General features: G+C 41.2%; 7 protein-coding genes across 11 annotated transcripts in view; 2 read left to right on the top strand and 5 right to left on the bottom strand.

Moving 5' to 3' along the window:
- Positions 1-2,398: 2,398 nt before the first annotated feature.
- Positions 2,399-27,430, bottom strand: PODN (podocan). Of its 2 annotated transcripts, none has more exons than XM_042819349.1 (11): positions 27,154-27,430; positions 23,574-23,809; positions 21,970-22,063; positions 20,388-20,452; positions 16,766-16,875; positions 14,376-14,532; positions 11,759-11,874; positions 9,529-10,186; positions 6,723-6,871; positions 4,435-4,635; positions 2,399-3,074 (listed from the first exon to the last, which is right to left on the bottom strand). In XM_042819349.1, the coding sequence occupies exons 2-10, from the start codon at positions 23,802-23,804 to the stop codon at positions 4,473-4,475; spliced, it is 1,743 nt and encodes a 580-aa protein (XP_042675283.1). In that variant the 5' UTR covers positions 23,805-23,809; positions 27,154-27,430; the 3' UTR covers positions 2,399-3,074; positions 4,435-4,472. The 2 variants fall into 2 exon arrangements, with proteins under 2 accessions (XP_042675283.1, XP_042675282.1); XM_042819348.1 differs by lacking the exon at positions 27,154-27,430 and adding an exon at positions 26,193-26,538.
- A 5,273-nt stretch (positions 27,431-32,703) lies between these two features.
- Positions 32,704-44,141, bottom strand: SCP2 (sterol carrier protein 2). Its single transcript, XM_042819350.1, has 16 exons — positions 44,032-44,141; positions 43,615-43,669; positions 43,054-43,125; positions 42,633-42,764; positions 42,136-42,200; positions 41,675-41,801; positions 41,358-41,421; positions 41,030-41,116; positions 40,568-40,718; positions 39,926-40,073; positions 38,885-38,992; positions 38,466-38,619; positions 36,075-36,168; positions 35,404-35,533; positions 33,962-34,041; positions 32,704-33,568 (listed from the first exon to the last, which is right to left on the bottom strand). The coding sequence occupies exons 1-16, from the start codon at positions 44,071-44,073 to the stop codon at positions 33,473-33,475; spliced, it is 1,605 nt and encodes a 534-aa protein (XP_042675284.1). The 5' UTR covers positions 44,074-44,141; the 3' UTR covers positions 32,704-33,472.
- Positions 44,142-44,262: 121 nt separating this feature from the next.
- Positions 44,263-49,629, top strand: ECHDC2 (enoyl-CoA hydratase domain containing 2). 2 transcript variants are annotated; one of them, XM_042818965.1, is made up of 10 exons: positions 44,263-44,358; positions 45,107-45,174; positions 45,748-45,835; positions 45,959-46,045; positions 46,700-46,792; positions 47,347-47,403; positions 47,780-47,967; positions 48,368-48,418; positions 48,683-48,730; positions 49,351-49,629. In XM_042818965.1, the coding sequence occupies exons 2-10, from the start codon at positions 45,124-45,126 to the stop codon at positions 49,426-49,428; spliced, it is 741 nt and encodes a 246-aa protein (XP_042674899.1). In that variant the 5' UTR covers positions 44,263-44,358; positions 45,107-45,123; the 3' UTR covers positions 49,429-49,629. The 2 variants fall into 2 exon arrangements, with proteins under 2 accessions (XP_042674899.1, XP_042674900.1); XM_042818966.1 differs by lacking the exon at positions 44,263-44,358 and adding an exon at positions 44,524-44,711.
- Positions 49,630-52,257: 2,628 nt separating this feature from the next.
- Positions 52,258-72,511, bottom strand: LOC122160467 (protein zyg-11 homolog B). 3 transcript variants are annotated; one of them, XM_042818962.1, is made up of 14 exons: positions 72,423-72,511; positions 67,100-67,265; positions 63,968-64,722; positions 61,647-61,787; positions 60,519-60,695; positions 59,743-59,807; positions 58,972-59,071; positions 58,834-58,884; positions 58,076-58,237; positions 57,922-57,969; positions 57,139-57,336; positions 56,997-57,049; positions 56,016-56,113; positions 52,258-53,898 (listed from the first exon to the last, which is right to left on the bottom strand). In XM_042818962.1, the coding sequence occupies exons 1-14, from the start codon at positions 72,423-72,425 to the stop codon at positions 53,708-53,710; spliced, it is 2,208 nt and encodes a 735-aa protein (XP_042674896.1). In that variant the 5' UTR covers positions 72,426-72,511; the 3' UTR covers positions 52,258-53,707. The 3 variants fall into 3 exon arrangements, with proteins under 3 accessions (XP_042674896.1, XP_042674895.1, XP_042674898.1); XM_042818961.1 differs by lacking the exon at positions 72,423-72,511 and adding an exon at positions 70,242-70,277; XM_042818964.1 differs by lacking the exon at positions 67,100-67,265.
- Positions 72,512-72,619: 108 nt separating this feature from the next.
- Positions 72,620-74,700, top strand: LOC122160469 (cytochrome c oxidase assembly factor 7A). Its single transcript, XM_042818967.1, has 4 exons — positions 72,620-72,823; positions 73,099-73,316; positions 73,386-73,526; positions 74,078-74,700. Exons 2-4 carry the CDS (start codon positions 73,211-73,213, stop codon positions 74,521-74,523), a joined length of 693 nt encoding a protein of 230 aa, XP_042674901.1. The 5' UTR covers positions 72,620-72,823; positions 73,099-73,210; the 3' UTR covers positions 74,524-74,700.
- A 24,724-nt stretch (positions 74,701-99,424) lies between these two features.
- Positions 99,425-112,424, bottom strand: SHISAL2A (shisa like 2A). The gene is made up of 3 exons (XM_042820077.1): positions 112,243-112,424; positions 105,456-105,595; positions 99,425-99,644 (listed from the first exon to the last, which is right to left on the bottom strand). The coding sequence occupies exons 1-3, from the start codon at positions 112,422-112,424 to the stop codon at positions 99,544-99,546; spliced, it is 423 nt and encodes a 140-aa protein (XP_042676011.1). The 3' UTR covers positions 99,425-99,543.
- A 9,410-nt stretch (positions 112,425-121,834) lies between these two features.
- GPX7 (glutathione peroxidase 7) overlaps positions 121,835-124,078 on the bottom strand; it is an 11,064-nt gene continuing 8,820 nt past the window's right edge. Inside the window, exon 3 of the mRNA XM_042820080.1 lies at positions 121,835-124,078. This exon is cut by the window's right edge and continues 984 nt beyond it. The gene's annotated coding sequence lies outside the window, so the exon portion shown is untranslated.

The raw sequence follows: 124,078 nt of genomic DNA, 5'->3' as shown, positions 1-124,078 counted from the left end.
CTGGGGGAAGCAGCCCTGCAGCAGTGCTGTCACAGCACAGAGCTGGGTGCTGGTGGCTCCCTAGGGCCCCCCCACTCCCATCCTGACCCACCACAACTCACCTCTCCTGCCTGCACGGCGCTGGGGATGGCCGGTCACCTGCAGGTCCTGCTGTCCCTCACACTGGGCCTCGCTGGGCGCCATCTTGGCTGGAAGGACTCAGTAGGCACCACCGCCCTCCCCACAGAGCGCTGCTGGGCTGCCCTCTGCTCCTCACAGCACGCGGGATGGCGGCACTCCTCTGTGAGGCCTTTCTGCCCGCCTGGGGCAGGGAGATCCCTTCACTTCTCTGAACACGGGGAGTGGAGGGAAATGGGCTCCCACGGATGGCCCCAGTGCCAGCCTGGCACCCAAAAAAGACAAACGGCCACAACCCCTCTTGGAGGGAGACAAAATCGCTGGAGATTACCTATCCTTCTATCCTTGGCCTTTTTTTCCAAGGACATCCACAACAACAAGCCCCCAGGATTAGCCAGAGGGGAATGTGCTAAAGAGAGGGGTGCGGATGTGGGAGCAGGTGCTGGGGCCCTCCTTTGGACGGCACGGCCATGGGGCCAGGAGCTGAACACAGACAGACGGGAGAACGGCTGCAAAGGGCCCCATCCACACTGTAAGCACAGCTGGGCTATGTGCCCACCATCTGAAGGAAAAGCTTGTTATACACAGGCTATTTTTGGCATCTACTCAGTTCTTTAAAGCTTATGTGCTGCATTTGCAGTCTTGCTGCTGGGTAAAACTGTATCCAGTCTCAGAAAAATGCCATTTTCTGCAATACCCTCTGTAATGAGGAAACATGGTCTTAAAAGAAACATAGCAAATAAACCCAGATCTCAGTTTACATACAGACCACACATGAATACCGAGCACGGCCAAATGCACACTTAGGATTAAAGCTGCCAACTGAATGTTTCAGACTTCAGCATTTCACTATCCAGAACATCTATGTCAGCATTAAAAACTTGCTGTTCTTCTCTTTCTCAAATCTGAGCATCTCACAGGAAGAATGTCACATGGTTATGTTGTCTCTTTTTGCCCCAACTTTTTGGCCTAAAGAGAAGTCAGCTTCCCAGCTCTCCCCATTTTCAGTTGAAGGCCATAAAAAGCAAGATTTTGTATGTGGGTCTTGTTCCACCAAAGGTTTGGGTTGGAACTTGGGAACAGAGTTACCATCCATAGCCAAGAAAAACGTGCGTGCTAAGTCTTGTGGACATGACTTTTCCTTATAATCTCTCAGGGCCTTTTATCCCTTTAAAGGAACTAAACAAACTATGAGCTTGGTTTGGCTTTTAACGTGCTGAGGAGCAGTGGGTTGTTTTTCTTGTTGTTGCTGGGAAAAATTGTCCCATTCAAAGGACAGATTCCATATGCAGATTCTCACAGAATCACAGAGCAAGGCATTGAAGTTTAAAAATAATCAAACACTTCTACATCAAACTGTATAATTGTGCAAACTGTCAGCTTATTCAGGAGTATAATAAATAGATCTATTTCACCAAAGACTAGCAAAACTTGCCACTGGGGTTTGCCACTAGCAATTACTCATTGATTTGAACTACATTCTGTAAATATTTCACATAGAAATATATCCCAAAAGTCAGAATGCTATTCTATTTCTCATCTGTATGGATGATATTAAAAAATGTGTTTGTCTGGTTTGTTGGTTTTTTTTGTTTGCAATTGTTCAGGGCCAAGTTATGGGTCATTTGTTTGTTTGTTTGTTTGTTTCAATAATTAATCTTTCCTTCTGTGATCTACAACCATCATAAATGTCTAAGAAAATATCAGCTTGAAATTACTGTCATGTGCTACTCCAAAGGGAGAGTGTGGAATTAAGCCTTCTCCATCAGAAAAAACAGCTGGTTAAAAAGCAGGCCAACTCTTTCCAAGTAAATCCTGGAATACAGCATGCAAAACAACATGTGTTCAACCAGAAATCCTCAAAAGAAAAGAGCATTTCCTCAAACATATTAGCCACCTCAGATGAAGGCTATTATAAACAAATAGGAACCCTGCCATCCTAGTACCTCTGTAAATCTTCTTCTCCTTGGTTTCTTTATTTTCCATGATTTGGACAGGACCTGAAAATGACTCAACAGTGAGGTTTTAAATTAAGAGATTATGAGCACAAGTACTGTCACAAGACTTGAAATAAACAAAGAAATTTCTGTTGACACTTCACAGTTTCCGCTCACTTATCTCTTTTGCTTCATTAGTCTCACTTCTGATGTAAAATATGTAAAAAACTCTACTGCATATATCACACTGCATACTGATAATCCATCTTCTGGGTGTATCCTCCGAGACATTCACACCACTGCCACACAGTCAAACAACAGCAACACACAAACTATACCAAACCTTTGGAAAGTAGGCATAGGTTTTTTATATATATTCATAAGACCAGTTGTTGTATCTTAAAAACTTTCTGAAAAGGCATATACTGCAGGCAGTGGCAGTAGAGATAAAATATTATGGGATCCAGCCTTATTTTTTTTTTTCTCATCCAAATATACACATTGTTCTAGCAGATGAACAGTTTAATCCAGACTTATTGCTGCTGCTTCATGACTCAAATGCTTCATATACTGCTCCACACATGAAACTACTGCAAATATCCATCTCGTCTGATCAACAACAGCTTCTTTGGAGTGCAAGAAAAGAAAAGAAGCATAATACATAGTTCACTTAAAATGCAGTGACAAAAACAGCATTTGAAGGCATGTGTTCAAAATAGTTCCATATTGTTATTACAGATGGAAACAGTGAAGGAAGAGAAACAAGGAACAAAAGCCAGCTTTTGTGAGTTCCAAAGCAATCCCTTATGATCCTGGGTCTTGTATAAGATGATTTGGAAGCTTTGGAAAGGCATTCAGGGTCTCTCCCTGAATAAGGCACTGCAACACACTGTCTTCCATAAGCCTGGCCCAGTGCCATGACAGTTTCTGTATAATTCATTGCACATTCTGCTAAGTGTTCTATATATATCTATATAGATATATACACATAGAAATATATGTAATTTTCCATATGCTTTGCTGCAAAACAAGAGAAAAACAAAATCAGTTACATAACAGAATACAGAATTCATAACAGGCTAAATTTAGTACCTGCTGAAAAGTTGCGCATGCTCCAAACCACAGATGTGCTGATAAAGCTGCATATATTCTAATAATTATATTGGATTACATTTCTTTTTTTCTTTTTCTCACAAAGGTTTGACACAGCCTGGCCCAGAGGTCTACTGTTCGACTTTCTGAGTAGCTTTTGTCCTTTCCAATCCTCATCATTTTTTCAGTGAATTAGCACTATTTCTAGCAATTCCTTGTGTCACACTCCATGACAAAATATTGATCTGGGACTAAGCTAAACATTTATTTCCATTTCAAAGTCTTGGAGCTTAAATCCTCAGCAGTAAACAGTAGTACCTTGAACCTCATCGTCTCTTTTAAGTATGAAAAGCTTAAGAGATGTCTTTTCTTATGGAAAAATACATACTCTTCAAATACCAATTTATCCTCGTTGTTTCTTTTGCCTTTGAAAACAAAAGAGTGGCTGGCCAGATTGGTTACGGAATACTGAGATCTTAAATTCAGGATTACCAGTCTGGAATTAAAGTCAACAGCACACAATTTGTAACCACCCAGAGGCTTTTCAATAAGTCTGAGTGAAGTGATCGATGTACACTTGCCAAGACTTACCAGTAGCAAATCGTAGGCTGTTTTAAGAACTTAAGCATGGCTATCCTGAACCAGGCATCAACTCAGCTGTGCGTACTGTCTCCCAAAGTGACCTGAAGTGGATATTCTTTCCATAAGAAATATTCCAAGTATAGTACTATCTTCCTACACACTCCAGTGGTCAGTGATTTAAGGATTGTCTAAAATAGATGTTGCTTCTTAGCATGGTGTTTAACAGACACTGATGGGCCTATCCTCCTTTAATTTGTCTTATTTTTTTAATCCATTTTCAGCTCACATAGTCTTCTGCATCATTGAACTCTGCAGTTTGTTCTTTATTTTCCTTTTAAACTAGCTACTTAATAATATCATGAAATACCTTTATTAAAAAATAAAAATAAAAAAAAAGGAGAAAAAAAACAGAGCTGGTAAATAAGATCCGCAATCTTTATCTACTGTATCTTTGTGGTTATAAGCAGGAGTCACCATGAGGAGTCCACTGCCTCCAATAAAATAAAGATATTTACTGATTGTTTCATTTTAAAATTAACGTATTTTCTGCCTTTTTGTATTCTGCAATTCCTGGTCATACTGGGGTGAAAGTTGTTGAACCTACGGCTCAGACACCTCCTGTTAAGTTTCAATCATACTTGTAATTGGAGTTATTTACACAAGTCTGAGAACTGAGTCCGTGATTTAACTAAGCATCAGCTGTTACCTTCCACATGGCATGCCCGTGTGAGTTCACATTTTATCTCAGTTTTCCTCATCTTCCTCATCTTCTAATTCCTCTTCTGAGTCATCCTTGTTCTTTGAAGTGTTGCTGAATTCAAGATTCCCTTCAATATCCAGTACTTGTAAGTGCTGTAGACTTTGGAAGATATTTACCTTCAGTGCTCCAACTGCAATCTTATTAAACCTTTAAGCAAACAAAAAAAGACCCTCCTGTTAAAATAAGCCCGTTCCCATATCCAAGAGAGAAATGAGAGGAAACTAGGAGGAAATCATTCAGCAGTTACTCTAATTTTACAGTGGCACACAACAGCACTTCGAAATGAAAGCCTTTGTAAAGAAAGCAGAGCTGCTAAAACGCTGGCATTGAATTCTTCATGTGTAGAACTGAACAGTGTGGAACTGTGGAATGATGAATATGTGAAGATAATTATCTTTCAAGGGTCCCAACAGTGTGCAAAGGTCCTGGCTGAGAACAAAAAGCCAAAGCTCAAAACCAATGTTCCCCCTTCCAGATCCATCATTACTTTTTCCTCCAGACACACTGAGCTGCAGAGTACTGACTTTTCTGGAGAGAAAAAGAGAAGGAAAGTAGGTAGAGGTTATAAAGCAGGCAAACACAGTGACTGAACAAAGTTTCCTGATGGTGCTATGTATCATTGCAAAGGACCTTGCAGGAAAATAATAGGAAACGTTAAGCATCTCACACTGATTTCTAGTTCACTACTCAAGCTCTCAGAAGATTTCTGCCCCAGCCCATATGACCACCTCTTTAACTGTATTCTGCAAGGAAAAAAATCATAGTATTGGAATTCCTCCCCCACAGATTCTTTCTCTTGGCATACTGCTTTCTCCTTCCCAGGCAGAATCTATCTGCCTCATAGCCCACATTTCAAAGTGCAACTTGCTTTTCCATGAGATTCCATGTCATCCCTTGACAGCTGAATTCTTCTCCCACAATACATGCAATGCTGGTGCTAAGAATCTCCTTAGAAACATATGCAGAAACTTTTCATCTGTTACATTGTTTTCCAAAAATCTAAATAAGCAAATGTAAAGTTTCAGCACCCCTCACATTTCCTGCTTCATTCTTTTGAACATGCTTCAAATTGTATTTTGTCTAATATTCCAGATGTATGTCATTGTTTCACACTATTAAAAGGATTAATAGCCTCCCATTAGGAAATACAGTTTAACTTGGGTGGAGTTGCCTCCTAACCATGTTAGCAAAAAACAGATCTGCAATTCTTTTTTTTTTTTTTTCTCTTTATATAGAAATATAGAATGTGGAATGTGGTTTTTGGTTTGCATCCAGGCATTCACAAAAATCTCATAAATGTGAGCAGCTGAATAGACAGACTGCTCTAATTTACACCAGACTTTTTAATTTTATTTGCTTGGTATGGGACCTTTCATCTAAAAAGGTACGATTCCAAACTACAGAACAGTGCTGCTGCATACAGACAAAACAAGGCCATATTTAGTCTTGTGCTGAAGGGCATTCCAGGCTTTTTGAACACAACCACAGGATCAGCTTAATCACATATTCCATAGGCTTTCATAAGTTACTTCTAAGTACTATTTTCATTAATGTTCTGTTTGATTAAAATTGAATATATTATTTGGCCAGATCCTGGCTTCCCTTCTTGTGCTTAAGTCCTCAGTAACTCTGCTTAAAGTTACTTTATTGTGAGTTTACATTTGGTGTGAAACAAGTTTGGCATCTGCCACTTGTAAAATATTAGGTTTAATAAACCAGGTTCTCATCCAGTTGACAGAATAGGAAAAAACCCAGAAAATCTTTCTAAATTTAGTTGCAATTGTCACATTTGTGATAGCTGACAGCATTGACATCTGTTTCTGACAAAACTATTGCAGAAAAGCACACCACGTCAAGATCAGTCATGCAAGGCTCATGACAGGAGGTTTTTGTACACTATGAAAAGCCAGGGGCAGCAGAGGCAGAGCTGTAGTCTTACAACTGAGCTGTATTTAGTCTGAATATTGGAATAGGAGATAGTGTTAAACATTGACTTCCCAGAATTTCTAACATGCCTAATCCATTCTCATAAAGACAGAAAGGAAAATCTCTGAAGAGCACGTTTTATGTATCCATGTCTTTCCTCAGCAGATGAGCATAGCTTCATTGAATTTCTATAAAACAAAGATGCTTATTTAGAAAGTTAAAATTTTAAATAATTTCTAGAAAGTAAGCAACAATAAAGTGAATAAAAAAGAAAAATCTTGTGTGTTGAAGTGGAAACCTGAACTCACCTGAGGTAAATTCCCTTTAGTTTGGGTGTGGACTCAAAAACATCCTCTGAAACAACTGTGATCTTGTTGTTCTGAAGATACAGATACTCTAGAGATTCTGGCAGGCCTGAGGGGATCGAAGTCAGCTGGTTGCCAGCCATGTCTAGTGACTGTAAGAGACAACAAGGGGTTAAATAAATAATCAAATGTGAATATCAGCAACACTCCAAAAATAGAAGTTTAACAATAAATGAGCTTTCAAAAGCTGGCTGTGTACATACACCTCTCCTTCTACATGTTATCCACTGTTTTTACATATATATATACATGTAAATATACAAACATTCATATGTGTATAACACACTTATAAAAAATTAGGATGATAACAGTACAGAAGTGTATCCTCTATCCAGGATTTTTGTTTGCAAATCATCTGGAAACAAGCTTTATTTTTCAGATGTTGCTTTAGTGAGTCTGCTCACTACACCTTTCCCTTCTGGTGAGGTCAGGAAAAGAACACTGTGTGCAGAATGGAAACTGTAGGGTGTCATCCATGTAGAAAGGTTCTGTTTGAGTTCATAGTGGAAAACTGAAGCCATGTTTACTGTAGCATAAACTGAGTTCATGTAACTCACATCAAGGAAAAGGTGGCTGCTGCAATTCTGCTTTCTTGTGCTACCATTTAACATCACGATTTCACAGGACATGCCATGTATGCTGTTTTCTTAAGCAGTCCCAACACTTCTTTATGTCTGTCCTCAGGCTTTAGCCCATGACTACTTACAGTGGTTTACAGGCAGACTGGGTTTCAGATATGTTGGGAAGTCCTTGGAAGCTGCTACTGCAAATGCTTCACTAGCTGTGGTTATGTTAGATACAATCACACATACAAACACACAGAGCAACATATGAAAACATCAGGACTACAGGTCATGACACTTCCTTATAAAAATTTTCAGCATAAAAATTGATTAAAATAAGTGTTGTATGCTATATGTAGCACTTCCCAAGCTGACATGCTAGTCACATTATTCAGCTGCAGTTCTACAGACGATTGCCATGATTTCATTGTTCTCCTCAACATAATCCCAGTCTGGCAAACAATTATGCAAATGCCTCGCTTTGCAATTGCAAGCAGTCTTCAGTGATTTCCATGGTAACAGTGTGGACAGGACTGCATGCTAAGTACTTACACAATCAGGATCTTAGACCTGACTGTTATTTGTCAAATCTCCAGTGCACCAACTCATTAACCTATTGCAGAGTTAAGCCCTTCATGGTGAAAAAAGATTAATACATACTATCATGGAAATACTTAACAGGTAGTAAGGCTGCTCAAGAAGTCACAACACCAAAAAAAAGACTGTCAGTTTAACAGAATCTTGCATACATGCTATTATCTTAATGTGAGTTAATATTATATTAATATTAATATACTTAATATGAGCCCTGCTTAATATGAGTGGGGTTTGCTGTGGAAAAGGTGCAGCTGAAGGGCCAGAGTTTGATTCAGCAGTGCATTACTCTGGCTTGACACCAACTACAAAAGAGCGACAGCAGCATAAAAGTGAGGTGAAACTGCAGTGAATCAGGCTTTTCAAGAAGGTAAGCTTGTAATTTTTTAATTCCAACCAGTACTAAAGCTGGCAATAGGTCTCATGACCTATTATTGTGTAGAGGGAAAAAAAAAAAAGACAGGTGACAATGGTTGCATTTCATTGAGCTACTGCAGGTAAATGGTGCCAGTATCTACAATTCTCATCAGCATCTTCCTTCCCAACTACATTCTCTCTCTGACATATTTGCACACACGTGCATGCACACGTGTCACTGAGGCACCAAACAAATGCAAAATATATCACTGGAATCATCAACCAAATCTACAGCTGATGCAAAGCAACAGTGCTACAGATGCTATTATTGCACTGCTGGTTTACATTAACTGAAAAATAAGCTCTTATTTATTCCAAGAAAATATTAACACAGATAAATGTTTACATTGTCTGAAAACACACTGGGGGCCAGTAAAACATACACTCCACATCTTCTATCCCTTATCTGCTTTCAGAAGTATAAATTTTGCTTGTACAGTGACCTAACAGTAGGCATCATAGATGGTTACCAGATGGCATAGGTAATGCCTTTTACTGCAGGAAACAGGCTGTTACCTAAAAGGAAATGCAGACAAATCCTTCAGCCAGTGTAACAAATCTGAAAGGTCATTTTGCACAGCAGAAACGAGATTGTTCCTGACTGCCTTATGGTTTGTGTTTAACTTTCTCGAACAATTAAGCAAATGACGAGACTGCTGATTGAATCCAGACCTCCTAAGTGCTATCCAGGTGCCTTAGCCAGCTGAGCTGCTAAATCCTGTAGCTTGGCCTGTCTGACTATAAGCTGATGTGGGGGGCTTTGAGAATTAAGAGTGGTTTTGTTTATGCATTCCTTCTTCCTGCCATCTCTCTTCAGAGCTGATTTCAGATCTTTTGGAAGACAAGCTATTTGAAACACAGAGTTTCAGTTTTAATGACAACATTCATTAATATTTAGCTGAAAATAAAGGACAGCATTAGGATTGAGAAACAAAAATGTCTTAACATTTCCCAGAATTAGCAGTACACGGTGGACCACCGCTCCAGTCAGCAGTACTCACCTCTGGCACCACAGCACAACCTTTCATTTGCTAGAAACAGAGCACATGGCACTTAATGCAAGCCCAATACATGCATTCCAAGCAAAGCTAGTATTGGTGCCACATAAACTGGCTTAGGCAGACAGAGGAGGACATTAGCAATATGACCACAATAAGAGAAGGTGATGTTTCTACCTGGAGACTGCTGAGCTCCCTCCACGCTCTTGAATAAATGGAATTTACTTTCAGTTTATTGTTGCTCAAATATAATTCCCGCAGTTTTGTCATCCCAGACAGAGTCCCTTTGGGGATGTCACTTATCTCATTTTCCTTCAGCTTCAGAACCTGCAAGTTCTTTGGAAAGCCATAGGGCACCGTGTTGAGGTTGTTTCCAGAAAGATCCAAGGACTTCAGTTGCCTCAGTTTACGGAAGGCCTCCCGATGGATCTGGGGACTTTTGAGCTTATTGTAGCTCAGGTTCAGCTCTTCAAGGAAGTACGTGGTAGCAAAGTCATTCCTGTTAATCTCAGAAATCTGGTTATGCAGGATCATGAGTGTTTTCACTCGTCGAGGCAGCCCACTGGGAATCCTTTCCAGGAGGTTGTTGTACAGATGGACAGTGTGCAGTTTCTTCAAGCCCTGGAAGGCTGACGGGTGAATACCTCGGGCTTTTAATTTGTTATTATGGAGCAGGAGGTACTCAAGGTTCTTAATTTGGGTCAGGACATCTCTACCAATCACCTTAATTGCATTCTTCTCCAGGTGAAGGAGGACGATGTTTCGAGGCAAACCACTTGGGATTTGTGAGAGGTTATTGCTGGACAAATCCAGATATTCAAGACTAGAGAGTTTCCTTGAGAAAGCAGGAAAGAAAACACTCTCCATTTAGATTCTGCAAGGTGAAACAATATTCAGCCTTCCCTAGGATTTTACAGTCCATTTCACAGAAACAGCCTGAATAATTTTTGTCTCTCTGAAATTGCATATGGAAACTGAAAATTAGGCCTGCTTTTGAGACGATGAAATGTTACTGTAATGAAAATTAGAAATGCTAATTCAGTGTCCTAGACTAAGATACTGAACTTCTCCTGACCCTCCAGTATTATGGAAGTGAGTCAGGGGTAGATCTGCTTTGTGTAAGCTACTGAATCTGGATTCCATAGACTCAGTTGAAGCTAAAATAAATCCTCAGACCAGCCACTTACACCAACTGGATGTGGATCAGTGATGTTACATGCCAAGACTGAGGCGCTCCTGTGAGGAGACTGTAATCTGCATGGCACTACATAGCTCACTGCAGATGACTAGAAAGCTCTCAGGAAATACAAGAATTAATACATTACAGACATTTCTTACTGTTTACTACACTGTTGTTCAGAGCCCTCCAAGTACAGTCTGAATGAACAAACACACTTTCTGGGTAAAAAAGTACATTACTGAAGTCTGCACTGCTTCCTTAGCCTGGGTATTGTACAGCAAAGAGTAACATCCACCCCCATCTGCTGACTGTGATTGCTGCCTGAGCTACAGCCACTGCACCGTGTTCACCAGAATCTTAACAGAAATGTTATGTCCAACATTACCTGTAGGGTGACACAGCAGAACTAAGGTAAATTACTCTGGGAGGTTTCTGGGAGTGGTTCATGGAAAAGAGCTTCCCATTTTTAGAGACCAGAGAAGTTTACCAGACCAGAAAAGGATTCATGGCAAGTTATAGGCATGACAGATTATGTGGTCTGGATTTTCAGGTAGAACTAGGGCAGAACTCAGTGCAAGCAGAAAGAAAGGGTAAATAGGACAGCAAAGGCTATTCCAGTTGTATCAGTTTGTAGAAAAGCTTTTGCAGTCATCTGGCCATTGAGCAGCACCATTACATCCCCTGTAACTCCAGCAATCCCTGCGCACTGGGGTACAGCTATTAATTCACAACTGTGCATCTGTGGCTGCTTGCAAGTCACTAAAACAGAACAAAACACAAGTGACATAGCAAAGGTAAAGGTCTGGCCTTAACTCCTAGTGAACTGCCCTGGAAACTGAGACATCTCAAGTAGCCTCACTTCTGTCTTGTTTGGAAAAATGGAGAGCAGCCTGCACCATCGTTCTGGATTGCCTTTTCACAGAGGGCAATTAGCTCTTCCTGTGATTGGGTCTGCAGCAATCAAGCAGTGATGTGGTCTGATGTTCAGTGCTCTGTCTTCTGTATAATGGAACTCTGGTGTGTGAATTCAAAGCACTCACCAAGACCTGTGCTTTTCAGTGACAGTATCTGAGTCTATGTCTTTTCATCTCGACCTACCAGAGGAATGCATAGCAGCACAGCTTTTACTAAGTGTATTTTAAGTACTTGTGCTTTTTTTTTGTAGATGTACTACTATACCAGAGGGAGCAGACAGACACAGGTGCAAACTACAGGCCTGAATCTCACCAGAAAGTTTCGTTGTCCATTCCTTCATTAGTCAGGTAGTTATTCTGTAAGTACAGCTCCCGCAGGCCTGTAAGTTCACTGAAGGCTCCTTTGGGAATCTTCTCTAGCTTGTTGTTCTAGAGTCATCAGAAGCACATTGCACGTTATTTAGCATGAAACAACATAGGACACACAGGCTCAGCTATTACCAGACAATTAAATTTCAAAAGAGCTAGAATTTAGGTGTTTCACTGGAAGTTTTAATTCCACCTAAGAAATAAATACAAATACTAGATAAAAAGTATTACAACTAAGCACGATAATTGATTTCCAGTTGAATTTTTTAGGCTAAGAAGTCACAGTCTGGCACTCCAGGAGGGTTTCATTTTGTATTCATACAGCCCTTGCACCTATGTACACATCTACAGTGTAATCCAAGTAAGTGGCCCTGTAGTTTGCTCAGAATTTCTGAATTTTCTAAGACAGATTTTACCATAAAGAAGAATCAGTTTGGAAGCTGGGAACCAGCCATCCTTCCAGTGTTTGACATTTGAAAAGGCTCAGTTCCTGCAGTGTAGATTCTGAAGCAATTATTCCTATTGCTTTAGTGCTGCTTTTGAGTAGCCAGCCAGCAGACATGAACAAAATACAAAACTAAATTCCATTTATGAATTCCATACAGGAACTGTAGGAATTATAAAAGTACACATAAAATATCGAAACGGAATTTGTTTAACTTCCCACCCTTCACAGAATCACAGAATGGCCAGGGTTGGAAGCTCCAACCCCCTGCCACATGCAGGGCCACCAACCTCCCCATTTCATACTAGACCAGGCTGCCCAGGGCCCCACCTCTAGGGATGGGGCATCCACAGCCTCTCTGGGCAGCCTGTTCCAGTGCCCTTCAGGTACAAGCAATAATGTGAGGAGCAGACTAGACTAGGCATGGTCCCAAATCATGTGAAGTGGATACCATCACAGAGAGACTTGGCTGCAGATTACAGTGAAGAGTAAAGAAAAAGACCTGTCACACCTACAAGTACTCTTTCAATCAGTATTTTGTTTCTCACTGCTGTGTTCTGTTAATTTGTCCAGTTAGATGACAGGCAGTGCACTTGAAAACAAATGCTTGTTTCCCTCTTTCATTTTTCTGCCCTGAACACAGCTGGGACAGCAGGGAAGAATATGAGTCCTGAAGAACAATCCCTGAAGGCTAAGCCTTCATTTAGGAGATAACAATTACTTATGAATTGCAACAAAATCCAGAGCTTTAGTCACTTCATAATATGGCAGACAAAATCTTTGCCTTCTTCAACCTACAGAAGTCTTTGTAGAAGTTTTGTAGAAGACTTTAATGGAATTTAGCATGAAACCTTCAAGGGAAAAGGAAGCTGGGAGGCAACACAGAATGTCACAAGTCCAAGGGCTGGTAGCAGGTGTTCAATGACTTTTTTGCCTTAGTCTTCACAGGCACAGGCTCTAGCCATACCACCCAAGCTGCAGGAAGCAAAGGTAAGAACTTGGAGAAGGAAGATCTGGCTCTGGGGGGACCTGAGAGCAGCCTTCCAGTACCTGAATGGGGGCCTACAGGAAAGCTGGGGAGGGAACAGAACAGGTAGCAACAGGACAAGGGGAAACGGCCTTAAACTGGAAGAGGGTAGTTTTAGACCATGTATTAGGAAGAAATCCTTTACCTTGAGAGTGGTGAGACACTGGAACAGGTTGCTCAGTGAGGCTGCAGATGCCCCCTCTCTGGAAGCATTCAAGGCTGTGGATGACGTGGTCTAGTGGGCAGTGTCCCTGCCTACAGCAGGGGGTTGGAACTAGATGATCTTTAAGGTTCCTTCCAACCTAAACTCTTCTATGATTCTATAAACAGACTGCAGACTACAGACGTCCAAGGAACTGTCTACACTGGGAACAAACGGAACCAGGATTCCCCACCACTGCAGCTCTCCCATTGTTAACAAAGTTAAGAACAGACAATTATGAAGTATTTTTCATCAGAATCAGATGACAGAATTAAAAATGCTGAAGACTAGATAATACCACAACTTCTGCATTACATGACTGCTGGAGAAGCTGTAGCAGTGAAGATTCACTGATCCAAACTTTCTCTGTGTTGACTGAATTGCCAGTTCAGTAGCAAACAAAATATCAGTGGTGCTAGGGAACAGCAGTCTCCAGGATGGCAATTAGTGAGCACAGGCAATATCTAATGGGTAAGCAGCTGTCAGAAAAAACCATCGTCAGTGGCAACCTTGACCAGCAGTCCAATTAGTGGATGGCCATGAAGAATGACCTAGCTTCTTGTACTAATATGCATCCATATGATTATTGCCAAGAAAGAGATCAACAGTACCATCACACGCACATGCTTTTCATTCCCCTGAAAACACTGAAAAGTGATTTTTTTTCCCCTGTGAGCATTGTGATATTTTGCAAAAACACTCTATTCCTTATGAACAAGATAGTAATGACTTGGGAAATAGCTACTGTGGAGAGCATAGCAGATGAGACTTACAGAGGGCCTGGGAATGTTTGCAAGTGAAATTACATTACTTGGTTGTGTAGTTTGAATCTCACACAAGTACTTTTGTCACAGTCGTAAAGGAATACAAAACCTTGGTGTCATTACCTTTAAATGTAATTTGTATAATGCTGGAGGGAGATTCTTCGGAACATATTTCAGGAAATTGCTGGACATGATGAGTATCTCCACATTGTTAGAGCCATTGAACATATTATCAGGTAAGCCAGCATCTGAAAGTTTGTTGTTATGAAGGTAAACAGACCTGTCAGAAGAAGAAAAAAGATAAAGTAAAACAGATATTTAGATCTGTTTGTTCATTTTACCAAAAGAAAGCTGTTTAAAAACTATATTTCAGCCTATTCTTCTTCCCTTCATTAGATTTGTTATCAAAACATGGCCTTTAATTTGGCAAGGCATATATATACAAGCACAACCAAATGATTGGTCTGAATATGCTTTGAAATTTAGGTCTATTTAAATTCCATCCTGGATGTGAATATGAATTTCACAAATAGCCTCATCATCTTAACAAGAAAATGAATATAAATCTGGGACTGCATTCCTTTTAAGTCTACACTTCAGTTTTGCCATTTGGACTTGGCTTTGCTTTCGGTTAAGAGAAATGAAACACGTCAGTGTGGTGGCCTCACTCGAAAGGGTCAGAAATCCTATCGGATTAATAGGTATCTTAACTTCTTAAGATATCTCCTTAACTCCAATCTTAACCTCTATTTGGAGTCAAATCTGGGCTTCTTCAACTTGCAAAATCAACATGCAGATCTCTTGAGGAAAGGCTGTTTCACACCCCTCCATTCTTTCTGCTGCCATGAAGGCTCAAAATACCTCAGGAAACAGTTTGCCTTCTACTTCTAGAATTCAAAAGGGCAAACAATAATGTCAGAAAGAACAAATCTGTAAGAGTTTCGTTTTTTAATGACCTTTTGGGATCTAGAGAAAGATAGTTTCTAGCTTTCCCTTCTTACTTTTAACCTTGAATATTCACCAAAGAGTTTCTCCAATCAGTTTTAAAAATGATTTTATCTTCCTTACACAGGATTTAATTCTGTATAAAGCAACTGGCTTCTATAAAGTAATTGCTGCTTTCATTGGTTTAACTCCTAAACAAATTAATTTGACTTCTTTTTAACAGAAGAAATTATGACATTTTACATGCTTCCATTATCCCTTCATTTCCTGTGTGCACCCAAGATGCAGCAGCAGTTAAAGTCATGGACACAGGTTAAAATTGCAAAAGAGTACAGTGTAAAAGTTTTCTTTGACAGCTTATTCTTCGACTCTCTACTGGTGGCAGAGAACTTGGCATCTTTCTGGAAAGGAAGGAAAGGCTTAGTATGGAAACACAATAGTGTGACCACATGAAAATACAGTTCACCTTTCATGGTCAGCTGTGCTTCTAACTCATAAATATCTGCCTTTCTGAAAATGTTATTTCCAAATAATGAGCCTAAGATCATTAACTCTGCTGGGGACAGAAACTCGGAAATTGATGAATCAATTCTCAGAAGATTAAAATGTTCTGTTGTGGGAAAGTATGTGAAAATCACTTCTGAAGAGTGCAAGAATTTTAATACAAGATTGGAACATAGTAACTTATGTAACTCAGATGAAGGAAGAACGTGTATTAATGTAGTTTTTTTCGTGATGAGATATTGCCTGAAACCAATGCCCAATTCAGTCTTTTCATCTACCAAGAGCTTACAAGACTAGAGGTCTAGTAAGTACTGAGTAGCTTCTGTTCTCAGTGAAACCAGAGGGGAATGAGAGCTCTTCAGTTCATCGTATGATTGGGCTCTAAGAGCTCAACTGGGTTAGCCATTTTTAAGTAGTTCTGAATTTGGATGCATAAATTGCTATCAACAGAGTTTGAGACATCTCTGCAGGATTTAGATGCTGTACTGTCCCTGTAAATAGATTACTCAAAATGCCTTTGGGAAAGACTGTATCTCACAGGACGTCTGTCTACGTGCAGCTGAATTTGAGATAGACTAAAGCCTTACAATGGCTTCAGCTGACAAAATCAAAACCTGAAACTAGCAGAGAGGCCTTTGAAACCAGACCAGAGGGTATGAACCACTTGTGAAGGAAGGTTACTATGCTTAGGTTTAATACAGTTGAGTTATACTCAACTGCGTTGAGTATTGCATTCCCAACATGATTCTAATTTTTTAATGAATGGATTATTAAAAAATGGGGATTTCTAACTATTAATCCACATTCTGGGAAACTAAAGCTGTTCCTGAAGCACAAACAAAATGGAAATAATTTAATTTTTATCTATGCAAAAGTTGGCAGCTACTAGAAGCCCTTGGAATGTGTTTGTCGGATCCTTCATGCTGAGATTAACAAGTAGTCAGCTTCCTTCCAAAAAATATCAGTAGGCAATAAAATGGCTTAGCCAGAAAATTTCTTAAACTTATCAAGAGCCTCCGAGCAGTGTCAGAACTCCAGTCTTATTTCACTTCCCAATCCCTTACCTCAAGTTTGGTTTCTGTCCAAATGTGAGCCCATATATCTTAGTGAGATAATTGGCTGCAAAATCTGCACTGATCAAGGTATTTGGTAGGAATTTTGGAGCCACTGTTAGCTGAAAGAGAAATACAGATGCGAATTTCAATTAAATGCAACATTTTAAGCAAGCATTAGACTGTACACAAAACACTTGCAAATTTTTTTCTCTGAAACAGAACGCATATTGCATGAAAAATAATTTAAAAAATAAATTGTCCTCACTTGCTAATCTCTCCAGGAAGGAGACAGATTTTTGCTCCAAAATATGTGAACGTTTGTTTTGCTTGGAAGCATCCTGTCTCTTGGTGGAAGAAGTCAAGAAATTGTTATCCTAAGAGTAAATGCCATGCTTATTATTGTTCATAATCCTCGGTCTGGTGAGCCAAAAAAATCCAACCCACCTCATACTGGCCTACTATTTACTCCCATAAAGAAGTCTGTTGGTTCAGAGGCTGGGAATGTCATTTCACATGTCTACCAGTAATGCATCCATTTAAAACTAGCTCTTCAACAAAGGATGCAGGTTCCCAAAGTGCAGAGATGCTTCTGAGTCAAATGATGAAATGTCAAATGGAATCTCAAAGCTGTGCAATGATACCTTGCTCACTAAGCAAGTGAGGTATCAGAAACAAAATACGAAAAGTTCTTGTCTCTGCAAAACTTCTCAGTTGAAGAGAGGTAGGAGAGGTCCTGTTTGCTTTTGGTCTATTGCTATTTCCATTGGTGATATAAAAAGAAATGCTCAGAACACTGTATTTGAGTAAAACTCAGTGGAGTGAGAACTAATGATTAAAAACCTTAGTTTTACAGAAGATTTGGGTAATACAACAGCAAGCTTTGCTGTGTGGCTGCTAGTAGTAATTATTCATCTAGACACCAAGATTACAGGTTGCATTTTTATGGGCTGGAGGGCAATTCTGTGGAAAGCATGAACCCAGAAGATTAAGCCCCAGGAAAGAAATTCTCAGCACAATGCTGTGCTGGATACAAGCCTTCAGTCTCATATGCCTTCTTGTATGCTTATGCCTTCTGCATAAGCAGACTACTGAACTGCAGTATGCATGTGCTACCATGCTTACATGTGTCAACTATAGCACCAGTGAGACAACTGATCAAATACTTTACGTACGCTCTGAAGGACTCTGAAGGACTCTTCTACAGACATTCTGACTTTTTTTGTTTCCTAAAGCCTTCGAATTTACTGGTAGTTTGTCACCTCCTGACCTGGGAAATAGGATATCGTGCAAGTGGACCCGTATCTGATTAGGAAGGTCTGACAGTGCCTCAGAAAGAACTAAGTCACTATCACGACATAACGGTGAAAAAAACAGGAAACAGAGTTAATCATTTTCATATATGGTGGCACATTAAAGCTTTTCTCCTGAAACCCAGTCTATTGGGTCATAACTTACACAAAACAAAAGGAATGGCTCAAATATATGAAATGAGAAACATCTGAACCACAAGAAAGGAAAAAGTTTCATTCAAAGAGAGTTTTCGCTTGCACAGGACTCGTCTTTGGCATTTCGGCATTGAGCCATGAGACTGATGGATCTCCAGTGGCTGATTGCTTGAAGGATTAATGATGGAGTGCTGTAACTTAGCAAAACCAAGGTGTCTGAGTAGCTTCATCTGATATGTTGCCTAACGAGAAGCAATCTGCATTTCTGCAGATGCAATTTTCTTGCAGCTTTACTGTCGAATCTTCCTTTCCATATGGCAAATACTGTTTCTCCACTAATAACATATAGTAAAGCAATGAGCTTAGAAGGATTATACAAAAGTTATTACTTGTTTGAAACAAATTTTCTTGCTTACCATAAGCTTTGGTATCAACAAAAGCACTGGATCCAAGTGAATCTCCTGTCACTACGGGAATGTTTGGAGATGCAAAACCTTCTGCCACCAAAATCACCAGCTTACAGTAAATAACAGTGGCAGCTCAGGACATGCTCTGTAGTTGGGTAGGAGAGCCTTCAGTTACGAGGCTCTCTGCAGCTACGATGTGATTAATACACACTGTGAGCGTGATGAAAAATTCAGAAGGAAACTACTGCATCCAATAAGCATTATTACTAAAAAGCCACTTTAGTCTATTATGATATTTCATTTCTCCAACCAACTAAGCTCGTTTAATGAAAAACAATATCTGATGGGATCACAAGTGCAGATAACCCATAAAACAAGGAGCAAACTACCAGCAAATCCCTGCTCTCCTCCAGACACCACAGTTACTTGATCTGCAGCACTTCCCAGGGCAGGGTGATGCAGTTTGAAGCCAATATGGTTTCTCCTGGCTTGTGATTTATAAAGAAATGTGTTATTTCTGTGGGTCCACAACTTCTCACCATAACTAGTTCTGACATTCGCTGATGTTTGCATTTTCTATTGGGATCCTTTTCTCTCTGCATTAAAGCCAGAAACCCCAAACATTTTGTTTTGTCACACAGGGAAAACTGGAGTGCAAAGTTCTGGAATATGAGTCACAGTCTGGCTTATTCCTTTTTATGGAGTTATTAACTGCCAAGATTGTTATATGGAAATGGTGCTTGAAAGAGAGAAAAGAACACAATGTTACTGTACTAAATAATGGGTTCTATTCTCAATAACTCCATACAGAAAATCATGGAGTGATTCTGGAAATGCCTTGGCCTGGCTGAAACCTCAGTGTGGCCACATGTATATAAATGAAACATCAAAGGGTCACAGATGTTAAAAGGATAATAAAATATATCTGCAGACATGCATAGAAATGCATGTAGAGAGAGAGGAAGGGAAGGGTATTAGGCAAAAGAAGGTCTGTCTGATGTTTCAACTATTTTTTTGTGGTATTCTAGTTCCTTCTGTAGCAAATATTTGTGGGGGATCACCAGAGAAAAAGAAAGCCACAATGGGAACCTCCAGATATAAACATATGTGAGAAGGCATTTCCTTTGGCAGGGAGGGAAGTGTTTTTCTGTCATTACATCCAACTTGTATCCCCCAGTTGTGAACTTCTTCACTGAAAGAAGTCCAGCTCCTACCACTGCAGGTAAAACAATAAGTTAATGACCTGCTCAGTTTCACTGTGTGTGGGTATCCCCCTACAGCAAACCCAGTGAGAATGGGGGCCCAGGAAAATGGCATTTTGCTGATCTCGATGGCACACACATACACAGGTAGGAGGATGTGTTTGTTCACAGGTTTTTCAACCCAGCCTCATCTGATGAGACAGGCAACACTTTGCACCATTACCCCACAGCCTATTTGCATACATGCAGCTACCAACTGTGTATGCAGCTGATCCTAAGCCTACTGAGAACAGTGGCAATTTAAATTGCAGAGGCTCTCCATGCCTGCCTACACACACAAGGGCAAGTTTTCACTAGCTGCACAAAGTAGGCCTTGAAAATATACTGTTGTGTGAACCTCCTAAGTTTTTTAATACTCACTGCTTGCCTTGACCTTAAATGAACCTTCACTAGAATATCACTTCAGGACAATTTTACTTACACAGGATATACATTTTAAAAAAGAATAGAAGACTTGCTTGTTGAGCTTTCAGAACCCAATTAGAAAAGAATTCTGAAAGCCTTCTGAGCCTCTTACCTTATTGTTTGCCAAGTATAGGTAATTCAGGTTCTCCAGGTGCTCAAATGCTTCCTCTGGCAGCCCTTAAAAACAAGAAAAATTCTGATCAGAAACACTGGCATCCCATTGCCTCCCTGCTTGGAAGTACAAGAGGGTATTTTTCAGAGAATATTTTAAAACAAGATTTTAAATATTCTTCTTTGGCACTGAAGCAACCTGTTTCAGACCTATTGTTGCTTTTTTTATAAAAAACAAACCAAACCAAAGCAGAGCATTAAGAGCAATGTAAGACCATTAGAAACACCAAGCAGGCAGGGCTGGTGGCCAACCCTTCTGGCAGGATTCATGTACAGAGCAGGTATAGACTTGCTGTACAGCTGATTATAAGTGCTTCAGCAACCATGCTATCTGATAAGTTTATTTTGTCACTTTCTAGATGAATCTGCAGATAACTTCTCTTGGTGGGACATAATCTGAGGTTGTTTAATGACCAGATCAGTATGATCTATGACTATGATGTTGCCATCATAACATCAGTAGCTGCATGTTGTAACTCTTTCATTGTTTCCCCACAATCCATATAACCATGCAGTAACCAGCCTGGAGTCAATCCAGTTCAAAGCTAATCATGCTCCAATAATTACTATTTTTCAGCTGAATTGCTCCACACCCAGATGATCCCACAAGCACTGTTTCAGTCACAATGGCAAGTGTACAAAAGACACTTTCACCTAGCACTTAGATAACCAAAAGTGAAAGGTGAAGCTATTTCCCATATCAAAGCATACATGAAACCTAGGGTTGCACTGAGGTTTGTGAAAGAAACAGCACACCCAAAAGGTAATAATATGAAAGTCAGAATGTATTAAGCAGTCTTCTTTGTACCATGCAAGAATGATATGCTTTGGGTTCCATGAAATGTCTGCATTCTCAATCAAAGCTGTTCCCTATCTTTGCAATAAAGATAGCAGGAGCATTCAGAGCAACTGGATGACATGAAAGCAAACAATCCTCTCTTTTGTATTGTGTGCCCTGCTCTCTTACTGTTTACTACAACTCCTTCTGCTTTCCTGACTGGGCAGTTGTCAGGTCTCTCCAATAAACACTAGACTTAGCAAGCAACACCTGCCTACAGAAGTCACAATGATTTTTAAAGGGCAGAACTTGCCTTATTTGTAATCTATATTATTTGTTTTATATTTAATTCAGCAAGGACCAAACTGGACTAAACTGCAGTGACTGACTGAACATTTAGTGGATTAAGAAACAAGGTCAGTCAAAAGGAAATCATTCAGCATGTAGACAGTTCTGGTTCTCAAGTGCACTGCACTGATGTGCCTGAGGGACTGGAGGGAGTTTCCTGGATAAGCTCTCACACCACAGAACACAGTGCTGCTGCCAGGTCTCCTCCACTGGTTCAGTATGACTGCATTTTTATACACTGAGAATTATGTTTCAGATGATAAAATGCCTTCACGATCTGTGGGATGCTTACAGAAAACCACTACAGTCAAGTCGGCCCATGAAGTCTTACAGCTTTCCCTATCAGCTGTCATAGGGCTGCTGTTGTTCTGTGCACTTCACAGCTCTTCCACTTTACCTTTTGAAGTCAGCCTGTTGTTTTGCAAATTCAGAGTTTCCAGTCTGTGAAGACGAGCAAGCTCTTCTGGAAAGATTTCTTCTATCTGGTTGTTCTAAGGAAACAGAGAGTGTTAATCATCAGCAAAGTGGTCCAAGAAAGTTCCCAATAAAACCCAGACTGTGAACTTCAATAAAATTTGGAAATTAACCAACCATGTAAAATCACTGTCAACAGCTTTCTCTCCATAATGAGCCAAGTTTGGATCTCAAAACGAATACATCAAAACCCAGCAGCATTTGAAGGCCTGAAACAAATTCTGTAGCCTGTGTCCATCCCTATAAATATCCAACTTATGCACTGGTAGCACAGTGCGATCGTGCCTGGCAAGACCTATAATCCATTTGCCACAGCCTTGAAGTCGCAGCAAAGCATTTGCTACAAGGTTGGCACTGTGGAACTTCACATTTATTGCTGCTGTTATTTGAGTGTTGTTTTTAACACGAAGGATTTTTGTCCCACTGCAAACTTGTCATGAGCAGACAGTCAAACTGCACTCTTTTTTTCACTGGCCAGGAGTGACTACCATCAGATTTTCATTGACAAGTTTACTAACATTTAGACCATTTATGAATTTAGTGTTTTAGCATCTAGGAGGCTGAAAAAGGAGACCTGCTGTACTGGAAGCCAAGCTAATACACAGAAAGTGACAGCTGCTGTTCCAAAGTAGCTTTCCTGTTTTTGGCATTAGAGCAGGAGCCATGCCTAGTACATGCCTGGAACAGATCTGCTGAAGAGGGTGCCAGCTGACATTACAGTTTTTCTAACTACACAGCACTTGGATGGAAAGCACTGTACAAAATCTGCATGCTACCCATTGACCAGCCTTGGCAAATAAGGGCAATAAACAAGGTTAAGGGCTAAAGTACAGTGAGTGAAGCACCAGCTGTCTGAACATCACAGCCAGCACCACCCACTGCTGCAGCACTCTCTGGGCACCATCCCCTGGGCCTGCTGGTGGCTCCAGCCAAGCTTCAGGTGCCTCCCTGGGCACACTGTGCTTACAATACTTTAACTAAGATGTAGAATTGTGGAATCACGAGGGCTGGAAAAGACCTGTAAGATCATCGGGTCCAACTGTCCACCTACTGCCAATACTGCCTGCTGACCACATCCCGCAGTGCCACAGGGACAATATATCCAACCTGAACCTGCCTGGTGCAACTGGAGGCCATAGAGCTCCCATGTAGGGCTGCCGGAAAGTTTCTTATTAACTAAAGGAGTCTAGTCCATGCTTTTCACAGACAACTCAAAATCAAAGACCTTCACCATGAAAAGCAATCCTTACTTTGGACAAAAATTCTTCGTTTGGACCTGGGGAGAGAATAAGGAGAAAAAAAAATCCAACCTTTTTTCCTCCCTTGATGTGTGGAGAGAGAATTAAGGTGAAATCTCCCCTCTGCTCTGGGACAGGAATGGTGGGGTGGGGGAAAAGAGATCCTGAGATGGTGGGAGACCCACAGGTGGGCGAGGGGAACCGAGTGCAGCACCAGCATCGGGCCCGCTGCTTCCAGCACACACCAAGGAGGCAGGATAGAGCCAGGGCGGGCGATGCAGGCGCTTACCTGCAGCGAGAGGTGGTTGGTCAGCTCCGGCAGCAGCAGCGGGAACTCCTTCAGGTCGATGCCACCGCAGTCCACGACGCCCTCCTGGGTGCAGCCGCAGTCGCGGGGGCAGCCGTGGGCCGAGCCTGGTGGGCGCCTTCGCCCCACAACACCCTCGGGGAAGTCGTTGGCGGCGGCACAGCCCAGCGCCAGCAGCCCCAGCACCAGCAGCTCCCGGCCCCCGGCTGGCATCGCCCCTGGAACAGAGAGAGGGGTCAGCCCGAGGCGGGAGCCGCCCGGCAGCCCGGCCTCCTCCAGCCTTCGGCCCAGCGCCCACCCTGAGCTGAGGGAACCACGTTCCTGCTCTCCCCACGTGCCCTGAGGTGTTCCCGCTCTTCCCGCGTGCTCTGGGGTGCTTTCGAGGCCCCGCAGCACAGCTGCTGAGGCCTGAGCTCCCCACAGGCCCCCAGATGGGACCCCCACCCCACTGCTGACCACTCGCACTGTTTATTGCATCTTTCATATTGAGAAACACCAGATGATCCTGGAGATTTATATAGGAGGTTATGCAATGTTATTTCTGTAACTGCTGTCACACTGCTCCTCGCAGTGATGCACAGGGAAGCGAGTCTCACTGAGGTACAACAGTGCCTCATCCTGCCGGCGCTGCCTCACAGCGCCAAGCTCCACGACGGGCTTCCTGCTGCGCCTGGCAGTGCCCACCTGAACCTCCACAGCCTGGCTGCTGCTCAGCATTCGTCTTCCTGGCAGCAGGTTAAAATACTGCAAACAGCGGCGGAGCATCTGCCCAGCAGCCAGCTGGCCCTGCCCCAGCCCTCTGCCTCATTCCTTGCCCTTCTCACATTTCACTCTTAACGATTTGCACTCAGAACGAGTCATGGCTTTTTTCCATTTTTTTTTGCAAAATTATTTGAGAGTGATGAGCAATTCCTGTTTAGGCTGAACTTTTAAGGTAAAAAAGCAGAATGGATTCTTGACCTCAGTGTGAAGTAAGTCCTCCATTCACCCCACAGGCCGGGCTGGCAGCACCAGCACTGCTCCCTTTGCAGCCCCATGGTCTGTCACTTGCACCTGCTGAAATTCCCCAGACTCTGGGCCCTTGGGAAGCACTGGGGAAATCCTGCTGTGAGTCACAGTCGTGAAAATCTGAAGTTAATGTCTTTAAACACTGACTTACACTTGAGGAAATAGGAGAAGGTGACATTACAGGACAGAGCTCTGGCTTGAGACACGGGCTGTTTCGGTTTGGTCCTGGTCTTTGCTACAAACATGCTGGGTAATTTTAAGCATTTAACATTGTTTGCTTGATCCCTCTTACCCTGCTCCTTTATTCCACAGCTTCCATATCTGTAAAAGCTGCATGTAATGAAATTAATCTCCTTTATAAAACATACCAGGGATCAGATGGTTTTCCTTAAACGGCAATATAGCTAGATATTAATAGTGAGATCAAAATTGGCCATATGAGTATGCCAACAGTGGATTAGTAAAACCCTTAGTATTTGGTGACCTAACCTTAGAAAATATTTCAGAAATCTTAGAGAAAATAATCCCAGAAAATAATCGCAGGAAGTATGATATATCAGATCTCCAACAAAATATTCCCCCCCTATATCACTTCCTCTTACAGGTGTCTACAAACAAAACTAAAGGAAAACAAAAATGCTGCATACAGATCAAACCCAGCCCTGCTGTAACAGTGCCAACACTTTCCATACCAAGTTACATCATGGTTAGTATCAGGCTCTGTGTTTGCTGCATGCTGACATTTCCACATCTATAGCTGAAACAATTGGCATGAAAACTAGCTAAGGAAAAAAAAATATTAAATAAAAGCATGAAATACTGGATCAATTGTACAGCAAAGTTGCTGAGACAATCTCACCCCACTGCCTTCAATATGCATGCTGCTGCTGTGATGCCTTTGAGGGGAATGCTGCCCTGGTGCCATCGGGAGACACTTCAGATACATAAACATCTGCTTGCATCTGGAGTGCAGGCAGTAAAACCAGGCATGGCTTTTTCTTTCAGTTCAAAGAAAGCCTGAAGAAACTCGATCCATTTAAATTCATTCCCATGAGCCTAATCCAAATCCTTATTAAGAAACCTTATGCAATGAGTAGCTCAAAACCAACTGGAAAGAGTATTCTTCCCTTGCTGTCAGACTCCCTTGCTGTCAGACTCATTCACCCAAAGACTGAAGTTTCACTGAAAGCCACTTCAGGGTTTTCTGTGGCTGCATCTTTGTGCATCCAGACAGAACCACCGCTGATTTCTGCACTTTGCTGCTGCACAGCCCCAGCGGCTGCAAGCTGCACAAGGAACCTCTCAAAAAGTGAGCCGAAGCATCAGGAGTTCCGTAGTTTCTCAGAGCTTACAATTACCTCAGTAAACAGCAGAATCATGTTCAAAATACCTCACCTCTGTTTCTGTTGGTTCTCCCCACACGTTCTCACACAACATGCACACAGCTGAGAAAACATCCTCTCCTTCAATATCAACAGGTTAAGCAAATAACCTGACTTACACTGAACGCCCCCTCAGAGCTGCTGACTGGCAGGCTGCTGCATGGGGTCTGACCATCCAGCTTTTAGAGCAATGAAGTGCTGAGAAACTCACCTCTGCTGTCAGAGATCAGATGAATGGAGAAGAGCATTTCCCGTGCTCCCACAGGCTCCCTCGCCTCATGCCATGTCAGTTACACGCACTGAGCTCAGAGCAAGTCTCCCCTTTCCAAGCCAGATCCGTTTCAGATGTGAGCAGCAGAAGCAGAGAGAGTAACAGGCAACCCCCTACCAACGAGTTTTCTGCACTTCCCAGCGAAATCAGGGAGGAATTTTCCAAAGTCACCATATGGGAAAATGTGAGTAGGAAAGAGGAAGCAGCTATAGTCTGAATATAAAGACTTGGGCAAGAAACGATCTCCCACTGCTTTCTGTCAGTGCAGCTTGTGAGATCTGTGAGAGATGCCAAAAGAAAGCACGCTGGATTTGACAGAAGCAGAGGCGGTGTGTGTTTTAGCATTGCATTGCAGCTGCACTGCCTGTTACTAGATCTTTCATTTTAGCTGCCTTCAACACCAAATCTGAATTCCAGGTGGGAATGTCCTCCCGTTCCCTGGGGGCCTGGTTCAGATTTGCCAGGAGCAGACAGATCCACAGCATTTCCTGTATTTCATCTTACCCCCCTTTGCTTCCCCCTGATTTTAAACACATCAGCTGATCTTCAGAGACCAGGGGTACGAAGGTTGTGAAGTGACAAACGTCTCAGAAGCAAAGCCCTAACATTTAACATAACACCTATTTACCAATCTCTTCTGTATTTTCTAAGCCCCATATTATAGCATTAAACATCAAAGCACTCCCCCTCAACTTGCTCCAGTCACGGTTAACCCCAAAATCTCACATTTCCTATTTCTTCCCCCTTGGTAAAAAGAGAGGAGCAGGCTGTTTATAACACAGCATGCTCCAAGTGCACCAATACTTCCAAGAAAACAATGCAGCTGTTTGTCACCGGCAGCAGAGTTACTTCTTCAAATACAAAGCCACCTGTTTTGGGAATGCCCTGCAATGTACTGTACCTTCACAGAATCTGCAGAGGATCTCTCCTCACCAAGAACACGACCTTCTTGTTGTATTCCAAACAAAAAATAAAAGGCACACCAATCCTTTCCTCTCGATTCCAGCTGAACTGAAGTCTAAAGCAATTAAGTTATTTCCTCCCTCTCTTCTTCCAGGCTCATATCAACTGGAACTGATCCCCCTCTGTGCCACGTGTAAGTTGCAGAAGTTATTGTGGGAAGTATGTTTTTACTGAAACAAAAACAAAAACAAAGCAAAGCTGGCTGCTTAGTCTTACTGATTGAGATCCAGAATGGATTTGCTTGCTCTTCTTTCTTTACTATAGCACCCTGAAACCATATCACAAGATTAACACTGTTTTCAGAGAGGAGACAAAAGTGTGTTGTGTCCCCCCATCTCACCCCAGTCTTCAGATAGAGAAGAGGAACAGGAGGGACCCCCAGCTCACTGCAGAGGCTGGAGCAGCCCAAGAGGGAGAGGTAGAGAGCAGGATTCACCCTCCTCCAGAAGAGTATTCTTCTCCATGTCTTTGCTGTAAAATTCTTAGATATCATACAGCATCCAGAGGTACTGCTGTGCATTACCAAAGAAGTGTCTTACACCTCCTTTAGTGATGGGGAAACAGAGACACAGAGAGGTGCCACAGCCAGCTCAGGACTATCTCAGCACAAAGACTACCCAGCAGGACTGAGAATCAGGTATTTCACCTGCAAAGGTAACTACCTTTACACACTGTGCTACAGATTACCCACAGTCTTTTTTCTAAGCATTCACTTCCTCCTGCCCTATCCTCTTGTATCAACATATCCCAAACTTAAGATCTCCTGTCTCCAATTCCAACACCCATTCCAACAGGAAAACCGGAACCGGCATCAAACCTACCCAAAGTGTTCTGACCCACCGCTAAGCCAAGGGCTGTGCCCAGCATGGTGTGAGGCTGCCACTGCTGCTGTCACTGCAGCTTTCTGCTGCTTTCAGAGGAAAGAAACTCCACTGCAGGACTCACAACTTAGAATCAGTTGTATTCAAAATCTCCAGTCCAACTCAACTCTTTCTGCCCTCGCATGTTCCCTGCAGTGGTAGCTGCAATCTAAACAAAGCAACATTCAGGTTCAAAACATGAAGCTGAAAATTCAGTTTAAATTCTGGTACGGTCATTTCTTGAGATCGCATGGACAGCATAAACAAATAAAGCACATCCCAGTCAAGAAACAACAGGGAAGAGAACAGAAGGTGTAAGCAGATCTATCAAAGCATATTTAGGAAGGTGTAAGAACACTGGTTCAGTGGGCAGCATTACATCAGCTTCCTTGTGATAAGCATGGAGTGAGGCATAAGGCAATCAGGAAAGTTAAGTTTTAGTTGTATCAGTGTGTCATAAAACGTTCTTTACTTTCAGCTTTATTTACCCAACTTATATAAGACTCTACAGAAACACTGATGTTCCTCAAGAGTCCAGTGCTGTATGCTGACATGTGCCTTTAATTGAAAGCAGAGAACAAAGCCTATTAACAATCTTTTAAGCAACCTGCTGTCATTTGCTTTAAAAAATGAACAATCAAAACACTGAGAGCAAAAGGCGTTTTTGTCTCCAAGGCAGGAAAGGAAGTATTTTTCAAACCTAAGTATGCACAGCAGAGCCTGGCTAACTGCCTACTGGCATCTGTGTGTTGATCCAAATGAATTTTAAGATGTTTGTTCTCCCACAGGATATGTACTATTCAAAAAAATAATAATAATAAAGAAAGAATCCATGACTGTTTTTAATCTACCTGAAATATGGGACACAGACACAGCATATTTTGTACTTGCTTGATGCTATACATGTCCCTTTTAGCTTGCTGCAGCACTACTAGGATAATTCTGTTATTATACCAACAGTAAATAACTAACATTTCCCAAAACAACCACACAGTGTCTTATAAAGTCATCTGCTTTTCTCTCAGCAATGAATTCTTGTTGCAGATATATGGTACAGCTCATGCTGTTACTCCAACAAATTATCCTGCTGTTTACTTAGGTAATAAGTGAATTTTTTCCACTTGTTGTGTTTTCTTTTTTTCTTTCTCCAGCATTTGCTCTCCACATGTGGTTCCACAAGGGTTGATTTCTCATAGTTGAGACTTTTTCCTGTCTTTTATCCACCAGGCTAATTGCAATCTTACTCTTCTCCGTTTAACCAGAGCTGACATCCAGCTCAGCAATCTGTGAAACAGGAAGCAGTGGAGTTCCAGTTCCAAGGAGGTGACAGTTTAAACAGCTCTCAAATGAACTGGGCATATGAGGGCTGCAGCTTTGAGCCCTATAGAGCTGACCCTGTACTGGAGTCACAGCAGCCTTGGTGGCTCAGAGCTCTGTCTCCCAACAAGCCTACAGGGACAGAGCCCTTTCTGACCCTTCAGAAAGGCCATAACACACAAGTCGTTCAGCCCTCGTCCCAACTGGATACCCAACATGGCTACCCAGTACTGCAGCCCCAACAACTGACCTCCTTTGTGTCGCCGTGCCTCAGTGCTCCCCACCACCTCACTTCACCACCACCAGTAAGCAGAGGTGGGCAGAGAGCTAGCATAATCCCAGAGCTTGTCCCTGTGCTGTAGGGTGCCCTAGAGGCCAGCAAGGCACCCTAGCACATTTTAGACACTACAGAAGATTCCTGCAGCTGTCCAGCATGTTTTATAGCCCCCTCCGTACTCTCAGATGCATAAAACTCCGAAGAAACCTCACTGCTTTCAAGACTGCAGAGGCCTCCCTGGGTCAATAAATACACCCTCTGTGATCTAGTTTGTCCTAGAAGCTTCCTAGTATGCACTTAGAGAACTCCAGAGCCCCCCAGGGCATGCTAGAGTGCTCCCAGGGACACTGAATGTGCTCTAAGCCACACTAGAGGCTTCCTAATGCGTCCTAGAGGACACCCAGTTCCTCCCACTGTGGTCTGAGACACACTAGAATGCTCTCATAACTCTTAAATGCTCTACAGAGTGCCATAAAAACATCCTAGTGTCCAACAGAGGATTTCCAAGACTTCTCAGGCCTACTCAAGACCACTGTAGTACAAATACAGCCCCTCAAGCGAGCTCTAAAGCACCCTGGAGACCTTCCAGGAACACTCAGTGCACTCCAGGGTCTATTAGTGTGCTTTCAGTGCTCTTCACTGTGCTCTGGCACGTCCTATAGGAGGTACATCCTACAGCCCATAGGCAGCCTGGCCCTGCTCATCCTGCTGCCTGACACCTGCCAATGTTGATGCGACTGAATTTCATGACTACTTCTTTATTAATGAGTTCATTATCTATGAAGCTCTTGGACTCTGCCTGGAAGGTAACAGCATTACTGAAGCACACTGTTGTATGAAAATGGGAAGTCTTACAAATATCTTTTTACTTCTTCGTATGAGTTGTGTACTGGACAGATCTCATATATTTGAATGCCATATTAGCTAACCTCACGGGGGGAAAAAGCAAGCTGCCTGTGTAGTAACATAAAGATGTGCAAACCGTAGGAAGTATTTAACAAATTGGTGTATTATCGTGATTTCTAGAGAAGTACAGAAGGCAAATTAAAGTGTTGGACAACTGTATGAAGTAACATGGCAAGTTTGTGAGATTAGGGGCTCCAGGACTGCAGTATGATGTCGTCTTTCTCTGAATTGTTTTTGAGTGATTTTGAGAAAACTGCATGCTTTTGTCACTAGATGGTGTATTTTACTAAGTCTGAGCATTGCCAATGAGACAACTTCACAGACCTTCAGGAAACATTGTTATGCAGCCCCCCAGTGTTGATGGTAATTTTGCAAGTAATTCCTCTCAGAGACAGCAAGGCAAAGATATTTTCACAGCAGTCAGCAATTACAACTAACCTTCCTTTTACAAAAGAAAACCCATACATTTCATGGTATCTTCCTTAATATAACAACAATAATAAAAGCTATATCTGTTAAGTTTGGGATCTCAAAATACTTATCTGATATTATTCCAACAGATGGTCACTTCTGCCCCTGCTTATCAGCAACACAGGTTTTCCTTTGTGTTCTTTCACATGAGATGGCTCTTGAGGAGCATTGGGATCTGTGAGGATAATGCACCTTCTCTGTTGGGAATGAGCAGGTGGCAGGAAGCTGGAGAAGAAACCTTGTAAATAGCACACCTTAATTTAAATAGCTGCAACAGGTCGATCACCTGCTGTCAATTTGGGGTTAAAAAAAAATAGTATCGGGAAAATTGGGAAGAAAAACACACCGGTTAAATGGGAGCATGGGTATCTGTGATGGAAGAATTCCATTGCTAGGGATGTGTTAATGCTTGGCAGTACAGGCAACTACTGGTATCTGTGCCTCTCTCAATTTGAGAAGAGAACGCAATGCAGAACGTGCTGTGCCTGCAGGCAGTCATTTCCGTTCCCTGCTGAGCAGCCATGAGGACAGCTATGTGCCCATTGAGGGGCACACAAGTTCCCAAACCATTCCAGGACATGGCGCCCTGTGGGCACACAGCCCTTGGTGCTGGGGAGCTGGGGGCGTTTTGCTCAGTCTCAGACATGGATGAAATTACAAAACTTCTTACTGGTTCTTTCCATGATGTTTCCCTTAGGAACGCATAAGATTCACTGCATTTAATGCAGGTTCTGCCTATGCCTTGCCCATGCAGCTGCTTATGGATAGGGATGGAGTTCTGCGGACAGTAAAAGGGAAGACATTTGTCAGTGGAACTGAATCGTAACTGCAGAATAGTACAGTGAGACAAAGAGAAAACTATCTTAAAACCAAGGCTGCACTGAAATGGGATTAATATTCATTTCAGGCCTCCTAAGAAAATATCTTCCGAGTTATCTGGGTGATAAAGTCTTGATGTTCTCAAATCATATCACATGCATTTAATTTATTATTAGGAAGGAAGAGCACAGAGCACACCTGCAGTTCCTTCCGTCAACTAGCTAGGCCAACAGCAATTCCAATTGCAGTACAATTTGCAGTCGAGGAGTTTTTAATTCCATTGCAGTAGAGTACTGCGTTCTTATGGCCATTTCTAATAGTCATAGAATCATTTGAGTTGGAAAGAACACTTAAAGACCATTGAGTCCAACCCCCCCTGCACTGAACAGGGACACCCACAGCTCCATCAGGTGCTCACAGCCCCAACAGCCTCACCACGGGTGTCTCCAGGGGCAGCCACACCAACAGCCCAGGAACGTGGCTCGCAGGCACACACCAAGATGGCAGCCTGAGCACCATGCCCACAGCACGTTCCAGCCACGAGGAGCCAGTGGGGCACAGCTGGTGCTGCAGCACAACCTGGGCCTCAGTGGGGGGATGGTGGTGACACCTCTATGATGAAAGATGTGAAAGTTCCTCAGCCCTGACCCACATACAGCATGTGTGTAACAGACTGAGGCAGAGTTGAGGAAGCATCTATGGGCAGAAGCTGAGGAAGAAAAGAAAAAAAAAAAAAAGGATGGGCATGGAAGCCCTAAGTGACAATCTGTATAAAATACTCAATTTAATGCATGAATATGAGATCTGTTTACAAATCCAAGGAAGAGATGCACAGAAGAACAGGAAAATTATATTTAATTTTCTATTAAACTTCCAACCAGAATACATGTTCCCAAAACAGAAGTTAAAGCTTTTACAGGTGAGAAATTTATAATGACCAACACCAGATTTTCTCAGGAGAAAACAGGTAAACATTGATTTTATTCCCTCTCTGCTCTCCTGACAAACCTTACCTTTGTTCAAGATTAAGTATGACCAAATTCTGTAAATCTCAAAGCAATCTCTAGCTACCTGTGGATAGCTTTAACTCCAAATTAGTTATAAGAAAAGTATTTCATAGCAAATTCCTGAAGGCTATTTTAAAAACATTGTTAGAGATCCCCCTTTATAAGACCATTTTAATTTAAGCAGCAGCAGATTTGTTAGAAGTATGAAAGCATTCATATGATCTCCTATTACAGTCTTTTACAAATGCAAATTTAAGTGATAAATCAAACTATTTCTAACCTTGCTCACTCTCTTCCCAACCCGAACAACACTACGCAGCCTCCATCAACTCTGAGTTTTATTAAATTTTTCTTAGATTAAAAGAAAAATCTGTTCTCATAATACAAACCACAAAGCATTTGCAAGAGTTATTGCCTCAAGCTTAGCCTAAAAATCTTTGCCATCTACAAACTGATGGAATTTATTAAGCGTTAAGGTCTCTAATCACTGATTTTAGATGAGAGGTCCAAATAAGCCCTGTCTGTGTCATGTTATCAACATCCAGCATCATTCTAATTTGCTGTAAAGAGTATGAAGTAGCGACTGTTACTTCAGCAAGCTCAAAGTTTAGCTTTCCCTGGCTGAAGTTGTAGGTTTTGAAGTTTCATTGCCATGCCCATGTTCCCAGATATCTTCAATTTGCCTTGAAAGAAGGCCTAGAGAGAGAGAGAAAAAAAAAAGCATGAAATGCAATAGCAATGCAACTCATGACCCAGTCATACTCCTCCCAAAAGCTGTGTTGTTATACTCCTGTAGGTGTTGGCCTACTGTAATTCCAACAGTCCTATCAGACTCCTGGCATTCATCAGCAATTGTTATTTTCTGACACTAAAAGGAAGAACAGAAGCCTGGGACAGTATACTGCCTATCTTTGTGATACCTGAAGAGAATAGACTTGGTTCTGCATATTACTTGTGTTATCAGAAAGCCCTCCCAGCCAGCACTCCCAGCCATGCAGTTTTAGAGGAAGGGATTTATTCAAGTAATTTAAGCTGAAATATGCTCCCAAAATATCAGTATTATCACACTTTCATCTATGTTACACTTACTGTCTGAGGATTCATTTTGCCAGTCATCAGAGCTAACAAATCAGTGTCAGCCATTGTAATTGTACAGTCTGCTTTCTTATCTGTAAAACAGAGATGACTATGAAGATTCAAACAGACAGAACAGGAACACAAGCTGCAAATCCCCAAAGAATCTGCTGGCACTCCAGATCAGCACAATGGTACCTGAAGCACTCTGAAATAAAGGCCATTAAAAAACATCAATAAGAGATCACTTAAGAGCCAACATGCATCTGAGCTGTATTGTAGCACAGACCACCTCAATGCTGAAGGAAGATGAAGCTTTCTGAAAAGTGCCAAGCAAACCCATCCGTTAAAACAAGATCTACCTGTAATCACGTAGAATATTAATTACAAGTGTTCACAATCATCCTAAGTTTCACCAAGCTAGTAGTATAATCAACACAAAATGAAGGTGCTTTCCCTGATGCTTTCCAAAGATACATTCAGTTTCACTACCTTCTACTCAAGTGGGAACACGAGCATTCCAAAAGCTCTCATTTGAATTAATTGAAATAAAGAAGGTTTTTGCATCTTCTTACAAGAAATGACTAGATATTTTTAAACATCCAGATTTAAGTATTAACGCATATAGTAAAGGGCTAAAACCTTCACACACCTTTTCCTCCAGACAGTGTATTACTAAACCTAAGTCTTTGATAAAATCTTGCCCACGCAACAGAAAAGTGCTTTTCTCTCCATAATATCCTAGATAAATGAATTCCAAATCAATCTCTTCTCACGTTTTTAATTAAAAGCTTTGTAACACAGGATCATGGACAGACAAAATTTTGAGAACATAATGTTATCTTTGGCCTGATCTTTACATTAAAAGGATGCAGGTATTAGACAAGACACTTCCATGGCAAAGGTACAAATCCTTCGCCTCCAATACTTTTATTGAAAACCCACCACCACCACCCAGTCCTCAAGTCTTATTTATTTATGTCCATGCAGTTGTTTTTAAAATGGACCTAAAGTTTACGTCAGCTAGTACAGCATTGAAATCAGAGAAGTTTTATTGCTTAACTAGCTGCAGAGAAGGAACTAGACGAGATAGACCAGTCTACCACCTACTGGTGTCTCCCACAAAGCACCTGACAAAACAGAATGAAAACTAACAAATAAAAAGCCACACACAAACCCACAGAACAAGAGTTCTGTTTACTTCCCTCCTGGTCCCTGTGGGAGTTGAGTGACACAGCTGACAGGTACCTCTAACAAAACATGCACCTACACACACAGAATTCACAGGAGGAGAAATCTTGGTCCTAAACACCATGGAAAAGAAGTGTCAGTATTAAGAAAAGTTTATAACTAAAGTAACACTAACTCCAGTTTTGTTCAACATCACTAACGCTTCAGCAGAAGTTTATAATCACCTTATTCATCTTCTGCAGTGACATGACAAAAATAACACTGACCTGCATTAACTGCTACTGAGCCTTTACCATTCTTCACGTCTACTATCCAAGTCGCCTCCTTCCCACCAGGACCATCTTTTATTTTGAAGGCAAAGACACCACCAATTTTCTTGACAAACTGCTCTCCTTCCTGTAATGGACACGTAATATGCACATTAGTCATCTTCTTCAGAAGAATATTAAAACAGTTCAAGTGCTTTAAAAAAAACTTCACTCTTTCTACTAACAACTTCTATTACCTACAGAACTATTGCTTTCTTCTACTAGCCTTTACTTAAACAACCACTGAGAAAAGCACACCCATGGCCATCTTTCTCTCTTAAAAATCTATCCAGCAAAACAAAAAAAGACAATTGCCCCAAAGGTCTTATCTTGCTGTCTACCAAAGTGTGATTTCTTCTTTTACTCATGCCTACAAAGCAATAGATAACAAACACGTTAGTGTGAGTTCCTTGTATATGGCTTAAATGTGTCTCTACTCAAATACTCTTGTACAGATAAGGGCTGTCTGAACAAAATGCTTTACGGTACAGAACTGAAAGACATCTGACAGGGAACTGTTTCAACAAGCAGCACTGAAAAGGTGATTTATGGTACTGTATTTCCTCCAGGTTTTGCACATGTCCTGTCACAAATTAAAAAGGCTACAGGTAAAAGTAGGCCCAGAATACCTCTTGGAGCTTCTTTTCTATCTCTTTGAAGACCAAGTCTGACTTAAATCCATCAACAGCAGCGCTGAGAGGCACAGCCGTAACTCGGCCATCACTGGAGGGAAAAAAAGAAAAAAAAAAAATCACATTTAATCACATTTTGAACATCTTCAAATTACTGCAAACAGGCCAACACCACTGAGAAGAGCCACACTGAAACAACACAGGGCAACCCCACTAAATCCAAGCAGAACTGACTTCCTGAGGGTGAGGCAGCGGTGTCACAGCCACCTCCAGCACACAGCTGCTTCAGATGTGCAGGCAGGACTTGTGGCAAGGAAAGTAAAGCACCCAGATCAACCAGCCAACTCTATCGCCACACTGTGTGCAAAGAGAGAAACAGCACAAACACCGCCTCAAGGACTACATGGACTACTTTTGGGTTTTTTTTGTTGTCATCAAATAAACTCCTTTACAGAATGGATCCAGAAGTTCAGTTATTGTATTCCCAGAAACAATCCTAAGTTCTGCCACCTTGCTTAAGAACATTTTGTAGTTAACATTATTTCTAGCTTCAATTTACAGTGGAAGCTTCAAAGATTCACTGCCCCATCACGGCTAATATGCCAGAAGTCTTTTCTTTCCCCAGAAGAGCGAGACTCAATCATTTTTATCGTTTCGAATACCTTCTATGAAATAGGTTGATACATTAAGTACCCAGTCAGTTGGTTACAACTTTTATTTTGTATATTTAAAAAATTAACTGACTACAGTATCTATTTTGGGGAATTCTGCAACTGCCAAGAAAAGCTTCAGCCCTAAGGGTCACTGGGCTCTGATTTACTTCCCACTTTCCCACTGAGAGCATTCCTGTATTTCGTGTACCTTCTCAACAAACCATCATCAAATCCAATGCTAAATGTCCTGCCCCAGCTCATACAAGACAGCAGTCATTCAGAGACCATCAGCGCTGCTTCCCCTTTTCCCTCACAATTCACATGCACCTGTTTGCTGTTTCAGGAGGTACTGAGCATTGCTCCTGATCCCGCAGGGCCATCAGCCCACACCTCTACTCTGCACACCCTGACAGGAGCATGACAACTAATTCCTCATTTGTGCAGGAGCACCTGGAGATTAATTTGGTACAGAAATATCCAAAGAAACAGCAATTCATGCAGTTTGTAATTATCATCATCTTCTCTCTTCGAAGCAGAGTTCAAAGCTGTGGTCAGGTATGACACTGCTGAAGTGACAGAATCACTTGAAGAAGTGCTGCCAGAACTTATCTGCGTGGTGCTACGAGCAAAGCACTCCAGTAGATGTTTGCTAGGGGAGCAATTGTAGGGACTGTGTCATTTGAAGACAACACATAGCTGCTAATAAATGAAGGATGTACCTGCAGGATGTAAAGCTGCAAGGTACCTACAAGAAGAAAAAAAAAAGCAGCATTGTTTTAAGAACTAATCCAAAACAAATCAAGTTCTTCTATCATTTACATCTTAAATTCTTGGCAACTCTTACCAAACCCACAGGTTACGGGCAGGATCTGAATCTAATGAGTGGGTCTGTGCAGATCTCATAGCTGTGCAATGCTGCTGCCTTTCCCTCACTTACACAACGCACAGCACAGCTCAGTTACGTAACTGCTGCCTCAACACATCAGCTGCACTGTATCATTCCAAAGTCTCTCACACGTTGATGGAACAAAGCCTTTCCGAGAGCAAGGGATCAGCAAACAACATCAGTGCAGGTGAAACATGGACTGCAGAGGCTATGAGGCCCCAGCGCTACCAGGGCTGTGGTGTTCTGTGCCTGGAGGTGCCCACAGCCACGGCCGGGGCAGCAGAGCTGTGCTGGGAAGGCACTGAGGTGCCAACTCGACCGCTCTGTGAGTCTCTGCCTCGGGATGCACCTGTGAAATAATGAAGGCAATTCTCTACGCCAATGAAAGTGAATATAGGAAATATCGCCTATAGGAAATAAAGGCATTTCTCTGGGAGAACCTTCATCTGCAAAGCCTCCCACAGCTGACAGGAAGGCGCTGCCCTGGAGGTGCACCTTGTACCCACAGACAGCGCACTGCCCCCACAGCTCTGTGTGCTCACACGGAGTTTTACAGACAAAGCTCAAAGCGACAGAAAAGCAGGGCACGGCCTACAGCATCGCCCTCAGAACGCATCACCCTCAGACTGCCAGCTGCGCCCAGTCGGGCTCTGAGCAGCAAGCCCCGGCTACAGCTCGTGCCTTTCCCCCACGGAAAGGCAGGTCGCGGTGCCGGCAGCAGATCGTCACGGACACCCGGCCCCGCGCACACACACGGCGCAGCCGCGCAGCCCCGCCGCTCGGAGCCGCTTCCCGCGCCGCACACACCACCCCATTCGGGGCTCTGCCCCCTTCAGGCCCGGCGCTCACCTGGCGGCTCCAGGGAAGCCCATGGCGTACAGCGTCACGACCACAGCCCCGCCGAGGCCCAGGTTGTGCTGCAGAGCCCGCCGCGCGCCGCCTACCTGCCGCTTCCCGGCCAGGCCGCGCAGCTGCCAGCAGAGTTCGGCGCACTGCGCCAGGCCTGAAACATCGAGCACAGAGCGCGTGTGGGCGGGAAGGAGGGGCGGCGGGAAGGAGGGGGGCGGCGCCGGGCGGGAAGCTCACACGCGGCTGGGGTCGCGGCTGTGGTAAATCTCTCCAAAAGCTCAGCTTTAAAGCACGACAACGAATAAAAGTTATTGAAGCGAGTCCCGCTTTTGCCCGTGCAAACGGCAGTGGGAAGCACCCGCCTGCCCCAAAACAGCTCCGCGCCTGAAGGTGTGACTGAGTGCGATGTGTTTTATTACCTGTAGCACCGAGGGGATGTCCCTTGGAAATCAAGCCACCACTAGGATTAATGACCCATTTTCCTCCGTAAGTGTTGTCTCCTCTGTCAATCAGGTCACACGCTTTTCCTGATGGAACAATAGTTAGAAAAAGCGAAATGCTCAGTGTTTTTTTAAAACATCATTTTTCAGGTCTAGCATCACAAATCAAAGATGCTGCAAATGCTTTCTGTCCGTCTAAGCCTTAGAAATACACCAGCACAGATTTTACAAGGGCAGACTGAACTGAGACTCGGCTGACATGACTGGAGAGAGGGAACGCGGGAGAGGAGCCAGGTGTGGGTGCCTGGCACAAAGGCTTGTTTTAATTAGTGCTCAGGATACAGTGTGAAGATATGCCCAACACCACGCAGTGATTAGTTATTATACTAAGGAAGCTACCATGAAATTTATAGCTTTTCTTTTGTAAAAGAAAGGTTAGTTGTAGTTAGTGACCACTGTGAAAACATCTTTGCTTTGTTATCTCTGAAAGGAATTACTTGCAGAATTGTCATCAATGCTGGGGGGCTGCATAACAATGTTTCCTGAAGGCCTATGAAGTTGTCTCATTGAGAATGCTCACTTAGTAAAATAAGTGACAACCTAGTGACACTACCATCCACTGACAAAAGTTCAATGTTTTCTCAAAGTCACGTAACAAAATTAGAGAAAGACTGCATCAGATACTGCAATCCCAGAGCCCTTCATTGCCTCCTCCTGCTTGAAGAGCCACTCCTGTACAAACTTGCTGTGTGATTTCATACAGTTGTCCAACACACCAATTTGCCTTCTGTAGAAATCACAGCAATACACCAATCTGTTAAATACTTCCCACAGTTTGCACATCTTCTTTATGTTACTATACAGGCAGCTTGCCTTTTCCTCCAGGTTAGCTAATATGGTGTTCAAATCTATAATATCTGTCCAGTACACAACTCTAATTAATTATATGAAGAGATAAAAAAAAATATTTGTTAACACTTTCCATTTTAGTAAAACAAAGAGCTTCACTGATGCTATTACCTTCTGGGCAGAGTCCAAGAGCTTCATAGGTAATGAACTCATTAACTGAGAAACAGTCATGAAGTTCAATCACATCGACATCCGTAGGTTTTAGGCCTGCCTTTTTGAAACATTTTTCTGCAGCTTTTTTAGTCATATCATAACCAACCTGCAAGAAATTAAAATATCATTAAAGAAACAGCCATCCATTTCATTCCTTCTCTTAATTTTAATGTGCTGCTATTCATCCTGCGAGTGAAGATAAGCTGATAGAGGTGGCATTTTCATTCACTTTAGTGCATCTCCTACCATAGCCCCTCATGACCAAACAACAGGTTATTCCAGCTCCAGAATTATATTAACATAAGGAAAATGGATTTAAGTTTTATTAATCTTATAAACAGAGAAATTAAACAAATAGCTTTGCATGAGAAACTACATTTCTTCCAGTTCACATTTCTATTAAGTAGCCCTTAAATAATTACACAGATTTTTAATGTTTATTTATTTCTCAGTGTTATTTCATAACTATGCTCTTTGCCCACTTCACCTGCCCAAATCACAGTTTGCTTGCTTGCTGATCGATGTTCTATGCTATCGTTAGGACTTGCAGGTATTAAAAAAAAATCCCAGTTATTATGGACTGTAGGACCACAAACCTACCATCTTCATACAACTGTTCTCTTCAAATGTGCTTGGGAAATCAGTAGCCATCACCTGGGCCAGAATTTCCACAGCTTGAGGCTGTAACTTATATCTTTTCACAAAGTCCTCACTAGCCAAAACTGCAGCTGCAGCACCATTTGATGTCGGACTAATGGAAAGAAAAATAATGTCACCATTCTGAATTATTAATGTTGAAAACAAAGGAAAAAATGCATTTTGACTGATGCAATTGTAACTACAAATTCCGCAAGTGTTTGCTGAAGACCTCCAGTTTTTTTATTACTGCCCACTGCAGTAACATACATACAAACTTTGAATAGGATGACATCTAAGAAATTAGAAAATACTTAAGATGAACTGTGACTTTTAACTGAACAGTAAGCAAACTTTACTTCAATAGATGAACTACCAAACCTGTCTGAACAAGATTTCTTTCCCAATGCAAAGTTCTCTCCTTACCAACACTGTAAGACAGTCAAGAAATCAAAAATTTTGCGAGACTGCAGAACTTCATCTAAGGTGTATTCCTTCTGGAACTGGGAATACCTGTGGAAAACAAAGATGCCATCTGAGTTTTAGTGCAGTCCTTAGAAGTAGGCATTACTAATAACTCACTATCATTCAACTAACTATATAGCTGTTTTACTGAGTAGAACACAGTGCATTCAGAATGTATAGCAGCTATAGCAGACAACACATTGTAAGCATTTCTAAACATTACATCTGTTCTGCAGGAATTGCGTACAGGCAGCGTATGCTCACTATGGAGTTGGAGTGCTTTACTCACGGGTTGTTGGTTGAATGGCTGTGATTCTTCCATGCAATTTTTGCAAAGTACTCTGGATTTGTCCCTGGCAGGAGAAAGTAAGCCGTGTTGGAATACTTGCCTTAAACACAGCCTTCTAACCTAACTTTTTAAATACTGTATTAGTGTCTACAAATTTGAACTTCACAAACAACTTTACAAAAGACTGCATCAAAGCTTTCTTTTAATTCAACATAATTCTAAGAAAGGTGGTTGAGTTCTAGGCAACAGATGACTCTACTTGAATATTCAATGCTCCCTAATGTGAAAATAGAGAAAATAAATGTCTTTAACAATACCATATTTCTCCATATGTTCTTTGCCAGCATTTGCAAACATCTGCGGTGTTACTGGAGCACTTGCTAAGCCGTATTTATTTATCATTATTTCTAAATGTTTGTCCATTGGATTTGTTCTGTCCGAAAACTAAAAAGAAGAGAAATAGCTATAAAGCAAATCATAGTTTCATTATTCGCAATTAACCCCGCCTTAAATGTATTTTTGCCAAGTTATTAAAAGCATCACGTTTGCTTCAAATTAATTCTAAAACACTCCATACTAAATCTGCACTTCGTAGCTGCAGTCAGAATCATAAAACTCGTTACAAATTTCTATGAGTAAAAAAAAAAAAAAGGCTTATTTTGTAACTATCTACAGCAGCATGTCAAACCAGCTCACATTCGTGAGAACGTCTCAGGGAGTGAGGAGGTGTTTTCTATCCACGAATGCAGTGAGATACATAAGATGTTCAGACACTTACACCTGAAGCAAGGGATCCTTTTGCCATTCTCTCAAAGCCAAGTGCCAGAACACAGTCTGCCAAACCTTAAAATGAAAGTTTTGGCTATTCAGAACACAACATAGCTATAAATGACAATATGTACAATCAACTTTCTCATTACAATAAATATCCATTACCGTTCTTCCTCCCTTCTCAATTTTTAAAAGTGGGGCGGGGATGGTTCTGTTACAAAAACATTACTACTGAAGACTAAACAAATCACCAGAGCACTTAGGGTTATTTTAGAACAGTCCTTGGCAGTTTGAGAACAAGTACCTTATCTGACCAAGCACTTGTATCTCTGCCAGTAATACTAGAATAATCGTAGGGAACCTTCCTGTAGCTGTTGTTACAGAAACATAAGCAATCAGGTGCAAGAAAGTAGCAGAATCCACAAAGGAACTTAAGAAACAGAACAAGGAAGTTATATTTGTAGAAATAAAGCCTGAGTTACTCAGCTGCAGAGCAAAACTCACCTCCCTCTACCAGCTGTCTGGCCATGAACAAAGCAGTAGATCCCGTAGCACAGTTGTTGTTAACGTTAATGATAGGAATGCCAGTTAAACCCAAACCGTGATAGATGGCCCGCTGTCCACAGGTTGAGTCGCCTTTATGCAAAGACAGAACATTAACACAGGACGTAACATTAACACAGTGCCACTCTTCAAGCCTGAAAGTCTGAGCTGTCATCTCGTCTATCTCTCAGCCACACACAACAGAAAAACCTCAGAAAGATACAAATCATCGGACTTTAAAAACCAGGAGTTTTTTATTATGTGAAACAGATGGGAAATTGATGGGATCTCCCTTCACTTCTCCACACAGACGTGGATGAACTTTACCCCCATTTGTGAGTGTCACAGATCACACACGTCCCAAGCACAAGAGGATACTCACCATAAACATAACCCACACAGGCCTGCTCCACTGCTGAATACGGAATGCCAGCGTCAGCTAAAGCCTTCTGGCCTAAAGAATTTTAAAAGTTGGGGAGAAAAAGAAAAAAGTTCTTACAAAAAGCAGCTCTCACAATCATAACAAGCAGGCTTAGCTTAGCGTTGTGATTCGTGCGTCTGCACAACAAGCAGAGCAGTGAAAGTTCTCCATTATAGGACGTGAATGGTCCAAAAGTTCTGCATCTGAACTCTCATTAGGACAAGCCTGTGCTGTGCTTAGCTCTCAGCAAGCTCCTTTCCCAGCAAACACCAACAAATCAGTCCCGTGTTCACGCACAAAGGCTGCGGCTGCTCCCAGGGAAGCACGAGTAGCATGCAGAGATAGGAAAGGATGTGTCTGATTCAATGTCAAGGCATCCTTTTGACTTCAGTCCCGTAAGGCTGCAGGGCAGTTGGGATTCACTTTCAAGTGGTCTTTCTTATCAGTTTTAGATGTGCGTTTTGCATCTGGCTTAAAATAGAGTTGGTGGTCAAGCTAAATGCTTTTCTACTGCTGACTTACCAGCCTCTTTGGCCAGGTCGGGATAATCAACACTGTTCTCACCAGGCTTTGAAAACTGACAAGAAAAAAGCAACAGAACAAATCACTGAGATTTAACACATCCTTCGCTCAAATGGGAGTACCGGCCTCGACGACCCACCCGGAGACGTACTGTGATCCTACGACTTAAGAGCTACCACGGAACACGTTTGTAAGCAATCCAGTTTACTAACGTAAACCATTTCACCGACCCAAAAACACGCGGCCAAAGTCCGCGCAGGTTTGGGAGCCGCCGCCAGGCCGCCCCACACGGCCAAAGAACGAAGGAGCGGGCAGCGCCGGCACTGACAGCGCTACGCGCCGTCGGGCGTTCGTAGTTCACGCGCTTTCTCCTTCTGTTTCTCCCCCTTCTCCCCCGCCGCGGGGTCGCACGGGTACCTTGGTCATACCGACGCCCACCACGAACACCCGTCGCCCCATGATGGCTGCACAACCACCCCGCTCCTCGCAGACGCAGCGAGCGACAGCAGACCGGAGGGGCGGGGCTTAGCGCCGGCTGGGCGCGGCCTCGCTCGGAGGGGGCGGGGCTCCTTCTTAAAGGAGCCGTGGCCCAGGCCCATCCCCCAGAGGACGGGGAGGAGCGGAGCCGGCTGAGGGGCGCCATGATGCGGCTGGGGCGGGCGGTGCTCCGCTGGGGCAGCGGCGGGATCCATACGGCCGTCCCGCGGCGCGGCGCGGAGGTGCGAGTCGGCGGGGAGAGCGGCGGTGAGTCCGGCCCGGCCCCGGCCCGCTGCGACAACCCTGGAGCTTGGCGCGGGGCCGGGCCGGTGTCCCCAGCGTGCTCGGAAGTCACGCGTTGCGTGCTCGCCCCGCCCTAAGCGGCCCTTCCGTCCCGGCCCTGGGAAGGCACCGCTGAGCGCCTCCGCGCCGCATAGGAGCGGAGAGGGAAGCGGCTGCGGGCGCTCTTCGTGCCCAAAGCGGCAGCCGATGATTTACAGATCGCAGCGCTGCTGTTCAGCTCGGACTTAGGAACTCTGAGCGCAGTCCTCTCCCCAGCGAGCTGACTGGAGCACGAACGCAGAGTCTGTCACTTTCGTGCAAACTGCAGTTCCCACAAGGTGTTTATTTTCACGTTAAGAGATGGAGTTAAATCTGACTATAAAATAAAACCTGAATTAAGTAGCGCTTGAAACAGAAATGTAATATAGACTTTTTTTTCTATTACTGCAGTGCTTCTGCAACATATCCTTGGAGGTGATTTTCTTTTTAAGATCTGCTTACTTATATTACTTGTAGCATTACTGAATTTCACAGTCACCTTGAATACAGGATTTCACAGACACCAACTTTCCCATATTTCGTGGTACTGCCACTTTTACATTCATCAGTTGTTTTAGAATATACTTTGTATACATTTTCAGGAAAGAGAAGATGCAGCATATGCAGATATTGTTCCCACTTGATTTAATGCGACAGAGGATTAAATGAAATATAACTGAACTTGTCTCCTAAGGTATTGCTGAAATCCTAATGAACCGACCCCATGCAAGAAATTCTTTGGGAAAAGTATTTGTAGATGAAGTGAGTATGGGCCTGGCCTGTAAACATGCTTGGAATCACAATCAATTAATCAATGTGATGAGAATAGCTGTGGGAAACATGAAGCCAAGATTTGATCTCCTGAAGGTTGGCATAGGCTGCGTTTGGGGCAAGGCAGGTTATCCTGAGGGAAAGGATGTGGGTCTGAATCACAGTAACTCCAGGTGGGGCGCAGCCCAGCAGTGGAGTTAGGTCAGCTAACTGAGATGTCTTCACTAGAGTAATCACAGCAAAGATGTGCTCACTGTCAGGCCTCAGCAGAGCTTTGGTAATCTCTGATAACAGTTTACAGAAGAGCTTGGCTTGTACCAGGACAGGCAGGAGAGTGTAAGGGACAGCAATGATCTATCTTTGAATGGAGATGAGAAGGAGATGGGAAACATCCTGAGGCTGTTACAAAGGGATTGTGGATGTGGTTTCTGGAAAACTCCTGGCACTAGCAGAGAAATTAAAAATAATTAAAAAAAAAAAAAGCATAGCTTAGAAGCTTGCTATGATTTCAGTATATACATCCATCTACTTAAAGCTTTTCTCTTTTTTACCTCTCCCTCACAGCTTTTCAGCGCTCTGGAACAGCTCCGCTTTGATGAGAAAGTTCGTGTGGTAGTGTTCAAGAGTAAAGTGAAGGGTGTGTTTTGTGCTGGTAGGTAATGGATCTGCAAACTGTGATTAAAAATCCATGGCTCCTAAGGCTGTGTGCTGCTCAGATTGTAAAAAACAAACAAACGAACAAAAAATTCTCACCTTTTTCTTTCTTCTGATTTAGGTGCAGACTTAAAGGAGCGTGAGAAAATGGATGATGCAGAAGTTGGACACTTTGTTAAAAGGCTGAGAAATCTCATGGATGAAATTGGTTTGTGACTATCTGAGCTGGAAGACTGACAGAAATTCTATGGGAGGGGTGGGGTGCCACCTCCAGCAGGATGCCATTTAGGAGAGGTTCTCTGCATGGCTCCAGCTTATATCTGATACAGAGATCTGATCAGAATACCAACTATGTTGCTGCTGCTGCATGTCATGTATCTTGACAAACAAGATACATTTCACTACTGAATTCTCTAAGATGAAGAGCAGTGGACAGATATAAATATCAGTATCTGCTAATAATGAAGCATTCTGTATAGAATTCCATGTAACCCTTGAGAAACAATGCTAGACAAAGTAAGTGATGTTAGTTGTCCCAATTTTAATATGTGCTTAAAAGCACTCATATGATGGTGACCTAAGGAGGGACTTGGACTTCTGAATGTATTTGATAGTGTTAGGGTATTTATACCTGCTGCTGCCCACTCCTCTTTTTTTGGACCAATATCTTTCCCTGTTTAAGAACTGTTCTATTCTCACTAGAGAAATACCAAAGTTAAATCTGACTGAAATACCAGTGAGAACAGCAGAACAACCAGAATAGAGAACTGCTAAACACTTTAAATTTAGGCTTTTAAATTCCAGAAGCGAATGCAACATAGTTTTGGGAAGAAAACTTTATAACCTGTGTTGTCTTCTCTAGCTGCCCTGCCTGTGCCCACCATTGCTGCAATAGATGGCTACGCACTGGGCGGTGGACTAGAACTGGCGCTGGCTTGTGACCTTCGAGTTGCAGGTCTGTGTGCTGCTTCATAGGAGACTGCATTTTAAAGGAAGCTTACCCTTGTGATAGCTGGCTGTTACAGGAACCTAGTAGGTGGATAAGAGAACTTACACAGCTCAAGAAGTAAGTGGGCATTTGTCCAGAAGTTGAAACATTTAGTTAGTTCTGGGGAATTAATTTTCTTGCATACTTTTAGACAACATTAGGATTCCTTCAGAAAACTGTTGACAGGGGATTCAGTGGTTCTTAGGCAGTACTGAGTCAGCCCTCTGGCTAGATCCAACATTCACGACTTAAATCAGCTTGGGGAAGAAGTAAGGCTTTTGCTATTTCAGTTCTTTCATCCAATATATTTTATCTCCTGTGGGCCTGAAGTTCATTTGTCTGTATAGTATTGCTACTTGCCCCTAAAGTGGCAGTTATATTGTTCATCTAGCTTGAGATGGACATTAAGCATTGTAGTGTTCAGACTTTCCAGCTACCTGGAAAAACACAGTACAGCTCATAAGGACAGTGTGTACATAAGAAAAATAAAATAAATCTTTTTTTTTTTTTTTTTTAAATAGCTTCATCAGCTAAAATGGGTCTTATAGAGACCACAAGAGGGCTTCTTCCAGGAGCAGGTAACCTTCATTGCATCTTCAGCCTCTTACTTTCTCTACGGTTCCATAGATATTCTGCCATTAGAGCACTTGAGATGTGCTCCTTATTTGGTTTGGAATGCAATTTAAGTAACATCTTCTAGTATCTGAATCTAGAGTTTGCTCCAGGTCCTGTCTTACTGTTAATCAATGGTCCCTCCACTCTTTTTCTCACTTATTAAAATACTCAAGAATGCTGAAGACTTTTAGATATTTGTCGAATATCTGTTGGCACATTCAGCCAGCAGTTGTTAGCCCTTTGTTTTTCAGACTTCCCTCTTGCATAAAAAACAAAGTGCTGTTGCTTTTTGGGGCATTTCTCAGAAATGAAAAATGGTGTTTTTGCTCTTGTCCTAAGGTGGAACCCAGCGCCTGCCCAGATGTATTGGAGTAGGTCTTGCAAAGGAACTCATTTTCACGGGGAGACAGATAGATGGACAAGAAGCTGCCTCAATGGGATTAGTAAATCACACCGTGCCCCAAAATGAGGAGGGAGATGCAGCTTACCAGAGAGCATTAACTTTGGCTAAAGAAATCCTTCCTCGGGTCAGTGTTTTATTCATACTGTCAATGTAAAGGATGTTCTTTCTTAAGGGAAGCAGAAATGCAAACAACTGAGATCTCTTTCCATGAAATATCCAAGTCTTAGCTCCTGATATTCAAGTCTCTTAATTCTGTTGCTTTTGTGAATGCAGTTGCTGTGGGAACAAGTGTAACATGCAGTTATTTAACCCATAGGATACTTTTACTTCCTGGACTTGCAGGTTACATGTGCACAGCGTAAGCTGTCAATCTATTGATTGTAGGTAACACTAAACTGTATTTTAGAAGAAGCTAAACAACTAACTGCAGACTGCTTTAGACTGAAAGGTCAGTTGGAGGTAGGGTGATGCTATAACTGCTTCTGTATTGTGAACTGATGTGGCTTTTTTTTTTTTAAATGAAGGCTCCAATTGCTGTGAAAATGGGAAAACTGGCAATAAACAGAGGAATAGAGGTAATCTTTTCAATACTGCAGTGAAGGAGGCGGATAAGCAGCTCTTACAAATTACTACAGTAAAAATACTTAGAACAGTTAACTATGATCATTGTTTGAAGAAAGCCTTTAGAACTCCTCTTAGAGCTTTTAAAGACAAAATTAATACAGCAAGGTTTCATTCTCCAGATGATAGCACTGCAGTTCTAATACAGGAGTGAAATCTAATGCCAGTCACTACCAGTTAATTTTTACTGTGTCCCTTTCCTTCCCTCTTGTCTGCAGGTTGATATTGCATCAGGGATGGCGATTGAGGGGATGTGTTACGCACAGGTAAGTTCCCTTCAGAATGCTTTTTAAAAGGAACCACAACTACTGCATGTTTTCTAAAGCCAGATACTCCCAACGTCCTCTTGTATTTTCTTCTCCGAGAGGGAAAACTAGCAGCTAAATCCTGAGCTTTGACAACATAAACCAAGCACAGTTCCAGATCTTTATTTCAGACTGTCAACTATTGTCTTGAATAGTCCTTCCTTAAATCAATATCCTTCTGCCTGAAGTTGAAACTAGGAACATACAATTACAGTACATTAACTACAGCATGGGTTTTACTAACAGTTTTAGCCTGTTTAGAATTCCTTCTGTAGTCATTTGACAAATTTGGAGGGTGTGCACCTTTCTCAGTTAACCATTTAACTGCTGTGCCTCTCAGCAGTATTAAAAGGCATGGAAAACTTCTCCCAGGTAGTTCACTGATCGCTGGCTTTGTCTTGGAAACTCTGATTTTCACTACAACCCAGCCTCTTTATTTTCCTCATTGCAAAAATGTATTGTTTTAAGAAAAGCAATCTCTGCAAAGGGTCAAGACCACTACTGCTAAGTTAATTGGCCTAAGTTAATTACTTAAGTGTAATTCCTTCATTACCAAATATATATTTATTTCTTTAATGCAGAATATCCCCACAAGAGACCGTCAGGAGGGAATGGCTGCCTTCAGGGAAAAACGACCACCTCAGTTTATTGGCAAATAATGCTTCCTAGCTTAACCCTTGTTGTCTTAATGGGTTTGTTTGTTTGTTTGTTTTTGAGGAGGACCTGCTAATTTCTTAGGATTATTTTTATGATTGCACTCCCTATATGTAGCTCCTTCTTGCCTTGGACTGCATTTCTGAATACTCACTGGATCATTTTTCTCTAAGGATTCACCAATAAAGATTTAACTTTGTACAGCCCATTGATCTTAAAGAATGTACATTTTTCCTTGTTCTGAATCTGAAATAAGCTAGCCCAAAGGTAGTACAACCAGATGAACAAAAAGTTAATCAGTTATTTATTTATTTATCCACTAATTATTAATGTCAGGGTGGACTGCCTCCAGGCTGAACTGATGGATCTAGCTTCTAACCTTGTTCTCATGCACGCTGCTCAGTTCTCCTTCTGTGCTTCAGTAGGTGACTGCAGAATAATGTGGGTGTAGGCTAAGGTGGGGAGCAGAGCTGCTCTCTTCAGACAGCATACTCACAGCCTGACCACAGATATCATTTCATAGATTGCTTTCAGCCAGCCAGCCATGAGGAATGCTGAATTACAAGGGGAATTACAGGGGTCTGGTGTTCACTGTGACTGAAGGGGCATAAGACAGTATTTCTAAACTGAAGCCTAACAGTACAGAGGCATTTGAAGTCCAAACATTTGAGGCCAGCTTCCTTCTTAGAGAAGAGGGGCTGAAATTGTCTTCCTCAAGGACTCACAAACTATGCTTTCCTGTGGGATGGCAACACTAATCTTACAGGATTGGCCTTTTAAGAAGAGCTCCTCAAAGCAACACAGTATTTTCATAAACATATGTTTATACTTGCAGCTGTTAGCTTGTCTTGTGGCTAATTTAAGTCTATCAAAAGTATATAAACCTACACTAGTACCTTAGCAGGGATTCTCTGACTGTCAGGAGCTCTTCAGGCATTCTCTTTGTTTCATAGATGTGGCAATTCCTCTTCAGTTAATCTTACAGTACCTAGCAGCTGAAGTAAAAAAAAGTTTACTTTTGGAAAGCTGAAGAGATAATAGAAGCCTAGGCAAGAATGTGGCAGTCAGAAGTGGCTGAGGATTTCCTTTCTGTTCCATTATTTAGCAGCTCTGGTGACACAGAAGATTGTGTGTTAATGCAGCAAAAACTCAAGCAAGCAAAAAATAGATAAATTAGACATTCTAATTCACCCATTGCTTATGTACAGAGCCTGATTATAAAGAAAGATAAAAGGCCCTGTTTCTGAGTTCAAAACAACTGCTTTTAGAACAGCTCTCAGAAGACTGAACAAAGTAAGTATAAGTATCTATAAAGCAGTCATAGAACTCATAATGCAGATAAAAGCCTGATTTTCAAATTACTCTGCAGTTTTTTGTTGGTACTGAGGAGTCCCTGACTTCCCTGTACACAAAGCAGTGGCTGCCAGCTGTGCACTCTGCAAGTTGGTCTTTGCTTCTCAGCACAAAATTTCCCTGTCAGCAGTCACAGCTCTCAAAGATGTCAAAGAACACGGAGAAGCTTTGACTTTCCACAAGCAAATTTAAAGGCAAAACAAAAAGGTAGAAAAGGATTGTTAAATACTTGGTAGGCTTCTGCAATGCAACAGTATGCTTTAATTTTTCCTTTTCTTTCTTGATGAAAATTTATCACAGTGGGTTAAAGTATTGTAGAAGTCATTCTGGCAAAAATCATCTGTGAAACTGGCCTATAAATATACTGCATCTAAACATGAGATTAAAAAAAAATCTGTTCTCTTGACAATTTACAAAGAAATAAAACTTCCCAAAGGTTGCTTTCATTATCAGTGCTCTTCCAGCATTCAGACATGCACTCAGTGTAGCTCTGTTGCTTCCAACTTCCCCAGACTGCAGCCTTCAAGCAAAAGTGAATTAATAAATAAGCTTTTAGCAAACACATGAGAGGTTATCAGAACATACTAAGAAAATGCAACTTACCATATTAGAAATTGTCTTTACAGTCTTGAATCAAACCAGAACTTAACAATACTGTAAGAGAGGTAACCTTACTAGATTAGACAGTACAAGTTTCCTTTGTAATGGTCTGCAAAGGTAAAGCAGAGGCATTATCTTCAGCCTTCACAAAAAAATAAATGCCACTGGCCTCCAGAATTACTGTAACCTGACAGGAACTCCTGAAGCTGCACAGCAACATGAAGAGTCTTTTCTGTAAGTGGCACATGCAAGTAAATTTTCTGTTTAGTAAGTTTACAGCTTGCAGCCATTCATGTTTTTCTAGTTCTGCTGTTTGTTAACCTGAAGCAAATGAGAACAAAACAAGAAGGGCACAGAAAACCATTTACAATTCTCTGGCTATAGAATTTCACGGAGCAACATCTTCACAGTCTGGACCAATGCCTGCATCAGATTCATTTTGTCAGCACATGATAGCAGAGATTTAGTTAGGATGTTGCACCAATTTCTCCTGCTATTAGGAAAGAGCTTACAGTTACTGTACTGAAGAGCTGTCGTGTTTGGTTTAGATTCTCATGGAACCAACCAATTCACATTCATTCCATTAACACCAATTCTGATGGGTTGTGCATGCCATTTCAAGTAATAAAACTTTCACCACAGAAGCCTGATAGCAGACATCCCAGAAGGGTGGTAGATACAAAATTTGCAGATCATTATTTTAAACCACCTTTGTAATTCAAAGGTGAAATCAATTTCTTTCTGAATCAAGAAAACAGTATAAAAAACATGCGAGCCAAATTATACCTTCACACAAATAGCATTTACACAACATGACTATGAGAGTTACTAGCTCACTTCATTTTGAAGTTGCTGAAGTACACAATAACTAGATAACTGAATAATGGATGTGATGTTTTTATTTGAAGGATGAGAATTAGGAGGGAGAGGAAGGGGAAGAGTTTAAAATAGTAAAACATGGTCATCCTGAAGTAGTGATCCCTGCTCATAAACTATCAAACAAGTTGTTTTTTTTAACTGAAGTACCGATGTATTTACAAAACAGTCTAAGAATATCAGTCAGTTCCTGTGGAAACATGGAGACTAACCTGACAAACAGAAACAATTCATGAAATAAAAGTGAGTTTGAATCGACATGCAGTTTGCTTTCATCACTTGTATTTTATCAGGCATCCATATGCTGTGCAATACGTTTCATTCAACACATCATTTGAAACCCACAGGTAACCAAGAAATAAATTGTTACAATGAGCATCTTTATGTAAAATTTCACACCTCACAAAGCAATGCAATCGACGTGGGTTTTACACAGAACACTGGGTGATATTTTGCACTGTGGTGACTTGGAAATATAATTCACTGCACAATACTAACAGAGTATTTACAGAAAACAATCATTAGTCTCTTATAAATAAGGTGACCAAACATCCCAGGCCTCCTGCTAAGACATGCAATCCCTTTCAGGATGAGAACATCTCACTCTAACGAGCCTTCTCGTTCCCTATCAGTTTTTCCAAACAGAGAAGAAAGATCCCACACACAACCAAAAGTAGTCAAACAGCAAAATCCCCTTCATGCTAGCAGGTTTAAAATCTCAAGCTTAGCTCATTCTTTTAGTGTCTCCTATCAAACTTGTTTCTATTGCTTTATTTGAGCAAGTTTCCATTTTCCCTGACACAGTGCTGATCCCAACCTTACTGAGAGTGCAGAGGACTCGGGAGAGCTGAATTTCAAAAAGGCAAAGGCTGAGCAGCAAGGAAAACAAAAGAACACAGCTGGCAGACAAAAGAAAAAGGAGGCTGAAGTCCTCATGTTCAGAAGGGTTATGAGAAGATGGGCATTTTGGTCGCCTTAGATACAAGTCTTGTTTGTAACTTGCATGCAGGAACTTTTGTTTAAATCTGTCAAAGTGTTGAATACCACAACCACGCACAGTTCTACTCAAACACCAGGCTGGTAAACAGTTTTATCAACAGCAATCATAGGGATGAAATAACTTTCTGTCCCAGAAGTCAAAACCCAAGGTGTTCCTAGAATTGTTGGGTTTCTTCCTTCTCAGATGTGCATATTCATCTGTACGAGTCCAGTCTCTTTGTAGACAGCAGTAATCCTACAGGTATGACCAGCTCAAGCAGCGACCCTTTACAAGTTGCATATGTGGTTGCCATTAAAGTTGACATTCACCAAAGGTTACCATACATGGCTCTGGGTACCACAATTATAGGCAAATCACTTTAATGGTGACCACTATATTACATGTTACTCCAACTACACACACATCAGAAGGGAATATTACAGAGACAATACTTTACACTCTTATACCTGCAGCTCTCAGTTTGGTTTATTTTGTTGCTGTTTTCTACATGGAGGTGGCCTCCCATGACGCATAATGTGCTTTTCCAAACTGTCCAGGATGGCAATAGCAATCCTCTGGACATGTGGATCAGTCTGGACATTTTCCTTAATGTTGTACAAGTGCTGTAAGCCACCCTCTTCAATTAACATGCTGCAGTACCTGGCAGCTGTAATAAAAGAAGAAATCAATTATCTGGGGTAGAAATAACAGTTACTGTAAACAACGCTTGAGATTCACTTTCATCTCCTAATCCAGGCAGCATTTAGGACACTTCCACAAGTTCCCACTGAAGTGCATTTGTACTTCGGAGGGTGACAACAAGACAATAGAGTTATTTTGACAGGATGCAGACTGTATCTGTTTTCATGTCTGTCTTAGCTAGCTGCCTGGAAAGCGCCTTGTAACATGCACAGCATTCTCTTTCCCTCACAGCATTTTAAGTGCACATATGTAAGTTTTAAGAAAAGAGAAGCAGAAGTATAGTCTCTCTGAGTACCCAAATAAAGCTGTCTTCTTTAAGAAAGACTTTGATTTAGAATAGCTAACAAAAAATGGTACCACATATACCATGTCAATCATACAGGCTTGCAGATTGAAGAGGAAAGAGCTCTCTAGAAAATACTTTGCCAAATGCTGCTTAAGCTGACTGGTACATGGTATAGCTTAACTAGCTGCTAGGAAAACCTTTTCAGAATAAAGTTACACTTATCTTTCAATTTCATTATAGCTTTTAAAAAGTCTGCATCAATTCCAGTGTTACCACACGGGGAGATCAGCTATATGAAGAGCCACACACATAACCTAACACACAAGCTTCAGAGGTTGTTCCAAAAAGGTCAGTGACTGTAATGGAATCCACAGAGCATTATGTCAGATGCACCCAGTTGCACTGTTCATCTCAGTGAAGCACCACCTGAGTTGTTTAGATCCTGACATTAAACATTTCTGCAGGGATCACATTTACTGCAGTGCTACTGCTATTTTAGGTAAGTTAGCTCACTGAGTGGCTACAGCATCGTGAAACAGCAAAAAAAGGAAAAAAAAACAAGAAAAATCAATGCTATTAAATCCAGACCACTTTTTATCCTCTTCTAAGAAGGTGATAACAATATAATGCATCTTCTCTCCAAGAGATAAAGTCTTTTTAGTGCCAAGCATCAAAAGCTTAAGATTTTTTCTCCCATAAAACACTCCATATTTCAGAATTAAATACATCCCTCCCCAGAGCACATTACTACATTTGCTACTGAGCATTTGGTTTCTCTGCAACTTTCTCTGGAAGCTTCTGGCACCAACTGCCATCAGAATTAAACTTTGAGACATATACTCAGAATATAAATATAGATATCTAATAAATACACAGAAAAAAAATTAAGACTCTACTATAGTCAAATTAGGTAAACGTTATCCAGTTATTCACAGCCTCTGTGCTCTACAGTGCAGTTACTCACTGTCAGGACAAACCTCTGAGGCATGCTGAAAGCTCGGAGGTTAGGCAGCACAAAATAAACACTAAAAAATAAGACAGTACTCTGAATTAACAGGGTTGGGGCACAAAGAGGGGAAGAAAGCTTGTTTTAATTTCACTAACACCAAATTAGTTGGTCTTCATGAAAAAACTGTTACCCAGAGTGTGACCACTACAACTTCGTCAGATATTTTATTAAAAAAAAAAATCATTAAAAAAGCCAGGAAGGTTTGTCAGCTCTTACATTTAGGTACGCTCAGCAGACTGACTTCCTACCTCAACACTCGTGCATTTCATTACATGCTCTCAAGGCATTTTACAAAGAAGATGCTGGTCTTCTCATTTTGCAGATGGGAAAAATAGGTTGAGAAAGTGCTTTCATGTAGCAGCACATTATTGCAAAAGGTAAGAAAAAAGGCAACAAAACTCCTTTCAAATTAAAGGAGAGCAAGGATTATAGCAGGTAGTTGTCTTACTATCAGACCTTACAGGTACTTACAGCTTACTTGCCTTTTACTAGCATTAACATTTCTGAACAAAAACACCTGTGCAAGCTGCAAACAGAGGTAATCTTAACACATGTATACATTTGAAATTAATATTGTGCATCAAACAGTAAAATTCTGGTAAATAAAAAGGATGTAGAGAGTTTTTTTTATTACTCCTTTCCCGCCTTCTTTTGGTTAAGCCTCAATGCAGTTTCTCCAAAGTACCAGAAATGAAAACCATAGAAATTCCTATTAATCCCACTTCATGCTAGTGAATAGTGTGCTAAGGAATAAAAACTGTATGGGTAATTTTGTCTTAATACATACGATTTTTGCTGCAGACATGCTGCATGGCCCACACTGCCCATAACTGGACGCCTGGTGTCATGAAACAGCCAAGTAGTGGAAAAAATGGATTGAAAGACCTATTAGAAAAGAGACATGATCACCTTACTTTGTTGTTAGCTGTCCCCTCAGAGATCATAACATTACCTACTCATCTGCTGGTTTAACTGGGAAAGACTTTTGAGAAACTTGGAGTTTTAGATGCAGTGTCTGCCTTTTAACATTTAAGGCAATAACTGGCACAAATACATATAGTGGATACACAGTATATTTTTGCCACTACATTTTGATGATTCTTACTCCTTAAAAACAGGAGTAAACAGTGGAAATAAAGACTAAGCAGCACAGGACAGTAATTATCCAATTGTACTTTATATAGCTAGCAATAGGACTAGAAGGAATGGCCTCACGTTGTGCCATGGAAGATTCAGGTTGGATGTTAGGAAATACTCCTCTGAGAGGTGCTGAAATAGGCTGCCCAGGGAGGTGGGAGAGTCACCATCTCTGGGTGTGTTCAGGAATCATTTAGATGTGGTACTGAGGGACATGGTTTACTGGAAAATATTGGTGATAGGTGGATAGTTGGACTAGATGAAATTAGAGGCATTTCCAACATTGGTGATTCTATGGCCTCAAGCCCTCTTACTTAGGGCAGATGGTGCTAACCCTGTGCTCACTAGTGTAACTTTACTGGTTAACCTTTGCATTCAAGCCTTTTAGACCCAGTGGACCTGAATAACTGAAAGGCAGTCAGAAAAACACTACATTTACCTTTTACAGGAGCCCCTACCCCTCTTTGATCACAAAGGGAAAATCAGCATGCTGTCTATTTCAAGTTGACAGGTGTTTTTTTCACTGGACAAAACCATGTCAGGCTGGAAGCTTACTCTGCTTCAGGAACAAGTTTTAAATCTAGTTCAGTTCTACTGTATTTTCCAAACTCTAAATCAAGGCAATAGTTACCTGTAAGCCACCATCTCACATTCTGGAGTTGGCCAGTTCAAAATGGCAGAATGCTGCAAAGCACAGAACAAAGAATATTCAATCTTACATACAAACATGCAAAAATTGAAGAGCATGATGAAGTGCATCATCATTTCAGTACCAGCTGTTCAAGGAGAGATGTTCTCTGGCTGCGGCTTAACGTCCAGGCCTGCTCTCCTCGAGATATTAAATGTGCAATAATCCCTGCTGCAAAATAGCTGACCTCCACCTCCACGCTGTGCAATAATTTGCTGATGTGGTCTATGAAGTCCTTCCACATTAACTCAGAATGGAGTTCTTTAACTTCAGCTATGTTATTCTGGAGGGGAGAGGAAGAGGGAGAAAAAAATAAAACATTAATAGAAATAATACGATCAAAGGAAGATGAACATTATATATATGAACTACTACACTGTGCAAGCAAACACGTATAAACACCAAGATGACAATCACATATCAAATACTGGAAACTTTTCCTTTTTAATACAGAAATTCACCTTAAAAGAGAGGTTTTGTCATAAGTAATTCTGACCCATAGCATGTAGATCACACAGATTTATGAGCTAGCTTTCATATTTTCAAAACACAATCAATCTCATTAAATCTCACCAGTGCGCAGTTCTGAATCCCACTGATTTTCAAGAACTTTTTGCATTTAGATTTATCTGAAGCCTGACTCTCTGCCCTTTCTGAAAAGCTCTTCTTGTTTACTGTAACCACTGATTTCAGTAAGATTAGGGCCTTTGGAGAACTGACAAAATAATCTGAAAAAACGTCAGTTGTGAGTGAGGAACACTGTAAAGATTAAAGAAGAATTTAAAAATACTCGACACTTTTTCAAATCCACATGGAAACAAGATGGATTTTTAACAACACAGAGTTCAGATGTTTTTGTTCATCTCACCAGAAGTCCAAGAACCTTCTGCTGAATGGATGATTCTGATGGAAAAGACTGTGGGGAAAAAAAAAAAAAAAAAAAAAAGAAATTCTATGTAAGTGTTTACAGTGTTAATTATAAACCTAGGTTGACAATCCACAACACAAACTGTACTCCTCACCTCTAAAACCCTCATGAAAAGTTCAAGACCTTGATTCTCAATGAAGTGCCGACACGTCGTTGGAGATTCATCGGTGAGGTTCCAAAGTGCACTCAGTGTGAACTTGAGGGTTGTATCTACAAGATTCTGATTTGTTTTCTGTTTAACTATTTGTAGTAGTTGCTGGGGAAAAAAACCAAACTAATTATGGTTGCACATCTAAAAACCTATCTGTTCCTCTGCTTGTTTCTGCACAGACTCAGGTAGTACAGACTATCATTTATAAGCAGATTAAAGACCTAAATATTTGGGGTCAAACTTTATCCCCCAAAACATACTACTAAATGTTTTTTGTTCCCCCCTTTCAACACTGTCACCTGGCAGAGGAATTCCTTCATTCCACCATAATTATATGCACAGTACCATTACTGCTGGCACAAAGCCATCCAGGTAACTTTGGAAACACGAGCACTGACAGCACTAACAATTTAATTCAAATATTCTCTTTTTAATCTTTAATCTTACAGAATAAATTTGAAATCAATAATCTCTTGCTATTTTACTTTGTATTAAATTTGCTCAAGCTTTTCCCACTTAGGTTTCTTTTCACCTCTAGTAAATTCTCCAGGCTTTGTTGTTCAAAAGAACTTTCAAATGAATATCGGCTAATGCATTCTTAGAATTCTCTCTCATTTTTGTATCCTATCTTCAGAAATACTGTCTGCATGAATAGCTTGAGAAGTTGGTATTTTTGACTGTCAAGAAAACATCTGACATACCCTAACAATGAAGAGCTCTGCACCAAGCTGAGCAGTTTGCTCCGTCGAAAGCTGTAAATAAACAGAACTACAATCAGCATTTTTCAAGGACTTCAGAAATACTGTCTAATTGATTGCATCAAAGTTGTAGTTTTGTACCTTTGCAGCAAGAATGGAAATTATGGCTACAGCCATCCTTTGCATGTTTTGATCTTCATGATTACACAGCCACTGCATAACAAGTTTGGCTGCTTCAAACCTGAAAGTTAACGATAAGTTTAGCTTGCACAAGTCTCATCAGTCAATCAGAAAAAGATGCACACACAAGACCCTTCAGACAGAAGTGCATGAAACAAACAGAAGTGTGCCCTGTACCAAAAAACATCCAAATGAACCAGGAAACTACAGGTATTGCATGAACTTCAGTCAACTTTCAGTTCTTTGCTTAGGAGCTCTTACTTCTGATTACATCAAAGTGCACAGAAATTGCTTCCAAAGGAAGAAAACTTCATGTGATCTTCTGGAACAGCAGATTGATACGCTTCAAAAGCTTTAAGCAAAACATTCAAGTAGAAAGTCCGTGCAAAACACAACCCCCCTGCCCCCCAGAAACATCTGACTCCTCTTATGCAAGAACAGATGTTGACCCAGCCAGGTGAAATCAAGAATACCTGCATACTAAAGGATTTTTTTCAGATCATAATTCAAAGCAATTGTGAATTAAAGGCCCAGTGTACCACAGGCCACACAAATGAGCACACTGGAATGACAGAAATTGAACAAACTGCAGCCAGAAACCCAGTGACTGATCAAGTCTTCAGAGTTGCCATGATTTTCCAAACATCAATAAATCATGAGCTTATTTCAGTACTCAGCAACAGAAAAGTTTTCTGTAATGCTACAGCTCATTTTAACTGGCATAAAACTTGCCTGTTAAATGGAACATCCTGAAGTATTCTGTCACTGCACAGAGAAAGAAGACAATTCTTTTGCAGCTATGAGAAATTAAAAAGAAAGATTTCAGAGATGCACATATTTCAGAATACTTTCTTGCTATGAATCCTTAAACATATTTCCAAAGACTGTACTGAAAATGATTGCAACTCAAAGAAAGAAAAAAAGGAGCATTACAGTAGAATTATTCCCACTGTTCCCCCAGTGTTGGTCGAATACCATTTTGCCTGAGAGGATCACAAAACTCTGGCTTGGTTGTTTAAATTTTTCATCTAATTCCCAGACACACACACACATAGAATCACACATGACACCTTCAGACACTGACCAGAACATTTGTTAGGACATATATCTAGAACTGTAACTGCAACTATAGATACATAAGGAAACTCTATGCAAAACAGAAAATCAAAGCCCATTTAACTCCTAATATTTCACCTTAAAAATGATATTTTCAATAGTGACACTTGTCCAGAATCACACCATGTCATTCAACACTGGCTAAGTAGATCAAACTTTTCATAAAGCCTCTAGAAGTCTTTATAAGAAGCCACATTATGGTTAATATTGATTCTACCAACTACAGTCCTATAAGGAGGAAGTAAAAAAAGGAAGCAGTATTTACTTAAATCCTGCACAAATGCACCTGTATACTTGCTTACAGCCACTCTCGAAGTCACGAGATCTGGAGAAACATTTCATGAAGTCCACGAGAAAAAGAAACCAGAAGATAAAGAGATTTCATCTTTTACCTGTTGATGGTTTGGGAAATGTTCCATGGCTTTCAGGAGCAAGTGAGTGACATCAGCCAGCAGTCTCACAGGCATGCCTGCAGCTAAATCCTGCTTGGTTAGATTGAAGACACACGCACTTGCTGCCAACTGCACTGGCAAATTCAGGGGATGATTTCTCATTCCAACAACCACAAGCTGCAATGCAGAGTTTTGCCCACATTACACACATATGCACTTGTGCAGATATCCCATGAGCAACCCACTGCTGCTGCAGATCACAACAGTGACTCAGCAGCACCCAGAATCTGCCTCATAGAAGGCTGCCTCACAGCCTCCTTTTCCCTTCAGTGAAAAATCCATGTGGTGCGATTTTAATTCTCAGAAGGAATATTTCCCTCTGCTCTGAGATTCAAAACTGCCAACTCCTATTTCTCCATCTCCTTTTGTGCTGTTTGCTGCAGCCTCTCAAAGCAGATGAGACCTTCAAATACAGCAAAAGACCTGCATTTTTCACAGCTTTTTCCCAAAATACGTTTTTGGCTATGTATATTGATTATGATCTCTGTTAAGAAAATATTCTTGTTTACCACTCATTGTTAAAATCTTTTTGATAATGAAGCCAATGAGATCAAAGCCATTTGTTTGACTTGAAAGGAGATGGGGGGAAAGGGGACTAAGCCTATATCACTGATGTTTCTCTTTATAATCACAGTAGAAATTAAACCATCTCTGGTGTTCTAACAATGAAAAGCAATTCCTAGAATGGGTGTTAAGGAACATTCCTAGGAATTGCCACTAGTTAGAGCCAAACAAATAAATTATTTGACCCAATACAGACTGGATCTAAAGGCATAACTTTGCACCTGTAGAAAACTCCATTCAAAATTACATGGAAAAATAACATAGGTGCTACTAAATTTGGACATTACCAAGTTAGTCCAAATCAATTTTAGTTAATACAAAATGCTAACAGAGCATTCATCCACATCTCCATACTTAAGATGTTGTTAATTTTAATCCATCACAGAATTTTAACCTAAAGAAGTGTAACAGTTTAAAAATTTTTTTACCAGGGCTTTGAGAATGGCCTCCTTGAAATTCCTTAAGGAATGACACAAGACTTTCTCATCAGAATTATTATTTTACCTTCAAAATTTCAGGCTTTGTTTTTTCCATTACATGTGTCAAGCTGAATAAGTGGAAGAGTGCTTCCCTCACAAAGAAGGCCCGTTCACTGTAACGCTTCAGGGCTTCAGAAATCTGAGTTTCATTTGCTTCTCCTGATACCTGTGAGCAGAGAAATAATCTTTAGATCAAGATGTCATCATTTACTTTAAGAATTTCGTTCATAAAGTTGCAAACCTGCAGTTTGCAACACCAGTGTTTAACCCAAAGTCTTCCGTAAGCAGTGACGTTAGCTGCCCATCTTCATCGGGAACTACATGGGATCAAACACTCCTCATAAAAATTCACTTCATGAGCCAAAATTAGGCCTCAGTCGTCCCTACAAGCTCAGCTATATGAAACAGCTACTTACAGTAGCACTTCATAACTAACAGAAACTGCTTACAATACATCAAATGCTCAAGAGCAGTCCACAGAACTACATGCTGTATGCAATTCCTTGCTAAGCTGACAAATATGGTACTCTGGCTGATATTTTTGGTTTGTGGTTCTAGCACTGCCAACAAAACAATATTTCCTTTTTATGTCTGCAGCAGGTTTCCTATAAACTCAATCTGTAGCAATAGCTTTCCAGCACTGTATTAAAGAACACAATCATACTGATTGCAAAAGGAATCATCCTCAAAACCAGCCTTGAAATACATGTGAAAACTAACAATGAACTGCTTTAGGTGAAGGGAGCGTTAGAAGATACGAGCTGTTGACTAATACCACCTTCATCTTTAATACTCTTTAAACTACTAAATCAGCAACAAACTGCAATTTTTTTCCACTTCCCAACCTTCCCCACCTTCCATTTTCCTGCATTTTGCCTACTTCACAGCTGCAGTTGCACTGTTATAGGTGATTTGTTCTTCAGCTCTGCTACTTAAAGAATCGTCGCTGCAAACACCTTTTTAAATACTCCCAGGGAAGCAGGCAGAACTTGTTTTACCTAATTTGTCACACAAGGAAAAGCAAACATTCATAGATGGAAGTGACACATTTCATGCATTCTGCATTGCAGTAAGCCAATTTTTTCCAAACTTGCCAGACCAGGAAGATGTCACAGCCCTGACAGAAGTGATACCAGCTTGGACTTTATGCTCTCTGCTGATTAAAACAGAGCAATCGTATTTACGGACATGTTTTGCAGACAACCAAACACTACAGGAGGAACTTCCACATGGCTTCATGGTTTCAACTACTATGTTTGCCTAGTGTTTAATCTTATAAGAATTTTCTATAATCATATTTCACAGGACTGTTATTAAGCTCATGATATTTTAGTCATGCGGTCTCCACGAGAGCTGTGTTCTGTTTATTATTTAGTACTGTCTAAACTGAGCAGCTGAATAGTTCAGTACAGTCACCAATAAATTCCAGGTCACCTCAAAAAAAAAAAAAAAAAGCCAGCAACAAAAAAGACTGCCTTTGCATAGCAGTCAATTGTATGAAGCATATATTCTTAACAGCAAGGAGTATATTGGGCTGTTCTATACCAAACGTGAGCTGCCATTCCCTGATGCCATACATCAGTCACATCAAAGGGGAACCTGCTTTCTCCAGCACTGCTTCAACACTCATACATATTAACACAGCTTTAACAACTTGGCTGAGTCTCTCAAGTATCAACGGTCAGAAGTTCAAGGTAAAAATTATCATTAAATAACTGCCATAACTGCAATGAAAAGGCATTCTAAATTTTTAAACTGAAGTATAAAACACAATTTGCACAGGAGATATTTGGCCACGTTATGCAAAACCTTCCTCATCCCCTCAGCAGTTTCCTTTCAAGACCTCCAAAAGGACTTTTAAGGTAGGCAGAAGAATTATAATGAGGAAATTACACAGTGATGGAACACAGCAGTAGCTCAGTTATTAAATTTTATCAGCTGTGTTAATCATTAACTGCTCAAAGCTGATGCAAACCATACCTCAGCCTCTAACACTTTGCTGCCTCGTGCTACACACTGTGCTGGAAGCAGGAGAATATTATGTCAGTAAATTACTTCACACTAGATCGAGTTCAGCTCTCCTACACCTAGTGTATTAAATCAGGACTTGAGGCTCACTGAAAAGGCACAGAAAAATAGATGTAAATGTATGTTACATTTCACAGTGATATTTGCATCTAGAAGTTTCTATGCCAGAATTAAGTAGAAATTTGAAGTCAGTAACAAAATTCACAGTTAAAAAAGGAACCTACATCCTCCTCCTCAAACACCCACACGCGTTTGTTACAAACTATTAGATCTGTATTGCCTGAACATTCACTTTTCTGAGAAATTCCCCCACTTAACCTTTAGGTTTCCTTCTCCTGTTAGGAATTCTGAGTAGCCGGCATCAGTAGCTAGCAATCCTACAAACTGCATGCTTGGCCGTTGCTGGATAAATGCTTCTACAGCCTTATCTGTGACATGCTTCCTTCCAGAAATGTCCAGAGACACGAGGTTTGGCAAAATATCTTTCTGTTCCAGTAAACGAAGTGCTATGTCTGATGTGAACTGTTTGTCATCTGAAATGTCAAGGTGATTCAGGTATTTTAGTTCTCTTATAACATCCAGAATCTGCGTTGTGGTCATTTTCAAGCATTTCAGGTGGTGCATGGTCAAGGATTTCAGGCGGTCTTTGCAGGTGAGAAGTGCTGTTATGTCAGTAACAGAGGTGTTTGATATATCCAGGCTTTCTAACCTAGGGAGCGAAGCGACGTCTGCCAGGTCCTCGTTGTAGAACAGAACGTTGGTAATGCTTAACGCACGAAGCCCACACAGCTGACTGAAGCACCTCTCGTAGGGGTCTTCCAAAGAAAGAGTCAGCGAGTTCAGCACAAGGCATTGAAGGTTTTGCTGGATCCATTTATTGCTGCCAAGCCCACTTATAATGTCTGTGATTGTTATATCTGCATTCACCCCAGTAGCATCAAGTTCTACCAGCTTGTGATGGCAGAACGCTTTCCGGAAGGCCACAGCAGAGATCTTTGCTTTCCGGATGCAAGCTCGTTTCAAACGCATCTGATTGCCTCGGAAGATGCCCACAGTGCCATCGTTCAGAAGCCCTGTTGGAAAACAGCATTAGTGTTTGGTTCTAGTGTTCTAAAACAGCACTTCTACTTTGAGAATCCAAAGGGAAACAAAAAGGAGCGTTAGCAAGGAGAACTCATTGCAAAACAGCACACCTTGGACCGCTGCGCTCCTGATCTCACAAGCTTTTGAAATTCTGCTTTGAAGATTATGCATGCACTGTTGGATAATCTCGTGTTAAAGAACAGGACAGTGAAATTAAGATGCAGTACATTCACAATACACATCTTGTTCAGAAGGTGGAACATACAGCAAAACAAGACACTGGTCTAATTTGAAAACTTCAGACTACAGCCTGCTGCTTTTGGCTTTTCTCACTAGAACTGGATAGAAACAGAATTCCAACATGCCTTGAAGGTTTTATTCCCTGGACACAGTTCAGTTAAGCTCAACGCAGCACCAGCAATTAACAATCCACTTGTGTCTTGCTTTAACCCAATTGAATACTGAAGCATTCAAATGAATTGGTAAGCAGGATCAATACTCTATATAAGCCAGTTATGTCACAGCTCCTTCATGAAGAAGGTAGGAGTGTTGCTCAGAAACAAGCTACGTGTCAGAGAGAAACCTAAAAAGTGTTTCAAAGAGAAGCAGCAGAAGGATAAGTAAAAAGTGGGAAAGAGAGAAAGAGAAAGATAGCAATGAAAAAAGGAAATATGGCAGTCTTGCTGGAGATTATTATGCACTCCTAATTTTGCACAAAGCAGAAAGATTAATAGTCTTTTCCTGCAGAATACTGACAAAACACTAGCTGAAAAGATTAGTTTCATGCACAGGATTATCCAAAACATACTGGAAACACCAAGGTACTTTATCTGTGTCATCAACAGAGCAATTACTGTTTTATAAGCAACCACATGAGATGGGTATGTGTACACAAGCATACATATAAATGCAGTAGGAAGAGTCTCTCCTTCTAGTTCTGCTCTAGAGAACTGTAAATGTCAGTGTCCCTGTTTTGTATCTTCAAGCATACTGAAGACAGCAAAGAAACTGAAAACAATATATTTGAATAAAAACATAACTAATGCTCCAGTTTGTCTAGATTTAAGTACTGAGCTAGTAAATGCCTCTCTAAGGAAGATTAATATTAATTTAAGATCTGCAGATCTTTCTAAACAACAAACAACTCAGACATTTCTGACCAGGTAGCTGAGGAATGCCTCTGTTGCACAAAAAGGAAAGATATAACAGGAGGCAATTGCTATTCAGGAAATAAATATAGTGTAATAGCTTGGTTAAAACATAACTAAAATGTAACTACTTAGTAATCTTTGCTCCTTTCTAAATGAAGGATCAAGTTGAGCTCCCTGGCTGGCCTACCTTAGCTAACTCTGTTCACCTGGCAACATGCGTTTTTTGGCCTTCCTGCACTCTGACACAGTGCCTGTGATGTTTCTGCGGCTGCCCTCATCACTGTTAGCACTGGCAGTACTTTTCTGTTCTTTAAGTTGGATTTCTCAAGGCTACTCTAAACCATTACTTAACACAAAGCAATGCATGCTGAAAATTGAGAGGTTTGTTGCATTTGCATATTTCTGGGACAATCTCTTCTGTATAGCAGACTGGAAACAAGTGGGGGAAACTAGAACACTAATATTTGCTCAGCCAGCCAGCCAAATCTGCACCTACAGGAGGGGGCCTTCACTCTGTTTACAGCAATTTTCTTGTGCCTGCCTCATCTCTAAGGGAAGTTTGAAGGAATGGGAATCCTGCCTCTTCTGTAGGGTAATCCATACATTCACTGCTTTCATCCCATGAAGCTTTTACACAAGCTTAACATTGTCCTTTGTCAGGCTTAAAGAAAGCAAACAAGACAGTATCTTTCCCATCCAATGCCCTGAGACAGGCCAGTACCTGACACATAAGAACACCACACACCCTTCAGAAAACAATGACATTGCAGCAAAAGTGCTAAAAATCAACGAGAAACCATTTTAATGAAGGAATCACAAGGTCATTTCAGAGTTTAATTACATGGACACATGGCAAAGAAAACATAATTCAATTAATTGGTCTGCAGGAAGCACTGAAATATTTGAGCACTGTTCAAAGTTGAGTTAAATCTTTTTAAAAGTGATTGAAAGATCCACTAAAGAACAGTCACTTAAAAGAACATTTGATTATAATCCTAAACATGAAACAAAGGCCTTTCTATTTAGAGCTCTCTGTATGGCTGTGTGACATCCAGCTGAACTTATGGCACAGCCAAAACGCCAAAAATTCTCTACTTGGAGACTAAGAAAGCATTTTAAGTAGCTGCAACACATTCTGCTACAAAACACACCAGAACTGCACTGTCACATCCCAGTGAGGTGCTCTCACTGATGACCCACAAAGAGTTGTTTTTACCATGAAACGCCATCGTCTGCAGCAATCGATCAGCCACTTCCTGAGGAAACATTCCTGGCTCCTGCAAGCACAGCGTCCCATCTTGCCTTTCTGTACAGAACTTCTCTAGGTTAGCAGTGAGGAAATTCAAGCAGATGTCAAGTAAGGAGTAAGGAGAAGCTTCCTCCTGTCACATGCAAGACACAATGAAACAGAGGTGATTTATCAAACCATTTTCTCTGCGATTCTTCCACATGTTTGTTTTGGGGAAAATAATTCTCTGTTAGCTCTGCTTACCCTTGAACAAGCAAACATTACAGGTGAGAAGCCCCTTTGAGCAGCACTAAGCTGGTAATCCAGGTCACACAAGAAACAATGCCAAGCTGGTGGGCATTTCTCTCTCAGAACCCACCTGGTCTGCCTGCTGGCGTTCACAGAGAACACTCCTTATTTCTGATGAGAGAATTTGAGTGCTTGAAATCTGCTGGGAATTAGTCAAGATAGACTGAATTTATTTGACTGAAATAATTATTTCTGTCAATCTTCCATTTAAATCAGCTCATGCTCAATGCTGACCACCAACTTACAGGAGAAACAAAGACAAACCTCGTGTAGTTTGAAGGGATTTTTGATACCCAACAGGACAGGTAAAGCTTTGGATTTAAAAAGTAAATAGATAAATAAATTCTGTGCTGCAACGAGGTAACAACTCTTACACTATTCCTTCTAATAAAAGATACAAGCCCCCTCCTCTTCATGCTGAGAATCTGGAAATCCTCTCTAGCACCAGAGCACTGGGTAGGGAGGACAAGGTGGAACATGAACTTCAACCTTTCCTTCAGAGACTGAGATTGCATATTGATATCTGAACACCCCTGAAGTTTCCCTTTTTTCATTCAGTGTTAAGAATAGCCTTCTGTTTTGGGTCTGGCAGATTAATCGCAGCACTGTGAATCATCCCCAGGCTGCACAAAGGAGGGCTGACTGACTGACTGGTACAAACTCCCCCAGAGAGTTTTGAAAATAACAGCATCAACTGTTGGCACATCTCATCTGTAGGGCTAGGGGGAAAAAAAAGGCAGCCTGCTTCTTATATTGAAAGTTGTAGATGATTTCACCTTTCTTTTCTAGTTCTGTTGCCTCGTTAGCCTGATATCCTTGCTCACCCTTCAAGTACAGAAAGATACAAAAGTCACATAGAAGAAATATAAAGAAAATGACAACTGAATCTTCTAAAATAACATGAGCCTATGTAAAGACTGGGAGGCACCACATTATTAGATGGAACAGCACTTATCTTTAATGAATCATACACTGTCAACAAAGAGAGACTGCAGCTCAATAGCTCCTGAAAGCTTAAGTACAGGTTTGGGAACAAGAAACTCCGAGTCACTCAAACACAAACTCCTTCTGCAGCATTCAACATGCCACTTCCACCTCCTTTGACTCGATCTCACTTAATTTTTATTCAGCTTGATTATTAAATATTATGGTTGAAGAAACAGGAGTTATTGTGTGATGCGACTCACGGCGTTACCAGAAAACAGCAATTTGGGCTGCCTCCCACCCTGAGCTGATATGAAGAGGAGGGACAGAATCTGGAATCGTTAACGCCTTTTGTTTCTTATGATGTGCAAAAACACCTGAAATACTTCCCAAGAGAAATTCAACCAGTTATTTTTAAATATTGAGAGAAAATGAAAGAGGAAAATATTTTTCTCAACCTGACATTAATACGAATACAAGGCTTAAGACAGCTGTCGATTCAAATGGAAATCAGAATCCTTACTCAAAGGAATATGAAAATTATTCTCAGTGCAGCACAGACAGGCACATCTCTCATCAGCTCTGGCGCTTCTAATTTGATCCTTAGACATGACAAAAGCCAGAATCCGGGCTCTCTTCATCCCTTCTGGCACTGTTGCATAATTTGTGCCAGAACAGCTAACACACTTTCATACATCAGAGAACAAACTGATGAGAATTTTGAGCCCTGCAGACAGGCTGCTAGCATATGACTCACAAAGCTATTTTCTCAAGCAGCACCTCTAGCTGGCCAATCTAATCCAGAGACACCGCTTTAACTTCCGTATGAAACAGGCACTTCAGAAGTCCACCCAGTACCTCTCTATGGCAATAACGGGACAGTCCACAGGCAGGGCTCAGTGACACCTGTGAACAGCAGGGCCATTTTTATTCGCTTCTCTTCCAGCAATTGCAGGAGAGGTTTGTGACTTTCTTCTGTTTTCTGCAACAGTTCGTTGCAGAAAGGCTGAAGGAACTCAGCAGAGGCGCTGGGGGTAACAGATAGACAGAGGAAATGCTTTTTTCCACGCCTAATAAAGTCTCTTGACAAGAACCATAAAAGTGAATTCCTGCTACTGAAGTAGAATAGCTTGAATGCTACCTGTAAGCCTCTCACGTGACCAGCAGCATTCCTTTTCTTAACTTCTTTGCTTTAAGAGAACATTGCCCACTGGAGGAGCTCAGAATGAGGCTGCAGCTGTACTGAAGTCTTACCCGGTCAGGATTTCAGTGCTTCCTTTCTATAGTTATGCTTCTGCACATCAGAACAAGCCTAAAGAACAAGCCTGGTACTTGTTGTGCAGTTCATTTCACTTTCTGGTTGTGGTACTTTAATGCAACACTATAAATGTGTGTCACCTTCAGCTCGGGATTTATTTCATAAAGATCAGTAGAACTTTTATCATATAGGTCTGACTTTCTTATAGCCAGCTTAATCATCCTAAACTAGCAATTTCTTTCATTTCAGCAAACTAATTCACTGATCAGACCAAAAAAAAAAAAAAGAAAGAAAACAATCCTCAAAGCACAGGACTGTGCACTACTGGGTAGTGCTTTGTTTGCTAAAACATGCATATACAAAAGCAATGACATATCTAAAACCAGCTAGTTAATGGAATAGTATCTCTAAGCAGAATAATTCTGGAGAGGCTTTTTAAGGCTTATTTTGATTAATTCTACAAAAATATAAGTGGTCAATATCACCAAGGCCAGCTTTATAAAAGGAGAAGAAAAAAAAAAAAGGCGACAAAAAGGGGTAAGGAAAGAGGAAGGGGAGCACTGTGTGCCTGCCAGCACCCAGCAGTAATCCAGTGCAGCAGTGGGCTGAAATGCAGCCCCAGCCTCAGTGTGGAGTTACCTTGCTTGGCCCACAGCGCATCCCAGGCTGGAAAGGTTCTCTCCACCAGGAACACCATCCTTCATGTGTTCTTTTAAAAACTCATTGTATCAACATTAGTTATTGCTACAGCTACTCAGTATTTCAAAATGCAGTCAAGAAGAAAACCAAGAGTTTAAAGGCACACATTAAAGCACCTAGGGAAAACGAGAACCTTAAACCCAACATTATGGCTATATTGATATGCTGGGTGTGAGAATCCAAACAAAACCTGGTCCTTTGGAAAGGTATCACCATGCAGCCACCTGTTTATACAACAATAACAAGAAAAAAAGGACAGGTTTATCCCATGTTTTCCACCAGTAATTGCAATCCAACTTTGCAGGAAAACTAAACGCCACTGCTGTGTGAGCCTTTTTCACTATAGGGATTGTGATCCTACCAACTCCAGCTTGAAAAATCCAGTTCTTTCCAGCTTAGTCTCAGACTCATAAAAATCAAATCACTTTCTCCCCACCCCCAAGTAGTTTTTGATCAGTTTTTCCCCAGTAAGCCTGTACAAAGCCTTGGAAGACACCAACTTCAGCACCAAGAGAACTATTTCTAGGATGCACCCTCCAATTGCTACACCTAATTACTGACTCACTATAACAAGACTCAGGTGTGTGAGGTCTCTCTGCTCCAAACTCATCCCATTGGCTTTTCTTCCCTGAAAGCCCAAAGAAAGGACACAGCATAAGGGACTTTTCAAACAGTACCAATTATTTCTCTCAACAAGTCAGCAAGGAAACAAAAGGTGGCACTGCCTTACGCTTGAGCCCTAAAACAAACCCTCACAAATGACAAATAAACAACAATTCTGTGGTGTTCATCAGAATTGCTTTGAGCACTAGCAAAGGGAGGGGAGAGCAGCAAAAAATCAGCAGGTGGTTTAGGGATTTACGCTATGAAAAAGAAGTGTCACAGTTATCCTACTGAAATTAACGGAACGAAACAGAACTACACAATTTATTAAGCTCTCAAGGAAGTATTATGCATGAAACTCAAATTTAATACTTTCACTAATTACTCTGGCACATATGGGAATGCACTGATTAGAGTTGGTGGCAATGCAGTCAGCAGAAACCACAAGAGGCCCAAAATTAAATAGTGCCACATGAAAACCATGCAGTGAGGCATATACTTGAAAATTAATATAAAAAACTTCCGATATGGGTCCATCAATTAGAAATGAGTGGAGAGAGGAGCCCGAGTGGTTTGCTTAACCACAAGGAAACAACGTGGGGCTGCCAAGGAAGGCATCAGGAGGAGCATCGAGCAGAAATAAGCAACTATTATGTCACTTTCAGGGCACTCCTGGGGCTATCTGCATTAAGAGATATCTGCACCATCGCCATTTGAAGATGGAGAATATGCTGGGGGGGGGGGGGGGCGGGAAGGTGGAAACAGCTATTAGGCTACAACAGATCATATGGGGAGGAAATAAATGAACAGCGCTCATAAATAAGGCTCAGCGAATAAACGCTGCTGAAGAAAGCAAGCTGCGGAGGCGACACACAGGTGCACAGAACCGCCATGAGCTGCAGCCGTGCCATTAACTTCCATGTCAGCTCCCCGCACAGCTCGGCCCCAGCCCACTGACAGCACAGCGGGTGCAAACGGCACCGACCTTAGAGCTCAGAAACTTTATTAGGAGATTCAAACAAAGGCAGCCGTCGGGCCGGGCCGCACCTCACGGGGACGCGAGCGGCAGGGCGGGAGGCGGTACGCCGCGGTGCAGCGGGCTGCAAGACGGTGCTCTGCCCCTGGGGCCGGCCGCTCGAGGGGCTCTGCCCGCCGGCTGCCCCCCGCCCCGTCAGGCGGCTCCGTGAGAGCGCAACAACCGCCCCTCTCCACAGCCCCCGAACCCGCCGACTCCCCACCTCCTTTATATAACCGGCAGGGCGGCAGCCGCCGCGTTACACAACAGTGAGGGCAGCGCGGCCGGCTCGCTGCGCGCGTTCCCTCAGCGGCGGAGCTCCGCGCCTCATGGCCGCCGCACCTCCCGCCCGCGCGCTGATAAAGCAGCACCGGCGGCACCGCCATCGCGGCCCCCGCTTCCCTCAGCGCCCGCCTGTCAGCCCGCAGCGGGAGCGGCCCGCCCGCCTCATGGACACCGAGCCTTCCCCTCCGCGGCACCTCGGCCCTACAGTGCTCACTCACCATCGCGCCGCTGCGTGCCGGCGGCGAGCGCCCAGCCGGGTCCGCAGCTTGTCTGCCTCTTTTTTTTTTTTTTCTCTTTCCTTCCCTCCGCCCCCCTCCCGGTTTTTGCCCCTCCCGACCTGGAAGTGAATGCTCGCACCGGCCGGGACGCAGCGCCGGTCCCGCCTTCCTTAAAGGCGCCGCGCAGGGCAGCGCTGTACGCGTTTCCTGCCCGCAGCGATCTGCTCCGGTGCGGTCGGGTTTGCTGGAGAGGAGCTTTGCCAGCAGCCTTCGCACTGAATAATTTCAGGCTTCGGATACAGTAACAGCGATAAAGACAGCTCCCGTCGCGCAGGCACTGTGAATACATTTTTTGCCTGTCGGCAGAACAAAGTGAGCAGCGATACAATTACTCTGCCCAGGTAACGTGGAGAGTTCGCAGTTACACCTTGTGAGGAATTGCTTTGTACAACATTTGCTCGCAAACCCCCAAATAACAACCCCAACCCACCACGGCCGAACGGCGTCTCGCAGCAATGCCGGAGGCGGCCAGCAGGGGGAGCCGCAGCCCGGCCCGCCATTAGCGCTGCTGGCGGCGTTCCGGGTTTGTCCCGCGCCCAAGGTTTAACTGAGCTCTGTTCATCCCGAAAGCTCCGCAATCCCGAGTTATCGCACTGAAATCACCTTCCGTTTACAGAACTCATCTGTGCCGCGCAAGGGGCGGCCTCACAGAGCGGCGCCAGGGGAGGCGGTCCCGGCCCCACCTCCGGGCGGGCGGTGACGGCCATCGCCGGGGGCGGCCCCGCAGCATGGCCGGGCTGATCGACTTCGGGGACGAGGAGGAGGTGAGGAGCTATCTGGAGAACTTGCACGTCGAGTACAGCTACCAGTGCTTCAAGGGGAAGGACCCCGAAGGTAAGCGGCTCTCCGGCGTCCCTTGTCCCAGCCCCCCGTCGCGGGCGCGGCTCTGACGATGCCTTGCAGGCTGCCAGCGCCTGGCCGACTACCTGGACGCCGTCAAGAAGGACTTCGAGGCGGCCGCGCGGGTGCTGAGGGACAACTGCGAGGTGTACGGGCACAGCGAGAGCTGCTACAAACTGGGGGCCTACCAGGCCATCGGCAAAGGTGCGCCCGGCGCTGCGTCGCGGCCCTTTCCTCCTTCCCTTTTCCCTTTTCCCCTTTTCCTTTATCCCCCTTCCCCTGCGCCTTCCACCCCGTCTCCCCGGGCTCCGTGCAGTCCCTGGGCTTTTTGATCCCAACACCCACACGTCCTGCCCCTTGTATTTTCCTAATAAAAGCAGGGAAGGATGGAAAACCTTAAGTTAAAGTCTTAAGTTCATCACCCAAGGAAAGAATTTCAGGTTAGCCACGTGTGCGATGTTTTATAAGTGTGTCTGCGTAAGCAGCAAGTATGTATCTGCTGCTGAACGTTGCTGTGTGCCCTTTCCTTAAAATCTTCATTTCTTCCATTTATTTATATTATAATGTCTGCATAAACTAATTTGGTCACCAGGAAGCGGAGGAGGGCCTCCTAAGGTTAGCCTCTGAAGCCCTAAATTCTGATTGTAGTGCCTAAAGTGAGGGCTGCTGTCTTTCCCAGAGAGAGCAGTGTGGAGCAGAAAGGTCCCATCCATTTCAAGCTGTCCTTGCAGTAACCTTGGTTTCCTGGTGCACAGGTGGACTCGCTGCAGACTTGAAAGCTGCCTACAAGTCTTTCCTGAAGTCATGTGAGAAAGGCGGGAAGAAGTCGGTGAATGCCTGTCACAGCGTTGGGCTGCTGGCCCACGATGGGAGAGTCAATGGTAAACCTGACCCAGTTGTTGCTAGGGACTATTACACAAAAGCCTGCGATGGCAGCTTTGCTCCTAGCTGCTTCAACCTCAGTGTAATATACCTCCAAGGAGCAGCTGGGATCCCTAAGGACATGAACCGTGCTTTGAAGTACTCGCTGAAGGGCTGTGAGCTGGGTCACGTATGGGCTTGTGCCAATGCCAGTCGAATGTACAAACTGGGAGATGGTGTTGAGAAGAATGATGGCAAGGCGGAGGATTTGAAAAACAGGGCAAAACAGTTGCACAAAGAACAGAAAGAGGCCTTGAGTTCTTTAACGTTTGGGGAGTAAAACTGTCACAGTTGAGACTGCAGCTTTAAGTGGCAGGTGAACTTACATTTTAAATCTCATGAACACACAGTTTTCACTCAATAAGTATCTTGGAAGTATTTGTGTATGCAAATACATGTATATTTTTGTGGATGCAATAAACATGACCAACTCAGTGGCTTTCTACATTTTTAAATACATACGTTCTTAAGTGTTTTATTTACATCCCATTCCAATGGAGGAGAAATTCTTCTGGCCTATTGGGAGTTTGTCCCCATGGTTTCAAGCATGGAAGGCTCTTTCCTGTCTGCTGCTTTGGTACTGAGGCTTGTTTTAGGACCAGTTCCAACACACTCGGGTCCACACACTCATTCCTAATTTTCCTGTCTTTGGATACAAAAGTACTGTCCTTGCACATCAACTCTGTTAGTTGTGAGATGTTCCTTCAGGCTGCCTGTTCATCCTAGACAGTGCCTGTTGCTGTCTCTGGTGATTATAGGTCTATGTGGATGTTTCTCTGTTAGTTTAGACCTAGAAGCATTTAAGTCATGTCCAGGTGATTCCAAGCCCAAAAAAGTAATGTGTCTGCATGATGATACGTATATAGAGACATGTTTCCCTATAGATCTTACAAATGAAATGGACAGGAGAGATGAGAAGCAGGAACAAAAAGAACTTAGTTTTGTTGGGCAGATGAACTGAAGGAGCAGAGTTTAAGAGAGAGGCTGTAGTAGAAGTCAAAGAGCTGGGAATTGACCCACTGTGGAACAGCAGGTAAGTGTCTAAGACAGGAGATTCCCTTGGACAAAGCATACAAACATTTCAAAAAACAGAATGTTGTTTGCAGCGCCTTGCCAACTGGTTTGTCACTGTGTTTCTGACTTCCATGTCTACCTGGCTGCTTTAGGATCACTCTCCAGTGCACAGTGATCACTCCTTGCTCAATTACACACTAATTGTTTTTAGTTTCCAGCCAGCTTTTGAAAGGCTCTCTATATTTTTTTGATAGATTTAGGAAGCACAGTGCCAACTGATCACATGTTGGACTCCAATTAAACAAAATCATATAGCTTACATATATACAAACCATAACTGAAACAGTCTAAATATGTAGGGCAGTATATGTAAATAGACAATTTTATGTATACACGTATGCAAAGCCTGTGGTACAGGTGTGTACATTTTGCTGCAAAGGTGTAACTGATTCAGAACATAAAAGCTCTGGCTATGGTTTGAATAAAGAGACAAGCTTGCTATTAAAATAAACTGAGCGAAACGAACACAGATTTGATCACAGCCCAGAACTGAAGGTCTGCACGGCAGAATAAACGGCTAAAGAATCTCAGTGTGTACTATTTCAGACAGATCATGTATGAATTACAGTAATTCTTCCAGCTCAACTGTACTTACAACAGATTTCTTGCAAAACATTCCTTGCAAGGGATATGCTTGCTGCTGGAATAAAAATCACAGAGGCAGTGATAAAACTGGCATGCTGGAACGGCAGATGGCAGTATATCTAAAATGTTGCATACCTTAGGTTTAAGGCTCTTTGCTCTGTTTTTAGCAGCCTGCAAAAAAATCAGTAATGACAAAAGTGAGCTTATTTTTTTCTGTGAAGTCAGTTAACATTTTGTGGCATTTCAGGAAAGTAGATCTGTTTCAGATGAAGACATGGGAAAGGTTACCTGTGCACTAAATGTGGCATTCCATTAATAAAACAGTTTGCAAGTTCTGTGTTCAAGAGTAAGCAATTACAGGTAGCTCAAAGCATTGGAGAACAGAGTGAAATGTTGAGCTTTTGAGTTCATAATGCTCGCTGCCTCCGAGTACTTTGTTCAGATCTTTGATCCAAATGAATCTGCCACACTGGTACAAGCTTTATTCCAATTATCAGTGTTCACAATACAACAAGCAGGGACTTGGGAACATCCTGAATAAAACGGACACACATAGCAGATAATTAAAGCCACATGTAAGTGCACACTGAAGAGATTTGTAGTTTGTTTGCTTGTTTTTTAGTAGCATGTGAACAGAGTTTAAATATTATTAACTTTGCATTTAAAAGGTGTCAAGTGTGTTAGCACAGATACGTTTGTGAAGCATCATCCAATTTTGTATCTCTAGTTTTGGCAAGCCCGAATTAAGGAAATTCTGTTGCACTAAGACATGAGAGTGGTAAAGCATTAAATCTGATCAGCCTGCTGCATTTCAGCATGTTATAAATTATACATAGTTAGTGATGTTCCCAGCAATCTATTCTCGACCTAAAAATGGTGTTCATGAGACATAATCAAAATTGGCTAACATACAACAATTGCACTGCAAATCTTGGCTTATAACCATCTTGCTCTGATATTACAAGGGCATTATCAAAAGGCCAGTGCTCCTGCCCTTTCTTCTTAACTGATTTTACAAAGGATAAATTTTATGTCCTCTTGGGAAGAAAACTGTTCCTCCAACTCCTCTGAGGTGATACAGTAAGTGTGATAGATCCACGGTTATAATAGCATACTTAGAAATACGGAACACTTGCTGGTCTCTTCAGGACTGGCGGATCGTCTTAGGAGTAAAGCAGCTTAACTCAGTCTCACAGCTTCCAAACCATTCTCTGTTTTCCTTTTCACTGATTTGTACTGATTTAAGCATACGGCCAACTTCCTTTAATAAAGCAGCAATGTACTCGAAAAGGAATTGTGACCAATTTTAATTTGTTAAATACACTCTCAGATGCGTAGTTTTAAATCACAAAAGCATTCACAACAGGGTGCCTCCTGGAGCTGTGAAAAGATTGCTAATGGACTGCTGTTCTTGTGCTGATATTTGAAAAGCACTGCTGCCACATCCTGTTGTGTCCCAAGTGTCCTTTGTATTCATTCTGGACAAAATAAGCTGTCAGGTAAAGAAGCTGCATGATGTTATGTAAGCAGAAAAGGGCTTGTTCTGGTGGCTCTGTTCCTGCATTGCATTGTAAAAAGCAGCTTTGCAGCTTGCCAGACTGTGTACATCTGCCAAAAACAACTTATTTCTGCAGCGTGTGAGGGTAGCGGGTGAGCATTCTTATGTCCACACCCACTGGGATGGTCTGGGAGACTGCGTGTAAGTCATCGCGCTGGGAAAGAATACTGTCTTCAAACTTTGTATTTGATACGGAAAGAAATTCAGTCTACTGACAATTTTCATTATCATGGAACTGAGAGGAACTTGCCCAGGTAGCTTCTCCATTTAAGTGCAACGTCCCTGGAAAATATCTGTGTCTATCATGCTCTGACTTTCCAGACGCTGTATCAACAAGATGGCCCAGAATCTAAACAAAGCAGATTTCTCCGAGACTCTTAAGACTTTAATGATCTAATTCTGTACGAAATTTGTGATGTCTAACTTCTTATTCCATATCTGTAGCCTCCCAGTGCTTTCATATTCAGCATCCACTCTCGAAGCAAACACTACAACCACTAATTATACTAATTTTAGATACTAAATCACATATATCTAGTTTGTTGTTATTGCCTTCTACTCTTACCACTAGTTACAATTACCAGTGGTATATTAGTTCCAAATATAGTGCTTTATACATCTTGCTTTGTTTTACAGTCTTGTTTGTAGTATAGGAATTGGTTTGGTAATATAGTCTGATTTGTTATCCTTTCTTCAGCTAGTAAAAATTTTGTACAACATGGATTTGTAAAAGTAAGACCATTTGGAGAGGTGATTTCAGATGGGGGTTTATGAACAGCACGATAGTAATGCATACATACACTCATAATGGTGAGTATAGTGGGAGTTCTCATCCTGTTAATGTACAACTGAAACATGGTGCTTTAAACATACCCCGGAGAGTTTTTCTTAGCAGCTGAAAGCCATCTGATAAAACAAAAGAAAGAAAAGAAGTGAAAACTCCATGTTTGTACAGTAGTTGTCACCCAGAGCATTTTAGTGCACTTCAATCACTACAAACACAGAACTGCTTCTCAGGTCCTGGAGCCATTATGCTGGGATAGGAAAGCCACAGAATAAAACTGTTAGTTGTTTGGCCACAGTGTAATTTCCTAACTTAAAGATGAGGCCATTGTGAACTTACATGAAACATTCCTTATTCTGTCAGCCCTCTTTTGGCACTTGGTAGCTTGGTCTGAGCATTTCATTATCTCAGGATAAACACTGGAAAGAAGTGAGTTGATTTCCTGCCAGCTCTCCTGTAACTGGAAGCACTCCATGTTCCTCTGGAGTTTCCTGCCCAAGAAACTGGTTGTTCAACAATAGCTTTGCAATAACCAGTGCTGCAAACTCCTGAGAAGAAAACCTGTATTTTCCCTACTGTACATGAAATGAGAACAAGCATTGAATGATTACTGACTTAATTAAGGCTACACAGTATCACAGAGGCCCAAAACGACTGTTCTCCAAACAAACAACGGTTAGCATGTTCTTCACAAGCCAACAAACACTAAGATGCCTTTGAATTTCTGATAATATCTGTGGGATGCTATTCTGTAAAGATGCAATAGCCACCTCAGCACAAGTGTTTGTTATTAATAGCAGCTGAAAAGAAGATGAGAGGCTGTGAGACCGCCAACACTGCAAGCAGCTTTTTGTGGCTGCTATCTTCAGGAAAGTCGTGGGCCTTTTCTCTATGGCAATGTTTGCTCATTTGTTCTGCAAGTGAGACAAAGGAAACATGTAATATCTTACTTTAAAGGTAAGCCGAGATAGAGCAGATCTAGCTGTCACAGTAATGCAAATGTCCCTTGAACTGGCAAATTCAATTAATATTTTGCCTCAGCATCTCACAGCACTGAGCTCAGAACACTTGCTGTCATCCCACATGATACCTTGCAACACTGCAAGAGCTTGGTGCCCAGTTGTGGAAAAGTTTTACATTTTAGAAGGATCACGGAAACACTATCCTCTGGAGAACAAAGGTGAAGCCCTCTGTCAGACTGCAATGACAGCATTGCACACACAAGCTGGGAAAATGGCATTTAGAGGCAAGCAAAGACACCTGGTGCTCAGGAGCCTACTGCTAATGCTACAGAAGAGCAGTGACCTTCACGCTTCGCTTAGCGCTCTTGAAAGGCATTAACAGTGCCTGGGGACATAAAGGACAGAAAAAAATTAGTGACATCTTTTCATGTTCAAGAATGAAAGAACAAAGGTCTTTTATTCAATTCTTATTCATTAGGCTGAATCAGAGATATTGTAAAACTGAGAAACAGATATAACCTTGAAATCTAATGATATTGACCCTTAATACCAACAGCTCTGGGAACACTGCTTTTAGAAAGGTCCTTGTGCAATCTGGGCTATAGAACATTCATTCTCTGCTTTTGCCTTGACACTACAAATTGATCAGATGACTGTGAGGAGAGGAATTGATTAAGCACTTTTTGTGCTTGGTGGCTTGAACTAATAAGTGACAAACAAATGCTGTTTCTTGTTGGAAATTATTATGTGCAATACTGCTCAGACAGTGAATATGGTTAAAACAAGGGACTCTGTACTTCCTCCAGTATGTCAAACATCATCTTCTTCCAGGTGGGCCCCATGTTGTTGTTCTAAAGGACTTGCTGAGGACAAACACTGCAAAAAAACCAAACCAAAACAAAACAAAAAAAACCTAGCTTATAACAGAGAAGTAGAAGAAGAAACAGGAGGGCCTGCAATGAGTTTAAATCCCTGCATGGCAGAGGACTGGGACAGAAATACAGCTCTTCATCATAGACATCTTCACCTTCTGTCTGCAGCCAGGGTTGAACCAGTGCACAAACACAGGTCTGATATCAGAGACCAAGCCAGCTTTTTTTTTCTGGGCTACCCGTGCATTGTATTTGATGGGATTGCAGTAGCTCTTTGAAGCTCTCCTACACGCATTAAAGGCTGAAGAGTGCCTCAGCACTTTAAGCTGCAGGTGGTCTAAACGCTGAGAAAGATTAGAGCTATCCATCTATATTAAAATAAACAAAACACCTAGCCCCACAACAAAACCCAAATGTTCTCATGGTCTGGTGAGCCTTTTGTGTGTTGTCCTCTCTATGTGCTGCTCAGCTGTACTTTTAAAAAAATTTTGCTGCAGGAGGTCTGTTCCCTTGGCTACCAGTGCTGGCCTCTAATAGTTGGCATTTGGGCATTCAGAGCTAATAGGATGAAAACATTTCCCTGTTTTTCCTTCATTCCAGTAGGAAAATGTTTCTGGAAGGCAGCAGCTCCATGGAAAACCACTGCATCTACTTGGGTGCTCTGGCCCCAGTGCCAGGTAGTTCCGTGGGGTCTTTTCCTGCTGGCCCCTACCTTGAGAGAGAAGTGCCCATGGGAGGTGAGGCTGGTGGCTTGTTTCTCTTCCCTCCTGCACGAGATCACGTGTTACCTTAGCTGCTAACCCAATCAGATATATTTCATTTTAGCCACAGGCACCACCGGCAGTAGACCATCACGCATAACAGACACAGCAAGTCTCATGCAAACAGGAGGGGCAGGGCACAGCAGACACAGCTACCATCTAGGAGCTATAATCAGCATCGCTTAGTCTTGGCTTTCTGTGTTAAGGACACCGTTGCTTTTGCACTAGAGGAATGGAAATAATCTCCACTGAAGACATTCTGCCTCAGTGTTCTGCCTTCACTTGCCATCAAGTGCTCCATGACCTTCCATTTCATTAAAGCCTTTGCAAATTAACTTTTGCACAATAACCTGCTCTCCATAGACCCTTCATAGACCGAATCTGTTCTAATTTAAATTTGTGTTAGTGATGGATTCAAATACATCTTTTTCTTCAGTTAAGTGCCTGGAGGAAACTAGTCCTTTCACAGTCAAGCAACACCACAAAGGGGCACTAATTCAAAAGCCAAGGTGAGGCTTGCAGTATCTATGGAAACTGGAGACCAGTCTGAAGAGAAAGCAGAAGAGAAAGCAAGAACACAGGTCTATCGGGTGAACAGATGTCAGATCTCAGACAGAAGTTGAGAAAGGGAGGCAGTAAATAAGGCAAGTCAAGAAAGAGTTTTACACTGGATAGCTGGGAATCTGGTAAAGACTCATGGCGCTCTGTAAGTACACAACCACCAAGTTCCATGACACAGCAGAACCAAACAATGACCACTAATCTATAGCAGGAGAAAAGGAAGAGTTACAAACACACAACGCCTTTACTGTTTTTCACTTTTTTCCTCATGTTCTCCTACTTTGGCTATACCAGATGGAAATATGAGCAAGGCTGTTTATTTAGGGAGTATCTACTGCACATGCTGAATAATTTTGCATGCAGGGCTGCTGGCTCTGAAAGCCTGCAAGAGCTCATAGGGAAGAGAAGGCAGCTCAGGGCAGCTTTCACAAAGGGTTGAGGAGAAACACGGGAAAAGTTCATAGGGAATTGCATTCAGGGCTTACCTATTTTTCAGGAATTTGTAACACTCGTGTGTAGTTGAAGAACAGAGGGAAGGTGATCAGCAAGACTGCTTGCTGAATTTGCATGCCCTGCTTTACACTGGTTATCGGGAAGATGCAAGGGCAGACATCTCTCTTTTCAAGGGCCAAAGAAATTAAGTCATAGCATCTTGCCACGCAAAAAGTGTCACAGTTCTCCTACACTTTGACATCAAGAAACCATAACTAAAGAACTACTGCAAATCAAAAAAGCATGGAAGTGCTGGGGGTCCATGAGCAGATCAACGGAACTAAGCAACCCGCCCAGGCTGTAACAGCTCCTGGCTCTCTGCTAACCCAACTGAACTCTCCATTTTATTTCCACAAAGCCACTCTCTGTTCTGAGGTTTCCATAGGATACTATGGAAAAAGTCCTTTATGATCCACCCATGACTCAGGGCTCCACAATTCACACTTTGTTGAAGAGGCAGCACTTTAAAGCACATCAGAGTCTTATCTAGTTCAAGGCACAGTAGTGCAAGCATATCAGACACTGCTTGTCAGCATATTGATCACTGCTGACCAGTTTGCAATCATGAAACCATCACTGTATTTAGACACAGAAGTCATACTCTTTTCATTCTTGCTGATGACATAAGGTGATCCTGCATGAATGTTCTCTAGGGGAAATAAAATTTTATTGCAGTAGAAGTGATATTAAGACACATCACACTGGGACACTAATATGCATATTAATAAAGTATGTGCTACATAGAAATCTAGAAAAATTGAGCTAGCAGGGACCCTGAGGTTATGCAGTCTACCGCACCGCTCCAAGCCAGAATTATCTGTATTTATCACACCTGACAGCTATCTGCCCTCCAGTCCAACCTCTTCTACTGGCTCCACAATCCCTGCAAACAGTCTTTTCCTGTGTTCATGGGGCTTCCCAGCAAAGCACAGGGCAAATGCAGTAAAAGGACAGCATGCACACAAGAAAGAACGACCCCATTCCAACAGCAGCACAGACTCAGGTGTCCTGGCAGCCTAAGGGAAGTCCCACTCAGTTCAAGTGTTTATTTAAAGTTGACTGCAGTAGAGCATTATTTATAACCAGTTGAAAAAGAAGTCTTTTCAGTGTGATGGGAAGTGCAGGCAAGATACAATTCATCAGCATCAGAGCAGAGAACTAACAATGAGTCATGTAAAACAGCAGTTCATGGCAATGCAGGAGTGGCAGAAGAAAGGAGTAGCCACTTGCACTACTGATGAGGATTGTCCCAGATTTATTTTTTGCTGTAACTGCTCTTTATTTTTGTTGTTGATGCAGTTGTTACAACAGCATGTTAGAAATTAGCTGCTTTGTTTTATTTACTTCTTGGTAAGAAAAGAGATTTACCTGCCACGTGACATGCTGCTGTTTTCATATGGATAAAAACATCACACCTCCAATCCCAAGCAGCCTGCAAAAATCTGGGATTAGGGCAAACGGTGGAAACCTACAGCTCCCAATACCTGTTATAGAAGGGGTGTTTTAATGTGCAGTACATCTTGCTTTTACTTCAAACACTTTTAAATAAAAAAGAATGCTCTCCAATGTCTGTGGCTCAGTTCCCCAGAAAAGAGAGCCATTGGCACAGAGTCCATTGCTGGCACAGACAGCCCTGCTCTGTCACATCCTAGGAAGCACAGCCAAGAGGCCAAAGCTGTTGATCTGACTAAGAAGCCCAAGTTGTTCTTCCAGCCTTAATGTGGTAAATGTGCCTCTAAGGATTTGTTTCATGTTGATGGAAAAGGAAAAAATACATTGTCCTCTGCACAAATGGCTTAATCGATCACTTTTCATCGTAAAAAAATTTCCCATTTCAGACAAAGTCCAATAAGGATCATATAATGATGAAACTGAAGCACTACAGCTAAATTATGGCAACTGGCAAATTCTAAGGAAAACACTTTTGCAAAACTAAGTAATTCTGCAGGCTCTTCAATAGCTGTTATTCGGTGCAGGAAAACAGACACTGCCCCTTCCTATGCAAAGCCTACTCCTCCTACCCACAAAAGCTCTCACGTACCTTCCCATTTGCTTGGTTAGCTGTTATTCCACGTGTTTGTGCCCCAGCCAAGTCCCTCACATATTACCTCATCTCTCAAATCTCAGAGTTTGCAGTTAAAAATCCCAAGCCTGGTAGCTCAGCAGACACAAGGAAGAACTGTCAGACCTTACAACTCTTAAGCTCCTTGCCTCAGGCTTCCTGGGTATAGCGGTGCTCCTATGGAGCATCTCAGCTGTGGGGGCAACTGACTGACAGCCCCAGTCGGAGTGTATGGGTAAGGCCCAGTTTTCATTTAGCTGAACACCAGGATTTATTGACACAAATAACAAACATCACCTAATGAAAAGAGACTTGCAGAGATGCGTTATATCCTTGATTCGAAAGAGAAATCCATACATTAGAGAGAGCAATCTCCATTATAAGGCAGAGGGATGAGACAACTCCATTCTTCGCCCTTGTTGGGGCGCCCTAGTTTATAACATATTTTAGTCTCTACCTTCAGTCACTCTGTCCAAGGTGATGGGCACATATGAGATCTGCCTCATCCATCTGTCCTTACTGAACCCTGGAAATCCCCAAGCAAGTACCAGACCCTACTGGGAGGAACCTTCCCCAAAGTACCTGAAGGAACAGCAAGGAAGAAAAAGATCCAGAAGTTGTCTTTTTCCCCCCATCAATTAATCAGAGTGACTAGAAGATGCAGTGAGGATTAATTTGATCCCTCTTACGCTATCATGTTTGGATTTATTCATTAAAGAACAATTACTATATTGATACTGATGGTGTCAGTGGTTCCTCTTTTTTTGCCAAAAAACTGATTGACATCAATTCAAACAAAACGAACATGTGAAGTTCACTGCTTTGTGCAGTGGTCCTTTCAAAAATAAATAAGTTAAAAATAATAAAAAGAAACAGCATGAATCATTGGCAGCCTTTTTGTCTTATGATAGCTTTTGGTGTATTTTACTGAAATTAAAAATTACTGGGATATTACTGCAAGTAATTTCACTACTTTCCTCCTGAAACAGTTACTAGAATCTCTCTCAACTCCAAGTTGCCCTGTGGCCTGTGATAATTTTGAAGACTATCCTGGAAAATCTGTTAAGACCAGGAGTAACTATTGATGATGTGTCTTGTTCTCTATACTCTCTCTTTAATTCCTGCATACCAGTGAACTTTTTTACCCTTTCCTTTGATAAGAAGCACCAAATTCAACCCGTAAACTAATGTGCAGTCAGAGAACTGCAAGGAAGTGCTGCCAGCTCCTTTGGGTGCACTGCTGTGTTGCACAAGGCCAAGAAGCTTCCCTCCAACAGGGGGGACATGAGCTGCCGTTGGTGCCTGCTGAGAGCACACCAGACTGGCAAGCAGTTTGCCCAGGAGGAGTGACTTGTACTCTTGACTACTCACCTACACCCATTGCCCTGCTGAAATACTTTCAATCTGAGTCAATTACCGCCTCAAAAATTTGATCAGGGTCTTTTATTTCACCCACTGTTAGGTGCTGCCTTGGCAAACCATCAGTGACAACCTTTTCACTGCTGTTTGGCCTAAAATGTAGCTGTGCTATCCACAAATGGAACAAACACAAGATGCTGCAGCAGTTCGTACAGAAGAGGCACAACTACACCAGAGCCTTAACTTTCAGATCAGATATCCCTTCAAGTATGTGTACAAACATATTTTTCAGTATATGCTTTTTCTATACAAACATTGTGTCCAATCGAACATGCTCTACCAAAAATCAATTTATATTTACACTCTGCAAACTAAATACAAGTCAAGTTAGGCTGATCTGATTTAAGAGCTGACACTGACATTGCTTCCACTCCTACCCTAACATGAGTTCTTCCTGCTCTCCCTTGAAGAGGAAACACAGTAGACCTGGAGTTTTATTAGCTGAAATTAGAAAACTACATCTATAGTTGAGCAGTGGGAGGCTTTTCAATTAAAATGGATTTCAAGAATACACCTCTGTTTTAGAAAGACATGCATCTTTTGAGGAATTTGAGCTATACAATTCATTTATAGATAGTTTTTCTACAATCATAGTAACAGTATCAGAGAATGAGGTATCTTGACTGCAGAAAGGATTCATTTCTGCTCTTTGGAACTAAACATAATGTCACTAAAGATGTGCTGGAGAGTTTTTCAGAGGAAGAGTAGTAGAACAGTCAGTGTTTACCAGTTGTACAAGAACAGATCCCTTTTTCCTTGCTAAAGTGCCCAAAAAACATCACTGAATTGGTAGGTTCAAGTAGGCCTCAAATACACTGAACACCTTCACTTATGCTCTGCTCCTGGTAATGGTGTTTTTTTAACACATGAAATAGGGAAGTCTACCTTGAGGGCAAACCTGGACAGCAAAGTAAAGGCGCACATTCATAGCTCAGGCCCACTTATGCATGTCAGCACTAACCTCATAGAATAACACAGCCTCTCCCAGCACGCTGCTTCCCCAGGACAGCAACACAAAGTGCTCATGGTGTAGAAGTACATGGAACAAGAAGTCATCTGCCTCAAGGCACGCCTGCAGGGAGCCATGAACAGGAGGGGGCCTGCAGCTCTGAAATGCCCCTTCTGTCCTTTGGCATATTCTGACTCTGGTCAGAATAGAACCCAAAAGACTGCACTGGAAAGGCAGCTCCAGTGAGGATAAGCCCATGGTGAATGCTGAGGAAACTGCACTGTGACTCAGCTCAGTTCAGATTTAAAGCACAGCTCCAGGGACGTGCACCTGGCACAAAAGCAGCCCAGAAAACAATGAAACAGGAGAATGCATGAAGGAGGATGGTTATTTTCAAGGGAAGCAGCACCTAACTGAAGCAAGTGATCTTTATCCATTCTGACTTCCAAGTTTTTGCCACCTTTAACTTTTGACAAATCACTACTAGAAGAAAAATCCTACATAGTAGTTTAACTTTCTCACCTTCTGGTGAAATTCTAAGGATGTTCCTACCCCTGGTTTGCCAAGTTCACAGTAAAGTCAGGGGAAGGCAAGATTTTGTATTCCAGCTTAAACTTAAATGTAAACTGTAAGCCAAATTATAAACAACATTTACAAGCCTCATTCATATGCTATAAGAAGATTAGAAGAGTACTTCTGTGCACTTCTGTGTCCTTTTCATACTGTCATCTCACTGTTTATACTTTTCTAAAGAAAAAAGATAATAGTATTAATCTATTCCTTGAGGCTGCTGGGAGGATTCATCAGTTAATATTTATGCAGCAAACTGGAATAAGTGCTTTTCAAGTGCTAAACATCATTATTGTTCTCTTCCTCTTCGTTAGTACATTATGTACATCCCAAGTAGACCAGAGAAATACTGAAATTGTCTTCAGTATAAGGGAAGTGGAAAAAGTAACAACCAGTTGAGAGCTACTACTTAAAAGTGATGTGAGTGACATCTGTGTGTAACAAAGTAATCCACTGCATTTTGCAGAATTACACATATATAATTTTTACACTCATCAGAGCAAGATTTCCCTGAGCAAAGATCCGAGAAATGTCTAAATTAAATACCTCAAATGCTTTTGTGTGCCTTGCAAACTAAACATATAATAAAACATACAGGACATAAGATTTGCAAAGAATCACTGAGGAGGTTTCCAGATTTTAGAGTGCAAAACCTACCTGCTGCTTCAGTTTGCTTCCTTCTTTAGAAGTGAGCTCTATGGGAAGGGACAGCCATGGAGGAGCAGAGCCAGTCCAGAGCTGGAAAACACCCCTTACTGGAAGAGGAAAAATAAAATCAGAAAAATACAAATTCCAGAAAAGACAACTCAGCAGATGGCATCACTGGTGATGGAGGAGCAGATGTGAGCACCAGCATGGAGCCGTAGTGTGCAGGACCCATGCATGCTGTCATGCACCTTCCCTTGCCCCCAACCCCTGCCCAGCGCAGTGGCAGGCACTCTGCTGTCCCATCTTCACCCAAACATCCCATACTATTTATTTTTTTCCTATTCCAGTGATATAGGAACGATACAGTATGTTTATCAAAGTGCAAATCGATTGGAATTAGAATTTTCCATAGATATTTGTGGGAACTGTGAGAGATGGGCAAAATCTTAAGGCATCTCTTTGCTTTTCAATACTTGCCTGTTGTTAGTAGTAAAGTACATTGCAGCCTTGCAACCTGAAATTCATCTAACCAACGTATAAATGAATGAAAGGCAGGTTCCTGTTTCAAGACAGCCATCTGGGTCTCTTCCAACAGCAAATGACAGGAGCACATGTTGCTAGAGGGTAGAATCTCTCCTGGGCCCAGATGAATTGCTGTGTGCTGGTTACTGTATTTCTCCCTTGGCAGTGGGAAAGCTGTGGCTGTATAGCTGAAACCAGGTAATTAATTTTTATGTGGTTAAAACAAGGTGGGACGAATCTCATCTTTGCAGTTCTATTTTGCTTTGCTTTTAAAAGATCTGCTTGGTTTTACAAAACCTGAGCAAGTTTTCATCACTTCAGGACAAAGCCATGAAGATTAAAAACATTCAGTTAAAAATAATCAAACGTGCTCTAGTAGCAGGGAGGAGCACAGTGGTATATGGTGGAGGGAAAGAAGTACACTGCCTGAGTACTGGCACTGCTGTGTGTGTGAGGCAGGAAGGTGCCAAGAGGAAGGTTCCCGGAATGGGCTGTTAGCAGGACTGTGTAACAAAGTTAACATATGGACGTTAAGGACTGTTGAGATCATGCTAAAGGAACTGAAATAGGAAACTCACCTCTTAAGCCTCTTGATGAGTTCCTAACTACCCTGGTAGCGCTGATGCTCTCATGCATAAAAGAACGCTTTTATTTTATAGCAAGAAATGATTTGCTAGTCAGCCTCCTCTTCTGCTCCCTGATAATTTAAATTAATGACACTTCTGTTTTTTCCTTAAAGAAATGGTTATTACTTCTTGTGGTGCCAATATGTATATATATATATACCTATTGTTCTTCATGCTATTACTATAATTTTTTAAAGTCTAAGCTGCTTTTTTGTTCATTTGAACAAGGAATATGAACAGAAAAAGCAAATGACATTTGCATAAAATAAAGGCAAAATAAATTTTTGGCTTCTTGTAAATTCCCACATCCCCAGTACACATACATGTATACACACATCGAAGTCCAGAAGCTTGTTCAAAGGATGATTCGCTTCATTATTATTTATACATTTGGCCAATGAAATGATATGCTTTCTCCTCTTTCCAGAAGGATTCTGGGTAACCTGAAGGGATCAGTAACACATTTGTTGTGGGTAAAATTGACTAATTATTGACTATTACAAGCTTTCTTTTGCTTTTCCCACAGAAGGGTTGGTTTTTTTTCCTATTGTTTTCATTTTGGCATTAGTGGATACACCTTTAGCACAAGTTGCAGCAGCTCAGTCTTTGTCTTTGAAGGGTTGAGGGTCATTCCTATAGGAAGGCTGTGCATGATCTCTAACATAATCTGTCAGATGTATTAAAAATCTTATGAGTTATTCCAGAATTTTTCTAATTAGTTCTAAGGAGAATGTATTCTACTGCTTGATCAACCTTGCAATAACAGGTACAGCAGCATCTTACCCATCATCCGTACTTCACGTTCTTTATTTTGATCTGGTTATGGAGTCCACAACAATGCATGGAAATCACAGAAAACCTGGAGCATGTAGGAGCCAAGAGCCAGTGGCGTGGTGGATTCAGGGAGGCAACTGGAGAGCAGCTGGCAGTGACAAGCACAAGGCAATCACAGCATCCAGGCTTGGGCAGACCTTCTCTTGTGATGCCTTGGCACATCAAAATGGGACTTTCTCAGCTTTCTCTCAGAGAGATGATCTGAATTGTTAATTGTCTGGGAAGACGGAAAAATTACTGCTACATTTTTGTTGAACAGATTGGTTACTGTGATCTACATATCTGCACTAATTAATTTACATCCCCAGCTGTCCTTCACACAGTACTTACCTCACACTAGTAATACGGTATCTTTTAAAATTTGGTTGGAACGAAGCAATTTTCTTCTCTCACTAATTCCAGTTGTTTCTAATTTGAGTCAGAACTGATTGAGCGCATTACTGATATCCCTCAGCAATCTTCAGCCGCCGTCTCACCACTGGGGAATGCTTTAGTGGTTGAGTGTCATTTTTTAGTTAGATGGCTTTGCTGGAAAAGTTGCTTTGTGTCAGTATTGCACCCTTTAGAGCCACATAAAACCAGGAAACTGACCTGCTGTTTGAAAAAAAGGGTATTGTAAGATGATGTGTGTATAATGGGAGTTCACACAGTTTTTTAGCACTTAAAAATCACATGGTGTCCAGACATGCAATATTGAACTGTTCTAAATGCTAAAGCATTAGGGTCATACTCTGGAATTATCCTGAGGGAGTTGCAGCACACTTTCTCTGATCCTTGGTATGCATAAGCAGATACTATTTCATTTAAAGAAAGCACCTAGCAGGATGAATCCTCCCTCCAATTGCATCAATTCACATTAAGCAAGCTCTTTAATTATATTCAGCTATATGGAGATGCAACAAAGTGCCTAATTTGCAGGGTTTGAAGGAGAAATAGGCTGTGACATGTCATAACTCTTTATTCAGTTTTGCTAAAATTGGCCTATCTTTTTTTTCTTCTCCAGTTCTTTTCCCTCAGCTTTCTCCCAGTGTTTCAGGCTGGCTACAAGCCATAGCAGCAACAATAGCACAGATCTGAAGTGGAATGAACAAATCAGAGCAGAGCAGGGCTTTGCTAACCCATTGTTTGGAGAGGCACTTTCCTAACAAGCAACGAGTGAGGTCATGTCTGCTCATAAAAATGTGTAGGCAGACCACTAGATATCAAGTTAGCATCAGTTATTCTTGCAAATTGTTTGCATGTGGAATGAAAAAGAGGCTAACAGAAAATCTGGCCTTAAAACTCCGTTTCTGTGCAGTGCTGTCAAGGACTCTGCAAACATTCTCAGCCAGCAAACCCACAGAGAATCCCCTTATTCTGGCTATCATGCCCAGGAAAATAAACCATTGTACTAGAAACAACTAGAAGTGGAAAACATCTGCATTATTTAGCATTGTAGCCCTCTTTCTGCAGAGAAAATACAGTTGCTAGAAGAATGAAACCCATTTTGATGGACCTTAGATTCAAAGTGTGACAAACAAAACCTGGGCCACCAAATACACACTGAAGACTTTAGAGAAGATAGTTTCCTGTTGAACTGCTGTGCTGACACCAGCCTCCAGCTACGGATGATACTTTTCTGGAACCTCTGAAGAACACTGCTGAACCTTGGAGCTCAGTGTGAAACTCAATTCTCTCTACACCTTCAGATGAAAGCATCCTTGCTAGTAGTACCCCTCAGTATCACCCAGCACTGGTCTTGCACTGGAAAGCACAAAAGTGGAAGATACCTATCTTTCCTAATACCAAATAAGGTGTTTTCCAGTTTACTTACGTGAAAAGCACAGCGCCTTAGTAATTAGTAGTTTGGGGATTCATCATTCTGCCAGATCTGATGAACATTAGCAGCTGAGGAATACTGCTGTGAATAGCCAAACACTGCCGTATTCGTTTGTGAAGGGGAATTTTCAATCTAGGTCAGACATAGTGGATTACAAAAACAGTTTATCAAGCTACACTGGGTAAAATAAAGGACTTGCTACAGAAAGAAAATGAGAAAGCTGTTATGCATAGTTTTAGCTTAAATAACTTGTTTTTGAAGTGTCATTTAATGTCTTTGTGAGGCATTCTATTTTGGTACTCTTATGCCACAGAATTTCATCAGTCAGTATAATAACAACTACATGTTAAAATGGAAGTTCAGTCTTGTAAATTTTTATCCTAAATCTGTATTCATACAGGTGTCTTCTTTAAAGTCCTTAGGCAGGAAAGTAACAGCAAAAGCTGGTTTCACTCGAGTGAAACCAGTCTAGTCCTGTTTTCACATGGATTCAAGCCTTTTCACAGATCCTGGTATTTCTTATGTTTATCTACACTAAGCTACAATCACAATTAAAAAGCAGTCCTAAGACAGCTATGTCAGTGTGGTCAGACTGTTTAGAAATATCACAAGATTTTTAAGTAACTGTTCGTGAAGGGGGAAGACTCCAACTTGCTGATACACAAGCCCTCCTCACCAAAGACCATAATATCTGTTCTTGTTTTCAGAAAAATGTTCATTATAAAGCTGGAATTAAGGCCAGGTGATGTCACAAACAAGCTTGGGAAGGTGAAATAATGATTTATTGAAAGTAATTGCTACCTATTTTGATTACCATAGCAATTAGATTACCATAACAATTCCCTAAGAAGCTTTGAGTAATAACTAATTTACTGGAGAAAAACAGCAAATAAATAACTTTGCCTGTTCTAGAAAACATATTAGTACCAAATCTGATTTACTATATAGACAGCAGGAGAGCTTCATTGTCCTTAGCACTTCTCCCCTGCTTTTGAATGTTTGGCTTAGTGGAAGTTATGAGTCAATTAGGCTGTTGTCACTTAGCAACCACAACTGGGTTCAGGAGCAAAGCTCCTGGGAGCAGACTGCACTTGACTACTAAATGTTGCCACTCCAGCACATCAGCACCACTCCCTCTTACTGACAAAAAATGGGGAGGAAGGGAGCACGGGAAAAAAGTGGCTTCTAGAAGTATTCACATCCCCTTTTTCAAGCTACCATAGGAGCTTTATCTTCCCTGACTTCCCGTCATCCATATAGAATGCTTTTTGAAGAAGTGTTTGAGACAGTAAGGACTGAGGTAAGCCTCTCTGCTTAACACTATTGGATTTCAATCCCACCAGTGTTTCACCCGTCTTGTACCTTCTCCTATCACTATGGAAAATAATAAGCATGTGAGTGTGCCACCAACTGCAACATATCCTGCCTTTATCCTAAATCAAGTTACAGTTGGATCTTCATCACAAAGGTATTTGCTTCTGCTGCAAAAGTTGGCTGGGAGCTTTGTCATCAAGCACAGTGATGGAATATTCCTGAGATTAAATCCCATCTCACTCTGATTATTTCAACAAACCTTTTTTTGCCTGTCAAAATTTGAGTCTAAACATACAGAGAGAATCCTGCAGATACCATAGCTTATCTCTGGCTGATGCTGGAATACTTTAAAATATGTACTTAGGATGTCCCTGGATCAATAGCAAGTTTTGAATAAAAATATTACTGTAATTTCACATTTCCTGTAAATCATGAAAGTTAAGTTCTTCCAAAGTAGTTGACACTGCAAATGTTGGTGACAAAAAAAAACATCATTCCTTTATATAAAAAAGTACTTCAATTAACTCCTTTTTCCCTCATCCAAAGTACCCTAAGTAGATTTATAAAACCTACATGATCCCTTATGCCCGCTCTCATAGCAGGCAGGAAGGCCTGGAGAAAGCAGTGGGAACTCATAGCACCCAGAACAAGATTGCAGACATTCTGGTCCAGATCTTGATGCATCCCTACAGTGTAAATAAATAAGTGCTAAGAATTATTTGTGAAAATAAAATGCAGACAACAAATAACTGATCAATTTAGAAAGATCACAATGCATTAGTTGAGATTCAGGGCCTAATTCTGATGCTGTTTAGAGCCATTTAAACCATGGACTCTGAAGGAACCTAGCCTGGTTCCTTCCATACACTGGTGCATAGGAAGGCAGCCTAAGGTGCATTCTGCTTACAGCTGCGACCTGACAAAAGCTCTCTGGAATTGCAAATGCACAGCAGAAGGCTCAAGGCCATCATCCAAGAGTGTGTCAAGTGAGTGTTTTCCTAGAAGTTTAAACGTAGGCTTGAAAAATGTTAGACAGATATCACAGGAACTCCCAATGCAAGCTGAAGCCCAGTGCAGCTGGTCTCAGAGAGCAGTGACTGGTGAGCATAATTTTGCTCAGATACTCTAGCATCCAGTTAAACCACTCTACATTTTTCAGATCTAGCTGAAATTACCAGTAGCCAACTATTTGTCATTATATTTTGCCTCTGAAAGACACTGTGGAAAACAAAGGTAATTAATTTGGCTGCTGCCACGCAATGCTTGCAGGGTAGCCCCTAAGTATTTTGTTCAGCCCCAGTACATCTGAAGGAAAAATGTCTCAATGTATTCAGGGAGGATCCAATTTTCTGCTTGTCACACGTAGCAGAAAAGCCTCGGCTGGAAGGAAAATGCTGCTGCTGCTGCCCAAGGAAGAGCAGTTCTCCCTTGCTGCACCACTCACCTCATCTATCACTCCAGTGACTTGCTCACTGATCATTACCTGAAGGTCCAGATCTACAAACAGCATCTGCCAGGGATGCAGATATGCAATAAAATGGAGTAAGGTATGAAGTAGAATCTGCTGCTGTGGAGCTTTGGCAACTCAAGAGCTGTTGCCTCCCCTGCACAACTCAGAGCAGCAAGAAGCAGCGATCCACAGGAAAAGCTGGATTATATTCCTCACAGTGGCAGTACGGCCTGTGTGTATCTGAATCCCTCACGGCACCATCCCTAAGCCTTTGCCCAGCCAAGTTCCAGGCTGCATATCAGCTGTATACATTTGTGTGTGTTTTTCTTCTCTGCTACCCAAACCACAGCTGTCATACCAAGCTGCCCCATGCTGCCACAGATCCTTTTCCATGGCCTGTGCACTCCCATTAGTCATGAAGCTTAGCATCTTCTTAGGAGCAAAGAATTTTGAAGACATGGGCGCAGGACCAATGTAAACAGCAGAAGAATAAGAAATGCTTAGAGTCCTGTCTGATAGCACTCTTAAGTTTTAGGATATGATGTTCAGAGTTCTTGGGAACAGCATCACAGCAGCAGCAATGAGGTAAGAAGTGATCACTTCAATACGAACCGAATATTTCATAAAGCTGCTAACACAAAGAGCTAACAGCTTTAGAGCTAGTAGGACGTTCAAGATTTCTATGTCTAAAGTTTTCATGTTTTGAAACTGAAATTAGTGTAAGATCCAACAACATTCTTGGTAATTAGAAGCATATTAAATAAATTCTAAAGAGCAATATGATTACGTTTAAATTGCTTCTAATAACATAAACTGCACCATGAAACAACTATATTTCCTAAAATAAGGAAACAATGTTTAAAGCAAAAACATTGTTACAATAGGATGTATATATTTTAGATAGCATAAACTTATGCTCCTAACTAGCACAAAATAACGGACAAGCATTGATCCAATTCTCAAGTTTAATTTATGCTCAACAATACTGTAAATCTGCTCCTTAACTGGCAGAGAAACATATGCTGCTGTTTTCCTCTAGTTCCCTTAAGCACATACAGCACTCCTGGCTCCTAAAAACTCATTCTATAAAAGGCTACTATATGTGTTTGATAATGTAGGATCCAATTTGTAGTAGTCATTAGACTGGAAAGTCTACGTGCGTTACAACCAGAAAAGTCAGCGTGCTGGAATGGTGATACAGGACTGCAGTAACAAAGAGACTAGTACAAACAGAACAGTGTTACAAAGGAAAAGCACTTACGTATCTCTAAATATCAAGGCCCCCAGAGAAAAGCCCACAAGGAAGAGATCTCCAAACAGAGATCCTTTCCCAGTGGCAGTCAGCCTTAAATGAGGTCTAAGAGAGGTGCAGCCAGGCTCCACCCCCTTCTGGTCACACAGTTGAATTGCCTTCATCTGTGCATCCAAGGCTGAGCCAGTCCTTTCCCCAGGTGCTCAATCAGTGGTTCAGGCTGTGACTCAGCAGTTCCATACAATGTGTTACTCACATATTTGTTAAAACGCTCAGATCTCAAATTGGTTTCAAGACTTACCTTAAATAAATTCAGATTCTGAAACTTACCTAGTATAATGTTTTCCACACAAACTCTGCTGAATACTGAACTGAATATGGTTTTGAATACTGAACTGAACATGGTGTTCCTGAAAGGGAAGGACAAAGTAGAGAAGTGTAAGTGTTAGGGGAGATGAGCCAGAAGACAAAGTGCTAAGCACTTTTCCTGAATCACCTTCTATTGTGGGACTGGAAATTTGCACAACTGTTGTCCTCTCTTAAAGCAGAAACAAGCAAGGAAAAAAAAAAAAAAAGAAAAAAAAAAAGAAAAATGCAAGATTGGAAATAACTTCACCTAAATTCTCTCACATTTCTGTTGGCAAGATAAAAACCAGAAAAAGCACAGAAGTGGGTGAATGTTTGGGTGCAAACACTTGTCATGCTGTCATGATCTACTGTTAGACAAATGTCACAAGAATGACTCTAATGCAAGCTTTACTGACAACGATAGCATGAGCTTGGGCTTGCACAAGGATAAGAAAGCAATCTGTACTGCCCCGTGATTTCTGAGTGCAGAACCGTTTGTCTCCCATCTGGTCTTTCTTTTCCTCTTTATGTGCTTTTCAAACATTTCAGAAAAACAGCTGGTGTACCACTGGCATTGCACCTCACAGCTTTATCCCAGCAGCCTGAATCAGAGCGATAAAGCTGAACCTAGGTGTCTGTTACCCAGTTTCTTGACAGGACGCCAACACAGTCCTACAGATTGTATCATTGGTGTAAACAACCAGACAAACCAATATGTAATGCCTTCAACAGGCTTTCTGTTATCTTGTCTCTCCTTTAGAAGCAGTCCTGTCGAACACTGCTCTTTTCTAATACATATATACTTTTTTCTCCTTTATTTCCCTTTTCCTGTATGTTACTGTGTGGGATTAGTGATAGATACAGAACATCATTCAAATGCAACTCAACAATTTGCCAGGAAATTCTTTCCACGAGTGTTTAAATCTTGAAGTTGCGCTTGAGATATTCAATTTAGTCCCGCTGTATCACTGGAACAGAGTTCTGCACTTTCATTACTCTCAGTCCTGGAATATTTTACGCTTTCTCATGCTATTCCAGAAAACATACATATGCAGATAGATGAAATGTAATGTTCTATGACATTCTTTGTTTTAGCTGGCTCACATTTAGCAATTACTTGGTGAGTAAAAGCATTATTCCACACATCCCATGACTAACACTACAAAGTGACTGCTCAGTGAAACCACTTTTGTTGTTTTGTTTTTAAGATACTGTAATCTTCTGAGTAAACTAGAAAATTACTTTACTGAAATGCTACCACTACCAAGAACCCTTCAGCTCCTCATATCATTTACTGTTGCCTACCTGATAAATACAAAACAGTACCAGTAGATAACCTGCAAGGAACATTATTATCCTCAAGTGGAGCAAGCTCTACAGCTGTGATGTACTGGAGGGATCTTCACAACTGCCATCCAGCAGCAACAAAGTGAAGAGCTAGATCCAAGACTTCAAACTCCAAAACCCATCAGAACTTGAGGGAAAACACTTGCATGTCACTCACAGTAGCTGTACAGAAATTGAGTTTGCTGCATCCCTCATAAATAAATTTATTTATCTTACTGGATTGGCTTTTCATTCAGTATGAATCAAAGATCTGATCTCATGCGACGTTATAGTTACTGCACCTCAGCATCAGTAAAATAAGGCATTTTTATCTTTAAAAAAACACAAAGAAAAATGCTTCACCTGCAATACTGTCTCCACTGTGGATTTGGGGATGATTGATATATTTCTTTTTAAGGATGGCAATGTACAGAACAAAAGGACATTTTAAAAATAACAAGTTCCTCTACCTGTTTTAAAACCCGAGTACATGAGTTCTGACTTTCTTTCCCTCTCCTAGCTTCTCAACTAAAACATTTTCTAAAGAAAATATGTGAGTTCTATGTAAGAACAGTAACAGACCAAAGGGAGCAACTGATCTGTAAAGCTCAGGAGGAGTGAAAATCTGAATTCTATAACTTTGCAGACAAGTTGCTCTGAGTCAGTTTACCCACATCCAAATCTATGCTCTTGTCTATTCTCATTTCCCACAGGTAGTTATGGCAGAAGCAATTTGAAGTATTTCGTAAATAACTTACTGGTATTCAGCCTGTTGCTTTATTTCCTCTCGCATAATTGAGTTGTGGTGGTTTGACATTTTGATTCAGTGTTGTAGAAAGAGCAGATTCAATTTACTGAAATTTCTGTGGTTGATGCATTTAGGGAAAAATAATGATTCCATTTTGCAATGCATTCATTAAAGGAAAGGTACTTACATTTGTTTGCAGAATGAAGTAGCCATCAGGAGCATGAAGAACATGGCGCTTTCCTCCTTGGGCTGAGCAACAACTTCGGGCAGGATGGTTCTGACCTATGGCCTGATTTCCACAGTGATTTGAAAACTACTTGCAAAGCCATTTTGGTACTCTTCTTTCTTCACCTGTATATATGAAAGGTATCTACTACATGCTGCATGAAAGCAGAGGGAGAATGCAGAGATGCATAACAGCAACGGGCCAAGTCATCTTAAGGTGCCATCTCTGGAATCCAGACTATCATATAAAACATGAGAACTGACAACATAAATAATCTCCCTGCTCTCCCCTGCCCCTTCCTCTCTATTCCTGGGGGCAAGCTGACTTCTGAAAGCCCTTTTGGAACTGATAGAGATTTTACAGTAATCAGAGCTGAGGAGACCAATTCCAACTGTCAAATTTGAAGAGAATCCTGAAACATCAGCTGTAAAAAATGGTATTTTTATGCAGTTATTTGTGCTTACATTGTTTCCACTAATAAATTTCAACTTCGTGTTGCTCTTGCCATCAAAATGTACTCTTCTGTATATAAAGCAAGGCTCTTCAACAGTTTTTTTTGTAAAAGATGCATATTGGAAAAAAGCATAGGAATACAGGAGAAGGCTATAAAGAAGTGGCAAAACTATAAGGTAACTAAAATGTAAATTTTAGTATATTGGAGAGAGACTTATGGCCTAGGAGATGCATGGATAGGTTCTTTCTCTATAGAGATGTTGTGCACATGCACTATATAGACAAGTACAGTCATATGAACCAGTTATCTGTAGACAACACTCTTGAGGTCACTAAGGACTTTCATCACGTCTGCAATGTTCAAAATCTTACTACTTTATAACTTAAAAATCACAAGACCAATAGTTCAAGCTTGTATGAAATTCAAGCAATTACTGTCATTTCTTTTGTTTTAAAAGGATTTGACTGCCGATTTAAAATTAAGGATATATTTATGTGAATTTCAAGGTTGGAATCCTCAAAGAAAAGCAGACAGCAAAACTGGCAAAAATCAATTTTTTTTTTCCCTTCTGATCTTTGACTGACTTTCTTTTATGAACTTCATTTTGTTAAGGAATTTCCTCATCACAATAATTTTAAGATCTATGATAACTTTGAGGAAAATAAGCTGGGACAGTGATGAATTAAGAAAAACAACACAGGTGAATGCCAGATTTTATTGAGGAACTGCATTCACATGTTTGTGAACCAAATCATCACACTTGATTAAAGATCATACTAATAATGCAAAGACATCACATTAAGACAGCACACAAAGAAAATTTCAAACAAAGCTTGGTCAACAGGGTGTACCAAATTATGCTCTGCCTGACAACTGTTATATCACTGAAATTGCACAGCATAGGACAACAATTTGCATGAAACTAATTAGCAGCAGTAGCTGATGCAAATTAAAATATACTTCCCAGTACAGTAATCATACAGAAATGCATATCCTGGCACAGCTCAGGTTGACGTCTTGTAATCAGCTGCAATTACAGCAGCCAGGAAAAAAACTCTGGAAAAGTTGGTGAGGTTCTTGTGGGTCACAGTCTATCCTTGTGTCTGAGGAAATATCTCTTGAAGCCACTTGGTTCTGTCAACAGCTTGTTTTGGTAGCCACAATGTGAAGGATGCAGTTCCATATCTGCAAAACAACAAACACAGGTAAGAATTAGTCTGAACAGGGGAAGATTTTCTTCAGCTGAAAACCAGAGTTAAATTCCTACAAACAAATACACAGGTCACTGCATTTCACTGAGATTACTCTTCCAAGCAACTATAGTCCTAATATTTATCATGAGAAGAATTATACTCCTCAGTGGAATTATTACAGCTATGAACACTAAATGCCTCCTCTGGGAGCGGATAGACAAATCTACTTTTGTTCCTCTGCTTTGTAGCAGAGGATTTATTCCTGCATGTGATAGAGACTTCATACACAATGTTGCTGGAATAAGACAAGAAAAATAAAAAGACTTAACTAAGTAGTTCATTTAACATTTCTGTGCTGTGCTTCTTGAAAAGATGTACCACTAATACTTATATTCAACTGCATTTCTTTTTTTTAGCTAGGCATACAATGTGCCCACCTCTATTCCTGAAGGATAACAAAATATTCCAAATTACATTTAAAAAATTTATATGCAAAGAAATAACTACTGCACATGAAAACAAGATTGTTTCCAAAGTGAAACAACAGCTGTTGGCACAGTTAGGTTGAGAAGCAGATGCTTGTCTAGATAGGCAAAAATAATGGGTATGTACTGAAGTCTGGCCAGAAAATCTCAGCTAATTCAGTTACTGACAGAAATCTTGAAGACTAAAATCTTGGATTTCAAGATAGGTGAATACTAGCAGGTTAAAAAAAAAAAAAAAAGCCTGCAACAAATACAGCACTTTTTTTTTTTTATTGCTTTTAACCTTTTTTTTTTTTTTTTTTTTTTTTTTTTTTTTTTTAATTTCAGAGCATTTCTCCAAGGTACTGAGATAATGTTGGATGGTAGCTTTATCCCCCAAAATCTTGCAATCCCTCTTAAGGTGGTATCATCCATAAATTTTATACAATGCTGTTTGATTCCTTGATAGTACTACAACGTTTCCCTATAAAAATATTTAAGAATGAGCATTAAGAACTTTTGCCTAATTTTCATGAAGATGTGTAGTCACAGCCACTTGTTCCCACTTCCCTGACAGGCAAAATTATCTTGACAAAGAGATTAGTCTGGCTTATTACCACCGGTCTTTGTGAAATCTGTGTATTTATTTATCAAAACAGGTTTAAAGGAATGCCTTCAGCTCCCTGGCCCCTCTCCTTTCCCTTATGGTAAGCTACACAAGCAGCAATAGTGTAGGTGTCCTGTCATTAACACCAATATGCAATTTGGCAGAAGTATGCACGTCACATTTAGCCGCCATGTGTGGCTTTCTCACAACAGTTGAAGGTTTGCAGCTACTTATGGATGATCACTGAATAGTGAAGACATGAAATCTGCAGCAAACAGACAACATGAAAACAGGATCAAGAAAAAAAGCGATTAGAACCAATCCTTAACCTAGTTGTTCACTAAAATTCAAAAAAGATCTTGCCCTCTTCTCACTTTCACTGAAAGTTCCCAGCTGCTCTATCCTAGTTCTGGAAGCAAAAAGGCTGAGAATGTGGTTTTCGTTGTTTTAGCCCAGCAAAGATATCTCAAGCATTTTGAATCTTCATGACAAAGTCAGTCTCATTCTGCCAACAAAATAGAATTATACAATTCATCCACAATAAAAACTTCCAAGGTTTTTAGTCTTCGTATAATATATACATTCAAACCATACAACGAACCCCTTTTCAGCTGGCCTTTTAATTTTGTCCTGTCCCTCCCCTCCTGCAAGGAACAGTGTGTAGCAGGCTATATTTCACAGCACTTTGTAAACACTGGTCTCCATAACATAGTAGAAAGCAGGCAAACTGAGGAGCAGTGGAATGAGAGACTCATTACAGAAAACAATGCCACTTTCACAGACTTGACTGTGATCTCATCTCAGCACTCAGCACCCTTGTCAGATATTTTTGCATTTTCTCTCTACAAATGGCTGCAGGATCATTTTAAGTCTTTCCACGGCTTTTTTCTTTTTCCTGATTTTGCGAAGGAAACTAGGAAGGATTCAAAATTTCAAAATTAGTCTTATTACTCTTGAGTATTTGCGGGAGGACAAGCAACTTGTTCTTCTGATAAGAGCGCTAAGAAGGATGCAATTGCACTTACAATGCACAGGGCAGCATTTTTTTTTTTTTTTTTGAAGGGTATAAGAAAAACAGAACAGGGAACTGACACATATACTTTCCTACTGATCTAAGAGCAATTGCTGAGCAAACAGGCTTGCTTAGTTTTCTGTGAAAGATAATGCTGATCTATGGCATGTACTCTTACATTCCATGGGTGCTTTTTCAAGTTTTCAACTTCTTTGCAGAAAGGGAAATGGATATTTCATGCCATCTGAAGTCATCTGCATTATTCATTAATTCCTCTCAAGTCTGTAGTACAATTTTTCTGTATTGCAGTGTATTTTAAATACTATTTTGCATGATCTGTGCCAAAGGCAGTTTGACCTTTAAATATGATTTTAGCATAGAAATCAAGTCAGTATATGAGGCTTCACTTTTTTGCATGGTAACACTATTAATTTCTATTACAGACTGGATTCAGCAATCATAAGAAACATCACCAGGAAGCAGAACATGACTGAACTACCAACCAAGTATCTCACTGCTCTTCCCTTTGGTCACACAGGAGTCCTTCTACCAGTTAATGCCTGAAGAATTTCTTTTGAATGGTAACTTAAAATGGCTGTTTTCTTAGTAAGGTCTGGGGCAGCTCAGACAGCATGATGAAAATGACAGACAGCATCAGGGGAATGTAGTCTTCTTTAGCATGCAATCATGAACTGGTATTTGTGCTTAAGTAATCAAGAAGCAATTTCTTTGGAAATACTCTTCCAGTCTCTATGTAGATACTTTCCTGTGCAAGAAGAGCATCAAGGCAATGTAATCTTCTCTGTCTCATCTCTGCAAAGGAGTATGCATGTATATAGGGTAGAGACAGTAATAAGGTCTGTGGGGATGCAACTCAAGGTCTCCCACTCTTCTATTAGTGTTTTTCAGAAAGATAAAAACTCATGTGAGGAATCACAGCATTTAACAAACACTATACTGCACCAGCCAATACAGAACAGAGGGTCTGTATAAATACAATAAAGTAAAAATAAATGTTCTTACTGTACCTTTTTCCTTACAGCATTAGTAGAATTCATCCAGTACCTCTATTTTTTTTTTAACATATAGATCCCCCTCTAGTTTCACTATCTGAAAAAACAAAAGCATTTTTAGTAAAATAAAAGGTATTATTCTTCCTTTAGTTACAAGTAGTGATACATGTATTACAGCATTAGAAAAAAAAACAATTCCTGGAATCTTCTTTCCCAACCGTTAGAAGATGAGATGAACCACAATATTCCACTTTCCATCCCTGAGCCTCTGAGAGGCTGCAGTTACTAGCATACTTGTGTAAGAAAAATAAGCATGAAGATGAGTTACTTAAGGTAGCTGTGCTGAGGTGTAAGTAGGACTCATATCAAGCAGTCAGACTCCTAAAAGAAATTGTAAGAAAAACTTCCAATTCATGAAAGTAGATCAGAACCTCTCTCAGATGCTCACTCCTTCCTAAAAATGATCGGTCACTTTTGCTTTCACAGTACCTTCCATCTTGTCACACCAAAGCATTGTGTGGTACAAGGCTCGCAATACTTCTCCACAGGAAAGAAATACCACCCTTGCTTTTCAGAAAGATTCCTACTTTCTTGCCTGTTTACCTTCCTGGTCCCACTCCTCTCCCAGAACTATTAAATCTTTACTCAGTTCTCCTCATCTTCCCTGAATGCTTCAGCCTTAAAACACTTGCAGTATAGGGATGTAGGGATAGTTCCCTATGTACTGAAGGGGATAAACAATTTACACAGAGAAAAGCTTATGGTTAAAAGGAAAGCAAAACCACCTAGAGGCAAGATCACTCTAGTTCAGAAAAAGTAAGGCTGGGATGAGAAGTAAAACTCTCATTCCAAGGCTCATTCTGAAGCTTCTAAAATTTGTTTTTGTTGCCTACAGATGATTACACTAAAAATCAAAGAACTGAAAGAGCAGGAGAGCTTTTATTCTTCCTTATGCCTGAAACCAGCCATTCTGTAAGGGACTCAGATTTTGCATGACTTCCATGCAAAAGAAACCCAAGTGATGAAGATAAGTGTTCAGGCTTGTCAGTGAAATCCTTCAAGTTTTTCGGAGACCTCTCATCCTAGGCAAAGCAGGCTTTCAACTTTTGGCAGCCTACCTCATCAACAGCTAGAACTATCAGAACTTGGATGAGAAATAATCAGCATTCAGAACAGTCACAAAAGAATAATAGGTGAAAACAGGACAAGCACACTGCAATCTGAATAAAGCTCAAAACAACACCAGAGGCACTTAGGCAAAAGCAGAGATCTCAGCATCCTGAGTCCTAACAGCTGAAACTAAGACAGAATGCGAATGCTGGATCATCACTGGGGAAAAAAGGAAGGATCTGTAATGCCACAGCAGGATGTGGTTTTACAACAGAGGTCAAGTCTGAAAAGGAAAGATGGCAGCATTTGGCAGCAGCAGTGTAATAGCACCTGTCTCCTTCCCAGCCTAACACATGTGAAATATGTCTGTCACAAAAACAGACCAAGAGAAAAACAGCACTGCTGTCCTGATAATGGCTTAAAAGTTGATGCTGTTAAAGGAAAGCTTGAGAGAAGATGTTGAATAGTAAGGCATTCAAAAGTATAAAGTCAGTTTATAATTAGAATACAGTCATCTTATAAAAGTTCACTAGACAATTTGTTCATCCCACCTAAGAGTTTATTTAGGCTTCTCTATGTAGCAGGACCTATTTCCTCTGCCTTTCTCCAGAGTAAGTGTCAAGTTTTCAATTCTCAGATTAGTAGCAGCTTGCTGAATGTGTGACTCTCACTTTGGATGTCTGCTTAGCTTACGGAGCTTCAAGAGACTCTACATTTCCTGAGAGCCCTATGAAGAGCTCTTAGACCAAAACCCGCATTCTCTGGAAAACAAAGCAAGGTGAAGGAAGTTTATTATAAAGTGGACTGAGTTAGACACTCAACTGTGTGCTTACTATCATATAATAGCTTATAATTACAATAACTCACTGATCATCTATTGCCATTCAGTTATGGAAGCACATTAAAAGCTAGCAAAAATTTTGAAATTGAGTGATGATGGTTGATGGTAGATACTGTATTGTACTGGCTAATCTGCATATCTATTAATTCTTTTACCAAAAAAATGTTAATTCAACTGACCACCAAGAAGGTCCTCTTTGGAAAGAATGGAAAAACAAACCTTTTAGTCACCTTTCAAGTCTAAGCCACAAATACTGGCTAAAACATTCAGAAGCAGTCGCTCTCCTGTGCCAGTAGGGTACATGCAGTGTTTCTGCAGGTGCCTGCTCACACACAGTTTCAGAACAAAGTTATAGAACAAAAAAGAATGATCCCTCCCTGTCAAGAAAATGCATTTAAAATTTCTTTTGAGCTTCTTATCACTAGAATGAAAGCATTATTATATATATATGCATTTAAACAAGAAATTAAAAGTAACCCATTCAGCCTCTTGCTGATAATGGGATTTATTTGTTGCATCCTTAATAGGTATTGTCAAGTTTTACACCCTTCCTACTAATAAGAAGGAAGCTTGTGCTAAATATTTTCGTTTGAGTTCACTACTGATTTCATTCAGTAAATAAAACAGCAAGATAATGCAACATCATTTGAAGAGATGTCAGAGAGAAAACATGTAGCTGGATTCTTCCACATGTGATGCCAAAATAAAGCTTTTACTGTGGAGGAGATAATGCATGTCAATAACTACTGGCCTTACCTGCCATCTGTAGGCTTAAACCAGTATCCAGTTTGCTGTGTGGCTTTGTGCTGATGAACAAATAACAGAGAACACACACAGTGATGATAAAAGCAAACAGGACCACCGCTGCTATTGACAGGCCCACAAGCGCTCCAATGCTAAGAGAGAAAACAAACAAATTAAGTGTACAAACATGCTGGACCCATTAAAATGACATCCATGCACCCATTAAAATAGACATCACAATTATGCCTGGAGGCTACATGTGCTCAGTTATAGGAATGCCTGTTTTTACTGTACACAAGTTTAAAGCTCAGTACTTAGTGTATGTATAGATATGTATATCTATATAAAGCATTACTTCATCGTCCCCAAAAGGGCCAATGTCATTACACAGTGGTTCAGCACCAGGTCCTTTGACATTTCATGTTGTCTGTGTGTCCTTCTCCTTACTGCAATTTAAATGTTTACAAAAAATCAGCAATAACTTCATACAGTAACTTGTATCTATCTTCTCCAATGCAGTGCACACTCCCAGATAAGCCACTGGATAATTCAAGGGTGCGTGCTGTGTTTCCTCATTCAAAGTATAGCTTAAAGCATGCACAGCCTTTGTGCAGCATTCTCATCTGTGCAGAAACTGAAAAAATTAGCAATAGTCTTCACAAGTATCAAGTAAAAGAAGTCAAGGCATTTCAACAAGAAAATGCCAGGTTTTTTCTTCCTTTTTTACATTAACTTCTCCCAGTCTTTGCAATTCCTGAACAGGATTTTGACCAATGTAGAAGCTCTTAAGACACACACAGGGATTCCAGAGCTCCAGGCAACTGGCATAAGTTCTTCTTTCTCAACCATGACTACTGAAGCAGCATTTTCAGTCTGAACTGCTACTTCACTGCAAGAAAGGCAAACTAGAGAACTTCAAGTAAAGCACACCTTCATAACAGACTTCTCCAAGGCTGACATGTTCATAAAAAAAAACAAGGTAGCAAATGAAAGCCACATTTCAGTTCTGCCAGCAGCTCTGTAGAACAGGGAGAAGTACTGTGATCATTGTTGCTCCTCTTTGTAACCTTTATCAGCAGATTTTACCAGAATACTACATTTGCAGGATAAAGCTGCTTTATACTATTTCCATGGTCACTCAGCAAGAAGGTATGTCTACATACATATGGTTTTTAGCAGCTTCCTTATTTCTAATCCTTCTGTTCAAGTCTTTCGCTAATCAAAAAAACTTCCATGCCAAAATAAAGGGTCAATTGTAATACAACATACAATTTGCTTTTCTGAGCCCTCATCTAAGATTCCTTTCAAATAACAGCAGCACAGTTGTGCATCACGCAGCACAACACACTAGCATTATCATTACAGAACTTGTGCAAGTTACTTTTCACAGCACACAAAGCACAGGAAAAAACAAGCAGCTACTGGAGAACTCTCCCATATTTCCTACTACAAGTCAAAGACTTGCAGGTTGCTTAACAGGTTACACACCAGTGAAAACGTTTGACATGCAGCAACAGTGTGAGAAGATCTTACCCAAAACATGGAAACTGTCACCACAAAATTCTAGATTTCACTTCCTAAACCAACCCAAATTAAACACAGTTTGTATGTTCTGATTTTAAACATACTTTTAAAATACCAGATTGTTCTGTGTAGGGAAGCTAACAGCCCTCTTAGAATGCATTATTCATTTCTTAAAGGTTAATTCTGGGTTAAAGTTCGAGAGGAGGGGTTGCCTTTTCAAAGATTGAATTAACTTGGGAATTTATAATGCCTTCCACAGCTCTGAGAACTGAAGCATCTTAAGACAGCGGTATTTTATTTTATTAAGATAGTTCTCAAAATACCAAAAAAGCCATCATTTTAATGATTACTTTTCCCGGAAAATAAAGACAGCCCTTCAGTAAGTCCCCTAGCTTATACAGGAATTACTATGGTGCTGCATACCCATCTAGAAATGCTTTGTTAAAAGCATTTCACCATCCTCACATCTTTACTTAAAGCAGTGGATGCTTAAAGTTCACCCAGCAGTCCACAGGTTGCATCTTCAAGATCAGTCTTATGGTAGCACAGACATTTAGTTTGAAACTAAGAAGCTGCTCTTGTCTAAAACTGTGGCCTCAGTAGCACTAATAAGCTACCCACCCACCCTCAAAACAATAATCTAGCATAAGAACAGCTAGAGTCCTGGGAGGAATCCAGATGGCACTCACACAACTTAGAACATGAGCAATGGTAAGCTTGACAGAAGAAAACTCTCCTAAGACTGCATACAGCAACAGTGCAGGCATGCCACAAATCTCACAGCTCTGACTGCTGTTACACAGTGCCAGGTGCTCGCACACAGCCCTGCCACGCACCTGCACAACCAGAGGCTGTATGAGCTGAAGCAGCAGGCTTCAGGGCTCCCTCTGCTGCTGTAGGCCATCAACACCTCTTTCAGTGGGGGCTCAGACACCTACTGCTATTTTTAGTCCTTAAAACTAATCCATCCACACCAACAGCAGCCAGGAACAATTTAAATATTGGCTAAGCAGATGCAGTACGTCCACTGAAAGATTAGAAGGAACCTCATGAGTCATCTGGATCTGAGTGAAACAAATGTTTGCAGCTCTTGTTCTCACAGGCTGATCTCCAAGCCTGAAGGTTTGATCCTCCTTCTCTCCTGGTGGTGAATGAGCCATTAACTCAGGGTCTGCAAACCTTGCTTCCAGTTGCTGAGCTCCGATAGTTTCCAATTCATTTGTTGTGCAAATTGTGACAAGACAAGGGGGAATGGTTTTAAACTGAGACAGGGAAGGTTTAGGTTAGATATGAGGAGGAAGTTTTTCACACAGAGGGTGGTGAGGCACTGGAACAGGTTGCCCAAGGAGGCTGTGGATGCCCCATCCCTGGAGGCATTCAGGGCCGGGCTGGATGTGGCTCTGGGCAGCCTGGGCTGCTGGTTGGTGACCTGCACATAGCAGGGGGGTTGAGACCAGTTGGTCATTGTGGTCCTTTTCAACCCAGGCCATTCTATGATTCTACAATAATACCATTGCTGCAGTGATGCACTGTATGTTATACTTGCAAAGCCAACACATTAACAACAGACCAGCAAACAGAAGCAAAAGACTTGCTTTTTTGGAAAATCAAAACAAACTCCCAAATATCTACTCAGCTAAGCAAAGCCTGCCAAGATTAAAAGGGCACTGTGGTTCTACAAGTGTTAATTATGCATCTTGAACAGCATCTCCACTAGGCCTGAGTTTTAGTAAAGTAAATTATACTATATAAAACTCAAAAAATACAAGGACTTGAAATGGATATTGTAATGCTGTTTGATCATGAAAGAAGCCATACCATTTGCAAAAACAACTTAATTGAGAGTAACAATAATTCTAAGACTTTAAAACAAAAGGCAACAGCATCACAGCTCAGTACAAGTTTCACCTGCTCAGCTCATCTCCCTTTCCACCCAGTTTCAGAGGTAAAGCAGATGTTCAATGACTGCAGGTAAAACACAGAGGAAGGGTAAGCTGTTCAGTGCTTTGCTCCTGGTGTTCTGTAGCATCTGTTGATGTTGGGTTTTTTTGGTGGTTTCAGAAGCTATATAACCTTCGCTGAATTCTACACACCCATCTTTTTGTTCCCTTTCCTGCTCCATGCATGTTCGGCTTGATTCAAAAAGCATCCTTTGCTTTTCTTCACTGAGATCAGCCTATCCAGAAAGGTGAAAAGGGAACCTAGGTCACTATCCAAAAAAAAAAAAAAAAAAGTTATTTGATCTTAAGTGCCAGCAAATGGAAGGATAGCCAAGAAATTACTAACATTGTAGATAAAAATGTTTAAAAGTATGAAATGTCACTGTTGCTTGAAGATCATTTTCTGATTGTGCAGCAGCTCCTTGTACAAGTGATAGGAAACAATTTTCAAGGACCAGTTTTTGTGGGAGCGGCCAGGGAAAAGGACTCATTTTCACAAAGTGCAGTATATAGTTCTAAACATCGTCCAGACAGTATTGATTTGGAGAAAACAACAAAAAACCCTAAAGGCCTGTAAGAGACAATTGCTTCAGTTTGCCCAGGCTGAAGGTTTCTTTGGGAACTGCTTCCATCAGAGCCAGCTGCCAAGTGGTCTGGCAACGTGTTTCCCACAGCAGGAAAAACACAAGTACACAATAGCTGCCAGAAACCAAACTCATGTGTGAAACAGAAGTAATTCCGAGATAGCACCAACCATTTGGTGATGCCTTCAGCCATTGCTTTCTAATTAATGGGTAAAGTCGAGCAGGGGAAGAGATGCAGGATGAGAAATTGCAAGCTCTGGAGTAAAGAAAAACTTGCAACAGTTACTCCAGAGGATCTTGCAGCTTCCTTCCCATTCTCAGTAGTTTTAGCCTAAGGGCTTATCTTAGCTGGCTGTGACTTATTCCTGAAGTTTTAAGTCTGTGCCCTCATAAGCTGCAAGAATCATTTGGAGATTTATTTAGAACTACTTTGAAGAGTTAATTAGTTATGCAGTTGTTACATTCTGATTTAGGCAACAGTTTGAAGTCAAGCAAGGTAGTGATCACCAAAATACATCACTTAAGAAAAACAAACATTACTTATGTTTTCTTTAAGCACCAAATGGAACCACTATGTGCAAATATTTACTTTTCAAGGTCCTAATAGACTGTACAGCTTTCAGTGTAACTTCTAAGTGAAAACTGTCATTTGATTTGTTACTGGAAAAGCACTTATGACATCAGCTTTCAGCACTAACCACTCAATGGCTTTGCTTAGAGAGGTAAATTGCATTTATTCACTCCAATTCACACAGGATGGTTATGGCAGGATTTAGCTACAGTAACTTAGGACCACTGTACTGAAAATAAGAAATGAATACTGAAGTATCAAAATCATAGTCCAAAGTTCTGACCCAAATAAAGTCTTAGCAGTCACTTCTCAGAAGCTAGAAGATCTCTATGAGATCTTCAAAGAGGTGCTTCATTAAAGCCTTTCACAGGATTTTGTTCTTTGAGGTACTTTCTGAAAATCATGCTTTATCTGCCTTCACTGCACTATCCAATCCTAGTGCAGAAGCATAATTTTTAAATTTCATTTTTCTGTTGTTCTCTACTCTTAAAAAGGATTCCTGTGGCCAAAAAATTATACCATCTGAAGTTGAAACAACATGGCTATTTGATGAGAAAAGTGTAAAAGGCACATTTAGGGATGTCAGTCACACAGCAGGGAAGCTGAACAATTCTGCATCATTCTTCACAGATGAGGATACTTGGGAGACTCACATCCACTGTCAGACAAAACAAAGCACTGAAGAAATTCTTATATGAATTTGCAGGACTGCTGGCCAAGGCATGGAAAACGAGGCCACTACCAGAGGACTGGTGGACTGGGAATGCAACTCCAGCCTAACAGAGGGCTCAAGAGAGGAACCCAGTAACTACAGACAAGTACATCTGACTTCCACATGGACAGGACGAAAGTCTACAAAAAGACTAGTTAAGACCATTAAGCCAAGAGATAAATACAGCATCAAGGTCCTGGATGCTCATGTTCAGGGCCAGGCTTGCACAGCTGGATCTCTTTGGGAGAGCTCCGAGGGCTGCTCCTTCTTCCCTAACAAGCTACTTTAAAGTAAAGCTCTTACCATGCACCAGGCCACAGATCCATTCACCCAGACACTCGCTCACAAATTTACCTCCTAATTTGACCACGGACAGGGTCAGTGGGCTGTGTCTGTCTGGTCATCATCTCCAGACCTGCCCTTGAACTGCTCACTTGACTTTCCAGCTTGCCCTCAGGCATGCACCACAGCTGTGGTCTTGTGCAGCAGTTGCAGGGTTGTGTCTGACCCCAGCTACTGTCCCTAGCCCACCACAACCAGACCTGAACTTCTTATTCCACCTGGAATCAAGGGCCAGGTCCCTTACTGGTGAGGCTGCCATCTGCAGCCACCTTCTTACATTTTCTGCTCTCAAGATGTTGCTTTGAGTCACAAACTCGTGTAAAGCAGTCAGCATTGCTGTAAGGGGATAGTACCACCTCACCAACCTGATAGAGTCCAGGGCATGTCAACAGGCAGATCTGAGTGATCCTGAGCTCTTTTCCAAGCAATTAAATACTATGAGGGCAAGGAGTGCCAGACTACTCTCAGAAAACCAAGCGAGTGGTCTAAAGCAACACAGATGAGCTTCAACATACACAATGTAGCTAAAAGTAAACAATGCCAACCCTACATCAACTCAAAACTGCCAGTTCTGAACTGCAGAGAAAAGGTTGAGTGACAGTTCAATAAAATCAGTGTCAACCTGCATCAAGAACCACAGATATCCGCAGACATCTGATGCTGGCTGTCAAATTGAAGGATTTTGAGTCCAAGACTGAAGGCATCATTTTGCCACTGTGTAAAACATTGTCCTACCCTGCACCTTGAGCATCCAGCTCTAGGCTGCGCACCTCCAGAGCAGCACTGTGGAGATAAGGTGACTAAAATGATTGCAGCAGCTCCAGGATGCCCCAACTCCACCATTCCACCTACCATGCCCCTCCATGCACATCACTGTTCTTGAACACCTCCAGGGACAGTGACCCCACCACCTCCCTGGGCAAAAGCAAACTAGGAAGAAGAAAACTCCCAGGAAGCAGTATGAAACAAATAGAAGGATCTGCCCCCAAAAACCCACCATGGTGTAAGGAGAACTCTCTCGGCAGCAGCTGCAGTTCTACCAGTGCCTTCGAGGACACGAAGTCTCGAAGTGCCTCAGACACAGACCCACAGACAAGTCCCGGGCCCCCACAGCAGCCTTCCCTACCTGAGCCACCACATGTAGCTGTGCTCGTAGGGGAAGAAGCTGTGGGGGTCATCGCAGCAGTACTTGACGTCCTGGAAGCCGCAGCAGTACACGGCGCGGGCATCGCCTCCCACCCGCGGGCAGCTGAAGCCGCTCACCAGCACCCTGTCGGCGTTGAGGTAGCTGCTGCACTCGGAGCTCATCGCGGTGTGGCGGGGCTGCCCGCCGCCCGGGCTCCGGCGGCACACGGGAGGGAGGGAGGTGGGGATGCGGCGGGAGGAGCTCGGGAGGAGGGTGGGGCGGGCGGCGGCCCCTCAGCGCTCCTCAGGTACCGCTGCAAGGCGGGAAACGCGTCCTGAAGAGAAGAGCCCGGCGCCGTACGTTCCTCCCAGACAGAGACGGCCTGAAGGGCAGCGCCTCAGAATGGCTCGGTTCTCCCTCAGCACTCGGTCCCAAATCGAGGAGGGCGTTCAGGGAGCTCCATACGTCTGTAAGCTCAGAGTCCCTTGGTTTGATGAGGGTAACATTATCCTTAGTTTCTCTCAGAGGCCAGCCTCACAGAGGTCTTCCTTTCAGTGGTTTTATAACACTTTTTTTGTTATCTATTTTTTAAGAAGCAGTGCCCAGGCAGCCAGCATTCCCTGTTGAGGAAAGAGCCATATGTGAGAGAAAGGTGGGGAGAACTCAGTTTGAGATGCATTTGTGTGTCCATCAGGTGTGCCTCAGGGTGCACTTTGGCCACAGAAAGCAGCATAAGAAAAAGTCCTCTGGAAAGCAGCAGGTATACACAGCCCCTCCACAGACCCAGTCCTCAGTTCTGAGGTTGGTCTTTTCAAGCTGCAAAAAAGGCTAGAGCAAGTAGGTGATAGATGTCCCATCCCTGAAGACATTCAAGGTCAAGCTGGACCTGATAAAGCTGTAGGAGTCCCAGTTCACTGCAGGGAAACTAGACTAGATAGCCTTGAAGCATCCTTTCCAACTTACCTGAATCTATGATTTTAAGCGCTTTGTCCCACAAGTGACAAAGTCACCTCAAGCAAAAGTTTTTAAAGAAAGGATGCTGTTACAACAGTGAGAGACCAAACTTACTTTGCAAAACCACAACAATTCAGCTAATGCTTCACATTTTAATTTCAGGTTTTACCTTGAAATGAACCACAGGCAAATGGAGTCTTCAGCAGCTTTAAGAGATGCTAGGTCTTCATCAGCCAAGGTACACTCCTGCAACACCTAAACAGGGTGAGGCTGCTAACAACAACAGTTACCATGAGAAGGCCTGGACAAGGTAAGCTACTAAATCTAGGACCCATTTAGTAGATAGTACATAACACAAGTTACTTACAATACATGCCTAAGGTTCATCTAAGAGGCTCACTAGTATACTAGGTAGGAGGTAGGACTGAAGCTAGGTAAATGGCTGGTGTACCTTAAGAAAAGTCAAGCTACTGAGACATTAACTTAAATAAGGCACATGGACCAATGACTGTAGGATTAGGGCGGAAGCTAACCCAGATGAGGATAATCAGGGCGCATCAGTGGCCAATTAGAGTCTTAACACAGGTGTTTTCCACTACTGCATATACTCCCTCTACATTAGGATGGTCTATTTCTCAAAAAGTATAAATATTCTTCAGTTAGTTGGCTGTGTTTGTTTGTTTGTTGTTCTTGGAAAGTGATCTTGAGAAAGAAAATGGCCAGGTTGCTATGAGATTATAGTTTGAATCTACTCACCTCTGTTCAGATGAATTGAGAATCAGATGAGTTGTTTTATGATAAGGTTGAGGGTTGATTTATTCAGAATAGATACAACGGAACAATCTGCTAAAGACTAGAAGGTAATATTTTTACTTCAGTTATGTTGCTAGTGTTACTACATGTTGTGATTGAATCATGGCTCTTATGGTGCTTCATTCATAACATTTATAGAATTTGTTTCTATAATCCGAGCTTCCAAAAAAGCAGAAAACTAATTGTGAGCTACTATAAGGGGTGCTGCTGTCTAGATCACCTTCAGTCCTTACTCTCGGATCGATGTCAAAAGTTATTCCTTAACCACTATCAATAGGCAGACAACTGCATAAATTTCTTCCAAAAATAATCTTGCAACAATTTTCGTAACTAAACAAAATTGTTGTGTCATGGTTGAGTAACTAGTCCTGATTATGTATTACAACTCAAACTGATGTTATTTGGTGTAGGCAATGTGTTCTGTCTCATATGAGTGATGCAGATGACAGAGTGATATTTTAAACTAGAAAGGGAACAGAGGTTTAAGGGATGCATACTTACATGTGTGAGCACACGTACATTCACAAGACATGAAATACGTGTTTCATTTAGTTCTCTTTTACAAATGTAATGACAAGTAGTAACACTTTATTAGTTAATACATGTAACAAAGTTCTGTATGCTAGTTTGAAATATATCAGATGACTCATATGATTGACAATATGGAATTTCACTATTTTTTCTATTTGTTTTCAAATGTGAAAAATTACGCTTAGAAAATTATGTTCAAATAATATGAGGTTACTCAGAATTCGGAAATGCCAGACTTACAATTGATAACATGATCACACTCTATTTCTTAAGAGATTCTATCTCACTTGACATTGAGGTTTTAAATATTTTATTTTCTCACTCTTTTCTAATGTATGATGAAAAGTTGATATGCTGAGTGTTTACCATACATACTGTGAATGCAATTTCAGCTATGTTTTTGTTCTAATAGTTTTGGTTGCTATGTAGGTATTCATTTTTCTGTGTCCTGTGAGATGAAGGGTTGGGCTATTTATCTATTTTACAAATACCAAAATGTGTCATCACCTACTAACCTCTCATGCCTGAGTCTGGAAGCAGAGATGTCTATTGGAAGTCTCAATTATTTTTCTTCTGATAGGAAAGCTGAGGATACTTGTTATTCATAAAATGTGTGAGACCTTTGAACAGAGAATTACAAAAAGTTCAAAGTATGGCTTCCAATAACTATGATAGCATTTTATTGAAATGCAAAAATATTAATAATAACCCTGGAGGGGGAACTTTTCTGTCTGTACTTGGCTGACATTTGAAATGTATGTTTCCCCTGCATCTAAAAATGCATTTAAAATGCATTTGGATTTTAAAAAATATACTGCAATATTCCATGAGCAATCAGAATAATAGCGTAAGTGTTGGTTCAACCTCATTGCAGATGACAATGCTTTAAGTTTGTCAGGGAAGAAGTCACATGGTGTATTCCTTCTTGGTACATGTACTGTATATGACTACAGGAACATGGGAACGAGGACTTTTCACTCCTGATATTGTGTTAGTCACAAGGAATTACATGCTTCCTTCTTTTCTTGACAGTTCCATTTTATTTCCTAGCTGCTAAAGCTCATTTTTTTTTCCCCTTTCTTCTGGTGCTGAAAGATAGTTTGTTTTCCACGCTGGGAATGCTACTTGGTTTTGCAGTGATGTAAAGAGAATCAATTTCCATAGCCCTTGTACCTTTGGCTGACACTAGAAAGCTGTATTCAGTTTCAAATTCCTTTTCACTTCAGCAGTGAAGATAAGGAGCAGTTGTCCAACACAAGCTGTCAGTTTGAAGGAATGATAAAAAAGAGGTATATTCTTTTTGGTTTTGTATGTCTTCAAGACACTTTAAGGGTCCTTCAAACCAATTGCATTTGCACAGCAGTTATTAACCACAGAATAGATGAGGTTGGAAGAGACCTCTAGAGGTCACCTGGTCCAATCCCCTGCTCTAGTAGGGCTACCTGGAGCTGGTTGACCACAACCATGTACAGATGACTTAAGATCTCCAGACGGGAGACTGCACAACTTCTCTGGGCAACATGTGTCTGTGCTCAGTAAAAAAAAGTATTTCCTGGTGGGCATAAACTGGGACACACGAGGTTCTATCTAAATATCTCAGATAGAATACTGAGAATATTGGAGACCTCATTGCACTTCACAACATCCTGAAGGGAGGTTGTGGTGCAAAAGGGTCTGGCTTCTTCTCCCAGGCAAATGGTAGGACCTGAGGAAACGGCCAGAAGTTATACCAGAGGAGGTTTAGGTTGGACATTAGGAGAAACTTTTTCTCTCAGAGGGTGGTCAGGCACTGGAATGGCTGCCCAGGGAGGTGATGGAGTCGCCGTCCCTGGCAGCGTTCAAGAGGCGCCTGGATGAGGAGCTACGAGATGTGGTTTAGTAGCTTGTGGTACTGATAGGAATGGGAGGGTGGTTGGACTGGATTATCTTGCAGGTCGTTTCCAACCTTGTGATTCTGTGATCTCGTCTTGTCACTGGGTACCACTGAATATAATAATATTCAATTAAGGCATGTGATTGTTGTCTTTTAATTTGTGTCCCTCCTTATCAAAGCATGTGTTTACTACAGAGCTGAATGGGTGGAATTGCTCGGAGTGACAGACTAGACATTTTGAAGATACTGGGTGTTGTTTTAAATCAGAATTCTTCAGGGGGATTTTCAATAGATATTAGAGTGCTTAGAAATGATGTTTTGAAGAATATAAAACAAACAGAGGGAAAAAAAGTACCATAAAATAAGGTCATTTTTACTTGATGCTGTCATCTGTAGCAGTTATGGAGCTCAGGTATCTGGTATGGAACTTAAGGGAGAACATGTATTAGGACAGACTCATGAAAAATTGTTTTGCTTTGATGTTGGTCAACTGAATTTTGGCTACATCAGTGGAATGTTTTTTTCTGACATAAGTGGAGATGGAGGGTGGCACAAAAGTATGGTGAGAGCATTTTTGAGAGCCAAGTCAGTATGATTCCACCAAGTGATAGTAGTCTGTTGTGCTAAAATGCAATTGGCACTACAGCCTTTTCCATCCTGTGTAAAGACATATTCTTGTTCAAAACATTGCCAACAGAAGCATCATGAACACCTTTTTTACAGTCTTTTGCCCTACTTTTATTAGAGAAAGGAAAAAAAAAAAGAATACTGATTATGAACAAAACCACAAAAAAGACAAAATAGGAATGTCTTTGAATTACTATGCTTTCCATTGGACCCCTTTTCCTCCTTTGATCTATTGTGTTTGACCTACTAAATGGCATTTTAAGAATAGACTTTAATAGGCGTAATACTTTCATACTTCATTAATTGAGGCTTTGAACTTAAATTAGGTCAGAAAGAGGCATCAGGGGAAGAACCAAAAGAAATGGTCAGAGGTAGGAGACTGGAAAAGCAATGAACTTTTATCTTCACAGGTAGAATTGACAGAGAACTCAACCAGAGCAGATTAAGTAATCAAAGGGAGAGGTATTTCCAGGCTGATGTGGAAATTCACAAGCTTGTTTCTAACAAATGGATGATTATACAACCATTTTTATCCTTGGAGTAATTACTGCTTTTTGTTATTATTATTTTTTAATATAAATTAATTACTTGCTCTTTAGTTGCGACTGGTAACAAAAGAATGTCTCTCTCTCCCATCTTCCTTAAGCACTGAAATAATTTTCTCTGAACTTTCTATCTGCAGATGCAATTATACCTTTTTGTTGCAAACAGCTTCAGACCTGAAACTTGGGAAAGATTTATCCATATCAGCTGGCCATCTATTAAAAAATATATATCTAGATTATAAGAATTATAGTGTTACATGTTTATGGCATGGATTACTCATATTACAATAACTTTTAAGAGTTCTCTGAAATATTTTTGTTTTCTAGAGCTCTATGAACTTTTGGTCCCTGGTTTCTTAATCTCAATTTTGACAAAATACATCTCTCATGCATGCAGTTAACAACTACAATTGGTGTCTTGCAATTTCCAGTATTCAGTAAGATTAAATGATTCATATAATTCAGTGGTTTGATCTTGCAATTTTACTCAATGATTTATTCCTGTTCACTTCAGCACAGCCATTTGCTGAATAGATTGGCCATCTCTCAGGTTAGCAGGAGTTTCTTTTAAAGAGAATTTTGTTATGAGAAATGAGCAGTTCTTTCATAACCGAGCTGTTCCCCAGTCTGAAATATATGGGGAAAAATATGTTCTGACCAAATTCACCATACCTACTTTTGAGATTTAAAGTCATCAAAGCTCTCTTTATTGACATCTAGATTCTATTTCTTGGCGTGAAATAATTTTTTCTTACATTTTCTGCATATTTTTGAACACTTGAATATTTGAACATTAACCTTGAAACATCTCTCATTGATTTTATCCAAAAATTTTCGCCTGAACCAAATTGATTGCGTGGGGGCTACTTCTGCTTCAAAACTCAAGATAGGGATATTCTGTTCTCATCTGGAGGAGGAAACTTCAAATTTAGAATGCTTATGTGACAGGAAAGCATTTTACTGTGCATCTCTAATGCTTAGTGGTACACCTTTGAGAGAACAATAAATTAGCACTAATAAAATAAATGTTTTCAGTATAGAAAGAGTTGAAAAAAATCTGAGTGGTTTTACTCTACTAAAAGGTTAGAAAAACTGATTTGTACTATAGGCACTTTAATTATGAGAATAATTTGACTCTTCTGCCCTTTTTTAGAAGACGGAGAAACAATTTGTGGATTACGGACATTTTTCTCTACAGCTTTTCTTCTTTTATCATTGTTGGATTCATGTGTTTACTTGATTAAAAATACAGTGGTATCACAATTCAGACGAACACAATTATGATGAAACATCTGTGCTTTTAGAGAAAGGGGAAAAAAGACATAGGACTATTTGATCTAATCTAGTAATAGCTTTCTCACTGTCTTTAATTCAAGAAAACTAAAACTGCAGCTCCATGAAGGTAATATTTCTCTAATTCCTGTCTGTTGTATTCCATTTATATAGCAGATCTTACAGAGTTAGTTCTCCCAAAAATTGTACTTTCCTATCACTACAGAACATTAGTTCTTTTACTGTTCTAGCTCCATCAATTCGTGCTTAGGAAAGAATCTGGCCCTGGTTCTGTTGATGCTGCTATTTCTGAACAGAGAGAAAAGAGTCTGTGTAGGCAGCTTCATCTCAGAACTCTCATACTATCCCTACCTTTCAGAATACAAGTCTGCTTATTTAAAATACAGTAATCCTGCAACTGCTTTCATTTTCTGGTGTTAGTTTGAAAGTTGTTCTTGTCAAACACGATATCTTGCAGTGCTCTGAGATAAAACACCATGCCTTTCCTAAGTCTGTAGATTGACAGTTTGGGTCAAGTTTTCTAGGCTAAGAAAGGAAAGTTACTTGGTTCTAGCTTCAGCTCCTGGGTAGAGACAGCTGGCAAATGTTAGCCATTATCACTAGGCAGCTCCCCACTGTTGCCTCTACCTTTCTGCTGCAAAGCTGGCATAAATGATGTAAAAGATGAGAAGTGGAGTTGAATTTTGTTATTGCTGATCCTACGCTATAGGCAGTACTATGTTTGTGAGCTGGCTAGATGGGTGAGTCAGCTATGTAGTATTAGTTCATACAGTCTTCACTGAATGGTAAACTTTAAGATGTAGTTCAAGGATTTCCTTCCATTCCACGTGTGTCTGCTGTGTAGCTTTAGTGTGGTTCAGAATTAGTTTTTAGATCTGTGTTTTTAGCGCCTCTTCCATCAGTGTGTTTGCAAGCTCTTTCCTGTTTTGCCAGTGATGTTTTTACTCCAGAGTGTATTAATACTGTTTCACAGAGAACACCTGATTTGTCTGCTAACTCAACTCCTTCCACGAATGAGTCAGACATAAGCTTGTTAAATTTCATTTGGCTCTATGAATAGCTGCAGTATACATTTACATGCATATTTGGTTGTGTATGGGAACTGCTGAGTCACAGCCTGAGCCACTGATTGAGCACCTGGGGAATGGACCTGGTCAGCCTTGGAAGCACAGGTGAAGGCAATTCAGCCGTGAGACCGGAATGGGTGGAACCTGGCTGCAAATCTCTGAGACCTCGTTTAAGGGCTGACCGCATCTGGGGAAGGATCTTTGGAGCTTTCTCCTGCAAACCTGGAATCTTGTGATACAGGTGAGCAATCTTCTTCCCTTCCCTTATAGCACCTTTCTATTGTGCTAGTCCTTCTGTCAATTCCCCTCTGGTGAAACACCCTTTTCCCATTGTATTGATCTGTCCAATTGCCATCGGTTGATTCAAGAATTGAAGATAGCGTAAAATTTGCTTTTGCTTAATCATATGGCTTTCTAGTCTTTGAAAAGTACTATGTTCAGCTAGTTATTGAAGTGGATGCTAATTTGTTTCTAACGATGAACTTGGTATCGTTCAAGAGAGAAATTTTTTGTTTTGCTAATGGTATTTCAGACCAGAATAACTTGAGTGAAACATCATTAGTGTATAACAAAAATACCAGAGGTAGATACAAGGGTAACTAGGCTGCTTAGTGTTGATCTCATTGTAATGCTCTGCTCCATTGTTTTGTTTCAATGTAATATATTCCATTTCATAACTGTTTGGAATATATGCAGGCCTGATTTTCCGTGCTTTGTGAGACAAACTTCTGGAACTTTGAAATGGTCTTGTCTGATTTTTAATATCATACCTAGGCCTTCAAGTGACTTCTTTCTTCTCTGGCATGCCCTGGGGGATATGTGACTGAGCACAGTCGTGAGTCTATGTGGTTAGTTTAACATTTAAATTGGCTTGCAAAGAGTTTACACCTTCAGATTTGCAAGCTGCAGGAGATCAAGTCTTAAGTTATCAACATAATCTCTCTCCATGCATCAATGCTCATCTGTTAAGGCAAACTCCTATTTTCTCTGTAAAGCAGACAGGCTGCAATGCAGCTAGTCTCATGCTATAAATTCAGTGCTGCTGTACAGTTTTCAGGACCTGCTGGAGGAAAAAAGTAATTTCAAATCTCTGCATGATGACAAGTAGTCTCAACACGCCAGCACAATTTTGTTTGCAGTCTTTTTTTGGAGCAGGTAGTCATGAAGAACTAGATGTAAACTAATCTGCAGCCAAGAATATTTACTTTTCCTCTGTAGCTTTCATTAAAAGACCAAAACATTTGTTCTGCAGGCTAGAATTCCAATGTGACAAAAGGTGGAATACATGCCACGTGCTCAATCATAAAAATATTTGCTAACTTCAGAGAGAGTATTCATGTGCTGAAAGCCATGTACCTGTTCACATTTCAAAGCCTGCATTTGTAATATAATTCTCTTTAAATTGGCAATTTGTTAAGAACAGCACCAACCCCATATTGTTCATAACACTCAGGTGCCTGCTCAGACTTCACACTGCAGAATTTCTTAGCTCCTACTGAAATAACATCAACAATTACAGCCTCACTGTTCTTTGACAGAAACCCTTTGAAAATCTTGTCAGCAAAAGTTATTTTTACCTCAGCAAAAACACAATGTACAGGTCCCCTGCTCTTAACCCTAGGATGCTTTAAGAAGAATCTAGTCCTGTCCAATTGCAGTGTTATTGATGAGGGAAAGCTTTTTTTCCCTTGCTTTGTAATGCCTTTAAAGCAGCGCAGAGATTATTTGTCCATGTAGAATGAACTCTTTCCAACTGGTCCTTGACATGACATCTTTTTAGGCTTTCAGTATTATATATATTACAGTATAGGGAATGCAAGACCACACTTAGTAAGTCCAGATGTCTATTTGAAGTTTGTTGGAAATACCCAAATGATTTTCTAGGACGGTTTCTCTGATAAAGCAGATTTTATTCGCAGTTGCAATGGCAGGCCTCCTGCAAGCAGGAGAGCCCCGGGAAAACAGTGTTCCATCTTTTATCCCCTGTTGCCCACCACTGATCTCTTTCTCCCCTGGTTCCTCATTGGCTGAGTACTGCAGGTTCACACTCTTTCGCGACGCTTCACCAATCATGCAAACACCAAGTAGACACAAATCTTTGCCGCCCAAACACAAATGTCTTAAATTGTTTAACTGACTTCTAACAATTGCTTTCTTAACAAGTGTTTGGTCGTAACTTTTCAGATGTCAGTTTTAAACTAGACATAGCCTCAATCGTTTAATTACCCCCTAACATTTGTGCCCTTTCACACTGGTCATTGTTCTGGTCATTCATCTGTCCTTGCATAGAGATAAGCTCGGAATGAGGATAGAGGGCAGTATCTAGGAGCCTGTCTATGGCATCCTAACATTCCCACAAGGTGGGACAGTTCTGCTTTGTGTAAAGGCCCTGACTCCTTGAACGTTTATTAAATGTATTTTGCTTCTGCCAGTCTAATGAATGACCTTACAATATGTTTCCTAGTTCAGAATACTATACCCACATCGATTAGAGCATTCAGAATCTATTGCAGCTTTGTGAGAAAGTATTTGTTAGGTAATTCGGTAACTGTGTTTCTAAAATATGTTACTAACATGTATATGGTATTCTTACTTTCCACATCAGCTATTTCTAAGGATATGTTACAGGTTAATTCTTTAGATCAATTGCCCTTTTCAATGTTCAATACAGAAACAACACTTTCACTTTCCACAGGTTGGACATCGTGAATCGAAATAAAGAGGGCTTAAAATGTCTTGCAAAGCACAATCTGGGCTCATCAGGGCTTCAGCTAATAGAAACATCTGTTCTATGGAAAATAATTCTGGTTCTTGCTTTCTGCTAACAGCGTGTTAGAGCACTGTGTTGGCATAAGTGGACAGAAAAGATAACTATAGTCATAAGAGCTCCTTTCCTAGTAGTTGGGTTCTTTGTCCCAGCACACTGCTGGCCTAGTCTGATTCTGCTCTGTCACTTTACTTTGTAGCAGCTGTCCTGAGTGATTGATGTAAGCATAGACTGAATGACTGAATGGATGGTGGCATCCACTTTCCTCTCCATCAGAGGAAAATAGAGACATGTTCACTGCCACTTGCAGCGATTTCCTGTTCTGAAGCTATGCTCCAAGAGAGAATTAGCTGATATAGCTTGGAGTATGCTCATTAGTTTCAATATAACTGAACGTTTCCATCCTCCATTTTTCCCAAAGAGTCTTTGATTACAAACTGTCTTTTCATTTCTTTCCCATTTTTTCCTTCTTACGTGATCTCCTTTTTTTTTCTTTTGTACTTCTGTTGCTTCTTCCTTTTATTTTCTCACATCTTTTTTTTTTTTCCTACCACCCCCAACTAAAAATTAAAACCCCCACACCTGACCCTTGCATTCTTTCAGGGAAATTCAGCTTGCTTTGTACAGTACAATCTCTGCCCCTCAGAGCCATTCTTCAAACCCTGAAACATCTCCAGCTTTTTTCTTCCTAAGGCCAGGCTATGTCATGTGTCCAAGACCTCAGAAGTGAGCAGCTGTTAAAGCATGGGATTGTAATGGACTCTGAGATCAATTCTTTTATTTCCAATAGTTCTTCAGTACTCCATTTTCCCCCTTTTTTTTTTCTGCAAGCCAGTGCATGCCGTAATGCTTGCCTTTGATTTCAGCTGAAGACTGTTTGCATGCTGAAGAGCTATTCCAGCTCATCATGCCATTATAAGTTCGTACCATGGCCAGAGCAATTAAGGCTTATTTATGTACTCGAGCCCTGACAACTGCATGGACAAATACTGTTTTTGCTACTTTAAAAAGCATTACAAAGCACCAAAAAGGCTTTCAATTGTCAATAGCGCTGCCGTTGGACAAGACCGGCTTCCTCCTGAGTTTAAAAGCAAAGGACCTGTACATCGTGTTTTTATTGATGAAAACAGTTCTTGCTGACAAGACTTTCAGTGGATTTCTGTCAAAGAACAATGGGCTGTAATTATTATTGTTATTATTTTAGTATGCAGTAATAACCTCTGCAGTGTGAAGTTTGAATAGGTGCCTGAGTGCTACCTTTGAAGCAAGGGTACAATTAAACATTTGCAACATTGAATAATATAGCATTATGCAACAGTCAAATGTTTGGAAAATGTGCTTCATAGGAAAATGTTAATTCTCTAGT

Source organism: Centrocercus urophasianus, unplaced genomic scaffold, assembly GCF_019232065.1.
Source record: "Centrocercus urophasianus isolate 14NV4802_14NV808 unplaced genomic scaffold, USGS_Curo_1.0 seq_18, whole genome shotgun sequence".
Lineage (NCBI taxonomy): Eukaryota > Metazoa > Chordata > Aves > Galliformes > Phasianidae > Centrocercus > Centrocercus urophasianus.
Note: the sequence above shows the minus strand (reverse complement) of the source record. Positions and strands in the feature narration are given on the sequence as shown.

What these genes read in the sequence shown, in the direction of transcription:
- LOC122160469 (XM_042818967.1), top strand. Translation starts at nt 73,211, where the DNA reads ATGGCCGGGCTGATCGACTTCGGGGACGAGGAGGAGGTGAGGAGCTAT. An exon ending in CAAGGGGAAGGACCCCGAAG is followed by an intron (nt 73,317 to 73,385) that starts GTAAGCGGCTCT and finishes GATGCCTTGCAG; the next exon opens with GCTGCCAGCGCCTGGCCGAC. An exon ending in CTACCAGGCCATCGGCAAAG is followed by an intron (nt 73,527 to 74,077) that starts GTGCGCCCGGCG and finishes CCTGGTGCACAG; the next exon opens with GTGGACTCGCTGCAGACTTG.
- LOC122160467 (XM_042818961.1), bottom strand. Translation starts at nt 70,262, where the DNA reads ATGCGCTGTGGGCCAAGCAAG. An exon ending in CAGGAGAAGGAAACCTAAAG is followed by an intron (nt 61,788 to 63,967) that starts GTTAAGTGGGGG and finishes CTCTGCTCACAG; the next exon opens with GTATCAGGAGAAGCAAATGA. An exon ending in AGAAGGTTCTTGGACTTCTG is followed by an intron (nt 57,337 to 57,921) that starts GTGAGATGAACA and finishes TCTCCCCTCCAG; the next exon opens with AATAACATAGCTGAAGTTAA.
- ECHDC2 (XM_042818965.1), top strand. Translation starts at nt 45,124, where the DNA reads ATGAACCGACCCCATGCAAGAAATTCTTTGGGAAAAGTATTTGTAGAT. An exon ending in GAAAAGTATTTGTAGATGAA is followed by an intron (nt 45,175 to 45,747) that starts GTGAGTATGGGC and finishes TCTCCCTCACAG; the next exon opens with CTTTTCAGCGCTCTGGAACA. An exon ending in AGGGGATGTGTTACGCACAG is followed by an intron (nt 48,731 to 49,350) that starts GTAAGTTCCCTT and finishes TCTTTAATGCAG; the next exon opens with AATATCCCCACAAGAGACCG.
- SCP2 (XM_042819350.1), bottom strand. Translation starts at nt 44,073, where the DNA reads ATGGGGCGACGGGTGTTCGTGGTGGGCGTCGGTATGACCAAG. An exon ending in CAGACAGCTGGTAGAGGGAG is followed by an intron (nt 42,201 to 42,632) that starts GTGAGTTTTGCT and finishes TTTCATTTTAAG; the next exon opens with GTTTGGCAGACTGTGTTCTG. An exon ending in AGAACAGTTGTATGAAGATG is followed by an intron (nt 40,074 to 40,567) that starts GTAGGTTTGTGG and finishes AATTTCTTGCAG; the next exon opens with GTTGGTTATGATATGACTAA.
- SHISAL2A (XM_042820077.1), bottom strand. Translation starts at nt 112,424, where the DNA reads ATGAGCTCCGAGTGCAGCAGCTACCTCAACGCCGACAGGGTGCTGGTG. An exon ending in AGCTACATGTGGTGGCTCAG is followed by an intron (nt 105,596 to 112,242) that starts GTAGGGAAGGCT and finishes TTTCTCTCTTAG; the next exon opens with CATTGGAGCGCTTGTGGGCC. An exon ending in TTTAAGCCTACAGATGGCAG is followed by an intron (nt 99,645 to 105,455) that starts GTAAGGCCAGTA and finishes GTTGTTTTGCAG; the next exon opens with ATATGGAACTGCATCCTTCA.
- PODN (XM_042819348.1), bottom strand. Translation starts at nt 26,229, where the DNA reads ATGCTCTTCTCCATTCATCTGATCTCTGACAGCAGAG. An exon ending in TATACTTGGCAAACAATAAG is followed by an intron (nt 16,876 to 20,387) that starts GTAAGAGGCTCA and finishes TTTCTCTTTCAG; the next exon opens with CTAACAGTGGCTCCAAAATT. An exon ending in TATACAAATTACATTTAAAG is followed by an intron (nt 11,875 to 14,375) that starts GTAATGACACCA and finishes TGATGACTCTAG; the next exon opens with AACAACAAGCTAGAGAAGAT.